The sequence below is a fragment of the Mya arenaria genome, chromosome 6 (assembly GCF_026914265.1).
Source record: "Mya arenaria isolate MELC-2E11 chromosome 6, ASM2691426v1".
Taxonomy (NCBI): domain Eukaryota; kingdom Metazoa; phylum Mollusca; class Bivalvia; order Myida; family Myidae; genus Mya; species Mya arenaria.
The window spans coordinates 37,073,359-37,193,518 of record NC_069127.1 but is presented as its reverse complement, the minus strand read 5'-3'; the positions used below and the strand labels follow the sequence as shown (position 1 = coordinate 37,193,518).

Here is a 120,160-nt window from a genome sequence, read left to right as displayed (position 1 = left end):
CAAATGTTGGTATATGCTCAAATATTGTCATTGAAGTCCACAATTTTGAAATGCGTTACTAACTTGCAACCAGGTTGATCTTTTTTATACTTCATTTGTACTTTTTTTCAGCAATTTTGGTATCAAAGAGTAAAATAATTATAATACATGTGTTTCCAGATTCATTAACGGTAAAATTATTTTTTGGTGCCAAAACATGAGCGAATTCCCTTTAAGGTCATATGAAGGGTTTATGGTAAATATTACAGATTCATAGGCTTTTCCAGACTGTTACTTAAACGTTGTCAAGCCAGTGGTAAAAACTCAAGTGTAACTTGACCTAAAACACAGTCATGTTAGACATAATTGAAGCTAGAGGAGGTCATATTTTAAACACATTCTTCGAAGGAAGATGTGACAAGTGGATGGACAAGGTGACAAAAGTTCACCTCAATCTTGAGTAGAAAAACTGATAAGGCCAAAAAAAAATAGGTTCGTTTCCGGTCTCCTTCCCCCAAAAAAGAGGGTAGGTAGGCATTTTTTTTTTTTTTTTTTTTTTTTTTTTTTTTTTTGGGGGCGGGGAAGTGATCTAGAATAGAAGGCGGCTGACTTTTATTCAAAAACAACCATATTAACTGCGTATGAGACAATTTTAAAAGGTACTAAAGCATAAAATGTAAATACAAGTCCATTCATTTATTAAGAACTGTATAATGTGTATTAATTATAATGTATAGATATACATTTTCTAGAATATAAATGCATGTATTGTTGAACATGTTTGTCTGTATGACAGATGTCGAAAAAGAGTGCCTCAGATTTGTCAATTTTTCATATTTACCAATTTCACATTTGTGCTATAATGCTATTCTTATATTTGATAGAATATTAAAATTCCAAACATTGTCAGAAGCTGTTTTTGTCACTTCAATGATCTCTGAAGTACACCTGACCCGTGTTCACAAAGCGTTTCCATTCTCAACTGAATTAAGAGTATGAAACTTAATTTCTTATTTAAATCTCAAAAATATGTTTAGTACTAAATTTAAGACACTAACTATTTGAAAGTGATAATTAGGTACTGGTTATCTGACTTATTTGGAGTTTAAACCTGAGGTTTGGTAACACTGATATCAAAATTTCATACTCAAACTCAATTGAGATCCATAAATGTTTTGTGAACACATGCCAGTTCTAATTACACATCCACAAGCTGGCTACTTCACTCTATGCTGAGAAAAATCAACATTTTTCTCAAAAAATGTTCATGGAATGGTATGACCTGCTGTGATATGACAGAATATAGTAATACTATATCACTTCAAGTTCTCACAGAAGACTACAAAGTGAAAATGGTGTTTTTATATTTATAATTCAAAACATGAAATTCATAACAAATCAATGGAATTTAATATATTTAACAACATTTTGCAAATTTAAGTAAAAAAGAGACCAGAAACATATGTTGAACAAATAGTTGACGAACTCGACATGGGTGCCGCCATTTTAATAGACTGCTCAGGGTTAGACACTAACATTTTTCACAAGGTAGTCCCTCGGACTACTGGATCTAAAATCCAGGTAGTCCAGCAAAAATTCTGATAGTCCAAAAAAAATGCAAGCCTGCAACGGATTCCTTCAGTGTTTTGTTAGACTTTTCCTTAAAAGCATTGTCAGAATAACACTTTGATTGATCATGTTTCTTATCTGTCTCAATCTTAAAATTTCCACATTCTTCAAAACAATGTTTGGCCTTCAATTTTAAAAACTTAAAAAGTCTAAAAACCATGCTAAATTACCCCAGAATAAAAATCTAAAAACCATGCTAAAATACCCCATAATCTGTCACTTTCAGGAAAATGGTGCAATAAATCAATTGACACCTCGACCGATATCGTTGCTAAGTTACGGCACAAATGACAGACATCCTACTGGTCAGCACTATTTGATAATTGATATTGGCATCCTACTATTCAGTAGTATTTGTTAATCTATTAAAACGACATACAATAATGCTTTAAAAATATAATGAAATTAATTCCCAAAATGTTATTAATTAATTGGGAGTTAGATAAGAATTGTTATTGGCCCTAACTTCAATGTATAAAATGTTACAACATTTTGGCGCGAAAATTAACGCACACAATTTCTGCCGCACACAATTTCTGCCGTCGTCTGCACTTACACTGAATTAGACATTTTTGAGCAGTATGATTATTTTTTAAGCTGCTCTTCTAAAAGCCAGTTAAAATATTTCACAAGCCACACATAATGTTCCTTCTGTCTGCTTTATCAAAACACCGACATTTGACAATACTCTAAACGATAAATAAATAACCATAACGTATTTTCAGAAAATCTAAAAGTAATAACAACCATCAAGTTTTTGCTAACATCGTATCTATCATTGTTTCTGACTGAAAATGCAAGGGATCTAGAAATTCTACCTTATTTTAAACCCAAATCTACCTCGCTGACACTGGCAGACTTTCAAGTGTCTGACGATTAAAACACACCATACAGTGCAAAATGGTTTTTCCCTCTCTAAATAAATAAATTCTACAGACTGGTTTAAATATTGATCGAAAGGCTATATGAATTGTGCGCGAAACTCGCTTAACGGTCCAGGTTGTCCGGAACTGCTCGGCCATCTTCGGCAAACTTTAGAATGAGTATTTACCGGTGATACTCGGCTTTTTTAAAATTTTAACAACACGTTTTACGCAAGTTTAAACGTAATAAATATTTTATGCTCAATTACCCGATGTCATATTTACTTTTTCTAGTAGTCCGACGGACTATTGACTTAAAATTTCTTGTAGTCCGAGCACAAAACTGGTAGTCTCGGACTACCGGACTACCGTTAGTGTCGAACCCTGCTGCTTATCAAATTACCGAATTCGAAATGAGACCAAAGATAAGAAAATTAACGGAAAGAAAGTACCGAAAAGTACTAAATATGCGCGCAGTTAACTTTTACACCAATAAAAAGTATAGGGTCGGCGCCGAAATAAGAGGGTCGGTCGGGCGACCGGAAACAGACCTATGTTTTTTTTTGGCCTAAGGTAATTGTCATGTATCAAGCTAACTTATCTATTTTTGCTCATTTGTGAAGAAAGCTGAAAGTTAATATGAATCACTCTCAGGTAGAAACCAGAAATGAGTCCTTAGGAAGATGCCATGGGGAAAGTACCCCTGGTGGGTTTAGACCAAGAACCTTTTGGGCGAGAGGCAGACACTTATACCACTAGACCACTCTCACCCTGGTGGGACATGACATTTTGGGTGCAAGGCGGACCCTTTGTACCATTCTCACAGTTAAATCTAATTGTTTAATGAGTAACTATGTATGTAAGTAAACCATTTGTTATTTCACATACCATAACTGCATTGCACTTTACATCGTTAAACTTTCATCATACAATATATTTTCTTATGTTTACTGATTCAAATTATCAAAGCTATGTATATCAAAAATACTAACAAAAGTTTTAAATCTTCTAAAAACATACATAAACTACAATGTAAATTATTTTCAGCATTATACATTAATAGTCTTTCACAGAAGTTGATCAAATCCAGTGTTAAAGTCATGATGGTGTGATGTTTATAATAATTGGATTGCAAAGCCGCTAGAAGCATTCCATAGTAAGAACTTTCTTTTTGCCTTGAAATCCTGACATGGCACTTTCAACAGCTTGGGCGTAGTTGTCGAGGTTATAAATCTCACTTGGAGGGGGGAGAAGTCTACACTCTCTTATCATCTGGCAGAGCTCGTCAAACATTTTGTCTCGTTCTAGACTTTCGGCATTCTCATAATTCCACTGAGAGTTCCAATATCCGATGCAAGATACCTCTTTGAATATGAACACACCTGTAGGCACTATAACAGGTTGTCTTGACATTCCGCCATATGTGACCATGATACCTTTCTGTCCTAAATGCCTTAATAACTCTGTTGCACTTTTACCTCCAACACTATTAAATGCTAATTTTGGTGGTTTTCCAAGTGATTTTATCAGATCTTTCATGGCAGGTTTCCTTGTAAACTCTTCAGTGACAACATGATCAGCACCCATTGACTTCAATTGCTCAACTAATTCATCAAGATTTTCTCGATCTCTTACAATGTTTACCGTTCTAACATCCCATGCTTTGGCTATCTGAAGAACACTCTGTCCTACTGCACTGTTAGCAGAATTTTGCATGACAACATCTCCAGGTTTGAGACTCACAAAATCAGTAAGCATCCTGTAAGCAGTGCATGGATTTACAGCAATAGTTGCGGCACTTAAAGGTGGGATATCATTACATATTCTTTTTAAATCCATTGACTTTGCTACTGCATGTGTTCGCCAAGTTCCAAATCCTGCCTGATTCGGTATAACCCAGTCCCCTGCCTTTAATGCCTGAACATCCGCCCCGACTTCCATCACTTCTGCAACACCCTCATTTCCAACAATTGCAGGGAGTGGTGGCTTTAGGAAATATGAACCTTCAATCATGTTAATGTCAGATGGATTCACTGGGGCCATCATCATCTTTACTAAAACCTCACCTGATTTCAGAGGCCCATTTATTACTTTCTGCTCACCCTTTAAGACCTTATTTGGGTCTCCATATTCACTATAAACTACTGAGATGGACTGAATGTCACTGAAGCTACGTCTAAGGGCATGTCTGCATACGAAGTAATAGTTGTCATGTCGCAGTAACCGCCTGGAAAAGCTTTTAAGCGAAATATTTAACGCTGAATTCATTTTGACAGTTTAGTTTGGATAAAAACAAACTCAAACGCTTGCATCTGATCCGGGTCTTTACCGTTCATTGACTTTGATCAGAGCGGCTGAATGATTGAGACTAGTGAACGAGCGTTACCCTTATAAGACAAGCGTTTCCGTGATCGATTTCAGAACGCGCACCTTGCATAGCAACAACATAAAACAACATGGCGGAATAACCTGTTTTTTTATAATTTTGGAAATTTCTGCCGTTATTTGTCTGTTTTATAATGTCAAAAGCTGGTAAGCGGGGTAAAAGCGCCCAAGGAGCAGCGGGTGCTGCGAAATGGGAGCAAGCCCTTCTAACTACAGTTTTCGAAGAGGTATAACTCCTTATTTCATAATTTTAAGTCTAGAAACATGAGAATGTTATTATTCTTACTTTCATATTTTAAAAGCGATATCCAAACTCCATAGTGACAAAAAGCATAACTGTAAGGGTGGGTTTAATCAAGCTGTCCAGTTGTCTTTGACGGTAGAGTTCCTTGCTGTACTTATTTGGTGGTTTTGCTTTTAAAACGTGCATAACTGACAATAAACTGAGAACACTTCGCCACTTTGGTTTACTTTGCTTAAATTTAAACAATATTGTTAGTGGCTTAAAGCAAATGTACATTGCTTGGCATAAATAATTAATTACTTGATTTACCAGTTACCAGTTTGGTGTTCTGTTTTGGTGTTGTAACTGTCATCAATTTGATCCCCGGAGAAACAGCGGCACTCTTCCCCTTAGTCCAAATAATTGTACGTTGACGGATTTTTTTTTAGATTTTTGATATGGCAAATCCTTCACGTACAAATTGTTTAGTATCAAAAGTGGGTAGTTGTTCCGATCAGGATTCCGGGTTAAAGCATATATATATAGCGTCTATAAAATATCATAAAAACAAGAAATATTACCAGATAATGTTATTTTATATTAGTTCCGTACACAAAAAATAACTATCCAACTTATAATTATGAGTTTGACGGCTTTTCTTCATTTCATTCTGTCAAAACATAACGATATATACATGAAGGGCACCTGCAAGGCTTTAGGGCACAGTTTTAAATCGCTCGGAACATTACGGCCATGGCCGAGTTGTTACGATTGTATAAACGAGGTCTGTCTCGAAGCTTTGTCAGAGAAGGCCGAGCTATTACGATTGTATCGAGTTGTTCCCCTTCGCATAATTGTTGTCTGTGTCAGTCAACTTTCGTTTTATTGGAAAGGTAAACAACTTGTTTTAATGCATTAAATGCTTGTTTAGTGCAAAATTACATTTCACGTACATGGTAAAATATGAATATAACTCTTTATGATCAATTTCAACCATAAAATACTTCACTTAAAACAATTTCAATATTTTTAAAACACCCCCGTTTTTTGCACATTCCCATTTAGACGTTAGGGATTGGAAGAATCCCGTATAACACGTCTATTATTTTAGACTATCTTCCCCTCAGCTTTAATATGTATTCTTTTACTATTTTGGATGTTCTGATTTGTTGATTTCATTGACATAAAAAAGAGGATTTATGTATAAAACTTATAAAAACAACACTAGTGTATGTTACATAACCAGTTGAGATTATCAATAAAAAGGTTTGTTCATGCCTTACGCCTCACATTTTCTACCTTGTCCATCTTACATATGCTGATAAAAGCCATTGTTAACATTTGCAAGGGAGTTAATCTCCAAAGTGTTTGCAGTGTAGGACCTTTGAGGTTTTGACCCATTGTCCGATGCAACAATAAATGCTCGATTTTGACATGAGTTCTACTTTAAATCTTACATTTTGTCATACACATGAATTAACAGGATTTGCAGGTATGCAAATTTGTGCTTTCAAAGATCTAAATAACCTTGCTATTCAGGAAAAATGGAAGGCCAATGTGACATTTGTTGTTGGCAAAAAAGCAGATGACTACACATGGATCAACATTCTTGGGCAGAATATTGCTGCTGGCTCTAGAAGGCTCTTCTCTTCCTTCTCAAAGCAAGCACTCTTTAGTGATGTAAGTTTGTTTACAGTTTACAGTTCAATATTGTTGTTTCTATGTATATTACAGGTGAAGTCAGAGTATGAAAATAAATGTATTTTTGATCTTGGTATCAATGATAATTTGACAAAAATAAAATAGTCCTAATATTTATTTATAAGCAAGAAACCTACGTAAACTGATATTTTTAAAATACTTCTATTTTTAAATACCGCTAGATAGGCTTAAAACTATTTGTTTCTATAGGTACAAGAGCTAGGTAATCCAAAGGGCAAGAAACCGAAAGAGACGCCATCGCACTATGAAGTTTGTGAACCCTGCAAGAACCACCTGGACATTGGTGAGGACATTCCACTGCCTCTTCTGGCCAAACTCATCAAGTTTAAACTTCTGTGGATCAAACAGAATGATCTGAAAAGAAGAGACGCTGAGAAAAAGGTATTTGGATTTGATATTTGAATAAGATCCTTTTTCTTTATTTTTTAATGGTGCTGTCTTGATTTTTTAATTGTGGCACCATTAGAAAATAAAGCCAAAGGATCTTGTTTAAATGAACCATAGGTGTATGTTAAATTTTTTAACAGTAAAATTGTTTGATCATCATGTAACTTAACATATTGGTAGTATTATCCGTAGCATTCTCAACGTCTTAGTGATTTTTTTGTTTGAGTATAATAAATTGTAACTGATGTCTGTTAACAACCATAAAAGGTCATACTATTTGATAATAAATAATAATGTTAATTGTTATTATCTTGATTTCTAGATGAGTATGTCTAATATAATACTTTGCATGTTAGAATGCAAAATGAAAATGAAAAGTTCTTGCAATTTTTTTAAGAAACCCCAAAATCACTGCCAATCTGTTACACTAAAATTTATATTAATATAACATTTCTTTGAAAGCTAATACTGTATCATAAATTGAAGGAAGAACGTTTAACACTTAATGTACAACACTATGATGACCTTTCACAATCTTTTATATTCAATGTTCTTAATGTTAAATTTGGTTGTTGTGAATATCATAACAAGAAAAGAAAACAACAATGATTTTGAATTTGTATTGATTTCTTTCGAAGGCTGCTCTAGAACGTGAAAAGGCCAAGGCAAAGGCAGCAGAGAAGGCAGCAGGAGGAGGGGGCAAAGAAAGGGCCAAGTCCCCAGGGAAGGGCAAGGGTGGCGGGAAGAAAACACCGGAACCCCAGCAGTCCAAAGATGGCAGCAAACTAAGGAAACGTGGGGAGGAGGACCCTGAGGGGAAATATATAGGTAACTTAGATATAAAAGAAAGGATCCAATTCTAAATAAGTTGAGTAACATTATGTCACTGCCTTGGTGTTATTACCAGCAAAAATTCAAGTATCTTTATAGTTAGACTTTAATGTTGGCAATAATAGGAAAACCATGAAAAATTGTAATACCTGAAATGTGGTTAACTAAACGTGGTTAACATTTTAACATTGACAGTAGACAGTTATTTAGCAAGTTACATAACTCTTGCAGAAAGATATGTTGAGTTATGCCTCTAAATCAAATTAAGGTGTTGGCTTGCATTGCTTTTGCAGTTTATATGGACAAAATAATGTATCTCTTGAACATTATGTAATTATTACAATATTTGTAAGTTTGAACCAATTGTTGCAAAACTGTATATTGTTGCCATGCAAATCCTCAGATGATGAGCCAGATGATGGTGCTGACCACTATATTGTGATTTACGGGTTCCACTACCCGAACCTATTTGGGCTCCTGGCTGAGCTTGGGCTCAACGTGTCCACCATCATGGCTGTCAACTCACAGGACTACGCCTACTTTCAGCCAAAAGAGGGGGATGAACAGCCCATTGAAAAAGATGAAAAGACATTAGGTGTGTTTTTTATATTTCTAATAGTTTCTTTTAACATAATATTACCCTGAGACTGATCTCAAACATGTTGTCAGAGACCTTGTGGTAATTATGGTGTTCGCCTATCATTACAGAGGTTATGGGTTTGATCCTGATCAGGGGAACTTTCACATGGCCTCTCTAAATAGCACAAGTTCTGGTTTTTACACGGGAAACAGACTCGATAGTGATTTTATATATGCCATCATCTTTTGCCACAATGGAAATAAATTAGTAATGATTTTATTTAATTCTGTATTAGTTCAGATAATTTGCTGCTGTCAGTTTGTGTCAAGAAATGACATGTGTATTTGAAGCCAGGTGAAATTTGTATTTTCATCTTAAAAATATATTTTATTATAATATTATAATTTCGTTATTAAAATGATAAATAAAATGGTAAAGAAAGAAAACTGTCTTCAGGTAACATCTTTCATTAACTAACATTGCATACTTTACTTGTAAATGATCATTTTCATTATTTGAGTCTACCATTTTGTACATGTATTTAAAAATCTATCGCATATGTATTGTAGCTAATAATAAAAAGAATGCGGCTAAAAATAGTAAGAGTCCTCATGGTGAATACAGTTCATTTATTTCTATTTTCTAGTTGTTATAGCTAGACTTTTTAAATTGATTTTGGGTTTCTTATATATATGTTTTGCAAGAACTTTAGTTTATATATGGTTATACTAAATAGTTTATGAAGTAGTTTCATATTTCATACTGTTCATGTGTGATATAATTTAGGAGTTAGAATTATTATTATTATAACTAAATATTATGGAATTTTTTTATACCAATTAGGAATTACCATTAAAAAATAAAACAATATCATGTTGATGATAAAAAAATTGACGTTACTAACTTACTATGATATTATTTTTGTATGGAATTTGGTCATGTTTTTTTCTATTTTATTTGAAGCTTCATTGTAACCATATTAGAATTGAAATTAGAGCTAGTAGCATCTGTTTTATGTCACAGATTCAATTGAATTCAGATGAATTTACTGAATAATAAGAGACGGGGGATATTATGAAATTTAAAAACAATAAACAAATATTTTTTATATATACAAATATTTTGCATGTTGAAATATGTTTTTTAAGACCCTAAAAGCAAGCGAAAGTCTGCAGATACAAAATCAACTCAAAGTGCAGGTGAACTTTTAAACCTAAATAATACACATCAGTATCTTTTAATCCATTAAATAACATTTCAAAGAAATTCTATTCTTATTCAGTATTTAAGTTCTATATTTTCGCATTTTCTTTTCCTTTTTTATGTTTATACATTTTCGCTTTAATGTAATTTTATCAATTATTACCATTTTACTTTCAATACCCGGTAAGTTCATTTCCTCTCTTTTATTTTTAGATGATCTTCTAAATCCTTACAGCGCTAAATACATAAAACATCAAAAACGTTTTCATCACTATTTATTTATGACATCACATCAAAAGTTATTACACTAGTTTTTTATCAAAAATATATAATAATGTTATTTAATGTTGGTGACTTTATTTATGATATAAATGTGAACAATTCATTAATACAACCATATAGAGAATAGTTGTTGGTTACAGTGTGAAAAAGTAATATATTTCACTGCGAGAGCACCAAAAACTATTTTGCTTTGGCAGAAGTGAAGTATATACCAGTACTTTTGTTGTTCATGAGCTCGAGGTTAAATACGTGAGTCATCAAACTCAATCTACATATCCTAGCTCAACCAGTCAAGCGCTCCTCAAAAACCTCGTCCCTCCTGTCAGGGCAGTCCCTGGGGGCCTCACAATCCACCCTGAATTCTAGCAGCGGTAAACTTGTGTTGTGGGGATTTAAACATAATGTATTGGGTACATAGACAGATTAACATTAAGGATTTTACATTTGGTAAATGAGGTACCATTTTGGTCATTTTGGGGGTATTTTATAGTTCTTAATTTGTTTAAGGTGAACAGTGTACAAGTTTGTGTGCAGTTTTTTAAAGGCAAAATCATTGAGTGGTCAAATTTCTGTCAGATCATGTAAAAAATTACAGTATTGCAGCTGAATAGATTTTTCTTTAAAATAGGAAATTGATTGAATGACCAAACTGGTACATCATTGTTGTGATGGCTGCCAAACATTTTGTACAAGGATTTGTATTTGTATGTTTGTAACGTTAGAATGTATTGCATGTTTTGGAGGTAAATACTAAAATAAGCCCTTTCATCAGAAGATATTTTCAACAGTCACACTGCACTTTTTAAATCCTTTCTGGGTATGATATTGGTGTTAGGATATGAAACGGCCCCCTGGATCTTACATTTACATTTACCCTGGTAAGTTAAAAAAACGTCATTTTTAGCTGATCAATTTTCCAGAAAAAAAAGTCTAGGTATCATCATATCCTTGGTGTACCTGGTAGTTGTCAGGAAGGTGTCTGCCTGCAATTAGGCAAAAACTGGTCAAGATATTCTAATGAAACTTGGTAAAGAGACAGTTACAAACACATGTGTAGCATTGGTCCATTCATCAGTCTTTAATGAATGCGGGTTATGCCCTCTTTAACTTGAAGTTGGCATTTGCTCTGCCACACTCAAGTTTTATCATACATATGTATACTAATATATATCTACTTAAAATTTTGTACAACTTCTTGTAATCTAAAGAACTCTCCTTCTCTGCTTATCATTTAAAGGACATTATATTGACAACTTTAATATTTATTTTTTTCAACATTCACAAATTTGACTGATTTTACCTACTTTAATTGACAAACAGTCAGCTAGTCTAAAATTATTCAATTTTTACTATTATTACGAATGTTTTTTGGCAGAAAAGAGCATTTTAGGTCATTTTGTTCAGAATCTGTTAACAATTATACTAATTAAGAGCTCATTTTTGATTTTGTGGTAATGGAAATGTAAAAAGAAATACTTGGTAGTTCACATTTTTCACACAAATTTAATGTCTGAACCTGAACAAGTCCCTTTAAATATGATTTTTAATAGTATATTAAAAGTAGAAACACCAGACAATATAGTGATTTTTCTGGAATAATATAGTTTAAAAGTTTGTTAATATTTACAATGTACATTGTGTGTTAAAATTTTAGATAACATAACCGGTAGAAATTTTAAATCAGATAGTTTAAATTTTGGTTGATTTGAAAACAAAAAGAGTGTATAAGCCACTAAATTTTAATTTGGTTGGAGAATATGGCTAGGGAATGTTAATGTATACCAGCGGAATAAAAAACAAACTGTGCATGCCAAAATATACCTTAAGTTCTTTAATAACCTCAGAACTAGCAATTAGAAAGATTATCATTTAGTGGTCAACATTATATTTTGTCCAGTGAGAAGGCAGTATTGCTTAAGTTTTCCAATGCATTTATTTCAGTAAATAGCCAGTCAGCCATTTTATTATTTTAATCAGATGACTGATTATTAGATATTTATAAATAGTGGATGACCCAGTTAATTGACAAGACAATGTAGACCACTAAAACTATTACAAGTATGAATTTATACAAAAATTTTCAAACCATTACATAATTCTGAAAATAATCTCATGCTCATAGTAAGTATGTTCACAGTTACATTTATATGTCAATTAATTGAGGTTTTCAAAGGGCGTAATTTACTGTAAACTCATTGAAAAACTTTACGTTATTTTGGATATAATATTTCGAATTTAGTTTTTTATTCCGCTAGTATATTTTGTTTTGTTTGGGTGGGTTGCTTAGATCTCTATATATATATATATATGGTATAGTCAAGTATAGATTACCTAATACTGTGTTTTGTTTTCAGAGATAATCTTTGAATGATTTCAGTTAACATGTTTAAACATATTTTTAGTTTAAATTCCATCCATTTGCATGAAAGTTGTAGTTTTGTTGTCCTTCTGAGTTTATTTTTTTATTACCTAGGCATCAAACATCTGCAGCCAATTGTATAAAACTGGTTAAGTTTTTGGTTTGGTCAAAGTTATCTGAAATGTTTATTGATTGGTCAATATTTATCCAAAACATAATTTTAACCAATCAAATCACAATATATAATATAACAATATATATATGCAAACAAGCCAAAAGATAACTTGTAAAAATTATGCAATTGGCTGCAGACCATAAATCTTTTTAAATGTTACAATAAATCATAATGATATCATAGAATTCATTATGAATAACATGATTTTCTGCAGTAAGTTAAAATTAAGGTCATCTTGAAAAAGACTTTTGTTTGCTGTGCATCGACTGACTCACTGAAAATAAGTTACTTTTTTATCTCTTGAGTTGATAAAAATTCCTAATTATTTTCTCTTTATGCGTCTATAAAGTTCTGCAGTCAGTGTCAATTTCCTTACCTATTCATTATAAAGTAATGAACCAGTCAATTGTAACCACAGACTCCCCAAGGTCCGGGGATATACCGGGGATAGCCGGGGAAATGGGCCGTGTTTTTACCTTTCAGGTGGCCCCCCAGTGCTGGGTAAATGCGGTGGTTTTGTCTTCGCGCCAAATATAGCAGAGAATGGGCCTTACCTAGGGTCCCTAAGGTGCGGGGATATTACCAGCGGTTCGTCCCCGCAGGGCAGGGATTTAACCCGGGCTTTGCTGGACCGAAAGTCAAAGTCCCCGCTATTCCCTGGACCTGGGAGGGTTACAATTGACTGGTGCATAAGCGAGTCTGCAAACAAACTTTTTTTTAAGAATAGCCTAATCAAATTCTGTTTTGTTGACTTATTAGCTGCAGAGGAAGCTGCAAGAGAAGAGAAGGCGGAGCTTGCAAATGAGTTGAAATCGTTCTGGCGTGACCTGCCGGCCATCTTGTTACGGCAGTCTCGTCTGCACGACATTGCCAGAAAAGACTACGAGGTGAAGAGTCTCCTCATGCCTCAGAATCTGGAGGATGCTGAACAGAAGGTACGTCAGCATACATGCCATATCCCCTGGCAGGGGTTGGGGGAAATCCTGGATCTCTCGGCGGGGACAAATATCTCCTGAAATTGAAAAAAAAAAATCATTTACACAAATTTTATTACAAGGTTGATTTTTATCAGCATGTTAATAGTAAAACCCTCCCTCTCACAATATAAGATTAATGTACATGATAATTGTTGTAAGACAGAATCATAAAGAAATTACATTTCAAGTAGAACAGAAAATAGTATTCATTTGCAGAGTAATGTAAATAGCAGAATTTTAAAATATCGCTGAAAATCAAGAAATATCTATTATTTGAAAAGGCTGTTTATACATCTGAAAATATTCAGATATTTCCTCCAAATTATTTGCCAACTGGCAATATCGGATATTGATTTTTTTGGGCCTACAGTCTTTGCCTCAATTTCTTTTCAGCACTTGTCCTTTCGGGCATGTAATTGAAGAAAACCACTTGCCCAAAAACAGTTTTACTTGCCCAAAATAACCATTTCATGCGTAAATTACGAAACCCAATTTTCAATATGATAATAACGTTCAATCAGGATTTGTGAATTGTTGCTGAAGGAATTATGAAAACAGAGGGATCTAAATTTCGGATACATGCACTTCTAGGAATTTTGACTTGCCCAAAACAGTATTTACTTGTCCTGTGCTTTGGACAACCCAGTTACGACGAAGACTGGGCCTACCAAATAAATGAACCGTTTAAATTCTACAAAAACGAACATACCAATCCTTTATAAATTGGGCACAGATGTTCTCATTAAGTCTATCTTACTTGATACTTCTTTAAATGAAGCATTTTTTTTGCAGGCGCAGTTTGGTGCATCCCTGTTTGAGGACATAGCGTGCATGATCTACGACTTGATAGATGCGCGCCGCCAGTGGCACAATTACTTGGAGAACCTAAACCTTGTACAGGTGCCGTTGTATGGGCTGCCCACCTCCACAGCACCACCAGTCGGAGGTAGGACTCTTTTTTAGTCTTAAAAAACATGAGGTATATTGATAAAATGGTTAATGGTGATGGTTAAATATAGCAATTAGTTAACACTTGATTTGTTGTTTAACGATTGTCAAGAAATTTATAATTTATAAAATTTATATGAACTTATGCTAAGTCATATTCCTTGGCACAATGATGTGTGAAAGTGTGGTTTCTTGATCGGACCACCAACCAAACTCACATACGCTCAGACAGGGAATTAAATAACTGCGTTAACAAGACAGCTTCAATTTTCTACCTAAACAGCCTCCATTGACTACCTATACAGCCTCAATTGATTACTTATACAGCCTAAATTGACTACCTAAACAGCCTCAATTGACTACCTATACAGCCTCAATTTATTACTTATACAGCCTAAATTGACTACCTAAACAGCCTCAATTGACTACCTATACAGCCTCAATTGACTACCTAAACAGCCTCCATTGACTACCTATACAGCCTCAATTGACTACCTAAACAGCCTCCATTGACTACCTATACAGCCTCAATTGACTACCTAAACAGCCTCAATTGACAACCTAAACATTGCTTAGAGAATAAAGTTTCATTGTAGACATATAAACTATCATTTCTGTAACTTAAGGAGGATTAAATAAACTTACAATCTAGCTGTTGCTTTTGCTAGGACTTAAATGTAATAAATGTGATAGGTCATACTGACTGCTGAATTATGCAGCATTGAACACATCTACTGTGTGAACAGACTATTCAACCACTATATTTTCATTCCCAGAGGGCGACAAGTCAGGACCAGTGTCAGGGGCACCCACTCCAGCTGGTCAGCCTGCACCTAGTGTCACCTCCCTAAACCTGGGCGAGCAATTAGAGAGCCCGCAAGTGGACATGAGGTTCTACAATGACCTCATGAACTGTGTGCCACAGGAAAGCGTCAGTGTTCCTCTTGTCATGAACTGCATGCTGGAACAGGTAAGTCTTAATTTGTTCTCTATTGATATAACGCCTTAAATTGATTTTGACCAGCCTCGAAAATAGATGTAACCCAGAATTGACATAATTTGTGTTTTTTATTGGGAAATGTTTATTGGTTGGTCAATATTTATAAAAAAAAATGCTTCTGACCAATCAAATCTCTTAAATATGCAAACATGCCAAAAGATAACCTGTCTGTTGCTGCTGGTCATCTTTTTAATGTGAACATAATTATGTAATGCAGTTAAAATATTCAATTCTTGTGTACTGTTAACAGATTGAAGCAACGCAGCAAAATATTGATCCACCCAGTGAACAGAAGCCCCCGCAGCGCGCCGACGGGCTCAACTCCGACCTAGCCAAACATCTAAGCTCCCTAGCATTCAAGCTGGCACTTACTGAGGAGGAACATGTTGTAAGGGCTTCACTCAACAATTTGGTTTGCCTAGTCTTATGTATAAATAAAACATGACGTTCATATTGTATAACAAGCAAGTGGTTGTGATGTCATTGTTTATTTTAATATTGTGTTCTGATTGGATAAGCTTGAAGCCTTTAACCAATGATTTACAACATTACAATTATTGTCTATTCTTTTATAAACACATAAGTTGTGGTATAGAGAACTTTGATAATTTTTAATCGTGATAAATAATCATCTATGTTTTCTTTTATTTAAACTTATATATAACATATCCACAGGCCCTGTCGTCAGTACTATCTCTACCGGAGCGGCCACCAGAGGAGTTCAAACAGCCACTTCTGGTAAATCCACATGACGACATTACGCAGCGCACTCACCATCTGAAGGCGATGTACGGTTTTGACCCAGAGAAAGTTGAAGAAGACATGTTGAAGAAGTTGAAGGTGTCGACGATGCTCCAGCTTCCCCGTCCTACATCCAGTGTGGCGCGGGAGCGGGCCGCCAGACTGCAAGAGCTTGTACACTTCTGTGCAACTGACGGGCTTGTTCAGTCAGGTAAGAAGTGTTGAGTTTTAATGGATTGATATTAAAAATAATATTATTAGAATAAATATAGTGCTCTGAACAGTTGGGTGGGTGGGGTGAGGGAGATTCCACAATGGTTTGAACCTCCATCTGGCTTCATCACATGGGGTTTGGCTACCTATTCAAGTGCTTCTTTTGATTTGTTATACTTTTTTTTCATAATTGCAGCAATTCAATTCAACAAGTTTCTTGGTTAGATAATGGTCATAGAGTGTATAATGTACATTTCAGTGAGGAAAAAAATTATGTTCGACCTTACAATCTTGTTTATAAGGATTGAACTGTCTTATGCAAAGTACTGGTGAAGACAAATATTTTTGTATTTCCTAGTATGTTGAGGTCAACATTTATTCACAGAAATAGACCGAGCCTTCAAGCAGTTTGTGTTTGAGTCGATGGACTTTGCAACGACCGACTCAAATGGATTCATCATCACACGGGACAGTGAGGGCCTCGAGCACACAGCCGTACCATGGGACGACCCTTATCCATTCTTCAAAGGGATGATACCAAAACATGAGAAAGAATCTGTCAGGATGAGTCCTGTCTCGGACGAGCGCTCAGGTACTAAACTGGACAAAAATTTTTTAATAGAAACAGGTGGTTTGGTTAGGGTTTTGAACTATAAATACACTCAAATAAAATTAATAAAGGGTCACTTATTACAACAACCATTTGTCAACATTCAGATTTCATTAAAACTTTCATATTAGCCCCTTGGTACAAAACATGTTCTTCAAGGCAGGCATCTGTTAATTTGCACCTTACTTGGAATAGGCTTCCATCAGAAGTCTGATTTGCAAGTTGAGTATACTGATATTTCACTGAAAACATGTTTAATAGGTGACCCTTCATTGATTTTGTTGAGTGTATTTTTAAGCACAATACCTGGGTTGATTGTTTCCCTAATTTTCATGAACTTGAACTTAACAATTTCAAATCCTACCTGTGCGGGCTCAATTTTTTTTCTCATTTTCATGATACAAGATACAAAAATCTGGTACATGCTAACAAGAAACATTAGCTTAATGAGCTTTTTTCTGACATGATCTCTCCTTTAATTTACCATTGGAGCTGTGATTTATTTTTGCTTTGTTTTAGTTATATGTCTAACTCATAATGAACTATTTGAGACTTGAGAAGCAATAACTCAGTACAGAATCTGGAAACAGAGTTTGGAAGTTCTTATTTCTTCCCATTCTTTGATATGGAAATTTAAATCTTCATTTGGCTGTTTGTTCAGAACTTTTTTAAAAATAACAACGTTGTAAATGCCATTGTTGTTCACTTTCAACTAAGAAACAACTTCGCCCAAGTCGCCCCCTCGCGAGAGCCCTCGCTCTGGAAGTTTAATTACTTCAGTTGTATCTGCTGTATTTTTTATAGTATTTGAGACAACTGTTTCAGCTGTAATTTTTATATTTAAATATGTGAGCACATTATCAAATATTTAAGGTTAAAAAGTTAACAACGATGTTGTTAATCATTGTTAACTTTAACAAAGTTCTGAACAATCGGCCCATTATTCTATTGTACTTCAATTTTATATTTTGTCTGCTATCAGAAAAACGAGGTCGGTCTAAGTCTAAAAAAGGTATTGAAAAAGTATTTATAAAACACCCTATAGTTCAGTTCTAAGTTTATTGCATGTATATCAAAAGCCTTTTTTCAAATTCTTCGTTGTCATGTATATTCATAAAGCCAGTTTCTTACACTGATGTTTTTACACCAAACACCATCTGTAATTATAAAATTGCAAAAGTTCACATACATTTATTCACAAAATGCATATCAAAGCACAATGATATTTTTTTCTTTCATTTTTTTCCATCAACAAATTGGTTGTGTAATTTTAATTTATTTGATAGATATTGTTCAATTAAAGTTTGCTTTATTTTTTATAAACAACTGATTTAACAGTATTCATTTCATTATTTTATTAATGTTTTACCTACTATTAAACTGAATAGATTGTATTTTTTCATCAATTCAGTTCCCATTCTATGTTTTTATCTCTACATTGTTTATAACATACAATGAAAAAAAGTTTTGTATTTTATTTATTTATTTTAAATCATTATTTATTCAACTTTTCCCTGTCTCCTTGTATACTTTCATCATGTTATGAAGCCGAAACCAGTAACTTTTCAATGTCAAAAAACTTTACATTTAACTACTCTGTGTAAGTAGCTGATAGCGTAGCAAAGATAGCAGTTAATCTTAATGGCTTTACTCTTGGGAATCTTAATTATTTATGCAAATACACAATTCCCTGGCAATCAATTTAATTTTAACTTTGAGTAATACAAAAGACACATTAAAAACACTTCACAATAGATTATTTTATTATAAAGAAATATAGCACACCACTGAGGGTCATATGACATTATAAGGACCGGCCAGTCAGCCACCGAAAGTGTATATGGACCGAGGCGTTTAAGCCTCGGTCCATTCACCTTTGGGGGCTGACTGACCAGTCCTTATAATGCCATATGGCCCGAAGTGGTGTGTTATATTTCTTATATTATACCGAACATTTTTCATTACCATTAAATATTTTTAAAGCGATGTTTACAAACGTGTTTTATTGAACAAAGCTAATAATGTTTACTTGCGACAAGTTTTCGTTGTGAAAATAGCACACGTACCAATTGTATGACGTCAGCGGTCCATATTACATTTTTGGCGAGGTCTGGACCGGCCAAAATTATAATATGGACCGCTGACGTCATTAAACTGGATTTTCATCAAAATACAGTGATATACGGACCAATCGAGTTTATATATACAAAGAAGGGACACATTTATGTGAGGTATAATATTATATAATATAACTGTACAATAAATTAATGTTATTAACTAAAATTTTACAAACTACTTCTTAACTGATGTAGCATACATCCGAGGTTGATTTTGGTTAAAAATGGCTTAGGAGTTCTTATTGATTAAATTGTTTTATCATTTTCAAAAAAAAAAATCCAAAAATATTTTTTTACAGAATTGACAATTATGTACTGTGAAACTGAAAATTACTGGTTCCTTTATTACTTGTCTTGGGTCTTATTAACAGTATTTCAGTTAACGTCTTTTCTTTTATTCTTTTATATATTTTCTGATATATTCATTTTATTTTGTCTCTTATAGAATTGATTCTTTTTTTTCCCAAGCTGCTGGTTATGTGTTAATTTTGTTATGATTCAATCCTAAAGGCAAGGGGATATAACTCTTACTAAAACCAGATAAATTGCTTCTTTAGGGGCAGAATCAGACCTATTTAACTCCCTTGGTTCAGACACACCCCCCATGTCTGACCCGGGGGATGTCCCCACCCCCCTCACACCCCCTCCTGCTCCTAGACCAGGCCCTCCTGTGGGAAAAAAATCACCCACTCCTGGAAAATCGAAGAAATCCCGCTCGGATTCTGCTGACAGTGGGAAAAAGAAGGGAGGCAAAGGCGGGAAAAAATCGGGAAAACGTAATAAACATGTGGATATGTGTTTAACAAGTGTTCAAAGTGGTGTATGCTGAAACCTTAGTTTACAGCTAGCTAACCAATGATAACAGTGGTTTACGCCAATACCTTAGTTAACAGCTAGCTAACCAATGTTAAAAGATTGCCAGAAAAAAACTAACTTTGAAGTGCTGTATCATAGCTGTTGTTATTCCTAATACATTTGTTTCATAAAAATTATATAGTTTGATAATAGGACAAGAAGGGAAATATAGGATGCATGTTATGTTATGAATTATTAGAAACTTGTATGTCAGGCCACACCAATTTAAAGTTTTGTTATAACAAATTTTGACCAAAAATAATTGAAGTCAGTGGGGGAAATAAAAATAAGAATACCAAATTTCTCATTTAGTTTTAAACAGGAGACAGTAAACATACTTATTTCCCATAAAATTAATTCTTGATACTAGAAATGTTGAACATTATGTTCCATCCAAGTGCAATTTCAAACTTGTTGAACTATGAAGTGAAATATAGAAACAGGCAGTTAAACAATTTATAAATATTTTTTTTGGAATTTTTAAAAAAAAAATATGCTGAAAACTGACATACAAAATATGAATTTGGTGTGGCCTAACACTATACTCGGCTAGATTTAATACCCTTAAACACATTTTTTTTTTATCAGCAGAATTGTTACTTTTAGACTACATGTAGTTTTAGATAACAGTGATAAAATATTTGAACAATGGTTGAATAGTATTTTTTTATAAGGAAAATTGTTGTCAATGGTCAATTTTCTTTTAGTTTATATTTCAGAAATATATGTGTGTCTAATTTCTGATAAATGAACATTTATATTCAAGATATTAGAACTTAAAAATTTGCCCCTCTTCAAGATATATGTTGTTTTAGATTGTCTAAATATGTCTTAATGATTTATTTGCATTCTTTCTTTGCTTTTTGATGAATTTTAATAAGTCATTCCTTCTTTACTTTACTCTAATATATTTTTGGTAAAGCTTACAAATATACTAAATGTTGTGATGGTTTGAATTGCTTTGCTTATTTTTTAACTAATACTGTAGTTTGGTTTAATTTTGCGTGGCCTTTTTTTCCACAATTGTTTACTAAAGTGAATTTCATACATTTTAGAATTTGTATGCTGTTATATAATTATTGCCTATTGGTAAATTTATTAATTTCATTATATTAACCATCTTAGATTTCACTTGGTTTTAAGAAGTGTTTTGATTGGACTGTAAAAAATAACTGGCCAATGGACTGAATTGAATCACTGAGGCGTGTCTAAGGACAAGGAAAAGAATAATATTGAATATGGCCCCTATTCGTTGGTTCTCAAAGAATCGCAAAAATTAAACCCTCGCAAAATTGAAGCATTCTATGGTAGTTTATTTTTGTAAATCGTATTTGTGCTTATTTAACGTATTTGTGCTTATTAACCGTGTATTTGCTGTTGTTTTGTTTAGTTAGGATCCAAGTGGAAGAACCAGGTTAAGGAACTAATATTTAGAGGAGTAGTTTTCTCTTGTTCTGTGAAATAATCTAATATAAATTGTACATGAAGTATCCTAAAAATTGCAGTTACCAAAACTTGTCTACTATGTTATTGTTTATATTATTTTGGCTTTAATTAACCATTTTAATTTGTATAAGAACGGCACAGGAAAATTGCTGTGTAGTTGTCCAGTAAAGCCAAAAATATAATAACGATCTTAGTATTGGCATGAATGTCTCTACATAAGTCAGCGTTATTATGAACTCACTTAAAAAAAACTAATTTAAATCTCATATGGATTGGTTGTTTTCTTCAAAACTATTCTAAAAAAATCATCAGAATTAGCCTGGCGCTCACATTGGTGGAGAAATGAGCGAAAAGAATCAATTTTACATTAAATTGAAGTTTTCAAAATTTATGTGATAAATTCCCCCCCAATTTCAAAAACATGATTAAATAAAAATAAGATTATTTCACGGAAAGCTTAGTTATTTAACACTATAACCAGTAGAATATTTCTGAAATTATTCTTATAATTTTAAACAGCATCGAGATCTGTTACTTTCTGTTTAATCATTATTTCTATGTCTCTTACATTAGATTTATCTATCTTTAATCTTATCTATTTGATATAATGCTTTTTCTGGTTAATTCAAAGATATATAATATTTAAACAAATTTAAGGTCTGCCTAAATTCTTTGTATGTGGTCTCCTGAGACACAATCACACAAAAAAACAGCATTATTTGACCCTCATAAGACAGAGAGATTAAAAATGAAAGATAAAACAAACAATAAGTCATGCATATATTGCAATATTAATTATCTTACATTTCAAGTATGGTTTTCCTGCTTTTTGACTTGATTAAGAGTATAATTATTACGTATTAGGCAACTGACTGAGGAAACAGAAAATTGTGTATCGGACAAAAGATCTGTTGCTTTTGCTTTAGCAGTGCGGACCTTGTTAAGTTGAATTGGGTTTTTTTCATTGCTTTTGTAGTTAACAAGCTAGCTATTTAATCTTTTTTAATTATTTTGTAACAATTTTTAATATCTAGCAATTTTCTATCCTTTTCTGAGAATAATATTTTCACATAAATCTAATTAACTTAGCTTCATTTAATTCTTTAATAACATAATGTAGCATTTAAATATAATTAAGAAAGTATTTTAATTTCTAGATTGTCTGTATTTCAAAGAAAAAAAGTTTAAGTATTGTAATATATAGCCTTGGTGTCCTTTAATCATCGGCAATGGTGGTGTGCAAAAGCTTTAAGATGGCAAAACTCAATAATGTTTCAAGAATGAACCCTGGTACACATGTTGCAACAGACAATATGCACAAGTATTGAGCACAACCCATAACTCTACTTTTAATAATTGACAAGTTTTGTTGTGGTGTGCATAAGCTTTAAGATGGCCAAAACACAATAATCTGACAAGAATGAAACTTGGTACACATATTGAAGGCAATATGCACAAGTATCAAGCAAACCCCATAAACAAGCTCAAATAATTGTCAAGTTCTGCCCCTTGTTTCAACTGAAAATCAACTACAGATGAGAATTTATGTTCCCACAATAGCTTCTTCCTTTTTTTTTGCTTCTGATATATAATTTTTCTTTTCTTGCTTTTAAGTTAAATTTCTTAGTTTTTTAGAATATTAAAAAAATCTTTGCATTTAATACTGAGTCTCTTTAACTTCTATGGGATCTTTTTAAACTCATTTTGCTTATTGGATTTTATTGCAGTTTTATTATATTTGAGTTAAGTATGCTTAAATATGATTGTACAGAGAAATGATAAACTGACCATTTTTCTTTAGGCTATCTTTGATAAATAGTGAGTTTGCAGTTGCTTGACCAATACTTTTTTATTTAACTAGATCAGATGGTGGACTGGGAATATTTTCTAATGATGATTTTTAAGGGATGAATTTAACACAAATAGAAACACCATTATATTTATCTAATTTGCTCCGAGTCCAAAGTTAAAAACCCCCACCTAAATAAAGGAATTTTTAGTGAGTTCAAGGTCAGTGATTTCAAGGTCATTAAGTTGGTAAGGTCACTGCAAACTTTTATTTCTTTCAGCATGGCCTAAATGTATTTATTTTTCTATTTTTGATATTTATTGTATTTATTTCTTCAGGTGCTCAGTCCCCAGCTCTTTCAGAAGACCAAAAACCAGCTTCCCCAGCGGAAAAGGAGCCTGGGTCACGCTCCTCCTCTTCGGATAGTCGGAAAGGAATCCTGCGACCTTCTTCAAGGTCAAGCTCTCGAGATGGTCGGAGGTCAAGGTCAAGGTCTCCATCAGGTGAGTTTGGGTGTTAGAGATTATTACTCTAATTCATTAATAATTTTATTCATCATATTAAGTTCATCGTTTTTAAAAATAAGAAAACTAGTTGAGGTATATATTACAGGCTTTAGTAACTTATTTTCATAGCCAAATTGCTCGCTTAAACAAAATAAAAAAGAGTTTATGGTGATTATCATATTTGTCATTTTCTTTAAAGTCTTGGCACTTGAAATTACACAAATTTTTTCTGAAAAAATTAATGTGCCTAACTTGATCCTGTTTTAAGGGACTTACGATTGTTTGATAAATTGGGGCCAGGGGCTGCTTCATTAAAGGATTTTTGTTGTATCTTCAATTTACTTAAGTCTATAAAAACATCACAAACGGCATTAATTCATTTTTTCCATTTCTTTAACTTTATGTTCCTTTTTAGTACTAAATGCTTAAGTAATTCACACAAACATGTAGCTAGTAAATATTGAAACTATGGCACTCTAAGTTTCATATCAATATATACAACTAAGATCTTTATTGAATAGTCCCCCTGTGCTCTGTAGTTGAGTATTAATGACAACTTTGGAAGTTATTGCGGATTTAAGGATAAGCCAGAAGATTTGCTAAAAATTACCATGCCTTAATTGTTGTAGTGACTGCTAGAATTTAAAAAATATGTGTTTCTAGTTGTGTAAAATTTCCTGGGATATAAGGGAAACTAGAATAGATATACAATACAGAAAAGATCTTTACTCAGAATTTGGTGAAGGGAATTCAATAATTAAAAGCTTAAAAGATACAGAAATTTTGGAATGTTTTCTTTGAGTTATGTGTTTTCTGAAACAAGGTTGAGAAGCTGTTGTTTGATTTAATGTCTTCATAAATTAAGAACTGAGTTTGAGCCCCAACACTTTAAGGTCTTGTGGCGTCCCAAATGGGCGCATGAATAAGTAGTTTATAAGTACTGGTTTTCATGACCCAGCTTGTAAGCTGTCTTATTAACTATCAAGGGAAAATACATAAGTATTATTATATAACAATATCAAACTTGTGAATTTATTTTGAACGAAAAACATTTCAGTTGATGACAAAAGATTGTCTATGATATCAGGTAGTTTAAAAGCATGATACAGACTTTCATTCTGTTTGAGAATTGTTTGTTTTCACAGTTAAAAATTCATTTACACAGTCATTGAAATTAGCACAAGCCCGCAAGCCCTGCAAAATCTAAATTTAAAATAAGCACTGAGGGCTTCTTATACTCAAGTTATGTCAAACATTCACTCATACCATAATGTTTGGCAAATTAGTTATATACAATATATATACATTGCATGGCCGCAGATACATGTTTAGATTTTGAATGTGATACCCAACATTGGTATCAGAGAGATTGTAAAATTTCTTTAGAGAGAGTAAAAAATTGTTGGCTTTTCTAATTTTGATGACTGTTTTGATGTCTTACCATTACCAGGGAGTTCCATTCTTTTCTCTGAGCATGCCATTGAGAGTTTTCTTAGAACCTTCACGATGCGACTAATTCAAAAACATTGAAGTCATAAATAACCTTACTTTCTTCCATCATTTTTCACTGTGTGGTATGAAAACTTTGCTGAAATCTAAGACAAAAATGCATGCCCATATTTCAGCGGGTGGACGCCGTCATTCTCATATGTCAGGTAGGGTTGTCCCCCTTATGTCCAGCGGGATAGGGAAAGATAACTGCCTCCGTTAACACATGTTCATGTCTTGTATAATGTTACAACTCTGTATTGTTTATGCATGGGTTTTATGTAATTGGGTATTTCTGGTGATGTTGTAGCTGTCTATTGGCCAAAGTACCTGTACAGTATTTCTTATATGGTATAGTAGCTGGTGAATGAAAAAAGGGCATTAACTCTTAATCAGTACAGTAGCTTTTGTTTATCAGCTGTTGATTGGTCAAGGGAGGGGAACTATAAACCAATATAGTAGCTGTTGCTTGATCAAAGGGTAGTAACTCTTAACCAGTTCAGTAGCTGTTGATTTACAAAGGGTAGTAACTCTTAACCAGTATAGTAGCTGTTGATTGAACAATTGGCAATAACTCTAAACCAGTATAGTGGCTGTTGATTTATCAAAGGGAAGTAACTTTTAACCAGTCCAGTATCTGTTGATTGAGCAAAGGGCAGTAATTCTAAACCAGTACCAAAGCTGTTGGTTGTTAATTGAACAAAGCACAGTTCTTCACCAGTAGCTGTTGATTGACTCTAAAATGGCAATAGAGTTCAGAGGCCCTGTGTGCAGTCATTATATTCATTCTATCCTAAACATATATTTTTGTGTAACTTACATTTTATTTCTGTTACACCGTCATATGCATGGTCATAATTATGTTGATGTGGTAACAAATTAACTCGCTAACAAGTGTGTTTATTTTGAATATAATGTGGGAATGAAACAGAAATTACTAATATGGATATGTTTGTGGGTTGTAGTGATTGTACATTTGTATATGTCTTGTTTCAATGTTTATATGTATGTGTTTGTTATGTGGTCATTTTCAGTGGTCAGATTTGCAGACCTTGCGGATCGCAGGGTGTCAGGTAGTGCTGGGCTTATCAGCATAACAAATATCCAACCTGCAATCTCTCTCTTAGTCTTTACATATATTTTGAAACAAAAATAAATGTGCAAACAATGCGTACATTTTATTGAACTTCTTTTTTATATATATATTACAAAATTCAGATTTATTTCTAATCTTTTTGATAGTTATGAAGAACTTCAAAGTAGAACAGCAATATAGATTGATATAATTACAGAAGGTCCTTTTTCACGATTTTTTGGTTTTAGTCAACTTTGCAAGGATTGGAACTTTTGACTCCATTTCTAAATCATAAGAAAGCACCAGTGAAATTAATATTTTGTAAGTTTTTTTTATATTGGGACCTGGTCTATTTTTGAAAATTGAGAAAAGAAAATAAACCCTCACAAAATGAAAGCATTCTACAGTTCTTATAATTTGCAATGTTTGCACCTGTATTTTTGTTTCAAAAATAAATTAGCTCAGCCATGCAAACAGTCACATTTTAAGAGAATTTTATAATGAAAAAATCTTGTTGATATTACTAGTAAATTATATAAAAAAAAACAATTCAGAAAAAAAGAAGTCTAATTGAAATTTTAAAACTGTTTTGATGGTTGGAATTCAATGCATTTCAAACTTCAACCAGTTGTATAAAAAGCACAGACCATATTCCTCTAATTTATTTATTCATGTATTTTAAACGACGCTTATGTGATGCTTATATTATTTCATATAAATTATAAATTATATGTAACAAATTAAATGTCATAACTGTTGTTGTTGTTTTTTTAAATTAGCATGAGTAGTGATGTATTGTGTTTCATTTGCTGTAGAACCATTGTTTAAATATTTGGGTAAATTTTCCCTTCTTTATCCATCCATCATAGAACCAAATGAATGTTAATTGGGTTATTTTTCCCTTTTTTATCCCTTTGTCGTATTAGAGGTAATATATTATGGATTTACCTGCAGCAGGTGGTAGAATAGCATCCACTATGTTTTTAGTTCCCTTTTCTGAAAAAGATTTTGTCCAATCATCACCAAACTTGGACAATATATGTAACTTTAATGCAGAACATATCAGCCAAGTTTAAAAATTGTCACATCAGAGTTATGGTCCTTCTATTGCTTAAATTACAGGAGCTAAATGCTTCCAGTGTTCTTACTGGGGAAATGTTTGTCATCAAACTTGGACAATTTGTATATGGGCAGACTATCTTGGCCAAGTTTGATAGCCAGAATTATTGCCGAAGTCATTTCAGAGTTATGGCCCTTCAATTGCTTAAATTACACAGACTTTTATGTTTTCACTGCATTAACTCTGGAAGATGTTGTTCAATCATCTGTAATGAAACTCAGTAAGAGCATTATAACATAACAAGGTTATTTATGTAGGAAATTTGAAACTTTCCAATGAAAATAGAAGTTCATAGAAACTATTAACTTAAAGATTGATGATATGATTCCAAAATTGCTTGACCATATATAGTGAGATCTGGCCCCAGTATCCTGAAAGAACTTATGTCAAATTTCAATCTCAAACACAACTCATTTTACTTCGAGATTTGGCTTCAAGTATTTTCGTGTTATTGAGGCCAGGTGTTATGAACACATTTCAGCAAAATTAAGTCAGAATTGTTATCAGTTCTACAGCAGGAGAAACACACATTAGTTCAGTTTGAATGACAGTACTTGCATATCATAAAGTACAGTAAATAAAATATAGTTGGATGTTCTTGACTTAAGGCCAATATAAATGAATTGCTAGATTTTCATCCAATTTTTTTTTTAATGGGGGCGGGGGGGGGGGGGGGGGACATTTTATTTTTATTTATTTTCATTTTTTGGTAGATGACAGTTTTACCATTGAATATGAGTTCATGCTCTTTCTGATTCCATAAGGGACTGTATACATGTGTTTTAGACAAACCATGGACACAGTAGCAACACATCGACACCATAGGTATGGATAAACACTGTTCCTGGACAGTATTAGCTCAATACAGACCCTAGTTGAACATTTTTTTTTTATTCAATAAAATTCATTGGGCGGCCGGAAAAAGAGGGTGGGCGGGAATGAAAATCTAGCAATTAATTTATAGGTGCCTAAGCTATGCTTTTTTAAGTATATAGTAGAAAAGTCAATTATGTATTTATTGACTCAAGAGCAGAGAAAGAATGAAAAATAAACAATGGCAAATCATTTTATTGGCACTTGAAACAAACTATATTTTTTATGCTGGCCTTATATAGTAATACTTAAATGTTTCAGAATTCATTACTGTTAATATTTCCCCAAGTAGTTTTAACTGTATTGTTCTCGTAGTTAGTAGTTTAAATATATTAGACAATTTCTTTGAAATTTTTCCATATTTATAACAATTGTTTAAATTTTAAGTCTTTTAGTATTAGATTTTAACATTTAGAAAATAGATGTGTTTGTTGATGCATGAAAAATTATCCTTACCTTCAATAGCTGAAAACAATACTATTTTGTTGACCCTCTGCCGTGGCATCATTGTTCAAAACACAATATCATTATGAAATTGTAACTTAAATCAATGAAGTATTCATATTTCCTATTTTATTTTATAGCATGTAAATTTACAAAATTTATAAATGCCTCATTTTGACAATTTTATATTTAACCAACAAGTGATGTTATATTAACATACTTTTATTCCCTGTATCACTCACAGTGCACTTTGAGGCAGACACAGAGGGCCACACGATCGCTCACGTCAAAGATGAGGAAAAGGGAGAGGAAGAGGAAATTCTTGGTGGGAAAACTACTGAGGAGTCGATGAATGAGATCGTTGATGCACAGAAACGACAACTCGACCAATGGTGCTTTGCGGAGCACTATGACAAGAAAGTTCTCCTACAGGTGATTTTGGGTTTATTTATTGCTTGTAAGATTTAAATTATCACAAAAATGGACAGCACATTCATAACATAAGCATGTCATCATAAGTTTAATAAGCTTTGATTAAACCACAAATAGCCTCGAATACAGTAATGTTTTTGATTTCCAAATTAAACCTCGCTACCTTATGTTATTCTTAAATTTGGCTGTATTGTGTGTATGAAATGTATTGTAAGTGAATGGTAACAGTATAATAAAAAAATGACAAAAATGAATGACTTTTCCCAAAAGTGCCTAGAAAAAGGGTTGAAAAAGAGGTTTAATGTTTAAATGTAAAAAGCAACAACACTTATTGTCCTAACAGGTGTTGAAGTCAGCGATGTACAAGCTGCCGTATGTGGACACATACTATCACAAGCGCGATCATTCACTGATGGTAGTCCTCCACAGCCCCCATAATCCCGAGTTCCAGAACCATGAAGATTGGCACACAGAGCTACACTCCAACATCGGCTTCAGGTAGGGCTGGGGGAGTGTGTGACATAAGGCTACATTCAACCATTACATAATATAAAATATATACACATGCTATGCCAAAAACACAAACTTCCTGACAGCCCCCATAATCCCAAGATCCAGAAGCACTGTGACTGGCACACAGAGCTACACTCAAACATTGGCATTAGGTAGGGCGGGGGAATGTGTGACATAAGGCTAAATTACACCATTACATAATTGGGCTTTATCTTGTCTGTTTTCTGAGGTATAGTCAGTATTTTCAACAGGGTCATGCAAAGACTTCAAAATAACCATGGCCAAAGTTCAAGAGCTTTTTTTCCTCAGAGTTTTATTGCAACAGAAGGCAGATCCCAAAGGTTTATATATCAGAGGGACTTGCTGGGGGAGGAAACCGAATACTGTGGGGCCAATGCATTAAGAATCTAATAGGCAATTTTGTTCTTAGAAGGGATTCAAAATAGTGCAGTTTGTAATTGTTGCAAATCTCTCCTAAGTATGAAATGATTCCTTAATTAGGATTCTTAATGAAATGGCCAGCAGGCGCACATGCTCTGAGGTGGTGTTGTAAAAGTGAGAGTAGTTTAATTTAACCCAATCTGAATTTTAAGTTAATTCCTCCAAAGTTATGACAGGAAGTATCTAGACTATGTTGAGTATTCAAATAGTGGCTGTTAAAGAATGAGGCAGCCAAATACCATACCAACTTGCTCTTAGAGGATCAAGAAAATGCATTAATAGTATAATTTAACCTTGAATCTTATTTCAATGTTTTTACTCTTCTGAATCTGACAGGAACTATCTGGACTTTGTTGAGGACTCTATCGGTGACTGGTTAAAGGAGGAGGAAGCCAAATACCATGCCCAGGTGCTCTCCGAGGAGATTGAGAAAATGAGACAGGACGAGGAAAGTGCCTCTAGGCTTGCTGAGAGAAACGCCAAAAAGTCATCCAAGAGATCTGCTAGTAAGAAAATTGGTTAACTTATGTCAGTCTTAACCAACAGATTGAAATGGGAGCTCTCAAAAGTTTTGATATCTTAAACTTAAGTTTGTTCTGCTAACCAAAATAGTTCTGATTATAAAATACAATGAACCATCTTTATTTCAGCGTCTAAGTCTAAATCTCCCAAGGGATCACGTGCCAGCAGTCAGGAGCGACCGTCTTCCGCCAGCAGCAACATTTTTATTCGGGACGGTTCCCTGAAGGCTTGGAAGATCGAGCAAGACCGCATCAAGGGAGAGGAGGATGAGAAAGAGCGAGTCCGAAGTGCGAAGAGGACAAAATCTCCCAAGGCCAAGGTTAGAGCAAACTGTTTTTGCATTTTTATGGATGATTTATTCTAGATTTTTATGGATCAACAGTCATTGAAATTAGACAATAATAACAAGCCCTGCTATATAAAATTCAGAATTTGAGCAAGCCTGAAAAATATTTTACCAGTGCAGGGCTTGCGGGCTTGTGTTAATTTCGACCACAGGATCAAAACTGGATTTTTATGGAGAATAAGTAGATTATTTTTGAGAAATAATGAGTCCAAAGTGCAAAAAGGTCAATTCTCCATTCTCCTGAGGTAATAATAAAGTAAAAGCAAACTGTTTTTGAAAGTTTTATGGTTTAACAAACAAGTTTTTGGTCAAAACTCAATTTTTATGGAATAAGAGTAGATTAAGATGAGAAAGAGCGAGTCCAAAGTGCAAAATGGTCAATTCTTCCTAGGCCAAGGTAAGAGCAGACCTTTATTGAAATGTTTTTGGTTTAACACTAGATTTTTTTGGAGCGAAGCTGGATTTTTAAGGTCTATGAGTGGATTTATTTGTGAAAGAGAGAGTTTGAAGTGCAAAGAGGTCAAAATCTCCCAAGGCAAAGGTAAGAGCAAATTGTTTTTGCAATTTTTATGGAATAAGAGTCCATTTTTTTGAGAAAGAGCATGTCTGAAGTACAAAAAGGTCAATTAACCTGAGGCCATAGTCAGAGAAAATTATATTTGAAGTCTTTATGGTTTAACACTAGATGTTTATGGGGCAAAGCTGGATATGTATGGAATAAGAGTAGATTTTTTTATGGAACAAGACTGGATAGAAGCAGTGTGGTTGGGGCGTTGGTGGTCGGGGGGGGGGGGGGGGTAGGGGGATGGAGCGATTGCAGGGTGCAAAATATTGTTTCCCTAGGACAAGGTAAGGGCAAGTTGTTTTTTGTAATTTTTATGGATCAACCCTGGAGAAAGACTGGATAAAAGTGGAGGAAAATGAGAAAGAGTCAGTGCAAAAGTGTCAATGTCTGCTATTGTAAAGGTGAGGGTAACTTGTTATATTTTTGGTTTTGTATGATTTCATATGCTAGTTGTTCCGGCTTTCAGATCCTTGACTTTAATACAGCATTATATTAAGACCAAGCCGTGTCAAATAAGATGTTGTTGAAATAAATCTGTTTACTATGAAGAGGTAAACTCATTTTCTAGAAATAGCAAACAATTTTTTTAGAAAATGCTGAAAACATTACAATACATAATGATTTGCAAGTTCATCTAAAAGGTATGCATTTTTTACATTTGTTTATGGCAATCTAAATTTGAACTGTTTTTGATGTTTTTGAAACAGAAAGAAGAGGATACAAAGAAACGCCCGGGTTCTCGAGGCAGTGCCAAATCAAAGGGCTCAGCTAAGGAGCAGGACCAGGAGCCCCAAATGGAAATGGAGCCCATGATGGATGAAAAATACTGGCCCTTCCATGGGTACGACATGGGTAACAACCTAATACACGTGTCTGGGATAACATCCACACTCTTCCCCTCCGACGGTGGTCAGATTCGAACAGAACGGACGGAATTTATACAGGGTAGGTGCACAGTTTGATATAGGGATTTCAATTTGGTGAGAGGAAATGTTGTTGTAGAAGAATAATTTTTAGTTGTAATGGATCATAGCATTTGCATGCACTTAAATGTACATCACAAATCAACATTTTAGATCGAATGCACTGCAGTGTTTTTTTTTAAATTTATGTTTAAATTAAGAATATGGTACTTGACAAGAAGCTTGTTTTTAAAGGTTTAGCCAAGTGAGGGTTTTAGCTAAATGTTTATGAGAGGGTGCTACACCCTGTCCTTTCTTGGAAGCACCCTAATCTTTCCTCACAGAGACCAGACAGCCACCCATCTGCCTTCAAAGAATGAAATGCTAAAAAGATTATCAAATATTTCTTTGGTTTTGACAACAACTTGAAATATGATTATGATTTTAAATAATCTTTACATATTTTGAACTTGAAACCTAATATTACTTCAAAAAAGCACAATAACTATCATTTTCTATGAAATTTGTGTTGTTTTGATTTTTTATTGCCCCATACAGTGTGCCCTTTCGTCCCTCCGTTCATTTTAAACTTGGCTAAAACCCTAGCCAAGTAAATTGCAATTTTTGTTTAATAATTATGTCATTTTATCTTCTAAACAATATTTGTAAAATCCTTCCAGGTACTGTATCCGTGCGTACAACAGTATTGAAAGATGACCACACATTCACTGTTCACATCCTGGACCCAAAAGACACCCAAGGGGAGGAAAGTGATGCTGAGCCCGACTCTGCCCGCAGTGGTGCCGAGAAAGCAGAATTTGAGAAACCTGAGAAGGAGAATAAAGACTGTGAGTTTATATGGCCTAGATGTGGTCGGTCGAATTAATAGGGAATTATTTATATAATTAAAATGCCAAGCCTCCTTTAGTTTGATTTGTCTTAGATAAACTGGGAGAAATGTAAACTTTAAGAAATTAAGAAAAAATATGAATATTATATTAATGAAATATATATTTCAGTGGAATCAGACAAGAGATCCAAGTCCATGTCTATGAAGTCGAGCGTTCGCAAGCAGGCATCTGTGAGTGCGTTTGGCTCGATAACTTCCCAATTTAACGACGGAATGACCCTCGCACTCAGCCAGTTTGGAGACTCAGGAATGGCTCCTGATGGTGGGTGTGGTTCTAAATATATTTGCTATTTGAAAACATTTATAGTTTTTATTCAAAAAAGGAAAAAAATTAAGTGAAATTGTAATATTCAATTTGTCTATTATTGAGGATCATAATTCATGATAATTTGTCGTATTTTTTATGTTGAGATTTTTGGTCTCCTTAAGAAATGCTTAATGCTGGCAATAGCTCAGGAACTATGAAAAATATCATTTGATTGCAACTTTGTACCAATGTTCATTATGGAACTCATACGCACCCACTCGGGAATTTATCCTAGGGGCTTTATGCTATTAATTGAGCTTACTAAATGTATATATATGTGAAACATGCTTTTATATAGTGTTATATTTTGATTGTTTCCTTCTCCTACCAGGTAAAAAGTATGAGCCAGAGCTGTACATTCCCCCTGTGACCACGCCCAGCCCCGTGCCCCCACCCTCACCATCAAAGAGCAAGAAGAGTGATAAGAAAGAGAAAGGGCGGAGCTCTGCCACCCCTGAACCACCCCCACCACAACCACAGGTAAGGATTAGCACAGGGGGGAGTACAGTAGTTTAGAGTCGCTGATGTTTCTAGAAATAGTCAAAGGTTTAGTCTTACCTCCAGGATTTATGGCTCCATACAAAATACTGGGTTGTGTTGCTTCAGCTGTTAGCTCTCGAGAACTCTAAAAACATATATCCTATGCAACAATTTGACTTACAAGAGAATGGTTTGTACTCTTTCTTGGCTAGAAATTTGTAGACAGTGCTTTTTTTATTCAGGTCTTTGCATGAAAAATCTGCATCTAAACTTTATAACTGTTAAAACTACATGGACTATTTGGAGGCGGGACTTTACATATCTCACTCTTTTTCATTGGTTGAAACTTCAACTTTATCTATTTTTAACGAAAAGCTTTTTTTTAAATCAGGTTGTTTCCTAAATAAAGTCAGCTGTTATGTGGTACTCTTAAATAGTGTTATGTTTAAGCAATATACCCTAGGTAAATGAAAACAGTAACAATAAATAGTTGTTACTAATCTGTTGGTTTTTCGTCAAATTTAACCAGTAATGTAGTATAATATATTTTTTTCTTGACTGATTTTATTTCAGTCAATGGGCCAATTTTTCAGAACTTTGTTAAAAGTTTACAGAACTTTTAACTAGATCAATATTAGCTTACAGATCTTTTATACTCTGAAAGTTTTATTGACATACTTGTGATCGGGGGTACTTTTATTAAATTCTGAGATAAAACTTTTGCTCTAATGCCTGTTTAGGACATAATTTGTCAGGACATTGTAAAATATTTCAAAATTAAATGTTAACAATAATTCCCCTTAAAAGTTAACAATTATCCAATTAGCCCATTGTTAACTTTAAGTGTTCTTAACAAGTGGCCCAATGACTGTCTATTTTGGATATCTTTACTTCAATATTTTACCTATATGTGATTAATTTAGATTTGATAGTAGCTTAAAGCTAATCAATACAATGTTAATAATTTTAGTATGCTAATTTCACTTAAATCACCACTAAAATTTACTAAAATAATCACTGTATTTGTATTTGAACTAAAAAAGGCAAGGTTACCTGAAGCAATCTATGTTTCAAGACTAATTTGCACACATCTAAGCTAGTTATTAATATATTCTATGCAAGGTACATTTAAAGCTGAAAATTGTAACGAATGTTTTGTTTGTCAGATTTATCACTTTTTTTTTAAGACACCAATCTTTTTTATGTATTTTTAAAAACTTTTAAATTCTTTTGGCTTTTTTTTTCACCAATAAAATAATTGCCGGCTTGTTCCCATTTTTCTTGGCCAAAATCTGACAAACAAAATATTTAAAGGGTGTGGCCTTAAAGTTAAACAATAATAATGTATGTATACTTGTAATAAGGATGGAGATGAGAAGACAACTGAAGTTGTAAGTTGTAGGACGGTAACGTTTTCTGGTTACAGTGTGTGAACGTGTCTATTTTCTCTTTACTCCATTTTTAAAGGTCATTTATTACTTGTAAAATCTTTTATTTACATAAGCGTAATTCTATGAGAACTATTTCGTGTGGACTTTGCTTGCTTCATCATAGTGTTTTCAAAATATTCTTTATAAAAATTATATGTTAAGGTTATGAACTTGTTTTTACACTTCTGTCATTTGTAAGAAAAAAAATTAAGGTATTGTCATAGTCTTGGCTTTGTTGTCATCGGTGGCATGAACAAACTTCAATCTTGGCCATAAACTTAACAATAGAGCATTCAAGATATTTGAATGAAACTTGGTACCAATGCTGCCAGGGAGAATATGCACAATTTTCAGCAAGGTTAATTACACTGACTTTAATAATTGTTGAGTGCTACTCACAAACAACAGATGAGCATTGTTATTATATAGCGTTCACTCTGCGGAGCACTTGTCTCCTTGCACTTACGTGGTATTTTGATTGTGTCACCATTGCTTTATATGAAAGTTAAGTTCAACTTGAAACTTTCATATGAAATATTTAAATAACTTCAAGATGCATGCAGGCTTTTGTGGTGTTGTTTAAAATTGTTCCTTATAAAATTAAGAAATTACTGAATATATGTTATGAGTTTAAGATTCATACATTTTTGCTACAAAATTACTTGTCTTAGAGTCAAGCTGCTACTAATTGATTATTATGCCCCCTTTTGAAAAAAGTGGGGTATATTGTTTTGCACATGTCGGTCGGTCGGTCGGTCGGTCGGTCGGTCTGTCTGTCGGTCGGTCGGAATACCAAATGGTTTCCGATCAATAACTTGAGAACGCTTTGACCGAGGGACCTCATACTTGGTATGTGTATTGGTCATCACCAGCAGATGAACCCTATTGATTTTGAGGTCAGTGGGTCAAAGGTCAAGGTCAGTGTGACCTTTACATGAAAAACGGTTTCCGATCAATAACTTGAGAACGCTTTGACCCAGGGACCTCATACTTGGTAGGTGTATTGGTCATGACCAGCAGATGAACCCTATCGATTTTGAGGTCAGTGGGTCAAAGGTCAAGGTCAGTGTGACCTTAACATGAAAAACGGTTTCCGATCAATAACTTGAGAACGCTTTGACCCAGGGACCTCATACTAGGTAGGCTTATTGGTCATGACCAGCAGATGAACCCTATTGATTTTGAGGTCAGTGGGTCAAAGGTCAAGGTCAGTGTGACCTTAACATGAAAAACGGTTTCCGATCAATAACTTGAGAACGCTTTGACCCAGGGACCTCATACTAGGTAGGCTTATTGGTCATGACCAGCAGATGAACCCTATTGATTTTGAGGTCAGTGGGTCAAAGGTCAAGGTCAGTGTGACTGTAAGCTGAAAAAAGGTTTTCTGATTGTCCATATTTTATTTTCTTATATAGTAGACAGTAGAAATTTATATGTCACTAAATGCATGAGTTGAAGTATCAGTTTTCAGTGAACATCTAGTTTAATTATGCCCCCCTTCGAAGCAGAGGGGTTATATAATTGCTTTGCACATGTCGGTCGGTCTGTTGGAAGACCAAAGCTTGTCCGAGTGATAACTCAACAATTCCCGGACCTATGGTCATCAAACTTGACATGAAGATTAGGTATGACCAGTAGATGACCTGCCTCATATGCATCCAATGACAAATCAGCTGTCATTTCAGTCCATGCATATTTCATTCAATTGTCCAAATATTTCTGGCAACTTGGCGCTCAGGGGGCATAATGTTTGACAAACATCTCTTGTTCACCTATTTTTTTGGTAAATTATTCACCTTTTTAAGAGACAAGCAGCTCGGGTTATGAAATAAGAGATTTTCTTTTTGTATGTTGAACAGATGCTCACAACTATTCATGATGTTAAAAAACTGTTTCCTGACATATTTTCCTTACTAAATATAAGATTTGTACATTTTCCTTTAAAATCACTCATCTTAGAGTCAAGCCGCCAGTCGTTCACAAGATACACGCAGCAAAATGTCAACCCTGAGGTTTTCATTGGTAAAGTATTTAGGCTGCATTCAATGTTGACCAGATGCTACTTGTAATAACAATGGCTTTTTTCCTCTTTGGAGAGGAATTGTCAGCTTTGTCAAAAATTTATAAATGTTGAAAAAATGTCTGCAAAGAAACGTCTGTCAAAAAGATTTGCTCGGCGGCTGAAAAGCATTTCGGCACTTTTAACCATGGCTTTTTTACTTCATTGAGAACCAAAATGACTGCTTGTTTTGGAATTTATACATACAGAAGAGAAGTCTGCTGTTGAAGCAGTAAGGCGTATGAATTAACCATGGCTTTTATCCTTATACGAAAGGAAATGTCAGCTTGTTTTGAAATTTTAACATGCAGAAGAAAGGTCTGTGAAAAAAATATGTGTGACTTCTGAAATGTTATTCACCAAGCCAGATCAGTGGTTTTTTTCAAGGTTATATGTTTTCCCCAATAACACAAGACCACACACACACTCGTGCAACATTGTGCCAACGAGAGTGATTTAGTATAGGTATAAACTTAAATAACTTTCTTCACAATCATCGTAATATAAATAAGGTTTAAACTAATTCAGATTTCTTTCATTAAAGGAAAATATGGTCATTCTTTATTTCCTATCAAATATGTTATTGTAAAAATTGCACAGAGTGTATTGTGTATCTATTTTCACAATGTAAAAATACTACAAAATCTTGGCAAAAAAAAAATATATATATATATATATATATATATATATATAAAGTTGTCCAGTACTGTGAAACTTCAAATTAAAAGCAAACAGCTGATTTATTTTGTTTTTTTGCTATGAAGCTAAAAAAAGCAAAAAGGGTTGAATTTTTACTCATAAAAATCATCATAAACATATGAACATCACATTTTATTTTATTTTTGCCAAGATTTTGTAGTATTTTTACAAATAATAATGTGTAGATGTTTTTTTGCTCATTTATTATTCATTCATATTTTGAAATAATGATTTCAGATAAAATCAAGAATATAAGCAAAAATATGAAAAAGAAACAAAATTAGGCAATTTACAGTGCAAATAAAAACTCGTAATATTTACAAAGTATATGGTAACGCTATTCTAGGGAGAGGCAGATGAAAAGGAGGAGACAAAATCTATCGAGCCTCCCGCCATCGAGCAGCCGTTCCAGCAGCTTTTTATTTCCTGTCCCGACGGCCTCAACGTCAAGTATTTGCTGGAGAGTCATGTAGGCATGCGTCCGTTGGCCGAGGACGATCGCCGACTGCTTGTACGCCAGAGTTACCCCTTCAAGACCGACGGGCATCAGGCGTGTGAGGCCACCAGGAAGAAGTATGCGTTGAATGAGGTGTCACGTGTCATCACGTCAGAGGGAACGGTCATAAAGAACATGATGGATGGCTCTGTGGAGGTATGGTTTAGCTATGTTACGTTACACTATTTTCACAATCCGATCATATAATTAAATTTGATTTTCTTTTTACTAACTACAACCATAAATACGCATGAAGCATATGAATGTTCTTATATGTGTTTGAATGGATTTCATATGTATGCAAGTGAAATTAAAAAAAAATTGGTAATCAATTTTGATTTTGCAAATTCAATTATTGCTTAAAATAAAATCAGATCATAAACCAATTTATGTCTGAATTTCCTTGAAATCGATGAATGATCACATGGAAATAAACATTTCAATTTTTTCAATCAGCAATTATGGGTTTGGTTGGATTTTAATAATGATTAATCTATTTATATTGATATGAAGAGAAATAAGATCTGCAATAGTACTTTTTTTTAAATGAAAAATTGACATCAGTAAATGACTGATCAACTACATATATGGAAGATAATAAGAGACCCCTTCACTTGACTTCTCCCGTCTATGCCAGGTGCTGTACGCAGATGGGACAGTGAGCGTACACACAGGTCACTGGGAGCTGCCACGTAGTCGGGAAAGTTCCCCACAAAGAATCAACTCCGCCAAGAGCCAGCCTGACACGCCCTCCAAGGAAACCAAGGACAAGAAAGGAGGTAATGAGAACTGTCGTTTGGTGGATTACAATATGAATATAATCAAAGCTTTTCTTGAGTTTGTGTTTTTGTTGATTTTCTTGAAGAAAACATACTAGGTATGGTCATAGTTTCACTTCTTTGGTGTCATACATTGATATGAATTGAATTGAATATAAAAATAGTTATGCCCTATAATCTATGAACAACATCAACGCTCTGAATTCATCATTCTCGTACACAACATATTAGATTTATCATTATCAGACCTGAAATGAGAATGGAGTTCATAGAACTTAAGAAATCTTGTTAATCTATTATTATTAACTGTGTGTATTTATTTCGTATCAATATTGATCCTTATCAATGAAATGATATTAACCATGTAAGTACGAAATTTTACAAAAGTAACTTTCTCCCCAGCTGGAACGGACCGAAGCACAGGAAAGAAAAGCGGGTCCAAGCCTACGTCAGACGCTACTGAAGAAACAAGAGTTGAGGATGACCATCGCAGTACTTGGACAATGACATTCCCATCAGGAGAGCGGACAAAGTATGCCACTGGGCATGAGCCGGAGGATCTCAAACCTGTCATGGTGTGCCAGGCCTCTGACCCCGAGACCAGTCAGGTAATTTAGTGTGATATGACTCATCACCAGACTTTTGGCTCAAGGTAAATGAAAACCTCAATTTGGAGAGAGAAAAAAAACACTCAATGGGCATAATGTTCAGTACTGATTTAAAGTTAACAATGTTGCTTACAGCATAGTTGTTTACTTTAAAAGGTGAACAATTTTCAGATATGCTCATACATTTGAATAAAATATGTACAGCTGAAACAGTTGTGTTGAACCTTGTTAGAAAAACAGTAGTTCACAAATGTGCACATAAATAATGTAGAGAAATAAAGATTTTAAAATAAAGTTAACAATGATTATGTTAACAATGTTGTTAACTTTAACAAAGTTCTGAACAATCTACACAGTGTTGCACACAAAATAAATTGAGCTATAATAATATGAAATTGCTCATGATGGGTATTTGAGAATTCAACACTGCAAAGTAAGGTGAGGAATAATAATAATTGAATTATGATATAACTGTTAACTGATTTTCATCAACGGTCAACTTATGGCCATGTATTATCTAAAGCAACACCTATTGCCCTGAGTCAGGTTTATAAATTATGTTTGAGAAATGACTACTTTAAAATCATGTCCAAATGGAAGCAGAAGTAACACCTTTAAATTTTACTGATAAGTTTGTATTCTATAAAAATGCATTTAATGTTTTACACACACCTCAATTTTCGTTAAAGTCATACTCACTTACCATACGTCAGATGAAATGAGATTAAAAATGAAAAAGCAAAGGAAGTCACATGGCATTGAAAGGATTTTGCTGTGTTTTGTTTAATTCGAAGTTAGAGTAAAAATATATTTATATTAAATGGCCAAAGTAACAGTAAAAATTTCACATCATTTACAAACTTCCTCTCTTTTTTTTGTAGTCAATGGCAACTCGTGACGACCATGTGATGACGATCAGTTACCCAGATGGAACCACGATTCTGGAGCACGCAGATGGCACGAGGATCACCACCTACTACCGGGAAACACAGGTCCCTCTAGGCGATGGTGCTACGGATGACGGAGGTTGGTTATACATAATTTCTGTGTGAAACGTTTTAAACAAATAAATAGCCTTGGGAAGAGCTTACATTATGCAATTTGCAATCCTGTCCCAGGCAGTTATGTAATGGTTAGTTGAAATGAATTAAAATCTTAATGAATAAGAATGGGTGGAGTGAGAGCAGCAAACAAACCCTTCTTAGTCATTAAGATTTCAATTCAGGTCATCTAGCTGGCTTAGAATACAACCTCATTGGCTGACACATTGTCAATGCAAAATGTGACGCAGGGAGTGTGTATAGGAAGAGTGACAGTGGGCTGACCTTTAAACACCCGCGAAAGTTGAAATTCTTAAGGATTAAGTTATTAAGCCACATGTATACGTAATGGTTGGTTATCTGCAATTTCATTAATTTTGCTGTAGATTGGTGGGTTGTATTAAAAACTTCATACTGCCATAAATCCTTATACATTTTGAATATTCATCACAATTTGTAAATTTCTAATCGTTTAAGGTAAGCAGTATATATTTGTATAAAAGGATAGCTGTTAATTGTCAGGTTATTGAATGACGTTACGCTGGTTCATATAATATTTACGCCAAGACTCAGTGTTCTCTCTACAAAAGACTATAATAATGTTAACATTACAATATAACACATGTTTTCTCATGGATATCTCATTTTTGTTACAGAGAAGGAGTACGACATCCAGACCAACAAGTTTGTGAAGGTGGAGTGCCCAGGCTTCGCTACCGTTGAGTTCAACTGCATGACTAGCGAGAATCTGACCATCTTTGGTAACGGGACGACGGTCAACATCTTCCCCGATGGCTACTACATGTTACACCACTACGAGGGTGGTAGGCTGGAGATCGATACTGAGGGAATTTTGACCTATTTCCCGCGCCCGGTGAAAAACATGGAGCAGTTGCTTCCAGAGCGTGAGATTCGGTACATGTTTTGTCACAATGCCGACGTCACGGTCGAGACTGTGGACAGTGACGGGAATGTGTTTAATGTTAAGAATAACGGGGACTTTAGTGTAATTCCCGCCAACACTGATGATATATCTGATGTAAGTAGTGAAGATCAGATGAGATTGGAGAGAAAGATCACTGTCTTTAAGGAGCATGCTCCGAAGTTCTTCATTATTCATGCTGATGGGAGTGGAACAGAACTGCTGCGATACCAAGAGATCGCTGAGTATCTCACCAGCGCTGAGCAGAGTCCTGCCACTGCTGTCCTGCGTGACGAACTTCCAGATTTCCCGGGGGTCGTAGGAATTACCATACTCAAGCCTTACATTGGCGGACCGTCAGAGCGATGGTTAAAGAAATATGATCAAGAGTCTATCATTCCTCCCGGAATCCGATGTCGCGACTTGACTTCGCTGCCGCCAAAAGAGTACAAGAGACAAGGCCCGAAGTTTGGTACAAATGTTGGTCAGGGTCTGTCAGTGGGTGGAGCTGTAAAACAGAATGTCCGGATCCCCATTGTGAAGTGCCCGAACATTCTGGAGTTGAGACAGCTGGTGCAGTATAAGCCCATGAATGAACAACTCAGATCTGTGTAAGTTCTGGTTGTAGCTGTACAGGTAGTCAATAAAAATCCTCTTTACAGAGATATCAAGTATCAAATTACTGACAGACTAAACAAATCAACATATGAAGGGTTAATGCTAAAACTGTGCATATCATATTAATATCATTGATAGTACCTTCTTACCAACAGCCTATCATATAAAACTGGTTTGGTCAAAGTTAGCCATTTTTGTATTTATTGGAGATGCACGATTACATTTTAAATGTTGACTATAGGAAAAATATTTAATTGTTATTGTTTTGAATTGAATCTTAAATCTTCTTTAAATCTCAATAAAGATATATGGTAAAAATTGAAGTCCAGTGATATTAATTTTTTTGTTTTCCATTAAAACAATTTTTTTTGTCACCATCAGGATGCAGCGCGGCCTGCGTGAGTATGCAGAGTATGTGAAGTCCCGAAATGAGATGAACGATTATATGCAGGTGGTCGACCCTCGCTCTGATGAGGAGCGGATGACCGCTGCTGACCTTCAGGCCATGGCACGTGCGAACAACGAGCTGACAGACTATGAAAAAGGTGGGACATTTTAGATTCAATTTCTGGACTTGAGATATTTATCATTACGATTAGGATGCCTTTTAGGTAATGGCTATTGTGCAAACAAAATCAGGACTACATGTATGAGAAAGGTGGGGTTTGTTATGGTATTATGTAAATGATATGACGCAGATAGGTAAACAATATGATATGGAGTTGTTCTGATTAGGATATTTTCAACCATCTTACATTGGTGGAAATAAGCAAAAGCCTATATGTTCTGCACTCTTTAATTGCATTTTTGCTTTCCTCAAATTCTTGATCAGATTTTGTGTTATAAGCAGGGTTTTTTACTAAATGTTGTTACAAGAACTGTTGCAAAAACAATATAAACTTCAATTTTTCTCAATACAAATAACTTAGGGAATGTGAATATATTATTTTGAATGTTGATACATCATCAATGACTTAATATTGTATTTCACTTTCAGCTGATGTGAAGAGGATTTACGAGAAGACGTTAACGCCACCGGAGCCAAGCCCTCCCCCTACGCCTCAGCCTAAGCGTACCCTTGCAGACTGGGAGAGGGACGAGCGTGAACTGCAGGAGCAGAAGGAAGGGCTCGCGGCCATTCGAAACAAACATATACCCAAGTACTTTGACAGCGAGTTCGGGAAGGCCTTTCTCCTCACTCAGGTATTTGACAAGAAGCTTTGCAGTTATTTTTTAATTTTTCTCAACACAAAAAAACACATACCCAAGGACTTGAAAGTTAGTTTGGCATGGCTTTTTTCTCACTCAGGTATATACCAATGAGATTTACAGTTTATCTTAGATTTGGGCTAACTCATAGGCTATACAAAACAAGCTCATACCCAAGTACATTAGCAGTAAGTTTGGTAAGGCATTTTTATTCACTCAGGTATATGATCCTTGGTTTAAAGGGATATTTCTACATTTTGGTAAGCTGTTATTTAAGACCATTATATATATACATCAAAAAGTTACCAGGTTTACACAGTTCTTAGGCAGGGAGTTCATAGCTTTAATCACTTAAAATTGTCTGAAATTCTTTCTTGAAAAAATAATTTAGTTAAGGAGTTGTCATATTTCTGTTGTTGACAGCAATATTGACAGCAGCATGCAGAAGAATCATGCAAATACTGTAAACTTTTGCCATGACTAAAAACATTGAGACCAAACTTTGTGCTCTTTTTAACCATTAATTCATGTTTTTATATTTTAATCTATTTGACTATTCCAGGCAAAGGACATCAATGAGACAGTGACACTGCTTTCTAACGACCCACGGAGAGACGGGACAGAGGCGATACGAGGAGACACCCGTGATAGCTCCCAGCCTGAGCCCCGCAGTGCCGGCATGCAGGCCAGACGTGAGTGTGATATCTTACAGAGATCAAGACATGATTGATCACAAAACACCAAATTAAAACATTTTAAACTAGTATATACAAGTTTTGAGGGAGCAAATGAATATTTTGGAGGAAGGAGTAAACATCCTTTTTACCAACTAGCGTTTTAAATTCAGTATCTTTGCATATGTATAACCAAACTCTCTAATATGCCCATGTATTGTATAATGCCTTTTAGCGGGAACGTATCCAAGAGTGAACGATCCAGACACAGGAATGTTACCACCTGTCGTTTATTAGTCGGCGCCCAGAAGGGCGCCGACTATATTTGATATTACTTTAGAAATATTCCAACTTAGGGACTAGTTCATAAATTGCAGAACAATGCTTTCATTAGTTTCCACGTTGCATGATAAAATATGAAGTTTAGTTTGTTTTAAAAAACTTTACACTTTAATTGATAATGAAACCTTAAATCATAATAGCCCTGCTTATCATTTTGAAAATTTTGATTTTAAATACCAACTCAATCCTAACAACTCGGCCATCTCCGAGATAGATACAGGCCGAGGTGTTCCGATTGATACCAAATAGATAAAGGTTACACGCTACTATTAAAATATCCTTTATGTTTGTAAACCTCCTACGCAGTAATCTCCCTTGGTGACAGCAAAAATGCCGAGTTTTGAAAAATTAACCTTGAGCTAAATTGTTTGTTTTGAAAATGTCATTCGAAAGAATGAACTCCAGATAATTCCCCTTTGATGTATAGTATTTTTTATCCCCGTTCTATATACTCATATGAGTGAAATGTGTTACAAAAACTTATACAAAATATAAAGCAAGGAATTCACATAACATGCCGGTACAAATAAAAGGTGAATTTCATGCTATTGAAATCTATGTATTAGACCATTGACTCTATTTCATCCGAAGAAACGTATGTAAATTTTTTGTTATAATTAAGTTTTAACCGGAGGATTAGCTTGGGGTAAAACAGAATATCTATAATTCCGGGCTTAAACTATTGTTAACCATAATGACCTTCGAGCATATGTACACCCAACATAAAACAAAATATTATCATTGAAAAAATGACCATTTTTGGTTATCTGCATGCACCTTTTTCTTCTAATTTCATTGCGCCGACTTGATGCTATGCATCAACTTTTTTCTTGTACTACTATGTATTGTATAACCAGTTTGTTGTGCATTTACAGCTGGGGCCCCAGCAACATCCCAGAGTAATCACTCCAGCCACAGGATTTTGACCTCTTGTTGTTGATACTATGATGTATTGAATATCCATTTTGTTGTTCATATCACAGCAGGTGGCCCGACGACATCCCAGAGTGATCGATCCAGCCACTCTGACGTGACAAACCAGCGTAAACTCCCTGTTGCTGATACCCCGATGTCATTTGCTGGTAAGTCATCAAGATTCAACCTACCAGGCCCCAGTATCACGAACATACTTAAGTAAAACCTCAATATCACTCTCAACGCATTTTGCAACATAAAAGCATAGTATGATTAAAAAAGTTCAATGTTTTAACCCTTTTTATAAAACATTACCGTATATCATAGATTTATGTGGATACAAATATTTTGTAAAGATCTTACAGAAAAAACATTTCTAGAGCAAAAATTGCACTCAAGTCAAATTTATCATTTTTGAGTTATACCTAAAGTATATTCTGAGAAATATCATGTTTAACAACATAATGTAAAAGAGAATGCGCTTTTTAAAAGGTAAAAGCATCAGTAATTTGAATCTTGCCATGCTTTAATGCACAAAAATAATTGAGCTTGAGTTTGAGAAATGAATTGAGTATTTTTGTGATATTGAGGCCAGGAGATCTCAAGTGCTCTTATTAACAGTCACAAATGCTTGATTCTTTGAGAATTCTCTTTAAATGACATTTAATAATATATTCATCTGCAGCCAATGGTATAAAACTGGTTATTTATTTGGTTAAATGGTTAATACTAGCCAAGATGTTCTCTGATTGGTCAATATTTATCAAATAGTTACTATTAACCAATCATATCATTTTTAATGTGGAAATTCGACAGTAGACATATTATCCATGTTTTATACAATTGGCTGCTGGAAGATATATTAAGTATATTACTGTACTTGGATAAATAACGTTGCTTTCTTACTAAAAATATATACCATACTGGTACTTTTAAATTTACTAAATAAAACTTTCTGCTTTGTCTCGACATCAATCCATCTACATAAGAGATAAAACTAAGACCTCTAGTTGTGTGAAATTATCTTAAGGTCATATTTTCTTTATTTTGATAAATTTGTTAAGTCTTATAAAAGTTAAAAACACAGTTTAGGAAATGAAAAAAACAACTTCTATAAAACTGTTACGTTTCTATCGATTTAAGATTTTATTAGGAATAAGTTTGACAGGCATAATTAAGTCTTGAATATAAACCAATTTTGTCTCTGGCAACATGTATACCAAGTTTCATTTAAATTTCTTGACCATGCAGTTTTTGAGTTTAATGACTAAGGTTAAAAAAAATTGTACTTCAACATCGAGGCTGACACTGACGCTGTTAAAAACAACACTCAGAGGCTATTACAATATCTTGGAATTTGTTTCTTTGGAAAACAGATGTGCTCAAAATGGTTAAAAACCATCACATTACATTTAATGATAAATCCCATGTTGTTGCCTGCAGTATACAGTGAGGTTGGCCACTCTGCCAGTGGTATGCGCCCGGGCAATCCGACCCCTGCCCACGCAGCAGGCCAAGGCTCTCCTGCGCCCGTCCGCCCTTCTGCACCCACACCCGCCCACGCCAACAAGGGGGTCGCTGGGCGACCAGGTAGTAATAAAATGTTTAGATAATCCCAGAATTTCAATACTCAGAATATGATTTTGTAATCCAGATACTGGCTTATTCTGTATTATAAGATATCCCAAAATGCCACAGAGTATAGTTATTAGTTTTGCATGTACCATATAATCAAGTAATTGGTATAGTTGGCACAATTATTTTTCAAACTTTTTTGTATCACTTATTTAGATTTTTTAATAAAATATTGCACAACATGTCCTTAGTTCTGGGTGAGAAATCATGTGACTTAAGTCAGGTCCTCTCATGCTTAACCAGGTGTAGCAATGATTGTAAATAAACATGTAAGTGATGTTAATTTCTAAATAACTTTTTTGACAGAAAAAATATGAAAATATTTCTTAGCCTATAAAAGACTATGCTATTTTCTGCTTTTACACATGCAAAATATTTAAAATTTGCTTATAGTTTAATGCTGCAAACCTTGGTCAAATTTTCAGCATTGCAGCATTCTACAAAATTCTGTCTTTGAAGTTGAAATATTTTCTGTCAAAAAAGTTATTTAGAAATTAATGTAATTAAACCTACTTGTTTGTTTACATTGGTTGTGTCCTGTGGTCACACTCTCATGTGAGAACTCCTCTAAAGTCATGTGATTCCTCACCCTGAAGTTCTTAGTAACCATTTATTCTATAAGCTAGTTTCGGAACTGAATTTTCAGTTCTCACTTTCTTTATCTGATGGCAATCCTCTTTCTTATGAACTTCTCCTTTTATAATACTGGTATACATGAGAAATAATTGAAGAGTTTTATGCAGAAGGTTTTACTCAATGAAGTATGATAGGCCGCCCTGCCAAATTGATCATGTTAAGCGTCACCAGGTGGATATGTTTTCAGCCTTCAAAATAAAAACAAAACAATCATTTACCCAAATCTTGATTTAGTAAAGACTTAAAAAATTATGTTTTTCTAGAGCTTGATAATTGATCATAAAAATTCAGGTGCTTAAAGCATTTTAAACTGAATGCCAGTATGTTTGAGCAAGGTGTCCGCATGTGAAGGGCTTTCATGAGTTGGTTCTCAATATGTTATATGGGTGGGAGCGGGAAGGGGGTGTCTGATATGTTATGCCAACATAAAAAATATGAAGATTACACTAATGAAAAAAACACATTTTCAAGCATTTTCTAGATCATGAACACCAACATCCAGACAAGTGATATTACAACAAACATTAACCAGACACCCCTTAGATCTTTGATTGTTATTCCTGATTTCGAGATTCGGGGCACCAAAATTGTTGACTTTTTTTGACAGTGATCTGGATCAAGAAATCATAAACAGGGAAGTTCAATTTTCTTGATGTTATAATGGACCTACAACTGTTAATAATGAATGCTTTAGGATTTCCATTGGTGAAAATTGGCTATCAATGTCATTCGTTGCGGTGATAATAAAATTGTTGTTTTTTTCCTGCCATGTAGGTAAGTTTTGAATTTGGAACATAATGCTAAACATTCTAAGAATCAATTTGGTATGGCAAAATTTAATGAAAATCATTAAAAGATAATTGATTATGAATTGATTTATTAATGTCTGAGACACTGTGATACCGAGGATTGCCTTCAATTATTTCTTCTTTATTGAACACTCAAGGTTATTCAGAATTCCTTTATTCAGAATTACTGATGTTCTTATATCTTCTACTAGATGTGGCTTTATGTATTTATTCATCATTGTAATAATTGCGCACAACATTCATTTGCTATTGTTAGAGTGACCTGCTACTGGAGTATCTTTTATATATGATACTCAGTGGACCTAATAAAAAAATAAATTAAAAAAATAATATCCAATTGTCATAATTTCACTAAACTTATCAAAAACTTTGGTACAGTTATTTTCTTTCGATTTTATTTAAAGCTGAGTTATCCATACAGCAAATGAATGTTTCACAGATTTTAACATATTCTTAGAATTTCATAGCATAGTTAGCACACAGTGTGGGCATTGTAGCAATATGGCTGTTTTCAGGAAACCCCACCCCCAAGCAGGCAGGGGCGGGGACAGAGTCTCCCTCTGACCTCCCCTCCCACCTTGATTATCCAATCATATTTGAGCAACCCGCACTAGAGGAAGGTACTGTAATGGTTTGATTGACAGCTTAAATTGATTTGATCGATGAGCGAAAAGTGTTTGTAATGAACATTAGTAAAAAACAGTTTGAAACTATAATTGTTCTCAAATATAAGAATTTAAAAAAAATCAACACATTTGTGTATGGTTGTTTTTTTTAAATATATTTATGTTTGTAGGATTTTCTCAGGTTTCTTGAATCTATAAATTCTGTCAGAAGTTGAAACACTTGTTGTAGTGAAGAGTTTTTCTTGCAAGTCACTGATATGCTTTTAATTGTTTGTTTTTACTATATTTTTTTTCCGTGCAACATCCGATGTATACATGTAGTTTAAGTAGTGAATCACTATAGATGCATGCACATAGAAATCACCATCAATTTCCCATATACATTCATCTCATATTGTTAACAGTCTTCAACAGGGAAGACGTAATCCACAGAATGACGTAAGTGTCAAGGGGCTGTATTAATATAGTTCAAACATGCCTCAGTGATTCCATTAAGTCTATTAGCCAATAAAAATTTTTATCCAATGAAAACACTTAGATTCTACTCTTAAAATTAAGTTCAATCTAAAGCAGTTGTTGAATACCACACATACTGGGTCAGGATCCCATACATTCTTTGTACATGTACCGTACTTATCTTAACACACGCCTCAGTGATTCCATTCAGTCTTTTGGCCAATTAATTTTTTAGTCCAATCAAAACACTCAGAATGATTCTTCTCTTAGAATCAAGTTAAAACTATGATGGTTACTTAATTCAGCCCATAGAAGTTTTTTAGGTTTGGCTGTGAAATTAGGGTCATCATTACATGCGGCAACTCACCAGGACATCAATACTGTCATGTATAATACAATGTACTGATTTCTACCCAATATACACACACTGCTCAAATATTTATCTTAAAAATATATTTCTCAGTTTTCATTGTAAATGATAACTTAAGTTTTTAGTAATTAATATAAAATTATAAGATAAATCTGGTTTACATCTTTCTTTATTAATAGTTAAAGAAATTTAGAAATTTTGGTACAGATTCTTTATGATTTTAATTATGAAATAGTGCTATCAATCATTTGTTGGAAATTACATCATTTGTAAATTTTCTAAGACAAAAATAAAAATTAATCAGCCCTGATTTACCACATTTCAGAGCCAGAGTTTGGAGGTGAACAGGAGATGCTATCCCAGAGCATGAAGATGGATGTACTTGGAAGGCCAAGAAACAAGCCGGTTCCCCTCCCAGCTGTCATAAAGGGAGGCAAGCCAGGAGCAATTCCCAACACTAAGGTTAGTTATAGCATGTGTTTTACTCAGAAGTATTGACAAATGTTGTGCTGATGAGATGATTGACTTGAGAATAACGGTGGATGTACTTGGGAGGCCAAGAAACAAGCCGGTTCCCCTCCCAGCTGTTATCAAGGGAGGCAAGCCAGGAGCAATTCCCAACACTAAGGTTAGTTATAGCATGTGTTTTACTCAGAAGTATTGACAAATGTTGTGCTGATGAGATGATTGACTTGAGCATAACGGTGGATGTACTTGGAATGCCAAGAAACAAGCCGGTTTCCCTTCCAGCTGTCATTAAGGGAGGCAAGCCAGGGGCCATTCCCAACATTAAGGTTAGTAATTGCATGTGTTTTGCTAAAGAGTATCGACAATGGTGGTGAACAGGTCTACTTTGCAGGCCAAAAACCAAGCTGGTTCCCCTTCCAGCTGTCAACAAAGGAGGTAAGCCAGGTATAGGTTGGTACTTTGACAATTGATACTCATCGGTTGTGACCAAAAGAGGATCAGCTCTTAACTAAGCTTGGTATTTTAATTTAATGTTTGATACTCTCATTTAAGGTTGTAACAAAGAGAGAATAATTCCTTATCCAAATTGTCAAAGAGTTAGTTTGGTTTAAAATTTATTTTATCTTGTCTGAATGAATTGATGGCTGTTGCATGATCTACATTCCTAGCTTACCTGTGATATTTTAACTATACTTCCAGTTTTATTTCACTGTTATAAGACTAAACTATTTCCTTGTGTGTTTTTTTTTTTTAAATGCTTGTATTCATTTCATGTAAATCAATTAGATATATACATGTCCTTATACTCTTTCAGTATATCCAAGTTGAGGATCCTGTGCGGCGCAGGACAAACAACTCCCTGCTTGCTGGGGCAACAGTGAAGGGTCAGGCCCAGCTGGCCGCCATGCGGGGCCTCATTCTGCTGCCCGAGGAGGTGGATTTCGGGGTGCTCAAGGAGGGGAACACATACGCCCACATGGTGATGCTGAAAAACACAGGCGTGGATACATGCAGATTCAAGATTAAACAGCCCCCACCTGCCACAGGCATCAGGATCATATACAAACCTGGTCCAGTAAGTTGTATTGTCTACATATTAATAAGCATGTCTATTGAAGAAAACAAGAAGAGCCTTTGTGATAGCTTTGCTGTTGTCAGACATAGTCATTTTGCTAAAAAAATCAACCTTCACAATCACATCAAAAACAATTTAAGTTATTCACATGAAACTTGGTACACTTGTTGGAAAATACAATGTACACATGTGTAGCAAGGCCCGTAACTTTGGCTTTGAACATTGTTCAGCTATGCCCCTCTTTGACGGAAAAAACAACATCATTCAAAAAACGTTGGCGTTTGTTTTGCAGCGCTTATGATTTTGTGGTGTCTTTAAGTTATGTTGTTTTCAGCTCAGTTTTCAAATTTTAAACTGTGAGCAAAAAGCTCAAATACATTCTTTATATGTTTGGTTTAAAAGAAAGCCCCCTCAGTTATGGCCCTTTGATAAACAAAAAAAAGTTATTACAAATGTATGTATGTCCGCTTTCTAACATGAGCAGTTCTTATTCAATGTTTTTCAAACTTTCTTTAGTCACTCCTGAGTTGTGGTTCTTGAATTGCTGTATTTAATGGTTTTTGATGGTGTGAGTGAGGATTACATTTTCCTTCTCTATTCTGACTTGTTATGCTTTGAACATGTAATGCCTTCCAATGCTGTTGTTTGAGATTGACTAAAATAGAAAATTTAATTGCTAGTGAAGTGTGATATTATTGATAATTGGATATATTGTGATAGAGTGCAGATGCGATACATATCTACTGTATATGCATCCACAGAATATCGGTATTTTCTTGTTTTATTTATACTATACTGTAAATGCACTTAAGTAACTCTTGATCACCTGCAGATCCATCGATGTGCTTTGATTTGTGAAACTTATAATAATTTTCCTCTGGTATATGTACTTTAATAAAATGTCCATTTTTTACTTGTATTTTCAAACGATATATCATGATATGCATTAGAATTTTTGCAATATGTTTTGCAACGTGACCCATTCCTATTAATTGCTACTTAATTATTCACTAGGTCGCTGCTGGAATGAAGGTAGAGGTTGATGTAGAGATCTATGCGATTGCCGTAGGGGCAGAGGGCGAGACCGGGGTTGGCGCGATAAGACATGAGCTGGAGATCGTCACTGAGACAGACGTCCTCTTCCTGCCCATCACAGCGAATATCCTTTCTACGACTCATTAGGGAACAGTTTTTGCTCAGTTTATAGAATTATAGGATATGGTTACTGATAGGGAGAGTTATCAGCTTTGATTGGTGGTATTTATTATCAATCTATTATCTAAATGCTCTTTTTAATAGTGGTAAAAACTAAAAAAAAAAAAAAAATTCAGATAAAATGTTGAGATACATGTATTATCAATACTAAGCTTCGGTATTGGTAGTGACATACCACCAAAGAAACTGAGATATTACCATCAAACTTACTACACATACCACCAATGACAATACATGCCTGTATAGCGGCCCACAAATTTTGCTTCAATTACTGTCCATTTACGCCTCCTTAATCAACTGAGAAAATCAAACAAAAGATGGTATCTGCTTGCTATTGTTAATGAAAATTTGGAATTTTGTGTTAGTGTAATGACTTTCAGTTAAATTATTTCAAATAATTTGTGTCAGTTTTAATAGCTGTTATGACCTTAACTCCACCCACCTGTCCTGGTAGCCCATGAGTTTGACAACCGGGGAATGTCCAGTCCCCAGGGCGGGAAATCTCCAGGGGCACGGCTCATCTCCACTAAACCCCCCTCCACCACCGGCATTATACGCCCCCGTAGAAATATCACACTTGGTGAGGAACTTGTTTGAGGTTTTTTGTGTTGATTTGGTTTTCTTACTTTGTATAAATCTACCGGTAATGTAGTACTTTCATCACTTTGTTATTTTGGATTCATCGGATATTTTATTAGTTTAATAATTGTAATTAGGAAAGACATAACGAATATGGCAACTTGACCCAATCCAGGCTTGAATTGGGTGATTTTTATTATAAGTACACACTGAAGAATATTTTTGAGTTCACAGGGTATGTTACACAATGTTAGGGTTACAATTTATGATTACAAAGTGTATTCTGTTAGCTTAAGAATGTAATATCAACTGAGACAAGTCCAATTCGACATACTTTGTTTCGTTAAAATAATAAGTTGTATGCATTTTGTTATCAAGTGTTGATTGAGAAGCAAAGATGTTTTGCAGTTGATCTTAAAAAAGAAAACATTTATCTTCCTTAATTATTTCTAGCTTGTCTGGGTGTTTTTTAAGAAAAAAAGTTAAGGTATCGTCTTAGCCTTGGTGTCGTTATTGTCAGCATTGTGCAAAAACCTATTCTTTGCCATAACTCAAATACCAATCAAGGTATTTCAATGAAACTTGGTACACAAAATGCACATGTGAAGCAAGGCCAATAACAATGGATTTAACAATTGTTGAGTTATGAATCCTTTTTCTTTTCAGAACCAGTGCCACCTGTGAAGTAAGGATTACAGATTGTTTCAGCATCTGCGTGACTGTTCTGTGAATGAATTGTAAAGAATATTTAGGAAGCATTTATTGGATACTATTAACTGCTATAAAGAGTAAATGTAATTGTGACTTGTGATATTTAGTTGTGAACATTTTGTGGTCTGTGATAAAATTTACAAATAAAACTTTAAAAAGTATTGAACTTCTATGATGTATCTTTTCTGTATTTATTTACTTAAATAAATGTTGAATTTCAATCTTGTCTTATTTTTAAAGAAAAAAATCCAGTTATTGTGTTAACCTCAGGTGTATATCATCCTCTACATTTAATCTAGATAAGAACGAAGAAAAATGTTCAAAATATTTAACTGAAATTTGGTACACATATTGCTAGAGATAATATAGCAAGGCATATAAATCTGACTTTAATCAGTGTCAAGTAACATATGCCCATTGTTTGTCTAAAACAACAGTGTTGGTGTTCACTTTGAAGGTCTTTTATTAGTGTTTTAATCGTTTCAGTTGTTGCCAAACAAGGTAGCAAGCCGTGTATTTTAAATGGCAGGAGTTCAAAAAGGATTAATGAAGCAACATCCTATATTCTATGATGGACATCTCATGATTCAATATACCTTTGAAACTCATCCTTAAAACCGTTATAAAGGGTGGATTAAATGTTTTTTGTGTCGCCTGAAAAGCACAGAAGACATGGTCATCCGCGTCAGCGTTCTGTGTTACATTTTCATTTAAAATCAATTGCTTGGGGCCAGTCTATATGATATAATCCTTCTATAAGTGACCCCCCCCCCCAAAAAAAACAACATGTAAAGTAAATAACCTCTGTGTATTGATCTTAATCTAATTGCCTAATTGTTTTAAATCAGATCTCAAATCAGAGTATGATCTGCTGTGCAGTTTTGAAGGGTTTAAAATAGAAAATAAAATAGACCCTAAATGGCCCTGAGCCAATAAACAAATACACAGGAAATTGGTCCCTACTGTGAAATCAGTGCAATTGTCCTTTCCGATAACTCGATTATCTTTCCCTGAATACTCTTCAAGTGGGCATGCGCAAAAAGCGGAAATTTACTTCCGGGGACTACACAAACCAGGAAGTAAACAGCAACAAGTGAAAATGGAAAGTAAAGATTCAAAACTAATAAAGAAAACGGGCAGGAAAACCCCTAAGTACTGTTGTATTTGTAAAGGAATTTACAGAGGAAAGGTTATTGATGGGAGAAAAGTGTCATTGCACCGTTTTCCTCAGAACAAACGTTTAAAACGTGTGTGGGTGCAGCGATGTAAAACGGTCATGAGATCGTTCCAGTGGAATGAACACAGACGATTGTGTAGTGAGCATTTTGTTGGCTTCAGAGGACCTTCATTCCAGCATACACTTCCATCTATGTTTCCAACTGAGACTGGTGCTACCAAAACCTTCCAGCCAACGGTATTTTTTATTTCTTATATTAGTTTAAGTTCTTCCTTACATGCACCTCAAAATGAATTATGTTATATCAACGGTGCTTAAAAACAATGTCACAGCACTTATTTGTAAATTTTGTAATTTAAGAAATGATTAAAGAATTGTTTTCAAATACAGCCTGGAAAAATGTGTACCATATAGCCTGGCAGATTTTGTACTAAAACATTTATCTTATACAGTTTCATTTGCAATTTCAGCTCCTTGATGAAGACGTAGGTGATGATGATGATGGTGATACGGTCAATGACGATTTAGACCTAGAACTGTCAAATGATGATAGTATACAGCCACAACTGTCATTTGTATCCCCTTCCGGGCATGCCATTGATACCTCTGTCCACCTGCATGATTACTGCATGGGACCAGTACTACAGCCACAGAATCAGTCCTTTAGGTATTGTTCAATATATATATATATTGCTTCTTGTGCTATGAAATCGATCTGATAAGTTAATTACTTCTGATCATTTTTCTTCATTCTTTAACAAAAATAGGAAAATTTAAGTGTTTGTAAATGTTTAAGGCCAAAAAAACAAACATTTGGTTAGGGTTACCAGACTGTACATGTAAGATGTGGTAAATGGGTACATGATCAATTTGTATATGTTTCAGATGTTGTGACACACAGACTGAGAACAACTGTGCAGTGATGGAAGTACAAACTGAAGAAAGTTTCCTGGGAAAAACAGCAGACTTCAGTTCACAAACAGAACATTCTACTAGAGACTTTGGTGTACAATGTCAGCTACCTATGCTCACATATGATGACGTAAAATACAATGACGATTTGGTCAGTTTTTACACCGGAATCCCTAATCGAGTTGTGTTTGAAGCTTTGTTTGATGAAATCAAGGATGAAGCTGAAGTGCGGACATCAAGGCGGAAACTTAACTATAAAGATTCAGATGGAGGACGGCCAAGAACTCTAAGTGTTCTGGATGAATTTTTCATGGTGCTGATGCGCCTACGTCTAGGTCTGTTATTTGAAGATCTAGGTACTAGGTTTTGCATATCCACTTCACAATGTAGTGACATTGTTGAAAGATGGATCAACTATTTACATGTACAATTATCCTTTCTTGTTCAATGGCCATCTCGTGAGGTAGTGAAAAATAACATGCCTGAACAATTTAAAGAGAAATATTCTAACACTAGAATTATTATCGACTGCACTGAAATTTACAGTGAAACATCCAGTTCTCTTTCTTTGAAAAGTTTAATGTACAGTGATTACAAGTCTCACATGACTCATAAGATTTTGGTGGGTATAAGCCCAAATGGTGTTGTAACTTTTGTTTCTGACTGTTGGGTGGGCTGTACCAGTGACAAGAAACTCACAGAAAAATGTGGACTCTTGGACTTGCTTGAAGAAGGAGACGCCATAATGGTTGATAAGGGTTTCACTATTACAGACCTTACTACTCCAAGAGGCATTCATCTCATTATTCCACCATTTAAACAGAAAGGAAAACAATTCTCTAAACGTGAGGTTCTCCTTACAAAAGATATTGCAAGTTTACGAATACATGTTGAAAGGCAAATGGAGAGAATCAAGAACTTTCGAATATTGCATGGCAATATTCCTATAACACAGTCAAGGAGAATTTCTAAAGTGTTCAAAATATGCACATATTTGACAAATCTATGGCCACCACTTGTTCAATAATAACTCATGTGTCAATGAAAGCGTTTGTATATATCAAGCATTAGATTTAGGGATAAAAACTTGTATACTTCTAACTAGAACAATGAAATTACAATTTTGTTTTAAAATCATTTTTTCGAGCAAGTTATATGATAACATATGAGATTACACATTTGATTCAGGTTTGACAAAAATGGATAAGGAAATATGCTCATGTGAATGGATTTCAAGATTTGATTTGAAACATGTATGCATTAACTGATCAATTTATTGATATAATTTTTTGTTTGTGAAACATCTGCTTTGTATTTTGTGGTTTTATTATTTGTAACATTTCTAAGAATAAAAGTCAAAGATCACTTATTAAGTTTGGCTCTGAAATGAGTTTTTTTTTATTTGCCATGTGTAATTGATCTACCACGTACTTCAAATCATTAGTATTGAATTGCTTAAAGGATTTTTCAGTATGAACCATTTTCATATCAGTTTCATAATTGAACTAAGTGGAAATAAGAATAGGCAAGAGTGCCATAGATCAAACTGAAATGCCCGACAAATGTTAACTTTAAGATACATTAGATTAAAAAAACTAGCCCCATGCTAAATATGTCCCAATGTTTAAAGGGACTGTACACCAGATTGGCACCAATAAAGTTTTTTTCTGTAACAAATCTCAGGACAAATTATTTAATAAAATGTTTTACTCTTCTGATATGATAATGGTAAAGAAATACCAAAATGTAAAAGAAAATTGAGCTATGGATTGAACTAGTGTCACCAAAATAGCTGTCCAGTGTTGTATCCACTTTGCTACGAAGGCTTATCCGAAACCATATGAATGCTTAAGCTAATATACCTTACTTGGTTATATCCCATGATATCATCAACTAGCAAATCACGCATAAGAATGAATTCTACTAGGTATACATACCCAGTAAAAAAAAATTAATGGAGAAATATGGAAAAAATAATGCGAAAATAAATTAATTGTATACTACGGTATGTGGTACTTCAGTTAGTTAGTTTCAATGCATTGTACACATTGATACCAAGTTTATGTCAGTTTTTGACAAGTTTCTTTTTTTTTTTTCGATATTTCATCACACGGTGCATAGCCCCTTTAAGTTTTGCACCCTGCAAACATAAGAAAGTAACACTCATTTGTTGTTTTTAATTAGCAAGTCAGAAAAGGAGAACAACTCGACAGTCTTGAGTTATGGGCCGTGCAGTAGCTACATGCAAACCAATATTCAATTGAACATCTTCAATTGTTTTAGAGTAAAACTCAGCTACTTCTTTAAACAATGGCAATATAAACGCTATCACTATCCTGCACACAAAATGCAATAATAACACACTTGAAAGGTTAAACATATGTCCATTTATTAAGCTCAGAAATACATCCCTGAAAACTAGATAAATGGAAAGGAAAAGTAGAAAAGGTCAAACATAAAACAAGGAAATAATTAAAGTAGATTTACAGCATCGCATAATCACAATATGTTGACAAAAGTACACATACTTTCAAAATACTGCCCAAAATTTAGATTTACAACTTTTTTATTCATGGTTTCAAATTATAGTAACAATACAGTCATTTTGGAGTTTCATTTTGAATATAGTTATGAAAATAACTGAAAGCAAACAAGATATTCACATAAATTGCCATTATTGATCATTCAAATGTACATGTATAAACAACACATAACTAGACGATGTACAAATCAATTGAACAGACTCATTCCCCTTTTAACACGTTGTGCGTACAGTTCAGGAATGTATGATTCAAGGCAAAATCTGTCAAGTTGACACAACATTTTCAGCCAAAATGATTCACAAAATGCAATTCTCTGTATAGAAAGACCTACACATGTCCAAACTACAAAATCACACCATTTCCTCCCGGTGATTCCCATCTGCCCTTGGACCTGGTAGTAATATTTGTGTGTTTCCTTGAGTAACACCTTGCCATTCTCTAACTGACAAAAAAAATCATTGTCTTCACAGCATTCCTCAGGCGTTTGCATCCTCCATTTCTTAGAGGCAGGACACTTAATCTCAACCAGACCAACACTTTCTGTACAATGTGAACAGAACACAAGCCCATCTGGACTGGCACCAAGGTAGGGTCTGTCGGCACATACAACTAGACCACTGTCTTTAACTGCTAGTCCTTTGTGGTCAGTTTGCATTGCTTTCGCATACATTCTCTTTGCAGCCTTCTCATGTTTAATTCCATATTCTGTGTACTTGCTTGTGAAATTGGAATACAACATCTGCCGCAGGAGTCCGTCAGGTTCAGTTGATTCTTTCCTACGACAGATGCTGCCAAAGTTTGAAGCTGTTAGGCGTTCTTTTCTGGCCTCTTGCCATTTCCCACTTTTTTGGCCCCTTGTTAAGATTTCAGTTAATTGAATTTCTTCAGCGCTTTGCTTCAAAGAGTCAAAATGATCCAAAAACACTGTCTTACTAGAACTGTCCCTCAAGTTTACACTATCATGGTAGTTGAATGGCACAGAATGTAACACAGGGAGATCTGGTTCATTTTCAGTTGTTTCAATTTCAAAGTTTTTTAACCAGCCTACATTCAACTTCGAACCAACCAGTTTCTGCCTAAATCTGTCAATGTTAACAGTGCATCCATTGATAGAGTTCAGTTCATGGTTTTTGTTTACAGAAACTTTACGTACTGACACGTTGTACAGTTTCTTCTTTGAGAACATAAGATCTTCAGATTTCCTAGGCGACAGCTTACGTTTCCGTGGTGCAGACAGCATGCTGAAGTTGTTCCAGGCACAGGGTTTGGATGTTGGAGCAAGGGTTTTTTTTACGCGTCAGGTCTTCAAGTCCATACAGCAGGGCACCAATATGGTTGCAGCATTCACCTTCACTAGATGAAAATAAAAAAATTCATTTACATGTGTGCCTTTTTACTTGTTATACTTACATGTATATTCCAAAACATTAAAGTTTGAAAATGGAGGTGAATACACAGTATTTTACACTTAGTATTTCCTGGTAGGCCATGAACATACAAAACACAAACAGTGCCATAAGTAAACACCAACACGGTGAAGGGAGTTCATTGAATCAATACATAAGCTCGCCTGTTCTTTCATTCAGAAAAAAATAGCAAAACTCAGCTAACCATGAAAGCCAAAATTATGACAGTTATAACATGTGCTTTTTTGTCTCTTGTAACAAGTGTACCAAGTTTGATAAGAAGATATGAAATAGTTTGAAGAATGCCCCAAGTTTAAGTATTTGATAATACTGACAAAATAGCCTAGCGTGTGTGGGTTTGACACCTTTCATCAATGCAGATCAGAGACTTTGATTTATCACAAATTAATTCAACTTACCCAGCTGGACAGTTGCAGAACGCGGAGTGTATGCAGCCAGTCACTTTCGACAGAAGGATCCAGGGTTGGTACTCTGGTGACTTTCTTTTGTCTGCAGTTGGAAATGATGGCAGCACGGAAGCTTGAACATAACAGTGGCTGCACTCTTCGCTTATGAGATGGACCTGAAGAATAAATTATAAATAATATTTTAATTTAAATGACAATAAATAAACAACATACATCATAGAACATATGAAAATTGTACAAAATACATTATTTTTTTTAAAATTAAGATAAGTATATAGTCAGTGTGGTTCGACACATACATGTGCTTGCATCCACCACACCCCCCTTAATTGTGGCTAGCCCCGCCTACATAAAAATGTTGAGTACATTTTTCACACCAAATTATTTTTATGTCCAAGTCAAAATAGTCCCCTTGAGCTAATTATATAACTAGATGAAGTAAACATGGCAGAAAAAACAGCCTCAGACTTATTATAAACTCACTATTTGACATACCTCAACTTTCTGTACATGTCCGTCCACATAATAAGTCCTCGCCTTCAATTGACGTTTCGAGTCTCTTTTCAGTACAATGTAGTTGTATATATCCTTTTCCTCTACAGCAGGAAACAGATCAATAGTGGACTTCCATGCCTTCAGTGTTGATGGCGGTGGAAGACCCTCGCCACATGGGAGGATAAAGCGTTCGGTTGCTCTTCTCTCTCTTTCTTCCCGATCTCTCTCCTCCAGCACGCGTTTGTCAGTTATAGAAAGTCTATATGCGCCTTTTATCCTCTCAATCAATTCGCATTTAAGACCTGATACATTCAATTTCCGGTTCGCAAGGTATCTTTTCAAATCGACGACCTTAAATGGTGTCAACTCATTGTTATTCATACACGCCCCAGTGATCTCATTGTCTACGTCGGCCATCTTGCAAAATGTATTCCCCGGAAGTAGGAAATGGAGTAGCCTCCCTTAGAAATCAGGGGAAGTAACCAAGTTATCGGAAAGGACAATTAGCAGGAGATGCACAGCAGGGGATTATCATGCCAAACATTTCTTAAACTCAAAGGCCTTAATCATAGTAAGCAGATGACCCCAATTGTTTTGGAGGTAAATAGGGGAAAGGTTAAGGTGATTTTTACTATCAAATTATGAGCATTAAAGACAAGAGGACAAATCCGAGGTACTTATTTCACAAACAAAAGTATTCTCTGGTCTGGTTTCAAAAGGATAAAGACAAAGCAATTGTAGAACAATTATAGTTCATATTAACTTAACTTGGATCCACTAAATTTAGTCGCCTGTAACCATCCACAAGGTTTTGATATTTAGGCTGAAAACCACCTTCCTTTTACCCAGTATTCAGGGGATATTTTTATAGAGTAAATCTAAACTCCCAAGCGAATAATGTACTCACGGTAGGCAACAACTAAAAATATGGCATTATTTGGTATGCAAACCCTCCAAATAGTTGAATATGATTTGTTACGCAGGTTATGGGTAGAAAATGAAGAAGTATATAGTGACCAATTAGGGGAAAAGGATCAGTGACACCCTCAATGTTCCGACTAGTACACAACATGGAGTTATGTATGCGGGCTGTTTGTAAAGTTTGTGGACATGCTTTGTACTTTTAAACAAAGATTTAGTAATGTAAAGGTGATCCAATTTTTCAAACAGTCACTTTTTTGGATCATTTAAGATTCGATTGTGTATAAGTAAAGAATAAAGCTGGGTACCGTCATGTATTATGTGTTATACAATTATAGTTTAATAGAAATTGCAATAGACTTAGAAACATAACAAAAGAATAACAAATGTATAAAACAGTATTTTGAGAATTCTGCTATTTCTACATAGACAATGGCTCAACACACAATAACACATGTTAACAATATTGTTGCAACGAGAGCTAAGGAGCAAAGACCATTTTGCTCGTCTGTTGTCTTTTCCTTGAAGTTATGAGTCTTGCTGTGCATGCATGTATTCTTTTGCAACCTATGTACCAAGTTTGAATATCTCGAATGCATCTTTAGTTATGACTTAGGTTTACATTTTAGCAATCAGACGATGATACAAAGGCTATGACAATACCTCGACTTTTCTTTGGAAGATAGACAAGCTAAAAACAGAAGACAGGAACTACTGCCACCTGCAGCTAATTGTATAAAACTTTGATAAGTTGTCCATGGGTTATTTTTTGCAGGTTGACTTATTAATTTAACTAGAAGTGCCACAATGCAACGAAACCAGGTTTTTGTTATGGGCAATCAGAAATTAGAGCCAATTAATTTGTTGTATGACTTTATCTTCACTTTTATCAAAAAGAGACGTAACTGAAAATTACTGTTGGCGGAAACCATTTTTCTATTTTTAGTAATAGTGACCTTGACCTTAGCCCCTCCCCACTCAAAAGCAATTCCAAGCTAGCTCTTCACATAAGCTACCTACGCACTAAGTTTCACCAATATCTATCAATGCTAACTTATGTTATTGGGCAGAAACCATTTTTCTGTTTTTAGTAACAGGCGACCTTGACCTTAGCCCCTCCCCACTCAAAAGCAATCCCAAGCCAGCTCTTCACATAAGCAACTTACACACCAAGTTTCGTCAATATTGGTCAATGCTAACTAAAGTTATTGGGCAGAAACCATTTTTCTATTTTAAGTAATAGTGACCTTGACCTTAGCCCCTCCCCACTCAAAAGCAATCCCAAGCTAGCTATTCACATAAGCAACTCACACACCAAGTTTCATCAATATCGGTCAATGCTAACTAAAGATATTGGGCAGAAACCATTTTTCTATTTTAAGTAACAGTGACCTTGACCTTAGACCCTCCCCTCAATAGCAATCCCAAGCTAGCTCTTCACATAAGCTACCTACACACCAACTTTCATCAATATCTATCAAACCTAACTAAATTTATTGGGCAGAAACCATTTTTCTATTTTTAGTAACAGGCGACCATGACCTTAGCCCCACCCCCCTCAAAAGCAATCCCAAGCTAGCTCTTCACATAAGCTACCTACACACCAAGTTTCATCATTATCTGGCAATGCTAACTAAAGTTATTGGGCAGAAATATTTTTTTTCTATTTTAAGTAACTGTGACCTTGAACATTTTTCTATTTTAAGTAATAGTGACCTTGACCTTAGCCCTGCCCCACTCAAAAGCATTCCTAAGCTAGCTCTTCACATAAGCAACTTACACACCAAGTTTTGTCAATATCTATCAATGCTAACTAAAGTTATTGGGCAGAAACCATTTTTCTATTTTAGTAACAGTGACCTTGACCTTAGCCCCACCCCCCTCAAAAGCAATCCCAAGCTAGCTCTTCACATAAGCTACCTACACACCAAGTTTCATCAATATTTGTCAATGCTAACTAAAGTTATTGGGCAGAAACCATTTTTCTATTTTAAGTAACAGTGACCTTGACCATTTTTCTATTTTAAGTAATAGTGACCTTGACCTTAGCCCCTCCCCACTCAAAAGCAATCCCAAGCTAGCTCTTCCCATAAGCTACCTACACACCATGTTTCATCAATATCTATCAATGCTAACTAAAGTTATTGAACAGAAACCAATGTTTGACGCCCGCCCGTCCGCCCGCCCGCCCAACGACAACCTCATTCTAATAACCCGGTTTTCGTTGAAAACCTGGTTAAAAATGATTTCATTGGTTAGTAGTTATTATTGGATAAATATTGACCAATCAATAAATATTGTGGATAACTTTGAGGACACTAAACACTTGAACAGTTTTATGCAATTGGCTGCAGTGGTATAAGATGGTAAAGTGAATTATGCTAACAGCAATTATGCTTACAGTAAACAGGTAAGCAAGAATAACAGGTTAATGACAAAAAAAATATAAATTTGAAATATTATATGTATGCACTGTGCTGTTTGTGGAGTGTTGTGCTGTTTTTCTACTTTTCTTGTTTGTGATTTTATGTTCTATGTCTTTGGCGCTTACCCAGTACCGTTTATGTTTAAACTTTTTGTTACTGAGCTTGTTTCTGCAGCTGTTTGCATAAATATTGAAAGAATATACAAATGAAATAAAATTATTATTACTGTATTTCTTCCAACAGGAAATATATAATGGATCTCAAATAGTTACCAAATGACATAGAAAATGTAACAGTATATTTTGCCAACAGCAAGCAAGTTAAAGAATTTCAAAAAGTATACAAAAGATGGTAAAGTACATTTGGGCAACAGTAAACAAAAATACATTTCAAAAGTCATACAAATTAATGTTAAGCCTTAACATTAATTTGTATGACTTTTGAAATGTATTTTTGTTTACTGTTGCCCAAATGTACTTTACCATCTTTTGTATACTTAATAAGTTAAGGTACATTTTACCCACTGTAAACAAATCAATGGATTTCAAAAAGTATACCAACGATGTTAAGGTAAATTTTGTTAACAACTATAAATGCAAAATTATTTTTAGGCCTAAGAGTAAACACATAAATGGATAGGGCTGTAACGATTCATCGGTGCATCGCGAAATCGCGATTCGGTACCCGACGATATACTGTATCGTATCGCATTGTAAAAAATCGTGTGTATCGCATATCGTTAGATTCGTTATCTCGACTTAAGATTTGTATGCTTAAAACACTTTTCAGACATCATTGCACGATCCGGTCAATTTGTTTACTTTCATTTTTAACTGTCAAAACACTGAAAGCCACTTCAGCCGCATTTTCGCAAACAGCAGGTAGAGCTAGCAATATACGTTATAGGAATGACGTCACCATTACGTCATATGTACTTCCGTTGTGTGGAAAATTCTCAATAAAAAAAAATGTTCTTATGATTGATAGACATGTTTTCACATGCTCAATACACTGTAAATCAAAACTATCATTATTCCTGAAACTTTTATACGTTAAGTATCTATTCTTGCTTGATTTATCATTTAGAGTAGAGATTAAAGCATAAACCGCTGCCCTATAGTTGAAAGGTCATTTTGGAAGAACTGTCATGGCGGACGGTGCAATTTTTAGAGTTTGTTTTTCAAGTGGAGTGATTTTTCTTAGGAATAACTTGATCCTCCCCCTGTTTATTGGCTTAAAATGTAATTTAAAGCTTGTACTTTAAGAATATATGTGGTTATCATAGCCTGCATTCGCTCGAAATGCCTTTAAATGTTGTCTAAAAATTATAATTTTACATTGAATTATATAGGGAAAAACAATGGTGGTGTGTAACCTTACAACTAGTTATCTTACTTATCTGCACCGTGTTTATTTTTCAAACTAAAATAAAAAATGAAAATAAAACATATGCAATTTAAATTTCTTTTTTTAATTTAATTTACAAAAGTTATGAAAACAACTGGAATCTCCGAGCTAGCTGTATGCGAAAATGCGGCTGAAGTGGCTTTCGCTGTTTTGACAGTTTTCAGTCGTCTGCAAAGCGAAGAATGGCGGAAGAAAATACTACCAGTAGTAAAGAGAAACCCTATAGAAATGCGCCGGCAAAATATAAGTCCCAAGCTTGGGAGAACTTTGGATTTGCAAAGTCAGAGAATGAACTAGTTATTTAAACAAAAAATATGTTCATATTTTAACCACCATTAATATTTCGATGTCAAATCCTATAAAACGTGAGCAAGTCCCTTAAAATATAACCATGCCGTTTGAAACATATAGTAACAAAAAATGCTCAAAATGTATAAAAGTATAAAAGCAAGTCATAATATCAGTATCTGTGAGAGTTAAATAACATAAAGCTGGTGAACAAAACAAAATAAACTATACAAAATACAAAAACCCATCACCTGTTAAATATACAACAAGAGCCGTCGTAAGACAGCGCGCTCGACTACGCCGCTTTGACTTAGAATACAATAACGATGTAATAATACCAATTTTGGTCTCTTTATGTCAAACCTAACTAAAATTATTGGATACGTAAGGTGACTTTGATGCTGCCCTCCCACCAGCCCGCCCAAACAATGACGCAAGTAATTCAAATAACTTGATTTCCCATTATAAAAATGTGGTTAAGAATATACAAATATGCCTGTCAAAGGAAATTTAAAAAAAAAAGAAGTGCCATAATTTGTATTTAGGCTTAAAATGGAGTTATGTTTCTTGTTGAAAGATGGTCATGAATAATTTTGAATTTTATTTGCATTTAATGAACGGTATAGATATTTTTTTTATTAAAATCCCAACTTGCCCTTAACTTTTACTTGCCTAAAACTTTAACCTAAGTCAATCAGTGGCCGTAACTTGTATTATTAGATTTGGAGTTATGTAACGTCATTGGTTGATGGTCCTGAACAATTGTGTGAAGTGTTAAGTCAATTGAATGAAGGGTATAGAAGTTATTAAACAATATCCCAACCTGCCCTAAAACTTTAACCTAAGTTCCATAGTCAATCAGGGGCCATAATTTGTATAAAAGATAATATGGAGTTATCTAACCTCATTATATGATGGCTCTGAACATCTGTGTGATTATTAAGTCAATTGAATGAATGGTATTGGAGTTTTAAGTGAAAATCCCAACTTGCCCTAAAACTTTAACCTGCCCTAAAACCTAAGTCAATCAGGGGCCATAACTTGTATTTAGGATAATATGGAGTTATTTAACATCATTGTGGGATGGTCCTAAACAACTGTGTGAAGTATTAAGTCAATTAAACAAAGGATATAGAAGTTATTAATAAATATTCCAACTTGCCCTAAAACTTTAACCTAAGTTCCATAGTCAATCAGGGGCCATAATCTGTGTAAAGAATAATATGGAGTTATTTAACCTCATCAATTGAGGCCCTGAACAACTGTGTTAAGTATTAAGTCAATTGAATGTAGGGTATTGGACTTATAAGTGAAAATCCCAACTTGCCCTAAAACTTTAACCGGACGCCGACGCCGACGCTGGGCGAGTAGTATAGCCCACCTATTCTTCGAATAGTCGAGCTAAAAACAGTTTTTTATAAAAAAAAATATTTATCTATTGTTTTGTTTTTTGTCATGGGGCTATCAAATTTGAGAAATTTTTAATTCATTAAGTTCTATTCTATCATGAACGCATTAAAGTCATCATCTTGAAACAAATTGAATCGAATTAAATTGAACTTAAAGTAATTTAGGCAAGTAATATTATGAGGATTGTAGATGCTTGACATAAGTACAAAGCACAAATGATTATTTGAGCATGGTTGATACATATATATCTATCAAACCACGACTGAGATTCTGTTTGAGACCTGGCCATTGAATTTATCTTAAATAAACATATTGGCAACTTATTTCTTCTTTAAGTATTTCTCTATTTCCTCAATTAGGTCAACCATTTTAGCTTCCTTTTCAATCTCTGTAGCCTCCTCTTCTAATTCCCTATTGGTCATATCACCCAGCTTATTCTTCAATTAAACTTCTAAAATTTCTTTTTTTTATATTATCCTCAATCCGTCCATTCAAATCACGGAAGTCATTATCATTACCCTTAAGATTAAAATCTGAAAGGCTGTGCCCTATATGCAATGTACTTGAAGGCGAGTTCCATTTTATTTTTGAATGCCAGATGTATATTAAGATAAGAAATAGTTACATACCTAGATAGTATCGTCAACGACGCTCTATGTTAAAAGCTATCGAACTTCTACAGTCAGAAAATAAACATTTACTACGTAACGTATCCATCTTTGTGTATAAGGCTTTTGAATTGAGAAATAGAAATGCTCAACTGTTACACTACGTGTTGTTTCCTTAATTACCTGTCATATTGTAAATTGCATTTTTTTCATAATGTATAGTTTCAAAGAATTGCATATATGTACTTCGTTGATTATAATATGTTATTGTTTGTGAATGACATTAGCACCAACACCATTACGTAGAGATATCTACACAAGACAACTAGCTTAAACAGTATTTATTTAATTTTAATTGTTTTTCTTTCTTTTTCTTCCTTTTTCAGAATATTCAATCCATCAATGATCAAGGGTCATTTTTTACTTATATCATTGTCTTTATTATGTGAACTGTTTTCTATGAAATAAACTTTGTTCTGTTCTGATTAATAGCCCTGTTATCAAAGTTATTCAGTTTTTGTTTCTCCTCAATATATTTACCCTGTAAGAATTCTGTAATTACACCGAGTATTGAATAATTATCACCATTGAAAACTAGTTTTATTTTCTCGTCGATTTTGGAATGAACTAGACCTTCGACCTTGCTATCGCGACCTTGACCTTGAATGACACTTTTCAAGCCGGCAGACCTGGATTCCCTGAATTCTAGATCCATAATTTGCTGCAGTTCTTTTTTACTAGGCTTCCTGGCTTTCTGGGAGACAGACTTTCGTTTGTCGTTGTCATGGTAACCATACGCTGTCACCTGCCATCTACAACATATCAAGAATGAAATGAGACAAACAAATTAGTCGATATATCAGGGAATATAATCATAATCGGCTGGTCTTTGGATTTCTATCAATTCTGAAAGAAGTCCAACATCCCACATCAAAATTTGAATAAAAACTGCAATCATGTGACAGATCACATGATCGAAATGGCGGGAAAAACTATAATCCTATGCCAACATGGTCATGGTTAGAGGACAGGTAATTGAAAATACAATGGTCACAGTAAAAACTAACCATATCTTCAGATTTTAATAACAAGAGGCCCAAAAGGGCCTATGCTCTACTGGCATGGCTCTTGTGGTCATTTTCAATCCAGGGCATGTATGTTTGAGTAATAGGCAACAAATATAATTATAGTTCATTCACTTTTAGTGTTTGGGTTAGCTGAAAACGCTGCACGTTCAACATATGAGGACAGGAAGTGTTGTAAGCAGAATAGTTGCATGAACTATTTTAATATGTGCCAAGTAAAGGTAAACTGAGGGTAAAAAATATTTGCTTTTAAAACTGTACTCATCGTCAAAATTTCATTTCTGTAGCTTTAAAAATAAAAAGTTGGTCAAAGGTCAAAGTCAAGAACATCCGAGGACAACATTAATGCTTGTTTGCAAAACTGTTCACATGGTCAAAATTTCATTACTGTAGTTTTAAAAATTAATAAGTAAGTCAAAAGGGGTGGGGCCAGCTTTTGCCCAAGGGGCATTACTTCAAATGTTTTCAATTGTATCATATGATGCTCCACAACAAATATCAAAGGTATGGGCCATGTGGTTTGAAACAAGAAGATTTTGAAAATATTTCTTAAATAAGTCTCTAGGAAAATTGTGGCATCCAGGGCAGTGCCAGTTTTGACCCAAGGGGCATAATTTGAACAACCATGATAGTGGACCACTAAATAAAGCCTTGTTCAAAATAGCAAGCATTTGCATAGTGGTTTCAGACAAAAAGGTTTTTAATATTTCCCAATTTAAGGGGGGGGGGGGTCCGTCCCTTACAAAGAAAAAAGAACTCTTCCCTGGGCCTCTGCCAATGTAGCCGAGGTCATTTGCATTTGCCGCACTGGTCCCTTGTGGGACAATCTCCGTGGGGGATAATTTGAACAAACATTCACAAGGAATTGTGACTTTACATGTAAACTTGGCTAAAAATAGACTTCGCTCATGTAGACTTGGCTAAAAATAGACTTAGCTTAAAATAGCATTTTTTATACTTTCAAGACCCATAATCCAGGCATGCATGGGCAGCTCTGGCTGGTTTTCAAAAGGAACCAACTTCTAATGGATATCTTAATACTGTACAAGTTTCATCGAGGTACAATCAAAACTGAAGACTTTATCATGTTCACAAGGAATTGTTTACAGACAAACTGATTTTTTAATACTTTCAAGGCCCATTATCTAGGCATGCATGGTCGGATCTGGCAGGGTTTCGAAAGGAACCGAGCTCTAATGGATATCTAAATACTGTACAAGTTTCATCGAGATCAAATTAAAACTGAAGACTGTATCGTGTTCACAAGCTAATGTTTACACAATAGCATTTTTTATACTATCAAGGGCCATAATCTAGGCATGCATGGGCGGATCTGGCTGGTTTTCGAAAGGAACCGAGCTCTAATGGATATCTAAATACTGTACAAGTTTCATCGAGATACAATCAAAACTGAAGACTGTATCGTGTTTACAAGCTAGTGTTTACACAATAGCATTTTTTATACTATCAAGGGCCATAATCTAGGCATGCATGGGCGGATCTAGCTGGTTTTCGAAAGGAACCGAGCTATAATGGATATCTAAATACTGTACAAGATTCATCCAGATCAAATCAAAAATGAAGACTGTATCGTGTTCACAATCAGTTGTTCGCACAATATTATTTTTTATACTATCAAGGGCTATAATCTAGGCATGCATGGTCGGATCTGGCTGGTTTTCGAAAGGAACCGAGCTCTAATGAATATCCAGATACTGTACAAGTTTCATCGAGATACAATCAAAACTGAAGACTGTATCGTGTTCACAATAAATTGTTTACAGACGCACGGACGCACTGACGCACGGACGAACATACTACGTACACACTGGGACCAATAATACAGGGACTGGAAACGAGCCGTTATGCTTGAATATGTTGTCGCGCACATGCGCGTTTCCGCTATTGACGATTCGTGAACGTGGCCGAAACATCGTTATAATTTTGATGACTACGCTCTCGAGAAAGCATTGAACATTAAAATGCCGTCGCATTGATCAACCGTAAGTGTGTTTATTGCTTTCGTGTAGTTTTGAGTTTTTATTCGGTATTTATACCATTTTTATAAGACAATGGGACAGCTCTTCGCATTCGGATGGGTGATATCCGAACAAAATTGCGGATTTTGCTGTTTTAGTGATAGATTTCGTTCGTTACTTTACACATACTAAAATTAATTTCGACAATTCGTTAATGTAATAGTGTTGGCATAGCATAGCTTAATGTAGTCGTACATTTCTTTTAAAAATTGATTTCAATATTATTCGACAGTTATGTATTGAAAATGTGTTCATTTTTCGGAAAATGTGTTTTTACTGAATAAATTCTGCATCAATCTGGTGGGATTTAATTGCTTTTCAAAATGTATTTCTATATTTATTTTGGCATAATTTGGTACCTAACATATTGCTGGTTGTACTGGGGGACTTTTTAATAAGATTACAAGTAAGCATGTTGGTACATTTACATTTAGATTTTTTTTTCTTAAATCATAAATTGGATTTAGATGAGGGTATGTATGTGGGTGCTGCAATAAATATCTTATTCCATATGTCAAGCTGAATAAAAAGTGGCCATGTGTTAAAAGAATTAATGATATAATCCTTAAAGACATATCAAAATGCAGCATCAATGATAATAGTGCTATATTTCACCTACATTTATTTTTTTTCCTTGGCGTATATTATTTTTTACTTTTTTGTTGTTGCAGCATTTATTTTTGAACGTTTTGACAACTGTTTTGGTCTTGGAATGAACCAATTTATGCGATAATGCATGGAAACCAGTGATATAAGACTGCCGACAAATATCAGAATGCAGGTTATGATATTTATGTTACGAAAAGCTCATGTTTCACATTTAAATTGTGCTTTCAGGTCCAGATGCGTCTGACGTTTTCTTGGCAGATTTCTTGTTTGGCTCCTTCTTTATAACTGAGGAAGATGGACCTTCTGCATTTCATGAACTCCATTGACCATCAACTCACATTTGCTTAAAATGAATATATAAAAATGTTTAATTATGAAAAACATTTTTATTTAACTGATAAATCTTTACCTCCAGAAAACATATATTAATTCATTTAGAAGTACATGATTTTTGGTATGCATGACAGCAGTGAATTTTTTGAAAATATTTTTACTGTATGTGCCTTGCAAATTGGGAAAAATAGAAAATCAGACACAATAGCAAATAAAATGGCAAATACACATGTTTTCATGTATCAAGTAGATGAGTATATACAACTAGTACCAATAAGTAATCAAATAGAATGATACCTTTGTGTATTGGCTGTGTCGTATTTTATATGAACGGTGTTGTTATTCATCTACTGTTTGCATTGTGAATGTTAGAAACTATTGAAATAAAATTCAAAATCTCTGAAACTTCAGTACTATGTTAACACAATAATTATCTGCTTGTTACATACCAGCAAGAATGTAAATTATACAGGTAAATTATATTTGACACCGAAAAAGATTCGACTGTATTGAACTAGCCATTTTGCACGTGCTGTACGAGGGAGAGTCATGTATGGAATATACGCATTCTTGTAATGAAACTGCAATGAAATACTCAAACAATCAAATATGTGTGTATATTAGTGTTGTAAGTACCAATTTGCTGTTGCTAGTTATTGCATCGTACATGTGAATCACTTGAGTATGACATTTACAATTAAACATTAACACTTTCCCACCTCTGACGTTTTCCTTTCCATGTCATCAAAGTGATCAAAAGATGGTATTTGTTTGTCTACGTTTAATTTATTATAACTTGAGTAATAATGTTTAATTGCCATGAAGCCGATTCGTGCCGACTTTTTAAATAAAGATTGGAATGCTAATTACCATTTGTGTTTTCTTGCATGGCTCTTAACACCTTAATTACTTCTCAAGGTGTTACAAACATTTATCGTGTTAGCATATTCTAACATCACACTTTAAAAGACACGTTTACGTTCTATTTCATACTTGAAGACAACAACTTTTAATGTTTCCCAGTTCATTTTGGTGTAGCACACGGATTTATTTTAAATTTCGTTTCATCCCCAAACATTTTTCTTTCGGGCGTTTTATATCAAATGAAAGGTAATTTAATAAGCTTGATATCGGTATATTAGTTGTAAAATTCTCATGTTTAAAATGAAAAATGATTATTTTCGTTAGTCATTTCCTGTTGTTTAAACCTGCACTGGCGGTCAAATATTGCCGACTTTCATTTAAGGACTTTTTTAACTCGCCGGTTCAACGCCATTTTTTTTTTTCATTAGTGCATTCCATGTTAAATGAAAGATAATATATTCAGGTCTATATTGGTAAATAAATTGTCAAATTCTCATATTCAGTTTTAAATAAATGAATATTTTCATTACACCTTTCCTCTTTTTCAAACCTGTTCTGGCGGTCAAATATTGCCGATTTTCATTGAACGTCTCTTTTTAACTCGCCTTTTCAGAGAGGTGGAGCCTGACCAGTAGATGACACCTATTAATTGTTGGGGTCAAAGGTTAAGGTAACAATGACCTTGAATGCAAAAGCTTGTCTTTGTGATAATTTGACAATCACTGCACCCATGGCCCCCAAACTTGAGATTTAGGTTGGGGTGACCAGTAGATGACCCCATGTGAATTTTAAGGTATTAATGTCAAAGATCAAGGTCACAACTCATATTGGTAATTAGATTTACGTCATATTTACTTCATCCCTGTTGATAAGAGGATACATGTTCATCTGCAAATATCATTCATCATCTGAACATGATTTAAAACTCTACCATCTATCCCAACACATTGAATGGTATTAATCTTCAAACTTCCTCAAAGTCAATGATAAATTAGCTGTCATTTAGGTCCATGCATATTTCATTCAAATGTCAAAATATTTCTGACAACATGGCACTCATTGGGGGGCATAATGTTTGACAAACATCTCTTGTTAACATTGCCATACAATATTGATTGTTTCTTCAAAACAAACAGACTAGTAATGTGATATAGTCCAAATCACTATCTCTCAAGCACAAAAATTCATTTTCACTACCAGTTGTTGCTTTACTGCTACCAGCTTTAAGCAGTACCGTCCCTCAGCACTTTCAGTGCTTTGATTATATTTGGACTGCATGATAAAGGAAAGAGAAAGACAGGCATGTGCTGTTGAAGATGTACATTTTCAAATGAAGAGTCCAAATAATTGTACACAGACGATTTTTTTCACCAAGATTTTGGGTCACTCCATTCCAATTGAGATTATGGGCTATTAAGTATATTATGTATATAAAAGATCATAGCAAGAGGGCCATAATGGCCCAAAATCGCTCACCTTATTAAAAGAATTTAACCTTTGTAATCAATATAGCTTGATATTTGTTCTCAAAGTTGTACATATGATCCAAATTGCAGAACTGTAACTTCAAAAATAAGACGTCAAAAAGGTAAAATAAAGGTAATCCACAGCATTGATATTTGTTTTCAAAACTGTACACATAATCAAAATGTAATTGCTGCACCTTAAAAAACAGGAAGTAGGTCCAAAAGTCACAGTCAAGGTCATCCGAGGACAATATTGATATCTATTTTCAAAACTCTACACATGATCCAAATTTCATTAATGTAGCTTCGTAATTTAATAAGAAAGTAGGCAGCCACAGTCAAGGTCATCTAACCACAACATTGTCCAGTAGGGGTTTCGATTAAGCTTAAACTAGAGCTATCACTGAAGGTGATTAATACCACCGAACGCCCCGAATCTAGTAGTTTTAAAGTTACTGTCCGGACAAAAGTTTGACAAAAAAAACACACAGAAAAAGGCAATAACTCTGTAATTTGCTTAAACAGTGTAATGATTCATGTACCCTGAACACCATCTCAGTGTGCTGTACCAATGTATGAAGTTTTATTAAATTCCATCCAATAGTTTTCAAGTTATGCTCCAGAAAGTAACTAAGGGCAGTTACTCTGTAATAAGCTGAAAAAGAATTGCGGTTCATGTACACTACACCCCCTCTCATTATGATCTATCACTGTATGAAGTTTTATTAAATTCCATCCAATAGTTTTCAAGTTATGCTCCGGACAAGAAAAAGTAACGAAAGGCAGTAACTCTGTAACTGGCTGAAATAGAATTGCAGTTCCTGTACACTGCACTCCCTCTCATTGTCATCTATCACTGTATGAAGTTTTATTAAATTCCATCCAATAGTTTTCAAGTTATGCTCCGGACAAGAAAAAGGAACTAAGGGCAGTTACTGTGTAATTAGCTGAAAAAGAATTGCGGTTCATGTACAATACACTCCCTCTCATTATGATCTATTACTGTATGAAGTTCTATTAAATTCCATCCAATAGCTTTCAAGTTATGCTCCGGACAAGAAAAAAGTAACAAAGGGCAGTAACTCTGTAATAAGCTGAAATAGAGTTATGGTTCTTGTGCACTGCACTTCCTCTCATTGTGCTTTACCATTGTATGAAGTTTTAATAAATTCCATCAAGTAGTTTGCAAGTTAATGTCTGGAAAAATATTTGACAGCAAAAAAACAAATAAAGGGCAATAACTCAGTAATTAGCTAAAGTAGAGTTTTGGTTCTTGAACACTGCACTTCCTCTCATTGTGCTTTACCATTGTATGAAGTTTCAATGAATTCCATCCAGTACTTTTCAAGTAATACTCCGGACAAAAATAGTAACAAAGGGCAATAAGTCAGTAATAAGCAAGAATAGAGTTATGGTTATTGTACACTGCACTTCCTCTCATTATGCTCTATCATTGTATGAAGTTTAATCCAATTCCATCCGGTAGTTTTTTAGTTATGCTCCGGACAAGGTAAATTGCAACGGATTGACCGACAAACCGACGGACGGACCGACCACAGGGTGACTCCAATATACCCCCTTCAAACTTCGTGTGTCAAACCAAAACCAGTTTATTACCAACAAAAACGCCCTTTGTTATTTGTTTACAGAATTGTGAACATGGTCAACATTTCTTCGCTGTAGTTTCAAAAATAAGACAGTAGGTCAAAAAGGGTGGGACTGAATTTGACCCAAGGGGCGTAATTTTCACAATCTTGGTAGAGGATCACTATATAATTGTGGTAACAAATTATTAAAGGTCTCTGCCTAGCGGTGTCAGACAAGGAGATTTTCGATATCTCCACAGAAAACCACATGGCATAGCTCAGTTTTGACTCCAGAGGCAAAATTTGAATTTCACAAGCATTGTGTAAGACACAGGAATGACGAACAGCGCACCATCTATTTAAATATTTTACTACTATAAATTATGGAAAAGTCTGATAATTTAATTCATCATTGAGTAAAAATGAAATCTTCTAGAAAATAAAGAGGTATAATATTTCCTAACAAAAAACAATAATTACCTTAAAAATGACTGATTTAGAGAATTAAACAAGAGGGCCATGATGGCCCTAAATCGCTCACATGAGTAAAAGAGATTAACCTTTGTAATCAGTATAAATTGATATTTGTTCTCAAAGAATATTGAATAACATACTGATCAAACATTTTGCCTGGATAATCACTGACAGGACTTGTCACAGTTGCCTGCACACTGACAGGACTTGTCACAGTTTCCTGCACACTGACAGGACTTGTCGATTGACTGCATACTGGCAGGATTTCGTTCAGTTGCGTGCACACTGACAGGACTTGATGATTGACTGCACACTGATAGAATTTGATTCTTATACCTACACACTGACAGGACTAGTGTTGGGAATTGGACAGAAAAATTACTATCGATAATAGTAATCGGTTTTATTAAACCAATCAATGATCGATTATTAATTGATTCAATTTTAATTTGATTATCTTTGGCCATCATATTAAAGGCAAATACAGATACAGTGCATGCACCAGTGTTCCCTTCCAATATTGTTTGTAGATTTCTTTATATGAATTAAATTATTTATTCAGAAAGCGACTATCGTTTAGTGATGAAAAGTCACTATTGCAGAACGTGAGACCACAGGCTCTAATTATTGTCTTACATTTAGTATGGCATACATGTGCAAAGAAACCACAAACAAGAATATCCATTACTTTTTAATAATCAGTCAGTAATAAGTACAACAAGGCAGTCCAAAGGACGGCTATATCCCCCGCCATGTTATTTAGTATATTTTGTTTTTCTTGCAGCCTGAATCTGACCAAAATTGTACACAACCACTGGTCAAGAGTGGGAATATAGGAAATACAAGTTCTTTGATCAGTAACCTAAATATTCTTGAATACATGAACATATTATAAAAGGATATTTGTTAAAGTTATTCATATTGTGTGAAGTGTAGGTAAGATCAATATCAAGGTTATTTTGGCTAAAAAAGAAGGAAAATGAGCCGTTGAGGATGTGTACTATGACCTTTAAATGTCTCGTATGACCTTGACCTTTGAGATATGGACCCGGGTCAAGGTCACTGCACATCGTCTCAATGCGAACAACATTTGTACCAAGTAATATGGTAATCCATCCATGCATAAGTAAGTTAAAGCGCGGACATGAGCATGTGTACTTTGACTTTTAAATGTCTTGTGTGACCTTCACCTTTGAGGTATGGACCTAGATCAAGGTCAATAACCATTGTCTCAATACGGACAACATTTGTATTAAGTAATATGGTAATCCATCCATGCATATGTAAGTTATAGCGCTGTCATGAGTGTATTCTGACCTTTAATTGTCTCGTGAGACCTTGACCTTTGAGATATGGACCTGGGTCAAGGTCACTGCACATTGTCTCAATGAGGACAACATTTGCACCAAGCAATATGGTAATCCATCCATGCATAAGTAAGTTATAGCGCTGACACGAGCAAGTGTTCTCTGACCTTTAATTGTCTCGTGTGACCTTGACCTTTGAGGTATGGACCCGGGTCAAGGTCACTGCACATTGTCTCAATGAGGACAACATTTGCACCAAGTAATAAAGTAATATGGTAATCAATCCATGCTAAAGTAAGTTATAGTGCGGACACAAAATGTTACAGCCGGACGGACAGACGGACGGACAGATAGATGGACGAAGTGCTTTCCTATAATCCCCTCCCGACTCCGTGGCAGGGGATTAAAAGCAGTTGAATATTCTATATGTTTTACAAGAACAGTTTCTGTTTTACAGGAACAGTTTCTTTCTGAAAAATGAGAAAACTAAATTATTAAATGATCACTTAAAAAATCACTTATAAACCACAAACATGAGAAGTTGAGAACCAATCCTTTAGCAGTTCAATTACAAAGAAAATTTGTTATAATGCATTGTTGGGACTTATTGACAAGATAAGCATATGAGTTCATAATTTAACATAGTAACACCATAACATTTTAACATAAACTTGCATTTACCAGAAATAAGTAAATTAGTCGGTAGCGGTTACATCCCTTGTTTCTATAATTGATTGTTCAAATTTCAATATCGATTGTCGCCGACATAGGCCTTTCTGATCAATTGTTGATTATAAGCGATCATCGGCACAACACTAGACAGGACATTTTTCAGTTGCCTACACACTGACAGGACTTGATAATTGACTGCACACTGATAGCTATTGGTACAGATACCTGCACACTGACAGGACTTTTTTCAGTTGCCTGCACACTGACAGGACTTTGTTCAATTGCCTGCACACAAACAGGAATTCGTTCAATTGCCTTCACACCGACAAAACTATGTTAAATTGATTGCACACTGAAAGAACGTTTAGTATAGGTACACAAACAACAAACAGTCAACCATCCAATAAAATCAATAAACTGCCTTAAGCTCTAAAATTAAAATATCAGAACACATTCAGCACCTTCGACTTATATCATTGCTTCTTCCATGTAGGTCAACATCACTTTCCTTCACATGTTCAAAATCATTTTTTTTCTTTAAATTCATTAAGGCTTATTCACTATCCACATAGATGATAAGATTGTAGCTTAGAATAATCTACATGAAATTCAATTGTTCAAGTCTGATTATTAAATTTATCATAAAGGAAAAACTGAAATTGCTTCTTAAGAATAAAGTGTATAATAATTATCTATGAACCTAAAAAAAGAACAATAATTACCTTTAAGGGACTATGTTGAAGACTTAATAAAATTTAAAATCTATTCCTTTGTTACTAAAAATAGAAAGTAGTGCAATCTCCAACAAAAAGGGAGACCATATAGCAAGACTTGCTGCCCTTGCTTCAAGAGTTAACTTTACATAACTATCAGATTTTAACAATTTGGCTATTTTGTTGTTGTTGTTATTGTTGTTGATCAATCATGACCATTGGTGTATTTTTGTTGAGGGTCACCCAAGGAAGCTTCATGTAAAGTTTCATTGAATTTGATGAGATAAATTCAGAGAAGATGTTTTTAAAGCAAAACAAGAAGTCAGCCATTTTGTTGTTATTGCTGTTGTTGTTGATCAATCATGACCCCTTGTTGTGTTTTTGTAGAGAGTCACCCGAGGAAGCTTTCTGTAAAGTTTCATTGAATTTGGACTGGTAGTTTCAGAGGAGATGATTTTTTTAAAGCAAAATAGGAAGTCAACCATTTTGTTGTTGGTTTGTTGTTAACCAATCGTGACCACTTGTTGTATTTTTGTAGAAGCACACCCAAGGATGCTTCATGAGAAGTTTTATTGAATTTGGCCAAGTAGTTTCAGAGGAGATGTTTTTTAAGCAATTGTTGACGGACGGACTGATTGACGGACGGACGACGGACAAAGACCGATCACAATAGCTCACCTTGAGCACTTTGTGATCTTGTGAGCTTAAAACTAGCTGTATTACCCTTAGGCCGAAAAAACTAATCATATATTGTTTAGGGTAACATCCCCAAATCTACTATATTTTTTTATTATTCTTTTTCAAATACAAGATATGTCATAAGGGTATTTTTCATGCAAATAAGACTTTCTTGTAAAATCACTTCCATATGTTGCTGTTGTTTAGATATGGAGCTTTATTCTGTCAAATATTGATGTAAGACAGTAAAATGTTTTAACAATTTCATGTTTATTGGGGAATACAAACTTGAATTAAATTTATTGGCTAGTTAATGACTTTAATAGCGACATATCAAACCAAAGCAGTATAATACAAATATTTTTGCTTCTTTAACTGACAACTTAAAATTGAAACACAAATACATAGTACTGATATAAAGTGAACAGCTCAGTTTGAAGAGGGTTAGATTTATAAAAAATATATGTCTCCAAGCAGGGGGTTGAGCTGTGTGGAAGGTCTTTACAGAAGGTCTTGAGTTCGAATTCTAGCTAGGGTATAATTTTTTTACCCCCAAGCGTGTTTGTAACATATATTTTGTTTACAAAACATGGCCTATTAAACTAAAAAAACTGACCTTATAATTAACCTAAACATATAGATATTAAGAAATTTTTCAAGACAGTGATTCCCGTCTGTTGCTTTTACAACAATTACTTTTATAGAATAATGTATTATTATTAATGTTAATGTAGACTGGGTAGCGGTACATCCAGAACCATCAAATAAGGCTTTATAAACAAAGTGTTCATCCACGTTTATTTCTCTTTGAAGTTCTCTTTTTTCGCAGAGGAATAAAAGAATGGCTGAAAAAAATCACTATGGGAATGGGATTAAAATGGATAGGGTTGGCAGCTTTTTCTACGTAGGGTCGGGTTACCGGAAACATTAACAAGAGCCGTCGTAAGACAGCGCGCTCGACTACGCCGCCTTAGACTTAGAAGTGAATACAATAACAATGAAATATTACCAAGTTTGGTCTCTTTATGTCAAACCTAACTAAAATTATTTGATACATAAGGTGACTTTGATGCTGCCCTCCTACCAGCCCACCCGAACAATGATACAAGTCATTCTAATAACTTGATTTCCCATTATGAAAATGTGGTTAAGAATATACAAATATGTCTTTCAAAAGAAATAAAAAAATAAAATAATAATAATAATAATAATCAAGGGCCATAATTTGTATTTAGGCTTAAAATGGAGTTATGTTTCTTGTTGTAGGATGGTCATAAATAATAATTTTGAATTTTATTAAGTGCATTGAATGAAACGTATAGAAGTTTTTTATTAAAATCCCAACTTGCATATAACTTTCACTTGCCTTAAACTTTAACCTAAGTCAATCAGGAGCCATAACTTGTAATAAGGATATGGTGTTATGTAACCTCATTGGGTGATAGTCCTGAACAATTGTGTGAAGTATTAAGTTAATTGAATGAAGGGTATTGAAGTTATTAGTAAATATCCCAACCTGCCCTAAAACTTTAACCTAAGGTCTATAGTCAATCGGGGGCAATAATTTGTATAAAAGATAATATGGAGTTATCTTACCTCATTATGTGATGGCTCTGAACAACTGTGTGAAGTATTAAGTCAATTGAATGAATGGTATTGGAGTTTTAAGTGAAAATCCCAACTTGCCCTAAAACTTTAACCTCAGGGGCCATAACTTGTATTAAGGATAATATGGAGTTATGTAACCTCATTGAGTGTTGGTCCTGAACAACTGTGTGAAGTATTAAGTCAATTGAACAAAGGGTATAGAAGTTATTAATAAATACCCAAACCTGCCCTAAAACTTTATCCTAAGTTCCATAGTCAATCAGGGGCCATAACCTACGTAAAGAATAATATGGAGTATTCTTACCTCATTATGTGATGGCTCTGAACAACTGTGTGAAGTATTAAGTCAATTGAATGAAGGGTATTGGACTTATAAGTGAAAATCCCAACTTGCCCTAAAACTTTAACCGGACACCGACGCCGACACCGACGCCAACCGTGAATGACCGACACCAGGGTGAGTAGTATAGTCCACCTATTCTTCGAATAGTCGAGCTAAAAACAATTTTATGCCGTATATGATAACTATGTTATTTTATATAAGAATCTTGCCTGATTTTAATGTCAATATCTAACTTATAATTATGAGTTTTATGGATCTTAAAACCAGATGAAATATTTGAAAGAAAAAAAGAAAATTGTCAAAAACTTACATAAACAATAAACTTGATATTGTTGTGTACAATGCACTGAATCTTACTTACAGATGTACCAATTTGCTTAGATGTATCTTTCATAGTTTAAGCATAATTTTCCAATTCAATATTTAAAAAAAAAAAAACTATAAATGTAACAAGAGCTGTCGTTGGCTGCTCTGTCTTAGAAATAATTACAAAACTGATGTAATAATTTTGTGCCTGTCAAAAGTCAAATTAAAAAGCAAACAAGAAATGCCCGGATGTGACAAAACCAGGTTTTGAATGATTGACAAAACTTCAGCCTTTGTTGTGAGATTCAAATTCAACTGCTTTCTTTCCTATTTTAAGTAACAGTGACCTTGACCTTGACCCTAAGGAACCCCTAACACGATCCCATGGAAGTCCTCCATTAACTCTTCCTACATATCAAGTTTGGTCACAATATGTCAACCCTAACTAAAGTTACCAATCACTTATCTATTTTTATTAACAGTGACCTTAATTCTTGGCCAGGGCTTCTAAAAACCCACTATCTGGACTGTTTTTGACCATGCCAGGCTTATTTCAGGAACAGAAAATAGTTAAAAAATTGGTCTAAAGTTTGTATCGTTTTTTTCTATTTTCGATCCAAAATGGCTTAGTCGGTTAAAGTTGTAACACACAAACCTGGTTTGCCATTCAATCATCCCCCCTGACACTTCAGTAAATAAATTAAGTGACAAGATCACAACAATCAGATTAACATGACCATATGCTTTATTAGCCACGAAGAACAATCGATCTGCCAATTGATAAAGATGCATGTAACACCTAGTAGAACACAGAAACCACATTTTGCTTGCTGTATAATGCAAATATGTTATTGTTCCCCATGTTATATTTTCCATGTCCGAAATAAAACTTACTTTTTTCTTTGTGCATGTAATGCAGACTAAATGGCAGGCTTCCATTCACATTTCGTTACACATATTATCAATGGTTATTTATTTCACCTAATGTAAGTCCAATCAACTACAATTCAAACAAACACCTGCAAAAGTTTAACTTATTATCACATGCATTGGAAATGTGTTATAAAATTGTTGGCTGCAGATTAAACATTACACTTTGTCATGACATCAGGGCACGAGCAGTGTAGAGATTTAAGGCATGTGGCATTGATTGTACTTATGCACCAGTCGATTGTAACCACGGCCCCTCCATGTCCCGGGAATAGCGGGGACTTTGACCTTCAGTCAAGCCAAGACCGGGTAAATCCCCCGCCCTGCAGGGACAAACTGATGGTAAAATCCCATCAAAAGTCCCCACACCCTGGGACCCTAAGAAAGGCAAATTCCGCGCTATATTTGGCGCGAATACAAAACCACCGCATTCACCCGGCACTGCGGGGCCACCGGGATAGAAAAAAACATGGCCCATTTCCCAGGCTATCCCCGGTATACCCCCAAACCTTTGGGGGCCGTGGTTACAATTGACTGGTGCATTAAATCAGTCAGCTGAATACTGTATGATCCCATTTAACTCTAACCTGGTTAACCAACTACCGTGTTTACCACCTTTGCATAAAGGCTGATTAAAATCAAATCTTGGCCAAAATAATTGAATTCACTACAAATATGAATAAACCGTAGGGTGCATGAACATAAGATAAAAAACAACAACATAAAGGGCCATAAATTGTACTACTCTGTAACCTTATTGTAACATAGTAGTCAATGATTGTGAAAAGTATTAAGTCAATTGAATGAACGGTATAGAAGTTATTAATCAAAATCCCAACTTGCCCTAAAACTTTAACCTGCCCTTAACTTTAACCTAAGTTACTAAGTCAATCAGGGGCCTTAATTTTTATTAAGGATAATATGGAGTTATGTAGCTGTGTGAAATGTTAAATGTATTGAATGAGGGGTATTGGAGTAAAAAAAACAAAAACAAATGAAAATGCCAACCTGCCCTAAAACTTTAACTGGACGCCGACGCTAATGCTGACGCAGTGGGCCAGTAGTAAAGCCTCCTTATTCTTTCAATAGTCAAGCCTAAAATACCTTTAGTATGTTTACCTTTTCCTTTTCCTTATTCAACCATAAAAATACAACACAGCACACCATATTTAAAATTCTGTATCACAATACTACAGATTTCTGATTACGTATCATTACAGTATGGTTTTTCAACAGGGTTGTTTTCAACCTTGTTCAGTGTAGCCACAAATTTGACACTCACAACATAAAATCCCTATAAATAGTAACAAGTGTCGACTGCCTTTTTTCCACCAAAAATATAGTTTGAGAAGTGCTGACTATATAAATTGCAAGCTATGTTTCCAATGTTACCGAGCTAGATTTGACAAAGCAATCATAAAGCAATATCTATTTTAATCATTTAATTTGTTGAACTGAGATAAAGATAATATAAAAGTAGTATCCCTGCACCAAAAAATGAATGAACATCGAAACGTTTACAAAGAAATACTATCCACTCAAAGCGCATCATTCTATCACGTGACACAATGATCTCATCCCCTGCGCACAGGTTCCGCGCTTAAAACATCACGTGATAGCCCGCGTTGGAGTAACAAATGCACGCCATTTTGACAGGCACGTACTAAAGTGCTGACAAGTTAGCTGACGATATAGAAATAGAGAGAGTTGCTGACCATAAAAACAAAGAAGAAGAAAAGTTTTGAAATTTAAGCTTTGTCAAGACTTATTTTGTTTAATTTATTTTATATACCTTTTATAATGTACGTATAGACGAATGTTTGTGTATTCTTTTTTGAAAATGGCATTTCATTGAAATGAATTGAGTTATTATTTTTGCTGGTTTGTTGTAAATATGAGAAAATATCACAGATTTAATAACCTTTTTAGGTGTTTCATTTACAATTGTTTGAAAGCAATTATTTTAATTTTGATCATTTGAATTAGGAAATTATTTCTCTTATATTATCTGTTGTATTTTCGAAGTTGTTTTGTGAATAACAAGGCAAACATAGGCAAACTCTTGCTAATGAGTAAAGTTTGATTAGTATATATTATATTTTCTTGGTTGGGAATAGAACAAGCATTCACCATTTTTTATATTTTCATTTTCTATGATTAAACCCCACACATTTTCGGGGAGAAATGCTTCGTGGAGTTTGTTTCTACGCTGTTTCAATAATTCACCAGCCATTGCATATTATCTATTTATCGTTCCACCATTGGTGAGAATTCATTTTTTTTTTATAAATAATGTGTATATCATTTTGAAATACTAAATGGAATTTTAACAATGGCCCTGAAAAGGATCATTTCAATTTAATAATTAGTATAGTCTTTGTTAATGCCAACATCTAATTACCAACTGGAAATGGTTTTAGTGTATCTTTTATATTCACCCTGGATGATCAACCAATTTCTATTTTATTTCTCAGGTAAATAAATTTATCCTTTGCAAGCCTAACTCATATTGTGACACAATAGGATGGAATCTTATGCTGGGATTGGTTACAATCTCCATCCTGGTTTGCCTGGTAACACAGCAACATTAACTTTATTGTCAATAAAATATTAATTTGTCATTTACCATCATGCTCCAATAAACCTGGGGCGGCCTATGTGGTTGCTTTACACGGGGACTCTTAGATTCACTGTGCAACATATCAGCACCGTATTAATACTCACATGAACGTGAATCATACTGGTGAAAACCCGTATAAAACCCTGTTCATGCAGCGCTTTCAGCCCTTTGATTAGATTACAGTACTATGGTAAATAAATAGCTACAAAGCTATACCTGTAGTTGGGAAACTCCAATATTAGAAACACACAATGATGATCAAATTTGTCTTATGCCACAAGCAGCAGATTAACATCCAGAAACATGGCATTCAAAGAAACATTAAATTTTATACTATAACTCTCCCACAAGTTGAATTCCCTCTAGGGCAATTACAAATCAAAAGCTATGGCCAGCAGGTGTACTATTCTAAATAATGATAAATAAATGCCTATAACAGGGTTCCCACATTTTTCTGCAAATAAAATTCCAGACTTTTTCCAGACTTTTTCAAGTTTTTTTTGCAAATTCCAGACTTTCTCTCAACCTTTTTCACAGTTATTACAACGAAACATTTTCAGTGAAATAACTTATTTGCCATTTTTAACATTTATTAAACAACTTTTTGAATAACATCAAATGTCATTTTCAAAGGGATTTATTCTCAAAAACAAAACCTTTCACTTTCTGAACTTCTTAGACATTTATTGAACAACATGATTAACCTTTAACATGCTGAATACTGTTGGCCTCTGTGAACAGTGTAGACACGGATCAGCTGGCATGATCAGGGTCTAGGTTATTTGTATTTGCTACTTGGAAACTTAAAGGCTTACCTACTATATGTGCATAGAACAATGTGGACCCTGATCAGCCAGTATGATTTGGTGCCGGTTGATCTCCTAACGGATTTTTTTTACGATTTTTGATATGACAAATCCTTCACGTACAATTTTTTTGGTATCAAAAGTGGGTAGTTATTCCGATCGGGATTCCGGGTTAAAGCATTTAGCATCTAAAAAATATCATAAAAACAAGAGATATCACCAGATTATGTTATTTGATATCAGTTCCATACATAAAAATGTCATATCCTACGAATAATTACGAGTTTGACGTGTTTTTTTCATTATTTGATATATACATGAAGGGCACCTGCAAGGCTTCAGGGCACAGTTTTAAAACAACTGGAACATTTCGGCCATGGCCGAGTTGTTTCGTTTGTATTTACGACGTCTATCTCGAACCTTGCCGGAGGTGGCCGAGTTATTACGATTGGGTCGAGTTTTTCCGCTTGGCATAATTGTTGTCTGTGTCAGTCAACTTTTGTCTTATTGGAAAGGTAAATTATGTGTTTTAATGCATTAAATGCTTGTTTTGTGCCAAATAACTTCTCACTTACATGGTAAAATATGAATATAAACCTTAAAACCATAAATAACTTAGCTTAATACAAGTTCAATATTTTTCAAAACATCCCTGTCTTTGCACAAACCAGTTTAGACGTTAGAGATTGGAAGAATCCCGTATAAATCGTCTATTTTTTTAGACTATCTTTTTGCCAGCAGTGTTAAATAATTGGTTTTCATGGATTTTTGCCAAACTTGGCTTGTTCCAAGACAAAAGTAAGAAAGTTGTCAAATTGTTCAATCCGTGAGAGGGAAGCTTTAAACATGTATTAAACAACTTGAACTCATAACATCCAGTGTCGTTTTAAAAGAGTTTAACTCTCTTTAAAAAAATCTACTTGCATCAGTGAGCATGCAATTCAGCTATATCTGAACATCAATCTTCATCAATACATGTTCTTCGCTTTAACCATGGGTGAAAATGCACTTTTTTGCACAAGTTTAAAACCATTATGATGTCTACTGGCCAAAGAACTGTGGTCTTCTCAATGTCTATAAATACGAGCAAGGTCAGTCTATAGTCTAAAATAATAGACGTGTTATACGGGATTCTTCCAATCCCTAACGTCTAAACGGGAATGTGCAAAAAAACGGGGGTGTTTTAAAAATATTGAAATTGTTTTAAGTGAAGTATTTTATGGTTGAAATTGATCATAAAGAGTTATATTCATATTTTACCATGTAAGTGAAATGTTATTTTGCACTAAACAAGCATTTAATGCATTAAAACAAGTTGTTTACCTATCCAATAAAACGAAAGTTGACTGACACAGACAACAATTATGCGATGGGGAACAACTCGATACAATCGTAATTGCTCGGCCTCCTCCGACAAAGCTTCGAGACAGACCTCGTTTATACAATCGTAACAACTCGGCCATGGCCGTAATGTTCCGAGCGATTTAAAACTGTGCCCTAAAGCCTTGCAGGTGCCCTTCATGTATACATCGTTATGTTTTGACAGAATGAAATGAAGAAAAGCCGTCAAACTCATAATTATAAGTTGGATAGTTATTTTTTTGTGCGCGGAACTAATATAAAATAACATTATCTGGTAATATTTCTTGTTTTTATGATATTTTATAGACGCTTTATGCTTTAACCTGGAATCCTGATCGGAACAACTACCCACTTTTGATACTTAACAATTTGTACGTGAAGATTTTGCCATATCAAAAATCTAAATAAAATCCGTCAACGTACAATTATTTGGACTAGGTCAGTCTAAAGCATGATCATTCACAGATTCACACTAGAATAGCAAATATTTGTCAGGCTGTGTAGCACTTCGCAGACTAATAAGATCAGTGCAATTAACATTCATGTATGTTATTGACAGCGTATCTCAAGATTATTTTAATGAACTAGGGCCAATTTCACGTATTAAAATATCTTTCGATGAATGCAGGAATCGCTAATTTTCCATGATCATTAGCATACTGTAGATTAAAAATATCGTTGTATATAGCACCCTAAATTCTTACTGACAGCGTATATAAAGCGAATCCCGACAAACTGCGGCCAATTTCTTGTTTAAAATAACTTTTAAATGCAGACGGCAGTGCAGACACTATGACAAATAAACGGTCGGCCCAGTTGTCTATCCTTAATTATGATCGGACCTGCTTCGATGCCATCACAATTATTAATGTCGTTCAGATTGTCGTGATAATTGTTTTTATTTATTTTACTTTTTATGTTATAAAAGGAATGGCAATAATACTATATTTTAAGTATTTTTCAGGAGTCTATCATGAAATATTTTAATTCAACGTTCATAAATACGTTGAAGCTGTTGTCTATCACAGATTATTTAGCATGTCGAATAGGCTATTGAGTAAACAGATTATATGCTTAAAGGTATCACGATTATGAAACTGTTGTCCGCATCTTTAAGCTGTATAATTATTATGTACGTCGTTAGTGTCTATCAAAGAAATATTTTAATTGATATTTATGTATTCATTCAAAAATAACCCCATTACATACCATTTCTTTGATAGACACTTGAAGGTACATATTACAAAAATCAATTGATACATTTTATATGTGTATATTAATTTTTGCATCATATATATTCTTTGATAAGATAAAGAAAAGTATATTAATCAAACAAGTGTCTATCAGAAAGAAATTGAATTGGCTTCAATTGCCAATCAATAATTTTTGCTCACAGTCTGGAGTCTATCACAGATTGTTCATTGGCACATTGAAGTTTTAAATGAATATGTTCAATGAACAATTGCAACAATCAACTGTTAACACTAGCGGATCCAGGGGCCGGGGGGGGGGGGCACACCCGGCACATGCCCCAACCCCTAAAATTATCAAAGTTTGCTTTCTATTTCAAAGGAGGGGAAATTAATAAACTACACCTTTCAAATGCCATCATATGCATGAACTCATAAAAACAGCAAATTCAAACAGCACAACTTCCTCTAATTACGTCCTCTTGATGTTTCTTCATCCGTAAATAAACAACAGTTTCCTCGTCTTCCAATAATTTCTGATACTGATGAAAATGTATCGATGATCATCCATGTGATATTTGTTGAAAACAAGAAAAGCATACATGCCATAAAACTGAGAAAAAAAGTTATTTTCTCCAGTTTTGTAGCAGAACGCAATCCTTGAACATGTGTAAGATATGCCATGAAGTCAATATCACAACTGCTTGTAGGCCACCGATGTGTTATGTCCACTTTTATGTGAAGTATTTTCTCTCCGATATCTCCACAAATTGCTTTCAACTAGCGGACCCTGAGGGGAGGGGGTACCCTTAGGTATGCCCTTTCTAACGTCTATTCCTGAATCCTCCCCTGCTTTTAAGACAAACTTTTATAACCAGTATCACTTATTACCTTATTATCAATATTCATTAAACTTATCTTGAAGCCATGTGATGGCAGATAAACAATGGCTAAATTTACAGTAATGTTCATTTCTAATTTGTATTTTTTATTGATATGATTATTCCCAGTATGGAAGAATTATTTTATAATAGAAAATAAATAAATTATATATTATATTATATATATATATATTTAGGATAGACCATTAAGAAAACACTTCTATAATAGACAATAATAATTATTTTCTTGATAGACAGTTAAGAAAAACTTTTTTCATGATAGACTGTTATAAAATCTTCTGCTTTGTTTATGATAGTAGGTAAAATAAGAAATATACTTCATAATTAACCATTTTATGAGATATATTTCATGATAGACAATAAGAGTTATTTTCTTGAGAGACAGTTAAGAAAAAAATAATTCATGATAGACTGTTACAGAACTACTGTATTGTTCATGATAGATAATAAACGGTCAATTAAACAAAATTATATTTTATACTTTAAACTTTAAAAGTTTCATGATAGACAATAAGAGATATATTTCATGATAGACAATAAGAAGTATATTTCATGACAGACAATAAAAAGTATATTTAATGATACAGTAGACAATAAGAAATGTTTTTCATGATAGACACTAACAAATATATTTCATGATAAACAATAACAAATATATTTCATGGTACATGTAGACATTAACAAATATATTTCATGGTAAACATTTCATGATAAACAATAACAAATATATTTCATGGTACATGTAGACACTAAAAAATATATTTCATGATAGACAATAACAAATATATTTCATGATAGAATAACAAATATATTTCATGATAGACAATAACAAATATATTTCATGATAGACAATAACAAATATTTTCTTGATAGACAATTAAGAAAATCTTTTTTTAATAGACTGTAATAAAAATACTGTATTGTTCATGATTAATGATAGTATATAAAATAAGAAATATATTCTATTATTTAACTTTAAATTTTTAAGAAATATATTTCGTGATAGACTTTAAAAATATTTTCATGATACTGTAGACAGTTAAGATTTTTTTCATGATATACTGTTATAAAACTACTGTGCGTATTGCTTATAATATATGATAGTAAATAAAATAAGAAATATATTGTTTTACTTCAACTTTACGATTTAAGATAATAATAATTAATGATATACAATAAATTAGAAGCAAGAATCACGTTTAGTGCTTCGCGTAAACTTTCCTGGTATGGTGGCTGCATTGAACGAACGATTTACGGTAGTCGGACCACTTTTCAGTTATATTGATAATTATGATAGACAATACAGGTCGTATCATAATTTGAGATAGACAATAGCTTCGACGCAAATATAAACGCTTGCATGTGGTAACGGAAACCTTCTTAGTCTCGATCATTCAGCTGCTCTGATCAGAGTCAATTCAACAGAACAGTCAGATGCAAGCGTCTAGATGATCGAGAGTACTTACTTTTACTAGTTTCGTACCCAAAACAGTTCGAACTAAAAATATTACTTTTCCCGGCTTTTTCCCGATTTTAACCTATAATCGCAAAATTCAAGGCATTTCCAGGACCGGGAACATACCTTTCGATATACCCGACTTTTTCCGGTTTTCCCGGTAGCGTGGGAACCCTGCTATAAATAAAACCAAATCGGAATTTTACTGTCCATGAATAACTAAACTAGGTTGGCCTGATAAAAAAAATGGGAAACCGATTAAAAAAAAAACCGATGTTTTTATCTCAAAGCTTCATGTTTACGTATTATTAATATTCAAAAAAGCAAAAAGAAATAAATGGATTTGACTAAAAGGACATTACAGTGATAACTACGCACACTCGCTTTCCAGCTACTGCTGCATTCTCATCGCGCCCTGTGGCTTCAAGAAAATAAGTATGAAAGTTTAATTTAATTATTATAGTTAAAATAATTAGCGAGCCTCTATATTTGACATGTTTGAGTCATTCATCATCGTATAATTGTTTTAACAAGTATGCGTTTAATACTAGTTATTAGGGTTCTCAATAAGATTTGGAACCGTCCAGTTATTGACCAGCTACTACTTATTCTACTTTAAGTTCACTTATTTTTCCAAATTTGGACCGGCCAAATTGCCATTCGAACGAACTTTTTTGGCCGGCAGCTGGTTCATCTTAAGAACACTGCTAGAAACATAATTGGCATAATAACCCAATGAAAACAAGTGTGTGCAGCACTGCAGTCATTTTCATGTCAAACATGGCCCGCCAACAGGATGGATTTAGCTTAAGAGTCCCTAGCAAACAGATTTTTATATTTGAATTGCAAGATAAGGGAAAGAGAAAGACAGGCATGTAGTGTTGAAGATGTACATTTTCACATGAAGAGTCCAAATAATTGTACACAGACAATTTTGTTCACCATAATGTTGGGTCTTTTACTCACTTGAGATTCTAGGTTAAAGCATATCATGTATATAAAAGATCACAAAAACAAGCTAATTACCCGTATATGCTATTTTATATTAGTTCCTTCACTAAAATGTCACCATCCAACAAACAATTATGAGTTTAAAGGGACTTAGACTAGATGAAATACTTGTAAGAAAAAAAAGAAATTCTAAAGAACTCAGATAAAATTGCATGTTTTTCACCTTTGTTGTGGATAATTTCATGGTTGAAAAATACATGTATTACCCGTGCCAAATAAAAACGAAGCTTCATAAAAAGCGCAGCTTTAGCGAAGCTATTTCTTCGCTAAAGCTGCGCTTTTTTTCAAAAGCTGCGTTTTTTTTCAAAAGCTTCGCAAAAGCTGTGCTTTTTCTTCGCTTTTTTCAAAAGCTTCGCAAAAGCTGCGTTTTTTTCATGAAAGGTTCGCTTTTAGTAAAAAAGCTTCGCTAAACCTTCGTCTTTTGAAAAATAGCTTCGTCTTTTTGTTTAAGCCATATTTTCCTTAAACAAAAGCTTCGTCTTTAACATAAAAGCTTCGTCTTTTGCATAAAAAGCTTCGTCTTTTTGAAATTTAAGATGGTCAATATTTATTGGAAAAGACGAAGCTTTTCAACCAAAGACGAAGCTTTAAAAGAAAAGACGAAGCTTATTTTTTGGATCTTTTGCTTTGTAGGTGCACTTTTTTGCGTTTTAAGTATATTATATAAATAATAAGTGCTTTTTCTTAGCTGAAGAATTTTTTCTTTTAAAAATTCTGCATTTCATCTCAATTATAATAATTCATGTTCAAGTTAAGAATTTCTTTTATCAGCAGTAATTTAAATGTTTTAGTTTATCCATGTGTAAATCTACAATAACATAAAAAAAATATTCAATCATTCATCAAATTCATACATTCTATTCCTGATTGAATGAAGTATTCAATCTCTTGATGAATGAATGAAATATGGAAAAAAAGGGTTGAATCCAAAAATAAAATAATACATGGATGAATGAATGAATGAATGATTGATTGATTGATTGATTGCACAAATGAATGAATGATGAATAAATGTGAATGTTTGATTGATTTACTGATGTATTGATTGATTAACTGGTGGGTTGATTGATTGGTTTGTTGATTGATTAGTGATTGAATGAATGAATGAATGAATGAATGAATGAATGAATGAATGAATGAATGAATGAATGAATGAATGAATGAATGAATGAATGAATGAATGAATGAATGAATGAATGAATGAATGAATGAATGAATGAATGAATGAATGAATGAATGAATGAATGAATGAATGAATGAATGAAAAATTGAATAAATAATTGAATGAAGGAATGAATAAATAAATTAATAAATAATTAATAAATTGATTAATTAATTTACTTAATTAGTTACTTTTAAATGACTGGATGAATAAATGAATTATCAATTAATGATTCAAATAAAATAAAAAAGGATATTTTTAATAAATCAATGCAATAAATCATAATTTTATAATATTATGCAAAATAATACACTTACTAAATAAACAGTTATTAATTGCATTCAACTGAATATTCACAGAATTCATATTACTTAAATTTCTATACATGTTATCATCATAGATCTTAATGCTTTGTTCATAAGCCATTCCCATGATAAGCCATATTTGTACAACAACCAATCAGAATCTCAGAACCAAATTTAAAATAGGGGCGGCAATTTTGTTGGGATTTTAGCAGGAAGGGTTGGATGTTTTTAAAGGAATTAATGAATTCACACAAATAACAACCATTGATGATTAAAGGAATAAATTAATGATATTAAATTTATGATATAACTATCATAAGATCAGATGAACATGGACTATGATTTGGAATGACAATCCAATCATTTGATGTTTTGTAAAAGATGGCATGCAATACTGGTGAGTTCTTATAATATTCTGATCTTATACTTATTTTAGTTGTTTATCAATTACTTAATAACCTCAGTGACTATTTTCTTAAACATGTTGGACTTTATATTTCAAAATGATATCCAGCTCTTAAAAATACAATGAAATTTATAAGATATAGTTTTAAAACCCATTGATTTCTTGTTTTTATCCTTGGCTTAACAGAATATCTATCAAAATTTGCAGAATGTTTTTTCATTAAATGTACAGCTGATAAGAATCAGTGTTGTTTTACAAGGGGTAATAAAACTGCCATCTGCCAGATGGCCTACCAGATATTGAAAATTGGATTGATCCATTATGTAAAGTATTAATTAACAATCTGGTAGTTCACACTGTGTAATAAACAGAGCTGTTAGGAACCTCTAAATTTAACAAAAGGGCAACATAAGGCAGAGTATGGAAAAAATCATTTTACTATGTAGTTGACAGTTTAAGAAAATAGTTTACAATTTAGGTATCATACTGAAAGGTATGCCTCTACACCAACTAATGGTGTAAATAATTAGAAGATCTAAACAATGATAAACAATATTAAGTATAAATATTGATTTCAAACATTTAGAATATGCTTCCATGTGGTTTAATAGAGACTATAGTATCAGTGAAAAAAAAATGATATTCAACGATTTCACATTTTAATACAGCAATAAAAGGTCATAATGTTTTGTTTTTATTCTTTATTGGGGAAGTTTATACACGGGTATCAATGGGATATTATTTCATATCATGTGGGAACTAGTGATAAACTTGGCATTGATGTATATTTGATATATATTTTATTAAAAAGTTTTTGTTACACCAGTCTGAGGCTTTTTATCCCCTATAGTATTAACGGGTTGGAGGGAAAAAAGCAGCTTTTGAGAAGAACTGCTTTTTTTCCACAAAAAGCGCAGCTTTTGCGAAGCTTTCTGCAGTATTGGCCAAAAAAGCGTAGCTTTTGCGAAGAGCTGCGCTTTTTGCTTGAAAAGCGCAGCTTTGCGAAGCTTTCTGCTGTATTGGCTCAAAAAGCACAGCTATTTGCAAAAGCTGCGCTTTTTGCTTGAAACAGTGAAGCTTTTGCGAAGCTTTGTGCGGTATTGGCCTGAAAAAGCGCAGCTTTTGCGAATAGCTGCGCTTTTTGGCCAATACCGCACAAAGCTTCGCAAAAGCTTCGCTATTTCAAGCAAAAAGCGCAGCTTTTGCGAATAGCTGCGCTTTTTCCGCATAAAGCTTCGCAAAAGCTTCGCTATTTCAAGCAAAAAGCGCAGCTTTTGCGAATAGCTGCGCTTTTTGGCCAATACCGCACAAAGCTTCGCTATTTCAAACAAAAAAGGAAGAAGCTTCGCAAAAGCTGCGCTTTTAACAAATCGAAAGCTTCGCTAAAACTTCGTTTTTTTTGGCCAATACCGCATCGTTTTGCGGCGCTTTTAGCATCGTTTTGCGGCGCTTTTAGCATCGTTTTGCGACGCTTTAGCGAAGCTTTTATGGCACGGGATTTACCATGACATGAATTTTGTCATATGTTAAGATATAAGATATATTATATAAGAACTATTTTTACCAAAAAAATATTTTACCACATTTCCAATCAAAAAGCATTTACGTTTTCCCGGAATGTCTGAATACAAAATGAATGTTTATGAGTCAAATTTATCAGAACTACCATATTAACAATGTCTTCAGGTATTGTGGTGATAGCAGCTATTTAAAAAAAATATTTTCATTTTTGTAACCTGAGGAAATGATTTTCATCCACTTTTTTCCATTATTTTTTTAATAACTTTCTTATTTGAAAAGATATCATCAAGAATCCCCATGACATTGTTGATTAGGTAGTCTGTGGCATTTTGACACAAAAACAAAGTAATAATGTTAACTGACTTTTCCGAAAGACTGTGAATGTTTTTTTTTATCCAAAAATCTGATAAAAACTTCTTTTGAACAATTTTTTCAGTTCCTTACTTCCCCAAAACATCATGTTACCAAGATTGAATGTTTTACACCCAAAACAGATCATTCCTCAAAACTAAATAAGACATTTGAATTTTTTTTTAATTTTTAACTTCCCCACCTACTTTTGCACTTTGGAAGGCCCTTAAATGTAAAACATGTTATCACGAAGTGGGATCCGCCACATGATTTAAATAAATTTTTGTAATCATGAGATGTTATCCGCCAGGTAATATAATATCATTCATGTATACTTTAGGCGAAACCCTTTGGCTGGAACTTGCTTGACTCGAATACCGGTTGGAACTCGATGTTAAGGATCGATTTCTATATACTGAATGTAAGCATTTCCACTTGGCTTGAATTTTTGGAGATAACTTTTCTTTAACCACACCATTTTAAATGAAATAAAGAACAGTCTATGCCGCATAAAGAGCCCCGCTTCCAATTTATTACTGGAGTTTAGTTTCATCAAACACTTTGACAAACCTGTTTCCAAAACAATGTTTTGACAGTGCTCTGTCAGACAGCTGTATTGTGAAAATGTTTGTCAAAGTGTTTTAAGTTAGTGGATCAAGACAGAAGTTTAAATACTTTTCAACTTCTGAATTCTCTCTTTGAGTGTGCTGGGTGGTAGAGTGGCATTTAATCCAGTCCCGCATTTTTTTACACTTATAGAATGGAAATCAAACTTCGACTTTACCATGGAAAGTCTTGTTAAGTTTTTAAATTCTGTTTTGTTTGAAAAGAAGTTCGGTATTAAATGAGAACTGACACCTTAACTATCAAATACCTTTATTTCTGCTTGAGCACACCCCTTTCAAAGTGATCCTCTGTAGTATTTATTTGTTTGTCATAAAACCACTCAAGGTTCTTCACATTGCTCCAACCAGCTTTGCAGAGGATTTCATTCACTGGTTCCATGTTTATTTTTGCTTTAGACACAGCAGCTCACTTACACTTTGTGAGCCGAAGTGAGTTGTGTCTATTCTAGAATTGTTCATAACTTCTTTTATCCACATTGAAATGGTGTCACGCACTGCTGGTTTGTATGGTTTAATTTAACTTACTATGGACATCCAATCTTTGAGTGAAATGTTGTTTTGGTGGTCTTGTACTGTATATCCTTTCGTATACTTAACCACCTATGGATGCCTTAAAGCAGTAGATCCATCCATATTGATACCTATAGAAAAACTAGCTCCTCGTGCTGTGTTCAAATTATCATATGCTAGGCCACTTATTTTATACTGTTCTGCAGGGCTCTCGTGAGGGGGCGACTTGGACGAAGTGGTCGCCTAAAATTCCCATACTTCGCCCATTTGTATCATCAAAGCGACATTGACTTCGCCGAAAATTTCAACTTCTGTCAGAAATTTGATAACTTTTTCACACATGGTGAAAACCTGTTACTGTTGCCGGGTTCCTTTTCTCCAAGAACACAATGAGTTTCATGGTTCACTATTTTCCCTGACACTTTTCACACCATCAAATTAAGCATGTCCAATTGATTTTTGATACCGAGTAGATTCAGGGATTCTTTCTTCTTCTAAATTACTTCTGGATTGTCTACTAACATTATCTCCATCAGTCTTCGGAACCAAATCTATGTTGGCCAATAAGGTGCCACTATAAGTCCTGTAGCTCCATCGTTACTTTTTTCAGCACACACTGGCTACAGTAGTAAACATTATTAAGTTTCCTCCAATCTGAAGAAAATACATCGACACCCAAAGCAAAAGGGTCAGCTTTTCTAGCACAGTAGCTAAGTGAATCAATCTGTGTAGCAAAAAGGCAATGTCTGGTTCAACCTAGTCCATATAAACAGCCGCTTCAGAGTCTTGTAAGATTTTTTATTTGGCGTCTCTATGCGTTCATATCCCACTTGTTGTTTTCCTGCCAAGAATGACAGATCTCAGCACTAAGTATATTAATCGGAAAGATAACAGGCACCTGCTTGATGGTTTCAAAAAGGCGATGCTTTGTTGACCGAAGTTTTGTAGTTCTATTTTTATATTTTCTGAGCAACGTTGTTCTTATGTTAAGAGTAAATTAACATTAGTGTTCTATAACCCATATCTCAGAACCAACTGGTGTACCAATTATCATTCATTATCGGTCTTTTGACTTCAAAACCATGATAACCGGTCGAAAATAAGCGGGAAACAGTACAGGTACCCGTAACCAAAACAATGTTCTGTCAACAGTGAAAGTAGTTGGTCAATGTCATACCCCTTATTTCTCGCAATTTCTGCAGGTATATAGATAGGTTATACTACAAAGACACTCCGATGTTAATGTTTCTTTATTTTAATCATTCCTTTGAGAAGTTAAAACATGTATACATATTGTGATTTTTTGAAGATTTAGTATGTTGTTCGCGATTGGTGGAATGATTGCGCATCTTCCAGTCAAATAAGGAGACAGAAATTTGTGGGTTGTATTTGTCAATTGAAAGTTGTTGGGGCAGGTATCTAGGATGAATTGGCTTACACACAGCGCTAAAATGCACAGCTTCAGACAAACACAAACTGCAAAATGATATCGTGTTCATCATAGTCAAAATGTTTTGTTTTTTTCAAAATTTGACTCTTGAGGAGCATTGAACACAGACAGCTTTACGGTCACATATTTGAAGAGAAAAACAAGGTATCCTGTTACGTTCGTAGTTATTCATTAGATTAATAATGAATTAGAATTAAAATTGTTATAGAATACTAAAGATGATGTAATAATAACATAGTGTTTGTTTCTGATAAGTCAGAAATAATCATATCATAAGATAATATTTGGCAGTCAGTGTAAGAAGTCAAACTGATTGGTTCTTCGTGTGTCCAAGGGCATCCCTATAGCTGGAATTAGAACGATATTGTTCAGGATCAATTCTAAAATCAGTTCTAAGACCTGTTATTTTGAAACATATAACACTTGTCAGGTTCATTTTAATAATGCTCCTTAATTTTCTTTGGTGAAGTACATAAATGTAGATTACAGATTTTGACTGTCTATGTATCCGTAAGCCCTGTCAAATTTTAAAGTGAAGGGGTATGTCAATCAGGGCCCAGACTTAATTTGGTAATATTTTCTATATGAAAACCACATTACCGTAAATCAGGTCACAGTGCTATTTGTAAGAGACAGAAAAAAACATTTGACCTCCTCTCCATGTCTGAAACTTTGTTCTGTGACTGTCTGATTACTTCACTATGGAAAGGAAATGCTTATATTGTGGGCAAAAGGTTAGAATGGCCATTTTAACTTCTTTATTACATTGAAATGTTTCATTAAATGTATGGGTTGATAATATATGCATAACATATGCATATATTTATAGATGCATTTGAACAAATAAACACTTAATAATTAATTTCAATAAGCGCTTGAACTGTGTTAAGGTCAATATTTTCAGTCTTTAAAGAGATCTTTAATTATGCTTTTGAAATTTAATGGTGATCTATCACCCTTTGTTCAGCCTATGAAAAAGCTGACACAAGTAAGGTGTGTTTTGTCCTCGTGATATAAGGAGATTTTAAAAAATACAAAAAATAAATAAAAGAAAATTCATTTTTTTAAATTTTATTTATTTCTCCTTCGGGACATTTTATGCATTTTATTTTTATTTCCTCCTCCTTAAGCAACTGTTTGAAAATTCTCCCATTAATCTAAAGATAAACAAGAGCTGTCACAGTATGTGACGAATGCCCCCGAATGTGACATTGACCTTTGAACAAGGTCAGTACATGAAAAGTTAAAGATACAAATACATATGGCAAGTTATTTTAAATTGCCTCTGAACATAAAAAATACCACCCATACTTGACAACCTACATTCTTATGTCCTAATATTCAGCATTCCATTGTGAATAAACACTAAGTGTGACCTTGACCTAAGAGGTAGGGACACAGGTCTTGCACACGACACGTCGTCTTGGTATGCCAAACACATGTGGCAAGTTATTTTCAAATCTGTCCATACATGGGAAAGTTACAGTCCAGTCACGACAACCTATACTCTATGTCCTTATATGCAGCATTCCATTGTGAATAAACACTAAGTGTGACCTTGACCTTAGAGGTAGGGACACGGTTCTTGCACGCGACACGTCGTCTTGGTATGCCGAAAACATGTGGCAAGTTATTTTAAAATCTCATTATCTGTCCATACAAGGGAAAGTTACAGCCCGGACACGACAACCTATACTCTATGTCCTTATATGCAGCATTCCATTGTGAATAAACACCTAAGTGTGACCTTGACCTTAGAGGTAGGGACACGGTTCTTGCACGCGACACGTCGTCTTGGTATGCCGAACACATGTGGCAAGTTATTTTAAAATCTGTCCATACAAGGGAAAGTTACAGCCCGGACACGATAACCTATACTCTATGTCCTTATATGCAGCATTCCATTTTGAATAAACACCTAAGTGTGACCTTGACCTAAGAGGTAGGGACACGGGTCTTGCACGCGACACGTCGTTTTGGTATGCCGAACACATGTGGCCAGTTATATTAAAATCTGTCTATACAAAGGAAAGTTACAGCCCGGACACGAGTTATTGAGCCGGACACACGGACGGACGGATGGACGGACGGACGGACGGTGCGACAAGAGTCAAATAAGGGAAAAATCTACATTAACCTCACCTTATGCATCTTTATAGACCACATACCAAATTTCAAGATTGTATTGTAATTTACAATTGCCAAATTTTTCATGTCAAAATTGAACTATTTTTCGGTGCACAGGGGACACATATTGGAAGCCAATATAATATGCATTTATAATAACTTTTAAGTTAATAAAATAACTATTTGTGATCAACCTAAGACATTTCTGTGTATATGATAGAGTGTATTCCTCAAAATTTCTTCAGTATCACATTTTTCACATCAATTTCCTCAAAATTCAACCGCATGTAATGATGCAAATGGAAAATAGTGGCCAAGAGAACAACTTACAGCAAACAATCACATATATAACATGTATTACTTCATATTGAGTCTTAAAATAAGAAAATGTCATCAACGGTAATATAAAGTACTAGAATTCATACATGTTTAGTACTTTGTTATGTGATGGAAAGGATGCACAGGGGACAAATCATAATGCAAGTAATATTTTTAATAGTGTAATTATTTTTGTAAATTAACTATTCTTGGTAAACATTTTTACAATAAGAGGAACTGTATTTTCAGTAAAGCTTGAAACAACACTGTAAATGTTTGAAAGATTACATTAGAGCCTACAAAATTAAATTTCTAAACAATGGAATAAAATATGTCCACAGAGTGTGATAAAGATTTTGGTCTCAATGCACCTGTTACCATTAAAAACTTTTGTGAACATGTCTTAATTTAAAAAAAATAATGCCTCTTTGCCTTTGGCATCCTACTCAATAGAATAGAATTTTTTATTAGGCATTATTCAAGAATTAAATTCAAAAAAATTCTCAACTTTTGGTTTCCACAAGGATTTAAATTCACCTGGCTTTGACATGGTTTTACTTTGGTCCATTTTTAGGCGCTCAAATTGTCAAAGACATTTCTTGCAACTCCACATATTCTCTAAGCATTGCTTGTGTATACTAGCTAGCTGCCTTTTTAATTTTTTCCTGATTTAGTTGGTGTGCCTACTTTTCTTATGACTATGACTGACAGACATAACCATTTGTGTAATTTTCTACAACATGACTTATTTTTAGACCTTCACTTTGGTGTGGCATTCTTTACCAGACCGTTAATTGTGGAGGCCCATGCCATGGAATCCCTCTGAAGCCAAGGGGTTGTTTTGCATATTGTGCTTTTTCTGAACTGATGCTACTTTAACTGTGCGTGTTCATACCTTCTCATTTTAACCGGTCTCCTTTTATTCTGTCTGTCATTTTCTAGACTTACCCAGTAAAATAACCAGTAACAAAGAGCACTGTTTCAACTGTTTTAATGACAGTTACTATCAGCAAAACTTGTAAAACATAATGATCCCTATTAAGCATTATCACTTTCTCACCAAACAAATTGCAATATATGTGACATATTTATGATTAAACTTTTAAGTTGAATGTTACATTTTGCTTTAAGGTATTACTATCACATATTATATGTTATTGTTTGCCGTAACGTTGAAATCGATCAGTGTCATTAGACGAATTAGTCAATTGTTTCATTAACAAGTTCTTAAAAAATTCAGAGACAATTTAATGGGCTTATCTTCCTCTTAAATTGGATACAAAATCTGCTGTCTATTAAAAAGGATGCCTTTCAGACTCATAGAGAGAATGGAATGAATATATCAATACTTTTAATTTATTCCAATTTCCAAATAGTCAGACTTGTTTGCAATTGATAAAAAAAAACAAATGAATGAATTTTGTAGAATTTCATCAACATGTTTACTTCGTCATTCATCAAAAAGTAAATACACCATCATTATAATGAATAAATACTTTGTCATTTCACCCAGTTGTCTACTTTCTGTTTCATTCCTCAGTTCTGTCATTTTCCGATATTGGCAATGAAGGTCAATGCCATGTATGTAAACATGTAGGTGAGGCATGACAAAGAACAGCATTGTCTTTTAGTTATTTTAATCCCCTCCTGCACCGAATAATGCACTGTCACTTTTAAATTATTGATCCTTTTGTTGACAATGACACATGTTTTTTACACAATGTTTTAACTCTTAATTTGTTACATGCTGTCTGATTGGATAAAAAATATAGTTCAACCAATGAAAGTCCACCTTTCACCATGACGCGGATATTACATCATTGTATGTCTCTGTGAATACTCTTGCATGTAGGGGAAATTACTGTTTTGTTTATATTTTCATCGTCTTTTATGCTTTTTTTCTTTTGAAGTTTTAGAAAAGATACTTTTTGCCATTGGGAACATGACCGAATACCGGCTATAAATATTGCCGAAAAAACACCTGACAATACAATTCAATATTTTTATTCAATTCAGAGGGGAATTGATTGCCTTTTATGGGGAAAATATGACTATTTTTGGGGGAAATTGGACGATTTTCGGCGAGGGGAAACAGCTGTTATTCGGCAGTAAATTTCATAAAAAAAATTCACTGCGAAGGGTGTAATTCTGAATGATGGTTATGGTTTGTAGGATAAAGACAGTCTTAAATTGTAAATAAACAATATCTAAAGGCAGTATCAATTCTTTGAATGATTTCAAACATATCCCAGCACCACTTTTTAAGAAAAATATAGCAGCCATTACTAAAAAAAAATCCAAATATTGATTAAAACACAAAAAGTATAGGGTTGGATACATTTCGCATTTGTTACTAAAATACCAGTTTCCATGCGCCCTAAACTCTGATACATGTACAATTATTTAGATGCTTGTCACTCAATACATTCATGTACTTATTAGGAAATGGGACAACCTCTGTACTACTTAGTCTGCTGTACATACAGTGGTCGAATTAAACACAAGCCCGCAAGCCCTGCACTGGTTAAATATCTGCCGGGCTTGCTCAATTTCTAAATTTTATACTGGCTTAATCATCGAAAAGTCTAATATCAATGACTGATACATGTACACGTAAGTGGAAACAAAGAATATTTTTTACGCCTTTATAATAATATCTGTTTATTTTGGAGTCCTTCCATATCCATCAGCGTATGACACAAAATCGGAGATTCAAGAATTTCAGTTTAAAAAGGCCAAAACAATTACATACATGTATTAGTTACTCAGGCAATGCCGCATTGGTTTTTTTTACCTGCTCAAGTGTAGTGTAACCTCAAAGACAGTCTTAATCATTGAAGCGCATTATTCAACTGTTTTTTTAAGCGTCACCATGATATAGATCAAAGAGAAGTAGGGATGGCAACTTGTAGTAAAATTGGTACTTGAGTACTCAGACAATCTTCCAATCGAGTACTCAGGCACTCAATTACCTGGATAACTTGAATTGGTTTTCGAAAAAGACAAGTTTGTGTATACATATATGGGTCATGTACATTGTGCGTTGGTCATAATATTGGCCATTACATCTTTAATAAGACTGTCATAATGCACATTAACAGAGACATCAATAAAAAGAAAACATTAATGTTGTTTCATGCTTTTAATTTGTCCTTTTCATTTCATTTTACACAAATATTATGTACTACAATATTAATGGAAAGTAAAACTAGAATCATATTCGAGCGTCTAGATGATCGAGACTACACTCAATAATGAACAACATTCAGAATTACAATAAACAAAAATTATTTATAAACTGTTAAGTTGTTAACTCTACGAAATACTATTTAAAATAACAGTTTTTCATACTAAAATATTGTTGCTTTCCTCATTAATATTCTTTTTTCCATAATTAAGATATCCACCAATCAATTGTAACTAGAGATTGCTTTTTGAAAAAGTTCCTGGGTCCAAGCTTAATAGTAATAATAGTCCTCAATAAAGAGATTAAAAAACCTTTTTATACAACACTGTTGTTGTTTATAAAGTTTGTTTGTCTTGTTTTTACAACGACTGTCCCCTAATGCCAGAGGTGTGAATGTGATGACAATACACTAGACACGCGTCATATGATATTTAGGGACATATCGACGGGAACTATAAAAAGTCCCCCTTCTTTTGAAATAACTGGCTAGGAATTGGCTTTAACACCAATGTGTTGTCTTGGTTGCAGATTAAGCGGTGCAACATTCAAATGGCTGTGATAATATGAATGCCAGTATCTACAGATGACGGGGGTGTGAATTTGGCCTGGTAGTTTCAGAGAAGATGTTTTTTAAAGCAAAACAGGAAGTTGGCCAGATTGTTGTTGTTGATCAAAAGCGACTCCTTGTTATATTTTTGTAGAAAGTTACCCAAGGAAGCTCCCTGTAAAGTTGAATTTGGACTGGTAGTTTTTGAGGAGATGTTTTTTTAAAGCAAAACAGGAAGTTGGCCATTCTGTTGTTGTTGTTGTTGATCAATCGTTACCCCTTGTTGTATTTTTGTAGAGGGTCACCCAAGGAAGCTTCCTGTAAAGCTTCATTGAATTTGGACTGGTAGTTTCAGAGGAGAAGTTTTTTGTTGACGGACGCACTAAAGGACGGAAGGACGGTTGGACACAGACAAAGACCGATCACAATAGCTCAACTTGAGCACTTCGTGCTCTGGTGAGCTAAATGAGCGCCCCCCTCCCATTTTTTTAAAAAAAGTGCCTAAGAAACTAAAGTGTATTTTTTGGCCATAGTGAGTGTTTAAAGCTGCACTCTCCCAGATTGAACGTTTTGACAACTTTTTTATTTTTTGTCTTGGAAGGAGCTATTTTTTGTTAAAATCCATGGAAACCAATTCTGACAAAAAATAAGATCAAAATTTATATATTTAAGTTCAAAAATTGATGTTTATGAATTTTTCTTAAACCGTTAGCAACATTTTAAGCCATAAAACATTAATTTTTGAACGGAAATATTAAAATCTACAATCTGATTTTTTGACAGCAAACTTTTATCATTGGTTTGCAGATATTTATGCAAAAATTTGCTTTTTCCATGATTAAAAAAATAAAAACAAGAGGGCCATGATGGCCCTAAATCGCTCACCTGAGTAAAATAGTTTAACTTTTGTAATCAATAAAGCTTGATATTTGTTCTCAAAGAATATTGAAACACATACTGGTCAAACATGTTGCCTGGATAATCAATGACAGGACTTGTCACAGTTGCCTGCACACTGACAGGACTTGTCACAGTTTCTTGCACACTGACAAGACTTGGTGATTGACTGCACACTGACAGGACTTTGTTCAGTTGTCTGCACACTGACAGGACTTAATAATTGACTGCACACTGACAGCACTTGATACAGATACCTGCACACTGACAGGACTTTTTTCAGTTGCCTGCACACTGACAGGACTTTGTTCAATTGCCTGCACACTGACAGGACTTCGTTCAATTGCATGCACACTGACAAAACTATATATATATATATAACAACAAACAGTGCACCATTTAATAAAATCAATAAACTGCCTTAAGCTCTCAAAATTAATTATCAGTTCTGCACCTTCAACTTATATTATCTCTGCTTCCATTTAGGACAACATCACCTTCCTACAATTTTTTTAGAACCAAATTCTTCTTTATATAAGGCTTAATCACTATCCACACAAATGATAAGATTGTAGCTGAGAATAATCTACATGAAGTTAACAATAATCTACATGAAGTTCAATGGAAAAGTCTGATTATTAAATGTATCATTAGATAAAAAAGAAATTTCTTCTTAAGAATAAAGTGAATAATAATTATTTGAATCTATGAACCTAAAAAACAACAACAATAATTACCTTAGAAGTGACTATGTTGAAGACTTAATAAAATTTAAAATATATTCCCTTGTTACTAAAAATAGAAAGTAGTGCAATCTCCAACAAAAGGCGGACCATATAGCAAGACTTGCTGCCCTTGCTTCAAGAGTAAACTTTACTATCAGATTTTAACAAAATGTATTTATAATGAACTTGTAGCCCATAGGGTGAGGCCAATTTTTCTCTAGGGGCATAATTTGAATAAACATGGTAGATAACCAATATACAATGTTACACACAAAGTATTTAAGCACTAGGCCTCATAGTATTTGCCAAAAAAGTTTTGTAGTTTATACTTTAGGTTGCCAGGGCAACCGGAGTTCTGCATGGAATTCATTGCTTTGAACAATTTTGAAATTGCACCAACCAAGGATCAACCCTATGAAGTTTCATTAAAATTGTCCAAGCAGTTTAGGAGTAGATGATGATTATAACCAATTGTTGACGCTTTTCTTTAGGTTGCCATGGCAACCAGAGTTTTGCATGGAATTCATTTCTTTGAAATTATTTAAAAAAGCACCAACCAAGAATCATTCCTATGAAGTTTCATTAAAATAGTCCAGGCAGTTTAGGAGTAGATGTTGATTATAACCAATTATTGACGCTTTTCCTTTAGGTTGTCATGGCAACCAGAGTCCTGCTTGGAATTAATTTCTTTGAACAATTTTGAAAAAGCACCAACTAAGGATCATTCCTACAAAGTTTTATCAAAATTGTCCAAACAGTTTAGGAGGAGAAGATGATTATAACCAATTGTTGACATTATCCTTTAGGTTGCCATGTCAACCAGAGTTCTACATGGAATTAATTTCTTTGAACAATTTCGAAAAAGCACCAACCAAGGATCATTCCTATGAAGTTTCATCACAATTGTCCAAGCGGTTTCAGTGATTATTTTTACTAGCAATTCGACGCCGAATATCGGTCTTCACAATCACCAAAAAACGCTAAATTCACAAAAATATGAAGAACAAGAGATGTCACAATATGTGACGAATGCCCCCGAATGTGACATTGACCTATGAACAAGGTTAGTACATGAAAAGTTGATCTTGCCTTTACGTGTCAAATACATATGGCAAGTCATTTTAAATTGCCTCTGAACATAAAAAATACCACCCATACTTGACAACCTACACTGTTATGTCCCTATATTCAGAATTCCCTTGTGAATTAACACTTAGTGTATCTTTAGAGGTAGGGACATGGGTCTTGCACACGACACGTCGTCTTGGTTTTAAAATCTGTCCATACAAGGGAAAGTAACAGCCCGGACACGACAACCTATACCCTATGTCCTTATATGCAGCACTCCATTGTAAATAAACACTAAGTGTGACCTTGACCTTTGAGGTAGGGACACGGGTCTTGCACGCGACACGTCGTCTTGGTATGTGGAACACATGTGGCAAGTTATTTTAAAATCTGTCCATACAACAGAAAGTAACAGACCGGACACGACAACCTATACTCTATGTTCTTATATGCAGCATTCCATTGTGAATAAACACTAAGTGTGACCTTGACCTTTGAGGTAGGGACACTGGTCTTGCACGCGACATGTCGTCTTCGTATGTGGAACACATGTGGCGAGTTATTTTAAAATCTGTCCATACAAGGGAAAGTTACAGCCCGGACACAACAACCTATACTCTATGTCCTTATATGCAGCACTCCATTGTGAATAAACACTAAGTGTGACCTTGACCTTTGAGGTAGGGACACGGGTCTTGCACGCGACCTGTCGTCTTGGTATGTGAATCACATGTGGCAAGTTATTTTAGAAATCTGTCCATACAAGAGAAAATTACAGTTCGGACACGACAACCTATACTGAATGTCCTTATATGCAGCACTCCATTGTGAATAAACACTAAGTGTGACCTTGACCTTTGAGGTAGGGACACGGGTCTTGCACGCGACACGTTGTCTTGGTATGTGGAACACATGTGGCAAGTTATTTTAAAATCTGTCCATACAAGGGAAAGTTACAGAGCCGGACGGACGGAAGGACGGACAGACGGTGCGATTTTAATATGCCCACCTTCGGGGGCATAAAAATTCGCAATTCCCAAGAGCAACTTGTGAACAAAGTGTTTTTCTATTAACCATAAAACTTGTAAAAGTTGTGTAAAATTTTGAAGATTTTAGTGGAAATATTTACCGATCACCGATATAGAATACCGAATGACAGCTTTTATCGATACCCGATCAAGTAGACGCACGCTCCTAAGTAAAGCGCTGGCCGTAAAGCGCTCGGTCACGTGGAGCAAAATGACACATCAAAATTTGTAAACAATTTGAGATTTATCGGCAAAGTGTCAAGTATTGTCAGAATTTTTTTTATAAAAGATCCACCCTGCCTGTACACCAACAATATTTGCCACCTTTAAACAGATGACATTTATCTGTAACTCTTTGCATTTAATAAATATGCAATTATCTAAGTTTCATAACAGTTGTCTATTTTCATTTTAATGTCTATACAGACACTAAATCAGGCTGTATGTACGAGTATAACACAATAGTATTTCAGAATTAAGATTTTTATGTTTTGTTATTTTTTCACAATTTTGAACTTTAACGTCCTAAAATTCCACAAAAGAAAAGGCATGGGCTGTTTTACAAAAAGGTGAAAACAATCACTGGGTTTAGGAGAAGAAGATGATTATAACCTATTGTTGACATTTTCCTTTAGGTTGCTATGGCAACCAGAGTTCTACATGGAATTAATTTCTTTGAACGATTTTGAAAAAGCACCAACCAAGGATCATTCCTATGAAGTTCCATCAAAATTGTCCAAGTGGTTTAGGAGAAGAATATATTTATAACCAATTGTTAACATTTTCCTTTATGTTGACATGGCAACCAGAGTTCTGCATAGAATTAGAATTTCTTTGAACAATTTTGAAAAAGCACCAACCAAGGATCATCAAAATTGTCCAAGCTGTTTAGGAGAAGATGATTATAACCAACTGTTGACGCCGGACGCAGACGCCGGACATAGACCGATCACAAAAGCTCACCTTGAGCACTTTGTGAAAATAAAAAAGTTGTCAAAACGTTCAATCTGTGAGATTGCAGCTTTAAAAGAAATTTGAAAGAATACTAAGTATAATCAAAGGTAAATAACATCAAGTCGAAAGTGAAAACACAGTGTTACATAAGCCGATTTTAACAATGGGAGGTAAACAATGGAATAGATAACCAATTTTTAAAACGTTAACAAAGACTACACCAATATGCAGATAACATTTGTGATGTCTGTATTATCAATTTCATACCAACAATTCGATATCACAAATAATGTCTATATTTAGGTTACATGCGAATGGTGAGAGTTATAGTATCTATTTTATTAGGACGATCCATTTTAACAAGATTTAGAACATTAGTCCGGGAAACCGCCATATATATATAATAATATATTTATAATGTTATATATAAACATGGGTTTGTTGCCTTTGGGAAAACGCCAGATATAGCTCCATATACTTATTTATATATATGCATGTGTGTTTGTTTGACACTTAACAAAACTGTTATTTAAAAACAAAGTCAACATTAAAATGTTGGTATAAAATTAGATTTTAACCTACATGTATATCTTTGAGTAACAGTTTATTTTCTGAAGTCTGAATATGACATTAAATATAAAATGTGCAGTTTAACTAAAATTTTCTTGGTTTGGCCAATGTATAGATATGAAGTTCAATTTTGATAATACCCTTGGTTCATACATTTGTGGACCTGTTTTATCAGTACCTGTACAAACCCACCTATGTCCTTGCATGCATAGACCAAGCAAGCCTCCTTTGTTGACAATATACTTTTCATTACTTAAACATGAACAAATCCACCTTTGTCCATGCATGCATGGAATAAGCCTACTTTGTTGGAAAATACACTTTTTATTAGCAATACATGGATAAATCCACTCAGTGTTTGTGACGTACATGTAGTTAAGCAAAAATATTTTTTGTTTCAACTTACCCTATCAACCCTTGTTTCCTTCTGACCCTACACTCTTTTTTTATCAATGTGTAATTATTTTTTTTTGCATGATTTATTTCTTCTCATATGTTTTCTTTGCTTTTTTTATAATTTCCAAAAGAAAATAATTATTTTAGTGAACAAGGTTAAATTTGACCATTTGACCAAAAGGAAAGTTTCACAACTTTTCAATTTACCGCTATTGTACTGTCACTTAGTGTTGTGCCGATGATCGATTATAATCGACAATTGATCGGAAAGGCCTAAGTCGTCGACAATCGATAGTGAATTTTGAACAATCGATTATAGAAACAAGGGACGTACTAACCGCTACCGACTAATTTACTTATTTCTGGTTAATGCTAGTTTATGTTGAAATGTTAAGGTGTTACTATGTTAAGTTACATGTATGTACTCATATTTTTATCAAGTCACTACAGCACCTATAATAATATTACACATTTTCTTTGTTATTTAACTGCTTAAGGATTGGTTCTCAACTTCTCATGTTTGTGGTTTAAAAGTGATTTTTAAAAATGTTAATGTTTACCTCTAACCATGTAAGTTTTCTCAGTTTTCTGATCGAAACTGTTTCTGTAAAACAGAAACTGTTCTTCTAAAACATATAGTATATTCAACTGCTTGTTGTACTTGTTACTGACTGATTAGTAAAAAGAAATTAATATCTTTCTTTGTGTTCATTTTACACATGTATACAGAACTTAATGTAAGACAATGATTAGAGCCTGTGGTCTCATTATTCTGTAATAGTAACTTTAAACACTAAAAGATAGTCGCTTTCTGAATAAATAATGTAATTTACATAAAGAAATCTACAAACAATATTGTAGGGGAACATTGGTGCTTAAAACTGGTGCATGCACTGTATTTGTTTGCCTCAAATATGATGTACAAATAAATATCATTAATAATCGATCATTGATCGGTTTCATAAACAAATTATCGATAGTATTTTTTTCTGTCTGATTCCCGACACTGTCACTTGAGCATTTTTGTTTTGAAAATAATAAACCATTCTATAAAATGTTTGGCTAAATTGTATAAGTAAAGAATTGAAAAGAAAGCCTTCTTTTGTCTTAGTTCGAAATTTAAACAGATTAAGAAGGGATACTAGACTGACCAAAATACGTTAAATTTCCGAAATACGCAAGAAAGTTACCAAAAAAACTTTCTAATCATTTATTTATCTATTCATATATCAATAAAAAGCCTTTTGGCCAATATGTATACAAAACTAATGAGAAATAATGATTTAAATGACATAAGAATTTCAACTAATAACAAAAAATCACACACTTCAACAGAAACAATCTGTTGATAAAATTTAAATGATTAACAAAACATGACATGATTTTGTTATTCATTTAAATTTCATTAACATATAGTCTCTATTATAAATGTGTGGTGTTTTTCTGTACATGTCGCATTTGACGACACTATTCAAGCACTTCGAGATTTTCTGACATTGTTTTATTAAGGGGCTGTACTCCATATATGATGAAATAGCAAAAAAAAATATTGTTCAAAACTGACATAAACTTGGTATCGATGTGAACAATGCATTGAAACTTACTTACTGAAGTACCACATAGTTTACAATTAATTTATTTTTTGCAGTTTTGTAGTTTGCATCTACGGAAGTGGTCAAACATCAAAGAGAAATATGTTATATCATTACCAAAAATGACAACTTTTTCTGACAGTGTTCCTTGTCTTATTGAGATGCAAGTCACTGCTACTATGGCGAAAATCAACAAGTATTCAATAGCCTGTTACGTGCCATTTCTATTTTTAGAATTAAAATGTGCACCCAAAATGAAATATTTCTTTTTTGGGAATACAATTGTCTCTTAGACAATGTCAGACACTCTATCCCCCTTCCTGGTTTTCTACAATTTTGATAATTTACCTCTGACTTGAAGGCTGAAAAAACTGAATTCGGTCATAAAGCGGAAAACTTTCACCCATGATGTCATTATTATTTACCAAGACATATATATGAATGACACCTTTGACCACTTCCAAAAAAAGGTCTCACACATTTCTAGCTAAAGAACTTCAGCGAACACGTTGTATATTACCGTTTTGGATGTGTTCTAGCTAAAGAACTTCAGCGAACACGTTGTATATTACCGTTTTGGATGTGTTCTAGCTTAAGAACTTCAGCGAACACGTTGTATATTACCTTTTTGGATGTGTTCTAGCTTAAGAACTTCAGCGAACACGTTGTATATTACCGTTTTGGATGTGTTCTAGCTTAAGAACTTCAGCGAACACGTTGTATATTACCGTTTTGGATGTGTTCTAGCTAAAGAACTTCAGCGAACACGTTGTATATTACCGTTTTGGATGTGTTCTAGCTTAAGAACTTCAGCGAACACGTTGTATATTACCGTTTTGGATGTGTTCTAGCTTAAGAACTTCAGCGAACACGTTGTATATTACCGTTTTGGATGTGTTCTAGCTTAAGAACTTCAGCGAACACGTTGTATATATTTAATGTGTTGTAAACATCAAAAAAAAAATATATATCAACATTAAAGTTATGGAAGTCAGAACTAACACATTGCCTACATTGTAAATCTCTAAATTAACAGTATATATATTTCTATAATAATATGATTAAAATCATTTTGAACCATAACTTTTATCATGGGCCATCATCAGGCAACAATCTTTTGGTTAGACAAAAATCTTTTGGTTGGCTACAGGAAACAATTCTCACTGATTTATTGGAAAAATTCTGTTTGACTATTAAGTTACAGTGGTCAAAATTGAATGGAAATATTGTGTATTTTGAAGCTTTTATCTGTCATTCAGTTGATTATTTCGAACAATGCATTTGATATCAAAATTTAATTTTCAAATACAACATCATTATTTTTCTATAAAATTTAGATTGGTAGGAAATTTTTATAATATTTCATGCAAAAACAATAATTTTGTTACTATAGAAGGAGTATTTCGGTAGAGTAAATGCCACATGATTCAGTCTATCTTAAATGCCACAAACCTCTAACACTCCTTCTGATTTGCCGATTTGTCCCGATTGATGCGAACATTTCCAATAGTCTGAGGTTCCTTCACCTTACAATACAGTTCACTTTCACTCTTTCACCTCTTTCTGTCTCCATTTTGTTTTTGAACAGGGTCAACCCTGTTCAGTGTAGCCACAAACTCGACACTCACAACAGAAAATCCCTTTAAATATTAACAAATGTCGCCAGCCGATTTACCACCAAAAATATTGTTTGAGAAAATGCAGACTATATAAATTGCAAGCTATGTTTCAAATAACAGAGGTAGATTTGACAAAGCAAGACGTCATCATAACACAATATCTATCTAAATGATTTAATCTGTTGAACTTTGATAAAGATAACATATTATAAAAGTATAAAAGTAGTTTCCCCAGTGGCGGAAAAACTTGATAAAGATAACATTATTATAAAAGTATAAAAGTAGTTTCCCCAGTGGCGGATCCAGGTTTCTCAGTTAGGGGGGGGGGGGCGTAACTTCTGAAATTGACTTCTGTTGGCCGCTAAGGCCCCCATGTGTTTTCATGGTAATTCAGGGGATCGGAGGCCTTCGCGACGGCCTCAAGCTCTTAAACTATTGCATGTGTTTACTATGGAACGCCGGGGCTCAATGCTTCTTGCGTTATGCAAATGCTATATATAGAACAATAGTTTCATTTTCGACCAATCGAATGGCCGGGTACGGAATTACGGAAGCTCGTGCTATGTAAAATCTAAATATAGTAACACCTCCTGAATAACGGATTTCCTTCGCATCTCGCATTTCAGTTGTTAACAGTGCAGAGTCAGATCATATGCCGTACATCCAAAGCAGCGTCTGATCTTATTCTAAATTTAATGCCATTCATTTCTAGTTTATTGTTTTAAGTCGCTTTATACTGACTTCTGCGAATATATTCAGAGAAGGTGAAATATTAACTCCTTTCCGGCTGATGATATAATTAATATGGAAACAGCTTGGATCCATATAAGATGACAAGCTACTCGGCGTCTGATATGATTCAAAGCTGTTTGACACTCCCGCCATATCAATCTTTCGAACAGATTTGTTTAGCATAAGACAGTCGCTTATAGTAATAAACTTTAAAATACTTCCAAAGTCATAGAAATGTGAAGACAAATAAAAACAAATGTTTGCACAGAACGTAGTGTACTGGGTGCTATTCTGTACATTGTATTTAGTCATTATGACGAACGATCCGAAAAGTGAAACAGACGAGCAAACGTCTGTTTCACTGACTTCTCAGGGTTAATACATTTAACACAATGTCGAATAAAACCAGAACATATTTTATTAAAATAACTGTTGTGTCCGATATTCCCCGCATGTAGTTCAGCCGTCCGATATTCACTACAAAACTACGCATGTGTCCGATTGAACGGCGTCCTACGTATAGCCGTAAAAACGGAGGATAGCCAAACGCTAACACATTCTACTGAATACGTCATAATAGATAATTTAATCGATAAGAGCGTTCCACAACGTCTCGGACCAATTATGTTTCGTAAGAGTACAATGTGGCCAAATAGATGTTCGATACAATCACGGTCAATCGAGATCTATTTTTTTTGTGTGGAGCAAATCATAACCTTAAAAGCTATCTACAATGATGGAACGATATTAATAATTTATACATATACTTGGAAAATTTTAGGGGGGCGCGCGCCGTGTCCCCCCCTGGATCCGCCTATGATCCCTGCACCAAAAGATGAATGAACAAAGAATTACTATCCACTCTAAGCGCACCATTCAATCACGTGCCACAATGATGAAGCCAAGTGAATTTACAGTCGAAGAGAGATAATCATGTAATGAGGTAATGCAGTAAGTTAATCAGATTTCTCTGCCTTGCCTTTGTAAAGAAGAAGCGGGAAATCCAAGCTTGATTGATTGTCGTGCACATTTGAAGTCTACAGAGATGTATGTTTTACTTTGTTTTAGAAAACTTGATTGTTTTACTTGGAATCTGATGTTCTGATGGTTAGTATTGATTTGCATTTGTAGTCTTTTGTGTTTGTCTTGGGTTAGCAATGGATTGGAATGATCATTATTTCATTCAGCTGCATTTATCAGTGAAATAAAAATGTTTTTCATAATTAAACATTTTTATATATTCATTTTAAGCAATGTGAGTTGATGGTCAATGGAGTTCATGAAATGCAGAAGGTCCATCTTCCTCAGTTATGAAGAATGAACCAAACAAGAAATCTGCCAGGAAAACGTCAGACGCATTTGGACCTGAAAGAACAATTTAAATGTGAAACATGAGCTTTTTGTAACATAAATATCATAACCTGCATTCTGATATTTGTCGGCAGTCTTATATCACTGGTTTCCATGCATTATCGCATAAATTGGTTCATTCCAAGACCAAAACAGTTGTCAAAACGTTCAAAAATAAATGCTGCAACAACAAAAAAGTAAAAAATAATATACGCCAAGGAAAAAAAATAAATGTAGGTGAAATATAGCACTATTATCATTGATGCTGCATTTTGATCTGTCTTTAAGGATTATATCATTAATTCTTTTAACTCATGGTCACTTTTTATTCAGCTTGACATATGGAATAAGATATTTATTCAGCACCCACATACATACCCTCATCCAAATCCAATTTATGATAAGAAAAAAATCTAACTTTAAACCGTAAATTTACCAATATGCTTACTTGTAATCTTATTAAAAAGTCCCCCAATACAACCATCAATATGTTAGGTACCAAATTATGCCAAAATAAATATAGAAATACATTTTGAAAAGCAATTCAATCCCACCAGATTGATGCAGAATATATTCAGTAAAAACACATTTTCCGAAAAATGAACACATTTTCAATACAGAGCTGTCGAATAATATTGAAATCAATTTTTAAAAGAAATGTACGACTACATTAAGCTATGTTATGCCAACACCATTACATTAACGAATTGTCGAAATTTATTTTAGTATGTGTAAAGTAACGAACGAAACCTATCACTAAAACAGCAAAATCCGCCATTTTGTTCTGATATCACCATTTCATTTGTTATATCACCCATCCGAATGTGAAGAGCTATCCCATTGTCTTATAAAAATTGGTATAAATACCGAATAAAAACTCAAAACTACATGAAAACAATAAACACAAACACTTACGGTTGATCAATGCGACGGTATTTTAACATTCAATGCTTTCTCGAGAGCGTAGTCATCAAAATTATAACGATATGTTTCGGTCACGTTCACGAATCGTCAATAGCGGAAACGCGCAATGCGCATGTGCACGACAACATATTCAAGCATAACAGCTCGTTTCCAGTCCCTGTATTATTGGTCCCAGATGACAACGAAAACCTGGGAAAAAACAGTAGCATTACATCACAATCGGTGTATGCAATATGGTGTAACACCTCGGCCAGTATCCAACAGGAATTAGCTCAAAGCTTGTCGGAGATGGCCGAGTTGTTACGATTGTCTATCTCGAAGCTTGCCGGAGATGGCCGAGTTGTTACGATTGTCTATCTCGAAGCTTTCCGGAGATGGCCGAGTTGTTACGATTGGGTTAAAGTATTTCTTGTCAAGAAAGTTGTTTTTTTCCAAAATGTTATATATCGCCACCTTAGTGCAATAACTCAATATCTGCTTCTATTTCTATATGCAGTTATTGAGTAATTGCACTAAGGTGACGATATGTTTGTTTAAAAAAAATAAAACGATTCTTACTTTAATTGCACGAAAAATTCTCTAAAAGATAACCAGAAGTTGTAAAACACGGCAGTGATAAAATTGACTTCATTGTGTACAACTCGATCATTGAATCTTACTGATACACGACTAACGATACATGCATCTTTCGAAGCTTTGGTGCATTTTTCCAGTTCGAAATTTACTGGGGTTGACTACCATGTAAATCCCAGTAAGTTAAAAACAGACTCGGTATATTTATCTGTACTTAATGTATGATTTTTACTAGGGAAACCATTATGCGCTATTTTGAAACTGCGGGGAAACACAGATGATACCGTAACATGATTGTTGCACAGCGTTTATAATTTTAATCATGCAAAAATGTATTATCAGTATTCTATTCGCTCGTATTGACATTCTGCGCTCGCTCCTGCGTCTACGCAATATCACTGCGTTTCAGCGCACGAGTACAAAAGAACAGATATTTATGTGATATGTTGTGAATTTAAAATCAATGGTAATAGAACATCACATCGTGTAATCACTTATTCATAATAACACCTTATAGCCTATGCGCCATCTTACTACTTAATTTATTAAAACTAAGAGATTCATCGAAGGCGTTGATTGCTTGAACTTTGTAGTCTTTAGGCACCATCTAGTTAATGTGGTAGTCTTCATATCGTTTAGGTGGTCTTCGATCTCTTGATGAACGTCTCGGTTGAGGTAAAAGTATATCCTTATCTCTCTCAACATTGACCGCTTCCTTGTTTTCATGTTTTCAACGTCAGGCTCAGACTCTATATCATCTTCTAAGCTTGTATTGTCATCATAGAGTGTCATCTGAACATCTTCAGTTATATATCACATAATAAACAATTATGTCTTCTTCATCTTTGTGGGCGTCCCCCACCGTCAAACGTGGTGTGTGAATTTTAGATCTACTGGCCAAAGGCAAGAAGAGCTTATGCGATGGGAATGTGTACGTCGTATGTGCGTCCGTGCGTCAGTCCGTCTGTAAACAATTGCTTGTGAACACGATACAGTCTTCAGTTTTGATTTTATCTCGATAAAACTTGTACAGTAGTTAGATATCCATCAGAGCGTGGTTCCTTTCGAAAACCAGCCAGATCCACCCATGCATGACCAGATTATGGCCCTTGAAAGTATAAAAAATGCTATTTTTAGCCAAGTCTACATGTATAGCCAAGTCTAGGATTAAAGAGAGACAACTTGTTTTTGGTTGCGCAGTTGATTTTATGTTGTACTCTCCCTTGCCCTTATTGAAAGAGATCCAAATTAAAATTTTAAGGGTTTGGTTGTTTTTTAGCCAAAGGCCATTTTTAGCTTTATTGGCCAAAGACTAGTAGTGTCTGTCGTCCGTGCATCCATCTAGACACAATTGCCTGTGAATGTTTGTTCAAATTATGCCCCTCGGCTCATTACTGGCCACGCCCTTGGGTTCACAGGTTTGGTATTCTTCAATTGGGAAATGTTTGAAAATCTGTCTCAAACGCTTGCTATTTTTATTAAGGCAAAATTTAGTTGTCTGCTATCATGGCTTTTCAAACTATGCACCTTGGGTCAAAACTGGCCCGGCCCTGGGGGTCAGAAGTTTTCCAGAGACTTATTTAAGAAGAACTTTCAAAATCTTTTTATTTTGTACTTTGATGACCTTGTTTGTGACCTCCTGACCTACTTTCTTATTGTTGAAGCTACAGCAATATAATTTGGATCATGTGTACAGTTTTGCAAACAAGTATCAATGTTGTCCGTGGATGACCTTTACTGTGACCTTTTGACCTTCTTTCTTAATTTTGAAGCTTCAGCAGTGAAATTTGGTCCATGAGTACAGTTTTGAAAACAAATATTATTGTTTTCCTCGGATGACCTTGACTTGGCACATATTAAAATAGTTCATGCAACTAATCTGCCTACATCATTTTCTGTCCTCAGATGTTGAACGCGCAACGTTTTCAGTTAACCCTAACACAAAACGTAAGCTACATGTTTGTTGCCTATTACCCATACATACATACATGCTACTGGATTGAAAATAACCACAAGAGACATGCCAGTATAGTATAGGCCCTCATTGGCCTCTTGTTTTAATACCAACATCACTATGCTATGCCAAAAGAACGCTGACCTAAAGCAGAGGTCCATATCTAACCCGTAGCATCAAGTCTGGCTGTTATTGGTATGTGAGTGAATGGATTGCTATCCGGCAAAACCAAAACATGATTCAGAGCAATATAATAAGAAAAAAAATCAGTAATGGAC

General features: G+C 34.3%; 5 protein-coding genes across 20 annotated transcripts; 2 read left to right on the top strand and 3 right to left on the bottom strand.

Annotated features, from left to right (window-relative positions):
* Positions 1 to 563: 563 nt before the first annotated feature.
* LOC128238220 (enoyl-[acyl-carrier-protein] reductase, mitochondrial-like) lies at positions 564 to 4,797 on the bottom strand. Its single transcript, XM_052953896.1, has one exon. The coding sequence runs from the start codon at positions 4,737 to 4,739 to the stop codon at positions 3,612 to 3,614; it is 1,128 nt and encodes a 375-aa protein (XP_052809856.1). The 5' UTR covers positions 4,740 to 4,797; the 3' UTR covers positions 564 to 3,611.
* A 95-nt stretch (positions 4,798 to 4,892) lies between these two features.
* Positions 4,893 to 54,830, top strand: LOC128238212 (sperm-associated antigen 17-like). 16 transcript variants are annotated; one of them, XM_052953873.1, is made up of 42 exons: positions 4,893 to 5,083; positions 6,619 to 6,759; positions 6,991 to 7,182; positions 7,827 to 8,016; positions 8,423 to 8,614; positions 9,748 to 9,798; positions 13,378 to 13,553; positions 14,388 to 14,541; positions 15,320 to 15,513; positions 15,794 to 15,931; positions 16,219 to 16,495; positions 16,883 to 17,089; positions 19,782 to 20,000; positions 23,653 to 23,817; positions 25,446 to 25,475; positions 26,343 to 26,381; positions 29,065 to 29,252; positions 29,596 to 29,750; positions 30,543 to 30,712; positions 30,857 to 31,047; positions 32,347 to 32,584; positions 33,222 to 33,389; positions 33,561 to 33,713; positions 34,090 to 34,238; positions 35,603 to 35,629; positions 37,628 to 37,690; positions 38,773 to 39,078; positions 39,560 to 39,701; positions 40,104 to 40,309; positions 41,191 to 41,335; positions 42,006 to 42,882; positions 43,271 to 43,434; positions 43,887 to 44,092; positions 44,661 to 44,790; positions 46,101 to 46,196; positions 47,473 to 47,619; positions 49,625 to 49,729; positions 50,887 to 51,023; positions 51,844 to 52,104; positions 53,119 to 53,263; positions 53,762 to 53,899; positions 54,565 to 54,830. In XM_052953873.1, the coding sequence occupies exons 1-42, from the start codon at positions 4,991 to 4,993 to the stop codon at positions 54,585 to 54,587; spliced, it is 7,188 nt and encodes a 2,395-aa protein (XP_052809833.1). In that variant the 5' UTR covers positions 4,893 to 4,990; the 3' UTR covers positions 54,588 to 54,830. The 16 variants fall into 16 exon arrangements, with proteins under 16 accessions (XP_052809833.1, XP_052809831.1, XP_052809832.1 ...); XM_052953871.1 differs by having other exon boundaries at positions 46,098 to 46,196; XM_052953872.1 differs by lacking the exon at positions 25,446 to 25,475 and adding an exon at positions 24,878 to 24,907 and having other exon boundaries at positions 46,098 to 46,196.
* An 892-nt stretch (positions 54,831 to 55,722) lies between these two features.
* LOC128238217 (uncharacterized) lies at positions 55,723 to 57,826 on the top strand. Its single transcript, XM_052953890.1, has 3 exons — positions 55,723 to 56,023; positions 56,257 to 56,453; positions 56,672 to 57,826. The coding sequence occupies exons 1-3, from the start codon at positions 55,886 to 55,888 to the stop codon at positions 57,723 to 57,725; spliced, it is 1,389 nt and encodes a 462-aa protein (XP_052809850.1). The 5' UTR covers positions 55,723 to 55,885; the 3' UTR covers positions 57,726 to 57,826.
* Positions 57,827 to 59,428: 1,602 nt separating this feature from the next.
* On the bottom strand, positions 59,429 to 61,610 carry LOC128237764 (uncharacterized). The gene is made up of 3 exons (XM_052953349.1): positions 61,571 to 61,610; positions 61,067 to 61,230; positions 59,429 to 60,594 (listed from the first exon to the last, which is right to left on the bottom strand). The coding sequence occupies exon 3, from the start codon at positions 60,479 to 60,481 to the stop codon at positions 59,429 to 59,431; it is 1,053 nt and encodes a 350-aa protein (XP_052809309.1). The 5' UTR covers positions 60,482 to 60,594; positions 61,067 to 61,230; positions 61,571 to 61,610.
* On the bottom strand, positions 61,063 to 61,987 carry LOC128237763 (uncharacterized). Its single transcript, XM_052953348.1, has 2 exons — positions 61,571 to 61,987; positions 61,063 to 61,230 (listed from the first exon to the last, which is right to left on the bottom strand). The coding sequence occupies exons 1-2, from the start codon at positions 61,985 to 61,987 to the stop codon at positions 61,063 to 61,065; spliced, it is 585 nt and encodes a 194-aa protein (XP_052809308.1).
* Between the last annotated feature and the right edge of the window lie 58,173 nt (positions 61,988 to 120,160).

Excerpts from the sequence above, each read along its gene's own strand:
- LOC128238220 (XM_052953896.1), bottom strand. The coding sequence starts at position 4,739 with ATGAATTCAGCGTTAAATATTTCGCTTAAAAGCTTTTCCAGGCGGTTA.
- LOC128237764 (XM_052953349.1), bottom strand. The coding sequence starts at position 60,481 with ATGCTGTCTGCACCACGGAAACGTAAGCTGTCGCCTAGGAAATCTGAA.
- LOC128238212 (XM_052953871.1), top strand. The coding sequence starts at position 4,991 with ATGTCAAAAGCTGGTAAGCGGGGTAAAAGCGCCCAAGGAGCAGCGGGT. Across the intron at positions 33,390-33,560 it reads TGAGAAGGAGAATAAAGACT|TGGAATCAGACAAGAGATCC; the intron begins GTGAGTTTATAT and ends TATATATTTCAG. Across the intron at positions 39,702-40,103 it reads AACCAAGGACAAGAAAGGAG|CTGGAACGGACCGAAGCACA; the intron begins GTAATGAGAACT and ends CTTTCTCCCCAG.
- LOC128237763 (XM_052953348.1), bottom strand. The coding sequence starts at position 61,987 with ATGGCCGACGTAGACAATGAGATCACTGGGGCGTGTATGAATAACAAT. Across the intron at positions 61,231-61,570 it reads GACATGTACAGAAAGTTGAG|GTCCATCTCATAAGCGAAGA; the intron begins GTATGTCAAATA and ends TTTATTCTTCAG.
- LOC128238217 (XM_052953890.1), top strand. The coding sequence starts at position 55,886 with ATGAGATCGTTCCAGTGGAATGAACACAGACGATTGTGTAGTGAGCAT. Across the intron at positions 56,024-56,256 it reads CCAAAACCTTCCAGCCAACG|CTCCTTGATGAAGACGTAGG; the intron begins GTATTTTTTATT and ends TTGCAATTTCAG. Across the intron at positions 56,454-56,671 it reads CCACAGAATCAGTCCTTTAG|ATGTTGTGACACACAGACTG; the intron begins GTATTGTTCAAT and ends TATATGTTTCAG.